The sequence below is a fragment of the Stenella coeruleoalba genome (assembly GCF_951394435.1).
Source record: "Stenella coeruleoalba genome assembly, chromosome: 13".
Taxonomy (NCBI): Eukaryota; Metazoa; Chordata; class Mammalia; order Artiodactyla; family Delphinidae; genus Stenella; species Stenella coeruleoalba.
In genome coordinates, this window is record NC_137159.1 from 45,468,634 (window position 1) to 45,590,529 (window position 121,896).

Below are 121,896 nucleotides of genomic sequence, written 5' to 3' on the forward strand. Positions count from 1 at the left end.
AGCATGAGTTCATGCATTATAACGAATGTATCACTCTGGTGTAGGATGTTGACAGTGGGGCAAGCTGTGCGTGTGTGGGGTTAGGGGGTATATGGTAACTCTCTGTACTTTCCACTCAATTTTTCTGTGAACTTAAAACTACTCCAAAAATAAAATCTATTAAAAGCACCTATGCTAGGAAGAAGGTTTCCTTGCCTAACAGAGGGTATTTTTTAAAATTCTTAGGCTTCATTCCAAATCTACTGAACCATTTCTGCAGGAATAGGACATAGGAATCAGTATTTTTAATAACTATACCCAGTTATTAAATAATTATAAGCACCCAGGTGATTATTTTGGTCAGACAAGTTTGGGAAACATTGGTTTAAACTATTCTATAGTTGGAAGCAGTCACAGCAACTGATGGCCAAGGACTTAACTTTTCGGCTCACAAGGAGTATTAGTAAACAGAGTTCACTCTCAATGTGGCAATGAAGGGGCAAGAACTTGGAGTTCAAAGGCAAGATTATCCTTCCATGTTCCAATATGCTTTGGCCAATGATATGTGAATGGAAGACTGAGTCAGAAAGATGTGTGCTACTTCTGGGCAGGAATTTTAAGAGCCAGGGAACAACGATTTGTCACATTTCCTTGTCCCTGTTGTGGAGATCATGGAAAAACTTGTGGCGATTGTGTCATCCTAGTCCCTTAAGTGAATACAATGTGAACAGAACTCCCTGCCAATTCATGATGGACACATAGTATGAGTGAAAAATAAACTGTTGTCTCAAGCCACTAAAATTTTGAGCTTCTTTGTCATTGCAGCATAATCCAGCCTATCATGACTAATACAGTCTTCAAGCTATACAAATTCCTAAGCTTCACAAGAAGACAACAATATCAATCTCAAATATTACTCTCTGAAAGAAGAGTTAATATGGATAGCAAATTATCCCCCTAGAAATGGAAAATTCCAAGTGCCAAATTTAACATCTCCAAACTCAGTTTATGTTCACAGGACATGGATTCCAGAAACTTATATCAGATCAACCATCTTGGTAAAGCTAAAAGTCAGAATTTCTCTTCCTCTCATCCTTGACCCCTCTGACCTGGTATTTGACAACACTGAGGCTTTGGGAATACAAATTTGCCTGGAATAACTACACCAGAGACTGAGGAATAGCTCTTTTTAAATTTGATGGGTGTTGGGCCTGTGCTGTAATAATTTTGTGTCTCACTGACTTTTTTGACTCTCTGGAAACTCAGTGTAAGACAATGTTAAACTAATACAATTTCTGTACAAGCTACAACTGCTTACAAAAAATTCCAAACCTGTTTAAGCCTTAAGTACTCTTCTAATTAAGACTGAGTAAAATATGAAGTGAAAAGAATGAATTCTGGACATTAATTTCTTTGAAGTTTAAATCTCAAAGGCAAGAGAATTTGACTTCCGGCATTAATTTCTTCGGGCTTTAATGTGTAAGGAATTTTCATCTTCAGACTTTAATTTTTCCTGCACATTTGATAATGGGAGAGAATTTATGATCAAATTTGGAGGGTCGCTGTGATGACTGCATTTTATTATTGAAGTATCTTAATGGTACCATGTATCTCATTGCAAGCCCTCTTATATGTAAGACTGGATAATATTACTGAATATAATTGGTATGGAAATAGATGAAGGGATGAATTTTCAGATTTGGAGTTTCTATAATTAATACTATTTGTGGTAGTTATAAAATGTGGCCTGTTTTAAGTCCTGTCCTAGCAGCTTCTCTCTCATGCAGGTCTTGGTCCTGGAAGGAAGCTCAGTTTGGTTTTAAGTGTGTATAGCCTAGACCATTCTCGTACCATCCCATAGGGCCTAGACCATTCTAGCACCATCTGATCTTCTCATGGTTCCCTTTGTCACCTGAGAAATGGAGTCCACAAAGCTTCTCATCAATTTTGACTTCTACCCTCAAATGAACTCTCTAAGCTTTATACACCAAGTGGGACTCCTTCTTTCAGGGCATCTTTTGGTAATTTGATGTTTTGTTTCGTTTTGGCTCCTTCTGCTTCCTCCCTCATGTGAATCTTGTTGCTATCATGACGTGTATATGTGGGAGCTTATAGCTTTTTGCTACATAAACTTGTTATTGATGTTTGTGGGGTTTAAGTTTTGCTACCCAACTTGGCCTGCTTTTGTAGGAAGATATGGGGATATTAAAAAGCTATGCCATTTCCAACTTCCCAGAATTCCATTTGCTTTTTTCTTGATCCCTTCACGTAGCAAAGATAATTATATGCCCACCAAATCTCTTTTCATATTTCTTCTACATTCCCGCCCGCCCCCCCGCCCCGCCGGCCCCCAGCATTACGTGTGACCATGCGACTAGTTCCGGCTAGTGAAACATGAGTAGAAGTAACAGGTGTCACTTCGCAGTAGTGGTAGCGAGATCCCTCTGTATCACTCTCTTGCCTTTCTCTTCTCCTCTGGTCATGGGCATGCAGCCCAAAGATTGAAGCAACCTGGATCAGTGGGTCTCGGCATAGAGGACAGCAACCTACAGTAGAGTTTGCATTAGCAAGAAATAAACTTTTATGTTTTGAGTAACTATTCTTTTGGGACTACTGCCACAGCATAAACCCAGACTACCAAGACACTTCCCCACCTACTTGCTCTAATATTTATTCCCTTTTCACCTCTTCCTCTGTAGATATGCTCAAGTATCTCCTATCCCTTTCAAAAACACCTTCCCCTGATCCTCCTGTCCCTCAAATTATCATAGATCTCCCTTCTCATTCGCTGATGTATTTCTGTAAGGAAAAGCTATGTATGCTACCTCCACTTGCTCACCACTCACTCACTCCTTAATTCCAGGGAATCTGGCTTTTGCCTTCTTCACCCTTTAGAAACTTTTTTTTTAAGATTACCAATGATCTACTTGCCAAATCACACTCAATCCTGTTTGACCTCTCTCCTACCATGGCCCCAAACCCTAGTCAAGTGGTTTTAAATCTTTTCATGACCCCTTTGAAAATCAAATCAGATAAAAGCTGTGGATCCTACTCCCAGAAAAGTTACATACACATGTATACAAATTTTTATAAATTTCAGAGTTTTTGATCAGCAAGCTCCCCCAAAGCCCTTCCACAATAGCCTAAAGATCTCTGTATCTTGGGTAAAGAATTCTGCCCCGGTTTATACCTAAGAAAGAGGGTCCTCCATTCCCACAAAACAGTCACACAGAGTATTCTTTCACTTGCCAGTGTATTTTTCTATATCACTCTAAAGTTCTGTCTCACCTCTATTGTTCGCATTTCTGTAGTGGCTTCTTACCATTTATCTATATTCCCTCATTTGTCTCTCTCTTCATTCAATCACGAACTACTTGCAGAGTAAAAAACAACATTATGCTCCTCTTATCCCAAAGGAAATGACAATATAGGTGGAAAGAGACATACTAACATTAAAACATAAGTAATAAAATAAGGAAGAATATGAATAAGTGGGAGACATATTGAACTGTTTCCAAGGAAGGGTCAGACACTGCTTTCTGTTGGACAGGAGGTGTAACCTGGGCCTTGAAAGATGAGCTGGGTTTTGATAGGCAGATAGAAGGGAGAATGGTGTGTCAAATGGAATAGAAAGTATTATGTGAGCAACAAGAAATATGTAAATATAAGTGAAATTCTGGGGAGATCACAAGTAGGCTCCACATGGAATGACTAGAGAGGACACAAAGTTAGATAAAAACAGAATGGTAGGTTGGGGCCAATCCCTTGAGTACCAGGCTAAAGAGTCTGGGCTTAGTTTTGTTAAAAATAGAGAGACACTGAATATTTTTGAGCAAAAGACTGATAGGATAAAAATGGTCTCTTATGAAGATTAATCTGCTAAGAGTGCTTAATTGAGAGATGAGGGACTGGCCAAAAGGAGGAGAGTTGGAGACTGTGCAACAACCCATGATCTGAGCTTTTGAACTACAGAACTGAACTGTCTGAGGAGAGCAACATTAGCAAAAGGGGTGCAGCTGGTGTAGCAGGCATGAAGATGCATTGCTTGGATCTCTCTTCAGCTGGAAGAAAGCAGTTAGCTAATAGCTTTCAGCTGCAGCACCTTTGGGACCTACCACAGCAACATTCAAGCTGAGGTCATCATCTTCTCAGTGCAGCAACCCACCAATGACTGAGCATAGCAGTGTTACTAGACCTCGCCATTTCTACCAAGTGCAGAACTTCTCTATCAGGCGATCTTTGCTCTGGAGCTCCCCATTGGGTTGACTGAGACTTTGCTAGATCTGCATCAAAGTCTGTTGCTCTCCCTGTCCAACGCTGTTTCCTCCCCACTTTTCTTTCAAAAGTGTCAGATCAGCATCCAGCTCTGATGGCTTTCCCTACTCAATTCTCCTTCCCCCTTTATCTCTCAAAGTGTTACACCCCACTCCCCAATTAATATAAAAATACTTTGGAAATAAATGCAGAGTTACACATTATAAAATTCATACAAGTAAAAATTATAGCCCTGAATTAATTGTGTCTAGGAAAGGCAGATTCTGAGTTTAATTATTTTATGAGCTATAAAAATGAGAAACGTGATAATAATGATTTATGTATTGAGAAAAATACCAAGGTCACTGCAGGCTTAAATGAGTTTTTTACATACTGAAATCTTTTTTCTGATTTAACCTGAGATTAAATGAGTGACTAAAGTAGCTATTTGGACATTTCTTTATTTAGAGAAGCCAATTTATTTTAAAGAGAAAATTTTCATCTCACAACTGTAAGTAACAATAGGATAAATGGGAGGAGCAGAGTAGTTCTCTGAGACAAGTGCAGCAGCTGGGGTTCAGCAAATATGAGAGTCAGTATATGCACTATAACATGTCCTTAAAAGGACATATTATAGCAAAGATTCTTGAAACTTCTTTTTTTTAATTTTTATCGGAGTATAGTTGATTTACAACGTTGTGTTAGTTTCTGCTCTACAGCAAAGTAAATCAGTTATACATATACATATATCCACTCTCTTTTAGATTCTATTCCCATATAGGTCATTACAGAGTACAGAGTAGAGTTCCCTGTGCTATGCAGTAGATTCTTATTAGTTATCTATTTTATATATAGTAGTGTGTATATGTCAATCCTCTTGAAGCTTCTTATGAATATACTTTATGTCTTGTGTTCATGACACACTTCTGTGAAAGTGAAAAGACACTCCTGTAACGGCAGTGTTGAAAAATACATATATATATAAAAATAACTTCCACATAATTCACCAACTTGATATTCAGAATGTAATGGAAACTCTACATGACAGACCATCTAACACTATCAGCTAAACATAACTATTCTTCCTGTTTTGTTTGATAGGGGAAGTCATAGAGCATTATGTTAGAGGTATACTTTGTGTGAGCCTGGGGGAGATTAGTTAGTTATTGAGTTTTAGTTGTTCACTGGTAATTTAGGAATGAAACTTACACTAAAGTAGTTTTAGCCTAATAAATAAGAACTATTTGGTTGAAGGCCTGATCATTTCATTCTTATTTTTAACTGCCATCTAATACAATAGTTTCCTTTTGAAGTAGATCTTGGTAGAGATTGAAACATTTCAGTGATATAAATTCAATTTATTGCTTTTCATTAATAAAACATTTAAAATATAATTCTAGAGTCCTCCTTAACCCCTAGCATGACCTCTCTCCTGCCAGATTTCCAACTTCTACATTCTTTCCCAAATTGTTTCCTCCTTCCTCTACAAATCCCCAACTTTCTACTTTAACCTCACACCTTTCATATCTTTTCCACAAGCCTGTACTTTCAAATGAGGACATTGCCTCATACTTCTCTGAGAAAATAGAAGCCATCAGAAGCTGCTCATCTTCTGATTCTCAATCTATTATTCTACCTGCACCTGTATAAAATTTTCTCCTGCTTCCCTCCCGTTTCACTGAAGGATCTCCTCCCATCATTTCACTCCTGCTCTGGACCTAATCTCTCTCTCTCCGTATCATCATCTCTCCCTTTCTAATGAATTATTTTGATCCCAAACAAACATGTACGAGTACCTTTTTTTTTGCGGACTTGGTCCTCTCATTGTTGTGGCCTCTCCCATTGCTGAGCACAGGCTCCAGACGCGCAGGTTCAGCGGCCATGGCTCATGGGCCTAACCGCTCCGTGGCATGTGGGATTTTCACGGATCGGGGCACGAACCCGCATTCCCTGCATCGGCAGGCGGACTCTCAACCACTGCGCCACCAGGGAAGCCCAACTTGTGTCTTCTTTAAGCTAGCTTTCTTTCTTTTGCTTCCCCTCACGGAAAACTTTTTGAAATATCTTGTCTCTACATGCTGTTTCCACTCCTTCACCAAAGTCACTCTTGAATCCTCCCCCCTCCAGCTTCCCTGTCCTAGCATGCCTCCGAAATTGTGTGTGTAAAGGTCAAAAATGACCTCTATATTGCCAGCGCCACTGGCCACTTTGGTCCTTATCTTACTGGAGTCTTTAGCAGCATCTCTCCCTAGAAACATTCTCCTCTCTTAGCTTCTGTGATGCCGTTCTGTACAGAAAAAAGTTAACATAGCAGCTCTGAGACTGCTAGCTTTTGAACAGGCTTGCAAGGTTGGCCCTTTGCTAGCAATTGGGAGCTTCATTTTGAGGAGTGTTCCCATTGTTCTCTAAGTGAAAAATGATGGCTCACTGTGCCTACACTGTATAAACAACGTGGTTTATGCTGAACACCTGCTTTCTTTCTGGGAATCTGGAGTAGAGGGTGCCTATATGACCAGACCCCAATAAAAATCTTGGATACTGACTCTCTAATGGGCTTTCCTGGGCAGAAATATCACACATGGGTTTTTCCTTTTCTCAGGCTCAACTGGTTTCTCTTGCTTTTTCCCACTTGGAGCCACAAGGTTTTACTCTCTTTTCTATCTATACTGTTTTCTAGGTGATCTTATTTGGTCTCTTAACATTAAATATAATATCATGTATATGCTAACTACTTCCAAATTTATATCTCCAGCCTAGTTCCTGCCACTAACTCTAGAAACTGATATCCAAAAGCCTGCTTGAATCTTCATATAGGATCTTGGAGGCAAACTTAAATGGCCAGCATGGAACTCATGATTGATTTTTCTCAAACCTGGTCCTATCCTCTGTTTTTCCCATCTTAATGAATGACCCTACCACACATGCTATTACCAAAGGCAGAAATTTTGGAGTCATCTGTGACTCTTTCCTTTCTCTCACACCACATTCTATCACCAAATCTCATTAGTTCTACCTCCAAAATATTGATATTTCTCAAATCTGACCATTTCTCATTTTCTCTCCCTGATACAAGCCATCATCATCTCTCACTGGACTGCTGAAATAGGCTCCTAATTCATCTCTTCATTCCCATTCTTATCTGTGAATAATCTGACTCTATTCAGAGTCAGAGACATCCTTGGAAAGTTTAAATCAAATGATGTTATTTTCCTGATTAAAAACTTGTCTATTGATTTCTACTGCACTTAGAGTAAATCTAAATTCTTGGCCCACTTATTAGATTAGAAGAAAGAGTAGGTGCTCTTGCATTGTGAAAAAGCTTGGCTTGATCAAGGAACTGAGAGAAGGACAGAGAACCTGGAGCAGAATGAGGGGGGAAGAGGGGATCAAGATATGAGATAAAATATTAAGAGAGGAAGGGGTCTTTTCTTTCAGGGCCTTGTTTTTGAGTATTTGTTACACAAATCTGTGCTGGTATATGGAAGCAAAAGTCATATAACACTAAAATGTTCTCTAATGAACTTGATCATTTATAAAATGAGCCCCTACTTAAATATTTTCCCATACAAAACACTAGTGCTTATTTTCCCCACTCTGTCTCATTCAGTGGCCCTTCAGTTGACATCCTCATTGGTTTGAACTTTGAGATTATGGTAAACATCCAAAAATATCTACCAAACAAATCCAAATCATATGAATCAAAAAGAATTTAACCACAGATTTTGCAACAGGTACAAGATTTCATGAAGTTTATGAAAGTGATATTAGAGAATTCTTCAAACCACATACAATGCTGTTGGCAACTGAGGCTCTGTAATCATACCAGTTAACAGTAGAAGCAGAGAAAATAGAAAAGGAATGTGTTTCCAGAAGGAATCATTTGAATATCAAACAGTTAAGGGAGGTCATTAGGAAAATTGATGAAGTTGTTGATAATTTTTGCAAAAATGACTCTCTGCCTATGAAGAGAATGAAGGATAAAAAGGGCCACAGACTGGAAGAAAAGATTTGCAAATCACATATATGGTACAGGATTTATCCGCAGAATATATAGAGAACTCTCAAAACTCAATAATGAGAAAACAAGGCCCCCAAAAGGGGACAAAATATTTTAATAGATGCTTCACCAAAAAAGATATATGGATGCTAAATTAGCACTCAGAAAGATGCTCATCATTATTAGTCATTAGGAAAATGCAAACTGGAAGCACAATGAGACATTATTACATACCTACTAGAAAGGCTAAAGTTAAAAAGACTGATCATACACTGTTGGCAAAAATGTAAAATGGCATAACTACATTGGAAAAAAGCTTGCAGTTTCTTAAAAAGTTATACATATACCTTCCATATGATCTAGCCATTCAACTCCCAGGTATTTACCCCAAAGGAAAGGAAATATATGTCCATACAAAGACTTGTATATTAACATTCACAGCAGCTTTATTTGTAATAGCCAGAAACTGGAAATAACTTAAATGTCCATCATCAGATGAATGGATAAGAACATTGCAGTATATTCAAACAATGAAACACTAATCAGCAGGTGTTTGAGAGAAAAATAAAATCACACCAAACTTGATGAAGATTGTGTGGTCATTTGACCATCAGCATCATCTGGGAATTTGTTAGAGTGCAAATTCTCAGGCCCCACTTTACACCTACTGAATCAGAAATTCTGGGGGTGGGAGACCACTGCCTTAGTCTCATTTGCTAAAAGTATCAGTGAGGGTTCTTTATTGTCAGTGACCATCTCTGGCTAACTTAAATTGAAGGTAAATTTATTGGAAAGTATCAAGTAACTCCCAGACTTGATGAGAAATGATAAGAAACATTATCAGACAAGAGGTTAGAATCAAGGGAGTCAGGGTAGCGAAACAGTCTGATTAAGATGCTGCTGCCACCACCAATGTATGCCGTATCTTCTATTTGACACAGTAGTCACTGTAGGAAACCACTGCTCCTGATAACACAGCCACGAATGCCAGACTGCCTATGCCATAGCTACCACAGATCCAATATCATCCATCATCCCCTCATCTTGGCACTACTTGCTCAAGATTCAAAGTACCTAGTGACCAAACCTGGATCACAAGATTGTCAGGGAAGTGATTAGAGGGTGACTCCTTAGGCTTCTGAAGTTAGAGGTAGGAGCTTACTTCTTACCCAGACCTACACAATGGGGGATTTCCCAAATCTAGCAACTGGGTTCAGATGCTGAGCAGTCAAAGACAATTACAAATGCCCACTACTTGAAGTGCTCTGAATAAAGTAAATTCGGTGTATTTTTAGCAGGACCATATGCTAGCAGAATTAGTCAAACGTATTCTTTGTATTACTAATTATGGACTTAAGAACTGTCCATATTTCCCTGGTGGCACAGTGGTTAAGAATCCACCTGCCAATACAGGTGACACGGGTTCGAGCCCTGGTCTGGGAAGATCCCACGTGCTGCGGAGCAACTAAGCCCGCGAGGCACAACTACTGAGTCTGCGTGCCACAACTACTGAGCCTGTGCTCTAGAGCCCATGAGTGACAACTACTGAGCCCAAGTGCCACAACTACTGAAGCCCGCATGCTTAGAGCCCGTGCTCCACAAGAAGAGAAGCCACTGCAATGAGAAGTCTGTGCACCGCAACGAAGAGTAGCCCCTGCTCGCCGCAACTAGAGAAAGCCCGTGCGCAGCAACAAAGACCCAACGCAGACAAAAATAAATTTAAAAAAAAAAAAGAACTGTCCATAAAATTTTCTCTTTTTTCTTGAGAGATATGTCTTTTCATACAAGTATTGGCTCACAGTGGATCACAAGAGTGGATGGTGCCAGTATGTGCCTTTCCACAGCATGTTTGAGTAAAGACTATGAAATGAAATGACTGGGTTCTTGGTGGCCTTCAAGTGGTGTTATTTAAAACTGAATTAATTGGACATTCATAGGCAAAAATATTAACTTTGACCTAAATGTCACACCTCACACAAAAGTTAATTCAAAATGGATCATGGACTTAAATGCAAAACATAAAACTATAAAACTTTTAGAAAAAATATCTTTGACTCTACGACTAGGCAGAGTTCTTAGATTTGACACCAGAAGTTTGACCCATGACAGGAAAAATTGACAAATTGGACCTCATCAAAATTAAAAACTTTTACTCTGCAAAAGACCCTATTAAGAGGATGAAAAGACAAGCTACAAACAAGGAGAAAATATTTGCCAGCCACATATCTTACGAAGGAGTAGCAACTGGAATTCATAAAGAATGCTCAAAACTCAACAGTAAAAAACCAAGCAATCCAATTAGAAAGCAGGCAAAAAACATGAGCAGAGATTTCACTAAAGAAGGCATGCAGGTAGCTCATAAGCACATGAGCACATGAAAACATGATTAACAACATTAGCCATAAGGAAAATGCAAACTAAATCCACAATGAGATATCATTCACACTAATCAGAATGGTTAAAATAAACAGTAACAACACCAAATGTTGGAAAGGATGCAGAGAAACTGGTTTACTCATATATTGCTGGTGAGAATGTAATATGGTACAGCCATTCTGGAAAACAGTTGGGTAGTTTTTTAGTTTTAAAACTAAACATGCAACACAGCATGACCTAGCAATTGCACTCCTGGGCATTTATCCCAGAGAAATTTAAACTTATGTTCACACAAAAACATGTAGATGAAAGTTCATAGCAACTTTATTTGGAATAAGCAAAAACAACCCAGATGTCCTTCAACAGTGAATGGCTAAACAAACTATTGTACATCTATACCATGGAATGCTATTCAGCAATAAAAGGGAACAAACTATTGGTACACGCAACAACTTGGATGAATCTTTATGGAATTATGGTGAGAGAAAAAAGCCAATCCCACAAAGTTACATCCTGTATGACTCCATTTATATAACCGTCTTGAAATGATAAAATTATATAAAGAACAGATTAGTAATTTTCCAGGTATTAGGGACATGGGAGGGGTCAGGAAAGTGAATGTGACCATAAAGGGCAACAGGAGGGACCCTTGTGGTGATGGAAATGTTCTTATCTTGCTTGACTGTATCAATGTAAATGTCCTGATTGTGATATTGGACTACAAATAATACCAATTTTGGGTAACTGGGTAAAGAGTATAAGGGATCTCTCTGTATTATTTCTACAACTACATGTGAATCTACAATTATCTCAAAATAAAAAGATTAATTTACAGGAATTCCAGGGCAGACCAGTGGTTAGGACTCAGCGTTCTCACTGCCAGGGGCCAGGGTTCCATCCTTGGTCGGGGAACTAAGATCCTGCAAGCCGCACTGTGCACCAAAAAAAAAAAAAAAAAAAAAGATTAATTTACAAAACAAAGCAACAACTGAAAAAATGAACTAGGTTCTGAGTCCAGAAAGGCAGCCCACTCTCTATGGGTAGGTACGAGCTAACACTACTACCATCAATACCACCATACATAGATACATGACTATTTGTTACCTATTCTCTGTCTTGCCTCTTCTCTTGCCATTATCCACACTTTCTGTGCTCCTACCTCATTGTACTGAATGCTCCCTGGCCTAACTGGGCCCACTGAAAACTCCACAGCTTTCCACATACTGATGTTTCTGCCTGGGGTATACCTATCCAGTTGACTTCAAGACCCTAATAGCACCCCTTCAGCTCCCCCAAGTATTTGGTTACTGCCTGCAGCACTGTATTTGTATATCTGAAATAGCTTTTAGGATAAACTCCAGAATTCTTAACCCAGCTTACAAGGCACTACATGATCTAACTCTGTTTGCCTTCTCAGCCACATCTGCCACTCTTACTTTCTCTCCCTGAGCACACTGGTCTTTTCTGAGCTTCACAAGCCAAGTTCTTCCCCCACCTCAAGCCTCCATTCATACTGTTTTCCTAGCCAGATCATTTCTATTATCCTTCTCCCCAACTCTTCGTTCATCTAATACTACTTCCTCAAAGTAATCTTTCTAGGCCTCCCAGTCTAGGCTAGGTCCCTCTGTTTTATACAATCAGAGCATCCTTTATTCTACTAAAGCATCTAAGAAAAGTATAATTAAATACCTACAGAATGAGTTGTTTAATGTCTGACTGCCCCATTAGATAGTGAGCTCGATAATGTCATGGACCACACAGAAATAGATCTTCTAGGGAAATATTTTATGTTAAATTTTAAGTTGTTTGTATTTGTAGCATATAAATCCCTTGGTCTCCTGGAACCTATTTCCATTTTATTGACACAAACAACACACACACACACACACACACAAAGCCTTGTGTGAATGGTTTATTTTATGGAAATGGTGGAAAGTAAGGAAAAAAGCCAGGTTCCATGTTTGGGTTAAAGTGGTACTGGAACAGGGACAACAGAAGCCTTGTAAACAGAACTAGTTTAGCAGAAGGAAAGTTTAGAGCTGGAAGTGACCATAAAAACATAAGCCCCCATCCTCCAAAATTGACAGAACTACTGGATGAGGCATTGGACTTCTCACAGTCTATGGAAAGAAGTTTAAATTACTTTTTCCTAGAGATCTTAAGATGTAGAAAGACCACAGACGACATTTGGTTACAATTTTATCTGTTTACTTGTCTGTCACCCTACTAGACAGTGAACCCCTTAAGGACAAGTACTGTGTCATCCATCTTATGATCTCACACTTGGCACTCAGGAGGCACTCAATAAATATTTGTTGAATTAATGAATATATAATTCACTGTGGAGAATTAGGGATCTGATATATTATCCGTCTTATGAGTGTGTAAATTTCAAAAGTGATTCTCCTTAGTACAAAGTAAAAGACTGAAAAGGGTAGCATTTCAAGTACCTGATAACATGTGAGTGTCTTGCTGGTATTCATATTATTCATGCAGACAATTCCATTCTCTGCCTATGAACAAGGCCTGTTCTATTTATACATATAAAAACTGAGGGTAGGTGGAAACAGTGTACATCCCCTTTGTTCATCAGTTATTATCTCTCCAATGACTCTATTGTTAATTTCTTCAACTACTGCTAAAAAATACATCTCTTTACTATATTTGATTATGAGGGAAGCTGTGACCTCCTACATTATTCACAGCTTGTCAAAAAGAGTGAGCTTCAGTTGTGTTGAAAAATCCCTTCTGCTTTTAAATATCAAATAGGTGTTTTACAAATAATAAAAAGTAAATTATTTTTTAATCATCATCAATCATTTTTACAGCTTGATGAATAGACATCATCAATGGCCACTTATGTGATATGAGGATTCTAAAAAAGCTCTTAATTACCCATAATCACTCCCTTTTGCTCCCATGATGTCTAATATTTTAGAGTTAGAAGTTTATTCCTTAAAGGTCTCCAGTTCCAGTAGCATGGCAGACTGAGTTAATGCAGAAACCCTTTTACATAGGAATGCTACATTAAACATGAAAGCAAGAGATAACCATAGATGAGCTCACACACAGAAAAGGAATATCTCCTAGAAACAAAGAGGAAAGGAAAGCCAGAGTGATAAGCGTGTTAGTTAATTCTGCATCAGCTTTGTGGTAGTGTTATTTGATCTGGAAACAGCAAGTAAATTGGGCTTTAATATCTACTCCAGGATAGAAGTTGAAACCCTGGACCTAAGGGAGTTGGAAGTATTGATAAAATATTGCATAAAAACACAACTCTCCATAGGTTGAATTCCCAGGCCTGTAACTTGCATAGGATAGAAATCCAAGTTTACACTAGCGAAAAATGAACATAAATATTGGTTAGTACTATACCTATGATCTTTCTGTGGATCTGGTGCAAGCAAACAAAGACATTGCTCTGGGTCACATGGGATGCCCACAGGGAAAAAAAAGCCATGTGAACATGATCTCACAATATAAAAAGTTATAAAACACAATGATCCATCATGAACAAAAGTCAACAAACACACAGCACATTATTTGAAATAATAGAACATGATCGTCTAAAATAATTAAATAAGTATGTCTAAAATGATTAAAGAAGTCATTGGGACCGTAAAGAAAAAAACTCAATGAAAAATAGAATAGGGATATTTGAAAAAAACTTAGTAGAACTTCCAAACTTAAAAACATAATCATTGGAATTAGAAGCTCAATGGACAAGTTAAACAGCAGATCAATACAAATGAACTAAGAATTCTAAGAATTAGAAATAGATATGGTGAAGTTATCTGGAATGAGGTAGAGAGACAAACACTTGCAAAATATCAAGAAATATCTAGACTAGAATGAGAAAGTACAACATATGTCTAATGGGAATTCTACAAGGAGAGAAGAGGAATAAAAAAAATTGTGAAAATAGTTGAAAATTTTGCATGACTGATGAATGATATGAATCTTCGATTTAAGAAACACAAATCCACTGCAAGATAAATAAAAACAAGCCTACACCTGGCTGCATTGTACTGAAATGGCAAAATGCCCAAGAAAGGGAAAAAGTGTAAAATAATCACAGAAAAATTCATTCCATTAGCTGTGATTTCCTTCTTATTAAAAATTGAGCTCTAAATATACTCCAGTTTAATTGGTGAAGTGGATACTACGGCTGGATGAGAAGGGTTTTTGGCTGAAAATTCAAAACTTAAAAATCATACAGGGGGCTTCCCTGGTGGCGCAGTGGTTAAGAATCTGCCTGCCAGTGCAGGGGACATGGGTTCGAGCGCTGGTCCGGGAAGGTCCCACATGCCGCGGAGCAACTAAGCCCGTGCACCACAACTACTGAGCCTGCGCTCTAGAGCCTGCGAGCCACAACTACTGAAACCTGTATGCCTAAAGCCCATGCTCCGCAACAAGAGAAGCCACCGCAATGAGAAGCCCACATACCGCAACGAAGAATAGGCCCCTGCCCCGCTCACGGCAACTAGAGAAAGCCCGCGCACAGCAACGAAGACCGAACGCGAACAAAAATAAATAAAATTTATTTTTTAAAAAATCATATAGGAACTAGGGGAAAAAATCCTCATTTCTCAGATCCAATATTCTTGTGATTTCAATAACTGCAGCACAACAGGAATTTAGATATTTGATTATATTAGAGTCATTCTAATATAATTCAAATACTTCCAAATATTATGCTCTGACAACAGAGATTCATCTACTTGTCAATATACCTCCCTGCTCCCCCACCCCATCCTGCCCCCATCCCAAATACATCATATACAGAAAAAACTAAGGCAGAGGAAGGCACGAAACTAACAACCTGTCATTTTTGTTCACTGCTAGTAAGTGGTTTATCAAGTAGTGGGCCAATAAGTATATCAATGACATAAATATTTGATTGATAATTATCTCTGCCAATGCCTCCAGCTTGAGGAGAAACCTCTCTCTTCAGAACATTTTCCACGAAGGGCTACTGCACTTTCTGGGGCTTCCAAGAAAAGTGATTATAGGCTGTTTCCTAGAGGAGTCTGATAAGAAGTCAATGTCTCCCTCAGGGTCTGACCGAAAGCATACTGGGTTGTTATTCTTTGGCAGAGTATCCTGAGCACTAAGAGATTAAAAAAATGCTTGGGAGTTGGTCTGAGAAAATTAACCCCAGACTTTGGGTACTGTCTCTAATGATAAGTAGCCTAGGTCTTCCAGAGAAATTTAAGGTCTCCCACCTTTCTCCCCTGAAGAGGTATGAATAGTGTTTGCTATTAAACTTCATATAGAATAACAGAAAGAGACTTCATCCCTTTTGCTCCAACAATTCTTTCGATTTTTCCAGTTCGGACATCCATTCACAGGGAAACTGAGATCACCTGGAACTGCTTTGAAATCTTAAATCTAAACATTCCTGTTGTTCCATATCCTTTGCTTAGGCTAATCCTTTCATGTTGTTCTTGTACCTCATCAGGATCTGAGTCCCCTGACCTCTCTACTCTCTATCAGCCCTCTTCTCTCTTCTTAGACTTCAACCAATTTAGATGTTAACCATTCTCTTTCAAATACTCTCAACTCCACGATCTCTACTTGTTCAATGAGATAATGTAGATAAAGCACAGGCCGAGAGAAGTGCTCAAGAAATGGCAGCTAAAACCACTACCATCACTACCACTAACATACATAACATTCTCTTGCTTATTTGTCAGTCTATCATATCAGCCTGTACATCATACAGTCCTGGGCTGGTAAACATTACTGGAGAAAGTCACTAAGTTGTACAGACAGATGGTGGTAAATTCATGCTTCTGGCCTTAACTGCCAACCAATTCTGTTTCTCTAATCAGTTTTCTGAATTTTGAGACTATTCTAAACCTTCTCCAATCTCCTCAAATCTCCTATCCACCATGTCCTCGCACCATTCTCATTTTCTTGCTTCACAGGAAAAGAAGAAACCAGGAGAAAGAACTTCAACTTCCAGGCACTTAATCTGCAAACCTTTGTGCTTTTTTTTTTTTTTTTTGCGGTATGCGGGCCTCTCACTGTTGCGGCCTCTCCCGCTGCGGAGCACAGGCTCCGGACGCGCAGGCTGAGTGGCCATGGCTCATGGGCCCAGCCACTCCGCGTAATGTGGAACCTTCCCGGACAGGGTCACGAACCCATGTCCCCTGCATCGGCAGGCGGACTCTCAACCACTGCGCCACCAGGGAAGCCCAAACCTTTGTGCTTTTGCATCTCTTCTCCCCTGCTTTCCTCCTCTGACAACGGAAGGAGAGTACGGTTTACTGCTAAGGGCCAATGACTCCATATTCTCTCCTACTCTGTCATCTTCATCCACGTATCTTCAACCTGTCTCTCCACTGGTGCCTTCTCATCAATATTTAAACATATCCCAGCTTCACACAACTACTGAAGCCCGTGCGCCTAGAGCCCGTGCTCCACAACAAGAGAAGCCACCACAATGAGAAGCCCGTGCACCACATGAAGAGGAGCCCCCACTCACCGCAACTACAGAAAGCCCGTGCGCAGCAAAGACCCAAAACAGCCATAAATAAATAAATAAATAAATAAATAACATATCCCACCTTCAAAAATTCCTCTTTTCATTTCAGCTAACATTTTTCTCTTGTTCTTCCCACTCAAACTATCAAAAAATGTTGTCCACCTTCGCTGTCTCTATTTATTTCCCACTCATCCTTTGTCACTGTAATCTGGTTTCCATCCCTACACTCCACTGAAACTGTTCTTATCTGCTTTATCAATAACTCCAATAAACCATTCTTAGGTCTTATCTCATTTGACCGCTCAGTCACCTTTGGTATAGTTAATCAATTCCTCCATCTGAAAACTCTTTTTTAAAAGGCCCACTTTTCTAGAACGCCTACCTCTCAGACTGCTTCTTGTGAGTATTCTTTGTGGTCTCTCTCTTTCTTTATCCATCCCTAAATATGGAGTTCTTTTAGAGTTTGGTTCAGGGCCCTATTCTTTTCATACAGTTAAACTAATTAAACAAGGAGGCCATTAGACTAAGGTGGCTCTAATGCTTTGGTGGCCTACTTAAGCAAACCAAAGTCTAAGTGTGTAAATGCCTCAAGATTATGAAATCTAAACACTAAGGACAACCAATCACAAACAACTAACTAGGCTTTAAGCTGTAGCCAATTAAATAATTTCCTTTCTTTGCTTCTGCACCTTCTTTAAGTCTTTCCCTGCCTCCTATTGGTGCTCCTAACCACTTCTGGTTTGGTGCTGCCCAATTCCAATCAATTTTTGCTCAGATAAACTCTTAAAATTTTTAATATGCCTCCATTTATCTTTTAATGATACTCTATATCTCATTCCCTCCAATCCATCTATATGCTAATCCGTATCCATTTTTAGATGGCCCTCCTGATCCATACAAGAAAATATTTTCCCATCCCTTAGGCATTCTGCCTCCATAGCTGTTTCTGCTGTGTTCTCTCTCTGTTTCCCAAGCCAGAAATCTGACATCCTGACTTCTCTGTTTCACACTTCACATCCAATCAACTACCAAGCTCAGGCCATTCTTGCTGAAACAGCTCTCGAATCATTTCAACTGACATGCAGCCCACCATTATGTCACATCTCCTTAAGGGGTCTGCCAGTTTCCAATTCTGTCTGTTCTAATCCATTCTAATCCATTCTCCACACAAAGCCAGAGTGATTCTTCAGAAATGTAAATTATATCATGCCACTGCTATGCTTAATTTTTCCGCTTCCTGTTGCCTTTAAGATAAAGCTCTAAAAACTTCCTAGCATGTCCTTCTCAGTCTCAATTCTTCACTCCCCTCTCTGCAAGCAATCTTCAGTCATTATAAACTTTGAATTCCTAGAGTGCATGCTTGCAGCCTGAGCTCTCCCCCAGCTGAAATATACCTTCCCCTCTCTTGTTTTCCTAACAAAATTTGCACTCAATCCTTAAGCTCAACTTTATGCATCATTTCTAGGAAACTACCTGACACCCCTCCAGTTTGAAGTCCTCTTTAGGTGTTCCCAAAGCATCCTGTACTTATCTAGCAATTAAGAGCAGTATTGTCTTGTAATTGCTTATTCCCTAGTCAATAGCTCCATGTGGCTGTTAAGTCCAAGGAGGTCAGAAACCAGGTGCTCTTAAATTTTCCATCTCAAGGGCCTAAAAGGAGTGTCTGACAGACAGTAGTTCAATTAATATTTGTTGAATGAATTTGTTGATTCCCTTTCTTTGGAATGAGGGCGGCCAGGAGAATGCCAGAAAGACGGGGGCTTAAAGGGCACACAGTAAAAAATCTATCAGCAACAAGTGGGATGGACAGAGTACCTAGGTTTTTCCATGAACGTGGCATGGGGGACTACGTGGAGCGCCTGGTCCGAGGCCACGGCGACCACACGCTCCCGAGGGCAGACGCAGGTAGCGCGCGACCCCACGCGAGGAAGGACAATAGCTTGGAATTCGGCCTCGAGTTTCCGGTGGGACAGCCTCGAGCTCGACCCGTGGGACCTGGGGATGGGGGCTCCGACCCGGCCCACAGCAGGAAGGCGCTGCACCTACGGTCGCTGTCGCCGTCGCCGTCTCCTCCGACGTCGTCGCCCCGCCCCGCCCCGGAAGTGACTTGAAGCTTGTCCGGAACCTCCGGGCCCGGCGGCTGCAGCGTCACCAGCCGAGCTGGTGCGGGGCGGGCGGAGCGGCCGCTGCAGCCGCCAACGAACCGGGAACCGCGCGGGGCAAGCAGCGCGCCGGCCAGGGGAGGGGGCCCAGCGATAGGGCCGAGGGCGACGACGACGCGGAGGAGGCGGAGCCCGGAGAGGGGTGGGGGCCGGGGAGGGTTAGGGTGGGAGGGGGTTGGGGGGGTGTCCTGGTCTCATGGAGCCGGCCGAAAGGGCGGGCGGCGGGGACCCCTTGGAGCCGGGCGGGCGCCCCGGTCCAGACCCGCGAGGCTTCGTCCCGCAGAAGGAGATCGTCTACAACAAGCTGCTGCCCTACGCCGAGCGGCTGGACGCCGAGTCCGACTTGCAGCTGGCCCAGATCAAAAGCAACCTGGGCCGGGCAGTGCAGCTCCAAGAGCTGTGGCCCGGGGGCCTCTTCTGGACCAGGAAACTCTCCACGTAAGTGTGCCGGGGCCTGCAGGATGGGCCGGAGGCAAAGGCTTGGGTGTGAAGGCGTCCGCGGGGGTGGGGGGGAGGCTCTTTGTCCGCACCGGACCGCTGGACCCTCAACTCTGCCCCGGTTCGGGCGGATCGTTTCTGTGCAGTCATCCCAGGGTCGCGACCGAAGCCTGGGAAGCACTCAAGCTTCCTCCCTGCCACTTTCTTACGGGATCTCCCTGGTTCTCACCAGCCCTCTATGTCCTTCGCAGCTGCTTGTCCCCAAGGTTTCGGGTTGTTGTCTTCCGACATTCGGGGCCCGGGGGAGCGTGAGGGCACTGGACCCGCAGGGAAAGAGAGGAGCTGTCCCCCAGGGGTCCTCCTTGGACCTTTGCCGGTGGCGGGAGGGAGCAGAGAGGATTCGTCTTTGGGCGAACAACTCGACTTTTCCTGGTGTTGACTCCAGTTTTTTCTTACCTTACGGTCCCTGCCTCTTCCTATCCCTCAGTTCGCGTCTAGTAACTTTCTGAATGGGAAGGAGGCCGTAGGGAACTTCTAGGTTCTGCTTTTTTTTGGGCCTTCTCAGTCTTTGTGGGTTTGATTGAAAAGACTGTTTTAAAATCAGCCCTCAGCGCATTCTTGGGCTGTGTACTAGACGTTAATGTTGAGAATGTTGAGTCTTACAACCTCGGGAAAGTGTATGTTGCTCCTTTTATGACATTTCCTTTGGAAATGTGCCATACTAAGGAAAATAGAGAAGGAAGCTGTCAAGTTGTCCTGGGCGTTATTAGTATCGGGCTGGTGTTAATTTTTGAGCTGCTCAGATGAATATAGATTACCTAAATCAATCTCAGTTGTTCTATTCTTCTTTTGTTACCTTTTTTTTTTTTTTGGTATGAACTGGCTGCAAACTACAGTGCCACTGAAATTAGGGGAAACTGAGTACAGTTGGGGGAAAGGTTAGAGACATATTTGCTAGATGGGCATCTTCACTGTGTCAGAAGAACTTTTTTAAAAGAGAATTTTGCTGTATCTTGTTTGGTTGGCTATACATAAAATCTGGTAACATTGTATGTTCATGCATGTCGGTATGGGTGGCTGAACACACAAGACATAAATCACTTATCTAATGTTTACCCAAATCTGCTGAGTGAACTGGGTGATGACTCAGGGTTTTGTAATGCAGTCGTCTTTTCTACATTTCCTCACAGGATGATTCTTATCTGCCAATTATTAGGGAGCCTCTAACAAATTTCTCATCTCCAGTTGTCGCTGGTGGTAGCACTAATTACCTTTTTAATTAAAGAGCAAAACTCAAATGCTTAATTTGCCCTTTTCAAAGAGTGACCAAATTTATGTCAAGGTTAACAGCTCCCCTCTCGATTAGAGCTTGAAGAAGTTTGTGGTGTTAGGATCCATAGGAGACTTGGGAAAAAAGAAGTGCAACAGGGAGAAGAACCACATTTGGTTAAAACAGAAGAATGTTTTATAAATTATTAAAATTCACAGTTTTTTCAGGTGAGCCTCCTCGGTTTTTATGTTACTTGGGCACAGTAAAAATAAAGTTACTTTGTCAGTTCCAGTAATTCCTCATTTTAATCACCGAGATCAGATTTTTCAGAAAATAACCTTTTTGGGGGACACAAACAGCTCCTTTTAGATGCACAGTGTATAAATAAACCAGTGTGTGAATGCATATGTGGTTTGGATTTATTAATGGAGAATCTACACAGGCATAGTTAAGCACTGTTTTCTGACATTTTTATTGTAACTAAGCTTGGCAAATTAACACCTGGAGGTTTATTTATTATTTTTGGCTTTTAGGTATAAGTATCTGTACGTAGAAAGGGCTAAAAATACAGTGGAGACAGTCCTTGGTGTTTAGGGCAATATTGCAGTTACACAGCTTTATAACCTACGAACGTCAAACCATTTATATCTAAGTAACCAGCAAGAAATGCTATCAGATAGAATTTTATTTTGGAACGGTGGTTAAATGCTGCAAGCTGATTCTTGGGATTACGCTATGAGACATTTTGAACTTGGTGGGACATGTTGTGATCTTGGGTGTATTTTTTCTCCTAAGTCATGCTAAGGTGACCTGTTTATAGTTGTGCTTGTTGTTTTTAAGCCTTGTGTGTGTTGCACAAGTTTACATCTAAATGATGCCAAAACATGTGATGATAGCTCTCAGTTACCTTAGTAGTGATAATACTTAGTGCTTTGTAGAAGAATGGAAAGTAGTAATGAAAATAAAATCTAATTTCTCCCACTAGCTCTGTGACTGTGGGCAAGTTACTTTAATCATGTGTTTCAGTATACTTGTGAGAGAAATGAGGGAGTTGGAGTAAGTAATTCCTGAGAAACACTCCTGCTCTGGTATTTTATGATTTTATTTTTTATCCTGTAGAGCCTCAAATAAGCCAGTGTGTATCTTTCTCCAACGACTGTTTGATAAGTTTGTAAACTACTGGAAATAGTTGCACAGATCCAGTGCATTCCTAAAGAAGACCAGAGTGTAAATGCTGTTCAGAGACACTGGGACTGGATCCCCGACCAGAAGTATATACATCCCTAATCTGGGTGTCACAGGACTGGGTAGAGTTCTGGTTTAGGAGATACTCAAGAAACCACCCCCCCTTTTTTTTTTAACTTTTTATCTCATTTTGATGGTTATACTTATCTTTTAATCTATCTCAAGACTTGCAGGTCTGTTTAGCAGATCTCTGTGAAGAAGGGTTATTTCTGTGTACTTTAAAAATTGGCCCTGTGATATAATACAAGCTCTCTTGTACAGAGAGCTTAAAGTATTAGTACTGTCTGTTGAAGTGAGATTTTGTGACATCATACGTCACGAAACTAGTTTTTAAGAAGCAAGGAAACAAATTAGAGAAGAGAGGCACAAACTAAATGGTCTTTGAAAAACAGCAGTTAAGACAGCTCTTGGACCCTGAGTGAAAGGCATCTGTAAGTAACTGGTATGGCCTCTGTAGAGAATGAAAGGAGTTGAAGAAAGGTAATCTTGAAGCTCGCTTTTTCTCCCTTGTCCTTCTGGGCCTTTCATGAGAGGCAGTGAGGTCTAGTCAGAAGAAGTTTATCTGTACCTGGTGTTGCCACTCTTATCATCTTGGTCTTGCTTAACCTCTCTTAGCTTTAGAGTCCTCTTTTGGAGAGTGGGAGTGTAGACTACGCATGGTTTTTCAAACCTAAAACTTAGCAACGAATTGTTTCATAAAAGCAAAATCTTAAACACAAAATTAGATCATTTCTTTCTTTTGTGTTTTTTTTTTTAAAGCAGAATTTTGATTTTAGTGAAGTGTGTGAGTTTGGATTATTATGAAGCAAATTTAGATGCTTTGTTTCAGTGAAAATGTTATATTTTCTGCTGTGAATGAAATGATTGTATTATAATGTATAATGAAATGATTGTGTTATACTGAGGAATCATTTGCTAATGATTAATTTGCTAATTAAACTGTAGCTCCCTTGTTTAATTATTATTAAGAATATTACGTGGCCTTACTTGATAGGAATTGGATTAAACCACATAATGTATTTAATTAGATTATACAACCACTGGAAACTTGTTTAGTCAAAATATACATTATCAAATACACTAACCTCCTTTGTGGAGAGCAATATGTGACCACAGGAGCACCCAAATCCATATCATTTCTATGTTAGAGAAGAAAGAAGAAAATGCTAACCACTAAATCTCAGTGTTAATATTGTCTATTAACATGATGTACTTAATAGAGTAATATTTGAGTATTAAAATTGTGAAGTACACAATAAAGATAAGCTTTTTATTTGTAAAAGAATCTCAAAATCTTGACAAATTGCCACATTCATCAGTGAGAGCCAGTTGGAGAAAGTAGTAGAAAAGGTTTGTCTCTGTTATTTAAGTGGCCACACTCAAAACAGGACCCAAAATTTTGTAGGGAGAAAGTTGATTTTCCATAGGAAAAAACAAAATGCATGAATTGATTGATTTTGGAGAGACAAATTTTCTGATAAAGTTGTATAACAGCACAGTAAGTTATCTTTCACTCTTTTTTCTGTTTTTTTTTTTTTTTAACTAACATACTAATTTTTAGAGTAGGTTTAGGTTCAGAGCAAAATTGAGCAAAAAGTACAAAGAGTTCTCATATACCCCCTGCCCCTACACATACACACGTTTGATTTTTCATAGCAATGTCAAACATATATTTTTTTAAATATTTGAGGCTCTTCCCATTTTCCAGGGATGTCTCTTTCTCTTTCTTTTAAAACACCTTGTCAAAAAAAAAAAAAAAAAAAAAAAAAAAAAAAAAAAAACACCTTGTCAGTTTTCTCTTTACTAGTTAACTGGCTATTTCTGCCTGAGTCTCATTTGTCATTGACTATATGTGTGATTCTGATGTGAATAGTTTTCTAACTTTTTTTCTTTGCTTTAAATATTTTTTTATTATGGAAAATGTCAAACATATACAGGAGAGGAAAGAATAATATAATGAACCTGGGTGTACCCATCACCCATGTTCAACAGTTACCAACTCATGGCCAATTAGGTGTCTCCTACCACCACCCCCTTCAACCATTTTTTTTTGAAGCATATTCTTCATTCATAAATATTTCCAGTATATATCTTTAAGGGAAAAGGAATTAAACAAAAAGTCAATACCAATATCATTATCAAACCTAAAAGAGTAACACTTACTTTGATCAACCTCATGAAGTTGGCTTCTTTGCAGAATTTGTAATTTTACTCCTGAGTTTCCATTTCATTTGCATTGTTTTGTCTGAGGTTCACTATAAACAGACCTCATGGACAGAGATAAAAGAAATAGCTCATTAATGAATATTTTCATATTATGACATCTTTTTCTTCCCCTCTTAACTTTGGAAACATAGAATCAATCCTGGGATAACGAGGACTCCCTTGAATTATCTCTATTTTAAAAATGAAGACACTGAGGTTCATAGGTTAATACATAGCTTGATGCAAAGTAGTAGAGACAGGAGTCTTCTTTGAACAAATTATTTTGTGAGTGCCTTGTATGGGATGGGCACTGTTTGTGTCACTTGGGATATGTCAGTGAAAGAATTCCGCCCTCCAGGGAAGTTCCAGCGTGTTCTTTTTCTCTTAGTGCACATTTTTGTTCATTTAGGACAGAGCAAGCAAGACGTAACTCCATCAAGAAATTTGGGGGAAGGAAATATGAATGCTAAGCGCATTACTTAAAAAAAATTCTCAATCTGACTGGTGTGTTTTAATGCCATAGATTGAGGCACCGAGAAAGGCAGTTAGAAAACAGTAAAACAGTACCATGTGTTTTTCTTTTGAGATCTGAATGTATTACTTAAAAACAATTTCTTGATGAAGTGTTTATAAAATCAAATTGTCTTTGAAGTGTGTGTTCTTAATTGAAGTGAAACAGAGGCAAATCACTAATGTTTTTTAAGGGACCTTTATTAGTAAATAAGTACACAACTTCTAAACCAGTTGCTCTCATTGTAGAACCTGGGAGTTATCTTTATTTATCTATTAAGTGAGACTCATTTCTAGTGAATCTCCCTCCCCACCTCCCACATTTTTTAATATAAAATTCAAATATGTGTTTCCTCTAACGTTTGTAGAGAATTTAGACCAACATCTCATTTGTACTGTGTGAAAAGCAAGCTGAGACATTGTAATAAAAGCAACAGCAAGCAAAAAAACAACAAAAATCCTCTGTATTCATTGATACTGGCCACTGGAATGTTAAAAGCAGCACATACTATAAATATTCCCCTTTGGAATCCTGAAGTTGCCTACTTCCATATTCGGCCCTTGCTTAGCATTTCTTCCCTTTTAGTGCACTTTCTTGATCCCTTATTCATGCTTTTGTATTCTTTGTGTACCTATCTTCTCTCTACTGTGAGCTTTCTTGGGGTCAGAGTCTTCCATATTTACTTCTCCTTCCCTGCACCCACAGCATTTAGTGCAGCAGTATATACATTCATAGGTACTCAGTAATATTAGAATTAACTTTTTTGTTCCTTGTAAACTAAAGCATTATGCAGTTTCTGATGAATTGTTACTTTTACAGTCAAAATGGAGAAAACGAATTTGGGGTGAGATCTGTTTTAATACTGGGTTCAAAAGAAAGTGTATATTTAACCAAAGAAGAGGAAAGGAGCAACTTGGTTGAGGAAGAGAATGGTGTGTTTCATAACCCAAAGAGAGAGGGTATGGAGAGTGGGGTTTAACAAAGTTAATTAGAGAAAAGAGCAGATTATTTGGGTTGCATCAGGGAGTTTGAAATTTTCATTTAAAAATAAATCTGTCATTGTTATTGTTAAATATTTAGTGTTTAAAAATGTAGAGTATCATTACTACAATTTTCTGATAGACGAACCATAAAATTTTGGTAGTGGTCATTACCTTTTTATGCTAATTTGGCTTTATTCATAGCACCCAGACCCTAAATTTTAGAGTTAAAAAATATAATAAAGGCTTTTTCCCTTTCTAAGAAAAAACTTAACACCATTGCAGCTGTGAAATGAGTTTGAGAGTAGTATTTTAGTTCAAGTAAGTTGGAGGTTGCTTAAAATATTATTAAAAATGCTTTATAATCTTTTTTTCCAACACATAGACTTTTTTAATTTATTTTTTTATACAGCAGGTTGTTATTAGTTATCCATTTTATACACAACAGTGTATACATGTCAATCCCAATCGCCCAATTCATCACACCCCCACCCCCACCCCCCCGGCCACTTCCCCCCCCTTGGTGTCCATATGTTTATTCTCTACGTCTGTGTCTCTACTTCTGCCCTGCAAACCAGTACATCTGTACCATTTTTCTAGGTTCCACATATATGCGTTAATATACGCTATTTGTTTTTCCCTTTCTGACTTACTTCACTCCGTATGACAGTCTCTAGATCCATCCACATCTCTACAAATGACCCAATTTCGTTCCTTTTTATGGCTGAGTAATATTCCATTGTATATATGTACCACATCTTCTTTATCCATTCGTCTATCAATGGGCATTTAGGTTGCTTCCATGACTTGGCTATTGTAAATAGTGCTGCAAAGAACATTGGGGTGCATGTGTCTTTTTGAATTATGGTTTTCTCTGGGTATATGCCCAGTAGTGGGATTGCTGGGTCATATGGTAATTCTATTTTTACTTTTTTAAGGAACCTCCATACTGTACTCCATAGTGGCTGTATCAATTTACATTCCCACCAACAGTGCAAGAGGGTTCCCTTTTCTCCACACCCTCTCCAGCATTTGTTGTTTGTAGATTTTCTGACAATGCCCATCCTAACTGGTGTGAGGTGATACCTCATTGTAGTTTTGATTTGTATTTCTCTAATAATTAGTGACGTTGACCAGCTTTTCATGTGCTTCTTGGCCATCTGTATGTCTTCTTTGGAGAAATGTCTATTTAGGTCTTGTGCCCATTTTTTGATTGGATTGTTTGTTTTTTTAATATTGAGCTGCATGTGCTGTTTATATATTTTAGAGATTAATCCTTTTTCCATTGCTTCGTTTGCAAATATTTTCTCCCATTCTAAGGGTTGTCTTTTCATCTTGTTTGTAGTTTCCTTTGCTTTGCAAAAGCTTTTAAGTTTCATTATGTCCCATTTGTTTATTATTGTTTTTATTTCCATTACTCTAGGAGGTGGGTCAAAAAAGATCTTGCTGTGATTTATGTCAAAAAGTGTTCTTCCTGTGTTTTCCTCTAAGAGTTTTATAGTGTCCAGTGTTACATTTAGGTCTCTAATCCATTTTGAGTTTATTTTTGTGTATGGGGCTAGGGAGTGTTCTAATTTCATTCTTTTACATGTAGCTGTCCAGTTTTCCCAGCACTGCTTATTGAAGAGACTTTCTTTCCTCCATTGTATATCCTTGCCTCCTTTGTCATAGATTAGTTGACCTTAGGTGCGTGGGTTTATCTCTGGGCTTTCTGTCCTGTTCCATTGATTTATATTTCTGTTTTTGTGCCACTACCATAGTGTCTTGATTACTGTAGCTTTGTAGTATAGTGTGAAGTCAGGGAGCCTGATTCCTCCAGCTCTGTTTTTCTTTCTCAAGATTGCTTTGGCTATTCGGAGTCTTTTGTGTTTCCATACGAATTGTCAAATTTTTTGTTCTAGTTCTGTGAAAAATGCCATTGGTAGTTTGATAGGGATTGCACTGAATCTGTAGATTGCTTTGGGTAGTATAGTCATTTTCACAATATTGATTCTTCCAATCCAAGAAAGTGGTATATCTTTCCATCTGTTTGTGTCCCCTTTGATTTCGTTCATCAGTGTCTTATAGTTTTCTGCATACAGGTCTTTTGTCTCCCTTGGTAGGTTTCTTTCAGATTTTTCATCATTAGTGTATAGGAATGCAAGAGACTTCTGTGCATTAATTTTGTATCCTGCAACTTTACCAGATGCATTGATTAGCTCTAGTAGTTTTCTGGTGGCATCTTTAGGATTCTCTATGTATAGTATTATGTCATCTGCAAACAGTGACAGTTTTACTTCTTCTTTTCCAATTTGTATCCCTTTTATTTCTTTTTCTTCTCTGATTGCCGTGGCTAGGACTTCCAAAACTATGTTGAATGATAGTGGCGAGAGTGGACATCCTTGTCTTGCTCCTGATCTTAGAGGAAATGCTTCCAGTTTTTCACCATTGAGAATGATGTTTGCTGTGGGTTTGTCGTTACTACCTTTATTACGTTGAGGTAGTTTCCCTCTATGCCCACTTTCTGGAGAGTTTTTATCATAAATGGGTGTTGAATTTTGTCAAAAGCTTTTTCTCCATCTGTTGAGATGATCACATGGCTTTTATTCTTCGATTTGTTATATGGTGTATCACATTGCTTGATTTGCATATATTGAAGAATCCTTGCATCCCTGGGATAAATCCCACTTGATCATGGTGTATGATCCTTTTCATGTGTTGTTGGATTCTGTTTGCTAGTATTTCATTGAGGATTTTTGCATCTATATTCATCAGTGATATTGGTCTGTAATTTTCTTTTTTTGTAGTATCTTTGTCTGGTTTTTGGTATCAGTGTGATGGTGGCCTCATAGAATGAATTTGGGAGTGTTCCTTCCTCTGCAATTTTTGGAAGAGTTTGAGAAGGATGGGTGTTAGCTCTTCTCTAAGTGTTTGATAGAATTCACCTGTGAAGCAATCTGGTCCTGGATTTTTGTGTGTTGGAAGATTTTTAATCACAGTTTCAATTTCATTACTTGTTTTTGGTCTGTTCATATTTTCTATTTCTTCCTGGTTCAGTCTTGGAAGGTTTTACCTTTCTAAGAATTTGTCCATTTCTTCCAGGTTGTCCATTTTATTGGCATAGAGTTGCTTGTAGTAGTCTCTTAGGATGCTTTGTATTTCTGTGGTGTTTGTTGTAACTTCTCCTTTTTCATTTCTAATTTTATTTATTTATGTCCCCTCCCTCTTGATGAGTCTGGCTGATGGTTTATGAATTTTTTTTATCTTCTCAAAGAACCAGCTTTTAGTTTTATTGATCTTTGCTGTTGTTTTCTTTGTTTCTATTTCAAAATATGCTTTATAATCTTCTAATGGTAGGCAGGCTAAATAGAATGTGTTAGTAATCTTTGGACTGTTAAGTGTGGGTGTTTCATTTCATTTTCTGACGATTTTTTTAAATTTAATTTATTTTTTATACAGCAGGTCTTTATTAGTTATCCATTTTATACATATTAATGTATATATGTCAATCCCAATCTCCCAATTCAACCCAACCCCCCCCCCACCCCCCCGCCACTTTCCGCCCTTGGTGTCCATACGTTTGTTCTCTACATCTGTGTCTCTTATTTCTGCCCTCCAAAGCGGTTCATCTGTACCATTTTTCTAGGTTCCACGTATATGCATTAATATACGATATTTGTTTTTCTTTCTGACTTCACACTGTATGAAAGTCTGTGGATCCATCCACGTCTCTACAAATGACCCAATTTCGTTCCTTTTTATGGCTGAGTAATATTCCATTGTATATATGTACCACATCTTCTTTATCCATTCATCTGTCAATGCTGACAATTTTCTTTTTTCCTTTTTCATTTATTTTTTTAAATTGAAGAATAGTTGATGTATGATATATGTTCAGGTGTACAAGATAATGATTCACAATTTTTAAAGGTTGTGCTCCATTTATAGTTATTATAAAATGTTGGCTATATTCCCTGTGTTGTTCAATATGTCCTTGTAGCCTACTTTATAAATAATAGTTTGTGCCTGTTAATCTCCTCCTACCTGTATGTTGCCCTTCCCCCTTCCCTTTCCCCACTGGTAACCACTACTTTGTTCTCTATATGACAGTTTTCTTTTTTAAGCCAAGGATGAAGTAGAAGCTTTTAGAGCAAGAAATTTTATGAATGCATGTGAGTGCTTATATTTTGGACAGATTCCTGAAGAGCTTAGTTGGCATAGCTTGTGTTCTAAGGGAAGGTAGGTTACTTCCAGAGATCCTAGCTAATAAAATGTTGTCAAATTTCTGTCAACATATAACAAACAGAGGTCCCTAATTTGTGAATGGCAGGAGAAAAGTTGGTATTTAACAGTTTGGTAATGCTTTAGAAGTGTGATTTAGGGACTTTGCTGGCAATCCAGTGGTTAAGACTTCACCTCCAATGCACGGGGTACAGTTTTGCTCCTTGGAGGGGGAGCTAAGATCCTATATGCCTTGCAGCCAAAAAACCAAAATATAATAAAACAAGCAATATTGTAACAAATTCAATAAAGACTTAAAAAAAAAGTGTGATTTAAAAAAAAAAAGCACTCAAAATTTAACCGACAAATATCCAAGACCTTTTCACTTTGTGTTTTGTTTGTTTTTGTTTGTCTGGAGTGTCTCATAATATTTTATCTGTATGTTCATTTATAAGTGTTTATAGAGAATTTTCCAAGTTTTCAGTTATGACCAAAGTGTTGTGAAATCAGTTTAGTAGGTCTTGACCAGTTTGGGTGTGGTTTTGTTTGGTTTGATTTGTTGAATGAGACTAACATTATTAGAGTGAATTTGGAAGTAATAAGGGTGAACGATCATGACCTTTGTTTCAGTTATACATATGTGTTTGTGTATAGTGTATTATGTATTTATTACTGTGGGTTGTGGCCAAAAAAATTTGAAAGCTACTGATTTTACAGGTTTCTTTCAGTACTACAGATATATAATCCACATCTACTTATTGAGCTATAAAGATACAAGAGATGGAAACAAAAAGTTGCAACAGTTTAAAAATATCAGTAACCAGAGGGATTTTACAAGAGAGCATTCATAGATTGTTAAATGAGTGGTATAGATACTACCTACCATTTGTTGAGGGCTCAGAATGTGCCAGCACTATGCGAAGGGCTTTATATTCATTATTTCATTTGATTTTCACAAACATTTAACTGTAGGTACGTTTATTATCCCAATTTTACCATTGAAGAAATGAGTCTTAGTGAGGTTATGTAACAGCCTATTTCCCTGCTGAACACAGGGGCTGTTGCTCTTAACCATGTGTCCAAAATGAGGAAAGCTCCTTGGGCTGTGTTGCCTGGGAAGACTACCAGTGAAGGAGAAACGGCAGCTGAGCTTTGAGATAGGATTTGGTTAGGTACGGAGGAATTTGGAGAAAGCCATTTAATGTGTGGGAACAGAGATGGAGCAAATTGAGCACAAGTGTTAAAAGTCTCTACTCAGACTTTAACTTATTGAAATAATCAGTTGTCTGTCTCCGTTTCTAGGCTGTATGCTCTAGGGCCATTTGTTACTTATTTTATGTTTCCATTGCCTGTTGCCATGTCTGGCCCTTAATTGATACTCAGTAAAGCATTTCAAGAAATGAATGCCCCTTATCCATGCCTCAGCAGAGAAGCAAGTGGGAAAAGAACAGAGGCATCATTAGGTGTTAATATTGAATGACTTTATTACTCTAGAAATTGTCCTGTCAATTTTAGTAAGTCATAAAGGATATAACTGACATAGAATATGCTGGAACTCTTGTGTTGTTCAGCCTGTGGTGGATGGGGGTAAAGAGAAGCATAGACCTCAGATCTCTGTGTTTAGTGCCTTCCATCAGAAGTAACTACACTTGGTAAAGATGATACATCTGGTTTTCAGTGTTTTGGAAACCTCTCAATGTTTTAAAGTCAATTTGTTTAATTTGGTCAAATATTTATTGTTAGTTTGGAGAGTTTTGTTTTGTTTTGTTTTGTTTTTTAAATAGAACTAGCCCTGATGAGCTGTTTGTAATTACTTACATCACTGTATTTCTCAAGGTACACTTATACATTCAATCAGTTGAGAAAATGTTTCTCAGTGTTCACCTTGTTTCATCTCTGGTTAGAGCCAAAGGTTAAATAGGTACAGAGGCATGGTCCCTGCCACCATGTAGATTTCAGTCACCTAAAGAAATAGAATAATGTATTACATACATAACTATAGTATGAGATAGAATGTGAAAAATACTCAAGTTTGGTATGAGCTATAAGGGGCAGAGAGGACAAAGATAGCACTTTTGATTGGGACATCAAGAGTATTTTCCTCTCAGGCAGGCAAAAATACCATTCCAATTCCATTTTATACTCAGTGCTTCAGGATGAGATTAATTTCTGTAATGAATTTTAACATAAGTCTTATTTTCTGTTTTTTATATTCCCCACCAATATGTCAAACAATTTGAGCTAGGAATTCATTGTTCAGTATGCTTGTACACTTGTGTAAACATGTAAATACAAAGATACCTACTAAATATTATTTGTAATTTTAAAAAATAACAGGAATAACATAAATGCCTAAAAAGAGAAGATTGAGGAAATCATTATTTTTATAATGGAATATTAGATAGCTATTAAAAAGAATATGGCCAATCCATATTTATAGGCATTGAACAGCGTCTTGACTTTTCTATTAAGTGAAAAAACTAAGTGGTAAATAATATCTATAGTATCGTTGAATTTATGGTTTTTTTTTCTTTTTTTTTTTAAAGAAGATGTTGGGGGTAGGAGTTAATTAATTAATTTATTTTTGCTGTGTTGAGTTTTCATTTCTGTGCGAGGGCTTTCTCTAGTTGTGCCAAGTGGGGGCCACTCTTCATCGCGGTGCATGGGCCTCTCACTATCGCGGCCTCTCTTGTTGCGGAGCACAGGCTCCAGATGCGCAGGCTCAGTAGTTGTGGCTCACGGGCCTAGTTGCTCCGCGGCATGTGGGATCCTCCCAGACCAGGGCTCGAACCTGTGTCCCCTGCATTAGCAGGCAGATTCTCAACCACTGCGCCACCAGGGAAGCCCCGCATTTACGTTTTTATAAAGTATATACATATGTACATTTGTATATAAATAAAGTCTAGAAGGATACTATGCAGGCTGTTAACAGTTGTAGACAACAGTTTCAAATTTGTATGCTTGGTGTACTGTTTGAACCATTTAAATAAGTATATATTGCTTTCCTGATAAAATAATAATAATCTCCCCCCCCAATAATATTTTCCTCTCAAGTCTCCAGGATGCAACTTATAGTTGGTTTAAAAAAAATAAAAAAGAAAATGTATAGGTTTATGGGACCATCCACAGATTTCCAGCATGGCTAGATACAGATACTGAAGGAACATTGTCTTATTATCCATCACTTAACTCATTGTTTATCCTCTGGGTTGACCATTTTTTTAAATATTTTTTTAAAGGCAAATATCTTAAGGTGTATTTAGCCTCATATGTAATTAAAGAACATAAATTGAAACAGACTGTATTAGTATTATATTTTTAATGATTTTAACAGAGTTTAAAAAGCATATATTGTGCTCTAGTCAGTCTGCTAAGGTGCAGTGGTTCTCAAACATAGTGAGACATCTGGGAAAGTTATAAAAAACAACAGGTACCTGGAAGCCCATTCTAGAACAATTAAATCAGAATGTCTTTCATGCACATTCATCAATTATCCATCACCATAGCCTTGTGAGAAAACCCAGGTTTTACAAATGCTTGGGAGGTTAAATGACTTGCTCAAGGGACTGACATAGAGCAGTTTGAATTCTCAGCAAACTTGTAGAACCATGCTGTTCCTGCTTGCTTGGCTACTGTGTTGAAATCCATAAATATTCTGTCTATCCAGAGTTGATTATAATGTTGGGAATTGCAAAACAAGTTAGCATGGAAACATAAGACATCCTCCACTTTATATAACACCTTTGTTCCCATCGTTCCAACCAGCAGCCATGTTTGTTTGTTTGTTGTTGTTTTGGCCCCACTGTGCGGCAAGTGGGATCTTAGTTCCCCGACCAGGGATCCAACCCCCGCATATTGGAAGGGCGGAGTCTTAACCACTGGACCGCCAGGGAAATCCCATTGTGTTGGTCTATCCCCTTTTTTCATCCTCAGTTTGACTTTTTAGAGGGGAAATAGAACAAGCAGTGTTCTTTTGGCTGTGTCTTCTTGTCACAGAAGTTTGCTGTTCTCTCTGTGTTCCTCTACCTAGAGCTGTTTTTTGTGCCTCTTGCCGCCTCTTTCCCCAAATGCTCAGATTATCTTAACCTTGAGTTTCCTATTTAGAGTCATGATACCTCTCTATTCTTTCAAGATTCGGTTCAATAATCACTTAGGTATGATGAAACTTTGGTTAAAAAAAAAATCACAAAACTCTGATAACACTGCATTTATTCCCCTCCTTCAGTATATTACCTAGTTTTCTGAGTACATGTCTCCTCACATCTGATTGTGAGTTCTCAGCCTAAAGGAACTATTTGGATCATACTCTTGTGCTGTACATGTCATTTGCTCTAGAAATGCTTTTTGAATCAATAGGTAATTGAGTGAAAAGAGGAGAGGTGGGCTTATGAGAAAACCCTGCATTTAATCTGTTCACTTACTGTTTCTAGCAGTGAGAAGCTGTATTGGCATTTTTTTTTTTTTAATTAAAAAAACTTTTTTTGGCTGCGTTGGGTCTTTGTTGCTGCGTGCGGGCTTTCTCTAGTTGCGGCGAGCGGGGGCTACTCTTCGTTGTGGTGCTCGGGCTTCTCATTGCGGTGGCTTCTCTTGTGGAGCACTAGGCGTGTGGGCTTCAGTAGTTGTGGCACTCAGGCTCAGTAGTTGTGGCTTGCAGGCTCTAGAGCTTAGGCTCTGTAGTTGTGATGCACAGGCTTTGTTACTCTGCGGCATGTGGGATCCTCGTGGACCAGGGCTGGAACCCGTGTCCCCTGAATTGGCAGGCGGATTCTTAACCACTGCGCCACCAGGGAAATCCCCATATGCATGCTTTTAAATGATTTGGTTTCTTTTTATTATACTTGTTTAATATTTTCTAATTTACATTTTATTATAATCAGACTACTTGGCTAGTATAATATTCACATGTTAGAATTAAGTAAGGTTTTCTTTGTGGCCTATTTTACAACCAGTTTTTATAGGTGTCCCACAAAAAATTCAAAAGAGGGCATAGTTTCTGTAAGCTCACAATTTTTATTTGTATCTTCTAAAGTCAGCTTTATTAATTACATAATTCTAATTACCTTTAGTGGAAGTCAGATTGAAGTGGTAAAGACACAGTAATTGATTTTGTTGCTGCTATACAGGACATAAAGTTTCATTTTCTTTTTCAAGACTATATAATAGTATTGTATAATTTTATCAGGAGATGCGTAATCCCTGATTTTCTCTTTTTGTGATGTTAGTAACTGTCCTACATCTGTTAGATATTGCAAAATGGTGATACCTTTTATTCTTCATGAACTTAGTGAATTTAAACATACATTGTAGTTAATTATCGTGATTCATGGTTTCATTTTTGGCTGGTGAGACCTATACAACTTGACTCCTATGCTCTTTATTTTTTATTTTTTTTGGCCACTGCACAGCTTGTAGAATCTTAGTTCCCCCACCAGGAATTGAACCCGGGTCACAGCAGTGAAAGCACCAGAGTCCTAGCCACTGCACTGCCAGGGGATCCCTTCTGTGCTCTTTTAAGTAGGAGTTTAGTAGATTTTTAAATTAAGATAATAGTAGAAATGCAGAAATATTGATTACTTGATTTTAAACATACAACACAGGTTGATATGAAATGTTTTTACATGTTAATTTTAATTATAATAAATTATGCCTGTTTACTTTAGAAGAGTTTGAATGAACAGAGGTATATAGAAGAACATGAAGTAGTTTGACCATCAAGAGGTAACACTTTAGCGCCGTGCATCCTGGGTCGGCGTAGCCATTGCGGCTCGTGTCCTTTGCGCCTGTGTCCTTCGACTGCCTGCGGCCTTCGCGCCGCTGCCCAGGCTCCCCACGCTGGCCGTGGCCCTGCCGCTCAGCACCACCCTGTTCCCCTCGGGGACCCGGACGAGGCCTGGGGCTCCGCAGCCGGCCTTTGTACTTGCACAGGTTCCAGGTGAAGTTACACAGCTGTGCCACCAGTATAGGGACGCACCCCCTTTGACATTAGAGGGAATCAAGGACCATGTTCTTTAGGTCTTGAAACTATGACAAGACTGACCCAGAAAAGCTCTTAGTAAATTCCCATTTTATGAAGGACCTCGGCTTAGACAGTTTGGACCAAGTGGAGATTATCATGACCATGGAAGACGAATTTGGGTTTGAAATTCCTGATCTAGATGTGGGGAAGTTAATGTGCTCACAAGAAATTGTAGATTACATTGCAGATAAGGAGGAGGTATATGAATAAAATATCAGACCCTTTTTCTTCACTGAGAGAAGACTCAGAAGATGCTGGCGAGTGTCTGAAAGTGAGAATGCATTTCTGCATCATTGCTGACTGACAGAGTAACTCTGTTTAGACTTGTACTTAAATTATCTTGTGTTTTTTTGCTCTTTGAAAATAAATCTGTAAAACCAAAAACAAAGAAAAAAGGTAACACTTTATAGTGTTTATTTTTATTTATTTTTTGCGGTACGCGGGCCTCTCACTGTTGTGGCCTCTCCTGTTGCGGAGCACAGGCTCCGGACGCACAGGCTCAGCGGCCATGACTTACAGGCCCAGCCGCTCCACGGCATGTGGATCTTCCCGGACCGGGGCACGAACCCGTGTCCCCTGCATCGGCAGGCGGACTCTCAACCACTGCGCCACCAGGGAAGCCCCTATTTTTTAATTTTAATGCATGATTGTTTCTTTTTTATTTAGTTACATATTGTGAATGTTTTGTATCCTGATTTTTTATATATTACATTTCACATCCATAAAAATTCTTTGAAAACAATTTTAAATGACTACATTGTAGTCTAAAGGCATAAACCACAATTTAACAAACCATTCTCTTATATCAGACTTCTAGGGTTTTTTCAGGAAATTTTTATTAATTGCAAATGTGCACTTGAAAAGCTTTTTGGTATTTTGATTTTGATATTCTGAATTTTTATTTAAGACATATTGCTAGATATGACATTGAAGGAAAAAATCATCCATAAATACTTTTAAGTACTTTCAATGACAATATTTAAATTCTGGTTTTTAAAATTTCAAGCTAAAGTTTCATTTTTTTGCCTTGTAAGTAGGACTACTCAAAATAAAACACTTAAGGTTAAATTTCATTGCAAATGTTGTATATGTTTTATAATAACAAATAGTCTTAATGTTGCTCTGAAATGATGTTAATTTTACTTTACTGATGGATATAGAACCTTAGAAACCCAGTGACTGCCTTGAAGAAAACTAACTGATGAATGACAGAACTTGTATTGAAAACCAATATTTTTAGCCTCTAGCCAAGATCCAATTCTTAGTTCATTTCAATAGTGCTGTATAATTTTATACTTTACTTAAATTTCCTTCGATATATAATAAACTTGTCTTCAGGATATATAGTAGAAAGAACCTTGACAGCATTGTACATTTCGTTAACTAATTGCTGTTCCTGGCATGCCACTGTCTTTCTTTACTTGCAATTAAAAGTTAAAGTATTTGGGACTTCCCTGGTGGCGTAGTGGTTAACAATCCGCCTGCCAATGCAGGGGACACGGGTTCGAGCCCCGGGAAGATCCCACATGCTGCGGAGCAACTAAGTCTGTGCGCCACAACTACTGAGCCCACGTGCCACAACTACTGAAGCCCTCACACCTAGAGCCCGTGCTTCACAACAAGAGAAGCCCGTGCACCGCAACGAAGAGTAGCCCCCGCTCACCACAACTAGAGAAAAGCCCGCGCACAGCAATGAAGACCTGATGCAGCCAAAAATAAATAAATAAATAAAATTTTTTAAAAAAATTAAAGCATTTGATTAATACACTTGATTAATTCACTGTAGGGTTGTGAGGAGGAAGCAGTTGAAAAATGCTTTTGTATTATCTTTTACTGTTTTTTTTACCCCTACGGGAGGATGGAACATAATGACTTGTCATCTATATATTCTGGATAGTTTAAGAAAATATCCTATTCAGAAGTTCAATCCTGACTGTTACCGAGGTTTTCAAGTATTTTAATAGAAATTTTTAGTCGTAAAATGTAATGTGCAAATTAATTGGAAAAAGAGAATGGACTGTCTCTAAATATGGTGTAAAGTAGAATTCTTGAGCATAAATATATAGAAAAAACTGGAGTCGTTTTTGTAAAATGGAGACTCTCAGCCTCCATTCTCAATATTTTTTAAAATTTCCTTTTTTTTTAAAGAAACAACTTTGCTGCATTTAACACTCCCAGTATTTTCGATGGACTAGATTTAAGATGGAGCCTAGGAATGTGCATTTTAAACAGTCTAATGTCTAATAGACATTTACTAGGTAATGTCAAGCAGTTTTTCCACAGTGGTTATACCACTTTATACACACATCAGTAGCCTATGAAAGGTCTGGTTCCTCCATGTTCTCACCAAAACTGGGTATTGTTAGGCTTTTTAATTTTAGCCAGTCTGGTGGTATGAAGTGGTACCCTATTGTGGTTAGTTTTTTCTTTTTTTTTTCTTTTAAATTTTTAAATTTAATTCAATTTTTTTTTATATACAGCAGGTCCTTATTACTCATCAATTTTATACACATCAGTATATACAAGTCAATCCTAATCGCCCAATTCATCACACCACCATCCCCACCCCCGCATGGCTTTCCCCCCTTGGTGTCCGTACATTTGTTCTCTGCATCTGTGTCTCAACTTCTGCCCTGCATACTGGTTCATCTGTACCATTTTTCTAGTTTCCACATACATGCCTTAATATACGATATTTGTTTTTTTCTTTCTGACTTACTTAACTCTGTATGACAGTCTCTAGATCCATCCACGTCTCAACAAATGACCCCATTTCGTTCCTTTTTATGGCTGAGTAATATTCCATTGTATATATGTACCACATCTTCTTTATCCATTTGTCTGTCAGTGGGCATTTAGGTTGCTTCCATGACCTGGCTATTGAAAATAGTGCTGTAATGAACATTGGGGTACATGTGTCTTTTTGAATTATGGTTTTCTCTGGGTATATGCCCAGTAGTGGGATTCCTGGATCATATGGTAATTCTATTTTTAGTTTTTTTTTTTAATCTTTAAAACACATACGTTTATTTTTCATTCACCTGATGTTGGCGCTGGGTCTGGGAGACTCTTCCAAGGGTTGGCTCAATGGTAAAGGCTGCTTCAACCTATTTTTAGTTTTTTAAGGAACCCCCATACTGTTCTCCATACTGGCTGTATCAATTTACATTCCCACCAACAGTGCAAGAGGGTTCCCTTTTCTCCACACCCTCTCCAGCATTTGTTGTTTGTACATTTTCTGACGATGCCCAGTCTAACTGGTGTGAGGTGATACCTCATTGTAGTTTCGATTTGCATTTCTCTAATAATTAGTGATGTTGAGCAGCTTTTGATGTGCTTCTTGGCCATCTGTATGTCTGCTTTGGAGAAATGTCTATTTAGGTCTTGTGCCCATTTTTGGATTGGGTTGTTTTTTTAAAATCGAGCTGCATGAGCTGTTTATATATTTTGGAGATTAATCCTTTGTCCGTTGATTCGCTTGCAAATATATTCTCTCATTCTGAGGGTTGTCTTTTCATCTTGCTCATGGTTACCTTTGCTGTGCAAAAGCTTTTAAGTTTCATTAGGTCCCATTTGTTTATTTTTGTTTTTATTTCCATTACTCTAAGAGGTGGATCAAAAAAGATCTTGCTGTGATTTATGTCAAAGAGTGTTCTTCCTATGTTTTCCTCTAAGACTTTTATAGTGTCTGGTCTTACATTTAGGTCTCTAATCCATTTTGAATTTATTTTTGTGTATGGTGTTAGGGAGTGTTCTAATTTCATTCCATTAAATGTAGCTGTCCAGTTTAACCAGCACCACTTATTGAAGAGACTGTCTTTTCTCCATTGTATATCCTTGCCTCCTTTGTCCTGGATTAGTTAAGGATAGGTACATGGGTTTATCTCTGGGCTTTCTATCTTGTTCCATTGATCTATGTTACTGTTTTTGTGCCAGTACCATATTGTCTTGATTACTGTAGCTTTGTAGTATACTCTGAAGTCAGGGAGTCTGATTCCTTCAGCTCCTTTTTTTCCCTCAAGACTGCTTTGGCTATTCGGGTTCTTTGTGTCTCCATACAAATTTTAAGATTTTTTGTTCTAGTTCTGTAAAAAATACCATTGGTAATTTGATAGGGATTGCATTGAATCTGTAGATTGCTTTGGGTAGTATAGTCATTTTCACAATATTGATTCTTCCAATCCAAGAACATGGAATATCTCTCCATCTGTTGGTATCATCTTTAATTTTTTCATCACTTATAGTTTTCTGCATACAGGTCTTTTGTCTCCCTTGGTAGGTTTATTCCTAGGTATTTTATTCTTTTTGTTGCAATGGCAAATGGGAGTGTTTCCTTAATTTCTCTTTCACATTTTTCATCATTAGTTTATAGGAATGCAAGAGATTTCTGTGCATTAATTTTGTATCCTGCAAGTTTACCACATTCAAAGATTAGCTCTAGTAGTTTCCTGGTGGCATCTTTAGGATTCTCTATGTATAGTATCATGTCATCTGTAAACAGTGACAGTTTTACTTCTTCTTTTCCAATTTGTATTCCTTTTATTTCTTTTTCTTCCCTGATTGCCGTGGCTAGGACTTCCAAAACTATGTTGAATAATAGTGGTGAGTGTGGACATCCTTGTCCGTTCCTGATCTTAGAGGAAATGCTTTCAGTTTTTCACCATTGAGAATGATGTTTGCTGTGGGTTTGTCGTATACTACCTTTATTACGTTGAGGTAGTTTCCCTCTATGCCCACTTTCTGGAGAGTTTTTTATCATAATTGGGTGTTGAATTTTGTCAAAAGCTTTTTCTCCATCTGTTGAGATGATCATATGGTTTTTATTCTTCAGTTTGTTACATGGTGTATCCCATTGATTGATTTGCGTATATTGAAGAATCCTTGCATCCCTGGGAAAAATCCCACTTGATCATGGTGTATGATCCTTTTCATGTGTTGTTGGATTCTGTTTGCTAGTATTTTGTTGAGGATTTTTACATCTATATTCATCAGTGATATTGGTCTGTAATTTTCTTTTTTTGTAGGATCTTTGTCTGGTTTTGGTATCAGGGTGATGGTGGCCTCAGAGAATGAGTTTGGGAGTGTTCCTTCCTCTGCAGTTTTTTGGAAGAGTTTGAGAAGGATGGTGTTAGCTCTTCTCTAAAAGTTTGATAGAATTCACCTGTGAAGCAATCTGGTCCTGGACTTTTGTTCATTGGAAGATTTTTAATCACAGTTTCAATTTCATTACTTGTGATTGGTCTGTTCATATTTTCTATTACTTTCTGGTTCAGTCTTGGAAGGTTATACCTTTCTAAGAGTTTGTCCATTTCTTCTAGGTTGTCCATTTTATTGGCATAGAGTTGCTTGTAGTAGTCTCTTAGGATGCTTTGTATTTCTGCAGTGTCTGTTGTAACTTCTCCTTTTTCATTTCTAATTTTATGGATTTGAGTCCTCTCCCTATTTTCTTGATGAGTATGGCTAATGGTTTATCAATTTTGTTTATCTTCTCAAAGAACCAGCTTTTAGTTTTATTGATATTTGCTATTGTTTTCTTTGTTTCTATTTCATTTATTTCTGCTCTGATCTTTATGATTTCTTTCCTTCTGCTTACTTTGGGTTTTGTTTGTTCTTCTTTCTCTGGTTCCTTTAGGTGTAAGGTTAGATTGTTTATTTGAGATGTTTCTTGTTTCTTGAGGTAGGCTTGTATAGCTATAAACTTCCCTCTTAGAACTGCTTTTGCTGCATCCGATAGGTTTTGGATCATCATGTATTCATTGTCATTTTTCTCTAGGTATTTTTTGATTTCTTCAGTGATCTCTTGGTTATTTAGTAACGTATTGTTTAGCCTCCATGTGTTTGTTGCTTTTTACGTTTTTTCCCCTGTAATTGATTTCTAATCTCATAGCATTGTGGACAGAAAAGATGCTTGACATGGTTTCAGTTTTCTTAACTTTACTGAGGCTTGGTTTGTGACCCATGATGTGATCTATCCTGGAGAATGTTCCATGCGCACTTGAGAAGAAAGTGTAATCTGCTGTTTTTGGGTGGAATGTCCTATAAATATCAATTAAATCTATCTGGTCTATTGTGTCATTTAAAGCTTCTGTTTCTTTCTTTATTTTCATTTTGGATGATCTGTCCATTAGTGTAAGTGAGGTGTTAAAATCCCCCACTATTATTGTGTTACTGTCGATTTCCTCTTTTATAGCTGTTAGCAGTTGTCTTATGTATTGAGGTGCTCCTGTGTTGGGTGCATATATATTTATAATTGTTATATCTTCTTTTTGGATTGATCCCTTGATCATTATGTAGTGTCCTTCCTTGTCTGTTGTAACATTCTTTATTTTAAAGTCTACTTTATCTGATATGAGTATTGCTACTCTTTTGATTTCCATTTGCATGGAATATCTTTTTCCATCCCCTCACTTTCAGTCTGTATGTGTCCCTAGGTCTGAAGTGGGTCTCTTGTAGACAGCATATATATCGGTCTTGCTTTTGTATCCATTCAGCGAGCCTGTGTCTTTTGGTTGGAGCATTTAATCCATTCACGTTTAAGGTAATTATCGGTATGTATGTTCCTATTACCATTTTCTTAATCGTTTTGGGTTTGTTTTTGTAAGTCCTTTTCTTCTCTTGTGTTTCTCACTTAGAGAAGTTCCTTTAGCATTTGTTGTAGAGCTGGTTTGGTGGCGCTGAATTCTCTTACCTTTTGCTTCTCTGTAGCGCTCTTGATTTCTCCATCGAATCTGAATGAGGTCCTTGCCAGGTAGAGTAATCTTGGTTGTAGGTTCTTCCCTTTCATCACTTTAAGTATATCAATCCACTCCCTCCTGGCTTGTAGTGTGTCTGCTGAGAAATCATCTGTTAACCTTATGGGAGTTCCCTTGTATGTTATTTGTCATTTTTCCATTGCTGCTTTCAGTAATTTTTCTTTGTCTTTAATTTTTGCCAATTTGATCACTATGTGTCTTGGCGTGTTTCTCCTTGGGTTTATCCTGTTGGGAATGTCTGCGCTTCCTGGACTTTGGTGGCTGTTTCCTCTCCCGTGCTAGTAAAGTTTTCGACTATAATCTCTTCAAATATTTTCTCTGGTCCTTCGCTCTCTCTTTTCCTTCTGGGACCCCTATAATACCAATGTTCTTGCATTTAATGTTGTCCCAGAGGTCTCTTAGGCTGTCTTCATTTCTTTTCATTCTTTATTTTTTATTCTGTTCCACAGCAGTGAATTCCACCATTCTGTCTTCCAGGTCACTTATCTGTTCTTCTGCCTCAGTTATTCTGCTATTGATTCCTTCTAGTGTAGTTTTCATTTCAGTTATTGTATTGTTCATCTCTGTTTGTTTCTTCTTTAATTCTTCTAGGTCTTTGTTAAATGTTTCTTGCATCTTCTCCATCTTTGCCTCCACTCTTTTTCCGAGGGTCCTGGATCGTCTTCACTATCATTATTCTAAATTGTTTTTCTGGAAGGTTGCCTATCTCCACTTCATTTAGTTGTTTTTCTGGGGTTTTATCTTGTTCCTTCATCTGGTACATAGCCCTCTGCCTTTTCATCTTGTCTATCTTTCTGTGAATGTGGTTTCTGTTCCACAGGCTGCAGGACTCTAGTTCTTCTTGCTACTGCTGTCTGCCCTCTGGTGGATCCGTGTGGATCTGTGTGGAGATCCACAGATCTGTGGATCTGTGTGGAGGCTATCTATGTGGCTTGTGTAATTTTCCTGATGGGAGGGACTGGTGGTGGGTAGAGCTGACTGTTGCTCTGGTGGGCAGAGCTCAGTAAAACTTTAATCCGCTTGACTGCTGATGGGTGGGGCTGGGTTCCCTCCCTGTTGGTTGTTTGGCCTGAGGGAACCCAACACTGGAGCCTTCCTGGGCTCTTTGGTGGGGCTAATGACAGACTCTGGGAGGGCTCGTGCCAAGGAGTACTTCCCAGAACTTCTGCCACCAGTGTCCTTGTCCCCATGGTGAGCCACAGCCACCCCCTGCTTCTGCAGGTGACCCTCTAACACTATCAGGTAGGTCTGCTTCAGTCTCCCCTGGGGTCACTTTTCCTTCTCCTGGGTCCTTTTGCGCACACTACTTTGTGTGTGTCCTCCAAGAGTGGAGTCTCTGTTTCCCCCAGTCCTGTCGAAGTCCTGCAATCAAATCCCACTAGCCTTCAAAGTCTGATTCTCTAGGAATTCCTCCTCCCATTGCTGGACCCCCAGGTTGTGAAGCCTGACGTGGGGCTCAGAACCTTCACTCCAGTGGCTGGACTTCTGTGGTATAAGTGTTCTCCAGTCTGTGAGTCACCCACCCAGCAGTTATGGGACTTGATTTTACTGTGATTGTGCCCCTCCTACCATCTCATTGTGGCTGCTCCCTTGTCTTTGGATATGGGGTATCTTTTTTGGTGAGTTTTGGTGTTGATGATTGTCCAGCAGCTAGTTGTGATTCTGGTGTTCTCACAAGAGGGAGTGAGGGCACGTCCTTCTACTCCGCCATCTTGGTTCCCGTCCCCTATTGTGGTTTTAATTTGATTTTAGTGATGAACAATGATGTTGAGTATCTTTTCATATGCTTATCAGTCATGTGGATGTTGTCTTTTGAGAAGTGCCTTCCTGAGTCTTTTGCCCATTGTTTATTTGGTTGTGTTTATTATTGATTTGAAGGAGTTCTTAAGTAGTTTGGGGGAGTACTTTGTCAGATGGTGATATGTATTCCAAATATCTGACTGGGCTTTTTTATTTTCAGTGGTGTTTTATTGTGAATAGAAGTTCCTGATTTTAATGAAGACCAGTTATTAATTTTCTTCTTTTAGTACTTTTTGTGTTCTTCAGAAGAAGTCTTGGCCTTTTTTTTTTTTTTTTTTTTTTTTTGCGGTACACGGGCCTCTCACTGTTGTGGCCTCTCCTGTTGCGGACGCGCAGGCTCAGCGGCCATGGCTCACAGGCCTAGCTGCTCTGCAGCATGTGGGATCTTCCCGGACCGGGGCACGAACCCATGTCCCCTGCATCAGCAGGCGAACTCTCAACCACTGCGCCACCAGGGAAGCCCTTGGTCTGTGTTTTGAGAAATGCTGAGGCAGGAATCACTTTCTGCTTGGCAAGAACTATTTGCTGTTGACAGGGCAAATAGGTTTCTGAGTAATCCCCCTAAAATCTCTAGTTTTGTCAGCAGTTCTAGCTCCTCTAAGAATCCCTGGGTTTGTCTCTTCTTTTCATAGTATTAAATTTTGGACTCTATGAATTTTATGTCCCTAATGTTTACACAATTTATACTATAGTAAAAAGGCTTGTAGGTAAATTATTTCAGTTGCTTAGAGCAGTGTTTCTTCAATTTTTCCACAGAAGTCTTTTAGCCACAAGGGAGAGTAAGTGCATAACCGCAGGGGCACTTGTACCCTGTCAAGGCCTGAGGTAGCCACTGGGAACAAGAAATGTTTCATTGGACTCTTCTGTTTTATCTTTAAAATATGTGCTGTTTCTTAGGGGATATGGTTTGTTTTCACTTGAAAGTAGCGTTTAAATGATTTTAGCTTTTACTCCTAAATTTAGAGTGCAATTGAGGGAGGCTTCAGGAGTCTATACCATGTTCATTCAGCAGCCTGAAGTATCTCTGGCAGCCCTGGGCTTAGGGTCTCTATGTATTGTCTTCATTAGCCCATTTCCTTTATCAGGCCTAGGTGGTTAAGAAACTTTCACCGTAATTACTGACAGAGGCAAAACAATATCTCAGGTCTCATTGCTGTCTCCCCTCACCGCCCCCACCCCCGCCCCAATACTGTTTGATCGCCTAGTACTAAGGTGAAATCATGGGATTATACCTTGAAAGTTCAGACAGACAAGAGCTGAATAAATATGCAGCAGCCTGAGAAAATTAAAAAAAGAGTGCTCTTATTGGACCAAGAATATTGAGGATTTTCTGGAAAAAGAAAAACAGGTATTCTAATTTTAGAAGTTAAACGCAAGTTTAATTTGATCTTAGTTGTTGGGGAAGTGCTAAAGATCATATAAGGAATGTTAATGCTGTGTCTTCTGTTGAATTATGTATTTGTCTATAAAATGGTCTTCCTCAAACTCCTCAAAGGAGTTTATGATTTTAAGTATCCAGTAATTTGTTCTAAGTAAGTTTTTGTTCCTTAAGTTTTAGTTACTTCTGAATCCTTAACTATGCCATGCTTAGTCATTCTTGCTTTTTGGGACACCTTTTCCTTAAATTGCTTATAGTTGACGCTTTTGTTTACATTGAGTCCCTAAAGTTAAAAAATTGAAAACATATAATTCTGAGATAAAATACTGTGCTTTTTTGGTAGCAACATAATTTTATTATAGTTATGAGTTAATGCCTAGAAACAAATAGTACAAGTTAGGTAACGCTGTATTGTTTCAGGATTCTCAGTAAGCGTTCATCAAAGATTCTTGTGGTTAAAACAGTAAACTTCTATGTCTGTACTCTTTTGTCCTGTTTTATAATGTTGTGATATGATGTTTTTAAGTAGTTTCAGCAAGTCATTAGGTAGATTGTTATTCTGAATGAGCACTTGCTTAATAAAGGAAAGGGTGCAGAGGGATTCTTTTCAGGTTACCGTGTCCAAAGGCCAGTTAAAACCATGCAAAAAGAAAAGAGCAGTGTTATAATTGGTCATTAAACGTTGATGTGAATTCAGTTATTATAACTGAATTATAAGTTTTTTGTCAATAAAGTACTTATTTGGTAATCTCTTAATTAAAATACAGAGTAAGTCTTTCCTGCACAGTGATGAGTGTGCAGTGTGATAAAATGTTTGACATCAAAGACTTTTGAAATTAAAGTGTAACAATACATATTTTTTTTTATTGTGGCAAACTCTTAAATTTACCCTCTTAACAATTTTTAAGTGTACAGTATGGTATTGTTAACTGTGTGTACATTGTTATACAACAGATCTCTAGAATTTTTCATCTTGTATGACTGAAACCCTATACCCATTGTACAGTAGCTCCCTGTCTGCCTTCCCAACCCCTGGCAACCACCATTCTGTTTCTATGAGTTTGAGTTTGATTACTTTAGATACTGCATATAAGTGGAATCATGCAGGATTTGACTTTTTTTGATTGTCTTATTTCACTTAGCATAATGTCCTCAAGGTCCATCTGTGTTTTAGCATATGACAGCTTTCTTCTTAAAGGCTGAATAATATTCCATTGTGTATATATGTGTGTGTGTGTGTGTGTGTGTGTGTGTGTGTGTGTGTGTGTGTGTGTGTATATATATATATAAAACATTTTCTTTATCCATTTGTCTGTTGGTGGACATTTATGTTACTTCCACACTTTGGCTATGTGAATAATGCTGCAATGAACATGAATGTATCACGATATCTATCTTTAAAGGCTGTATCGATTTTTCTCTTGCAGATATATTCGACTTTATGGGAGAAAATTTAGCAAAGAAGATCATGTTCTTTTTATCAAATTATTATATGAGCTGGTATCAATTCCAAAACTGGAAATCAGCATGATGCAGGGATTTGCACGTCTCTTAATCAACTTGTTAAAGTAAGTCAATGTCCTGTGATTTCTGCTAAGATTTTTTTTTTTTTCTTCAAGGTTTTAGGGAATGAGGAGAGCTAAGTGTTCTTTGGTAAGAAGACCAAGTCCCAAATTACCATTTTGGAAAAAGATTGCAGAAAACTTTATCATAAGTTTAAACCCCATGTGTTAATTAACCTTTTAATTAAGATTCCTTTTTCTCCATGAAGTCTTCTCTTCTCTAGCATATACTGAACTATATGTTGTCTATTTGTTTCATTTATACTAATTACCTTCCCTTATGTAGACTGTAAGATCCTTGTGAAGACAGGGATCATTTATTCTTTTGCTTATCCCAGGCACCCAGCACAATTCGGGAAACACTTAAGTACTCCATAGATAGTGTGGGAAAGTATGAAACTCATCTACAATAATGGTGGCACAAATTTTACTGCCTCTTTTTACCTGGTGCCCCTTGAGGTTTGGACAGCAGCAAAAGTCCTGGTGCACTGTTCTTCCTCCTACCATGTTTTGCCAGTGAGTGGCTGAGGATGGGGAAAAGCAAAACCCACTGTGATGACAGCAGCATTTAACAACTGTTCTCCCAGTGTAGTATGTGTAGTATACACACCCTGAGCAAGCATATACACATGTATTTACTCTTTCTTTAATTAGGAAAAAGGAACTTCTTTCAAGAGATGACTTGGAGTTACCTTGGAGACCACTTTATGACATGGTGGAAAGAATATTATATTCCAAGACAGAGCACCTGGGATTAAATTGGTTTCCTAAGTAAGTATTTCCATTTAAAGTACTTTTGGGGAGCACTTTTGGGGACTCTTAGGGGTTTGATCATAATAGAGAAATGTTGGGTTACTTGAGATAAGCAAGCAAATACACATTTTAATGTGCTCATTTTTATGTATTTTTACTCCTAAAACAATTTATTGCCCTCTTTAAGCTATATCTGAAGCTGCACTTAAGAATTTCCCACCACCATATCTCTAACAGCTAACATCACCATACTGGCCAAAGAAAACAAGAGATTTTTGTTTGAAATCTAATATTTTGTCATGCACATTTGGCATTCTTCATAGTATATCCACATATGTTTTAATTCTTCAACTAAAATGAATGCTTCAAAAGGAGGAGCTTTGCGTATTCCAGGGGGCACCCACATCCCAGAGCACACACACTCCCAGTTAAAGGAGCATCAGTTTCAGTGATTGACTGTGTTATAGTACAAATTATTCAAATGCACGGTCTTTGGTTTATGTTATTTTCTAGTAATGTTTAGACATAATAAGACTATAAATCTCTGGCTGTTTATGGCTTCTTGTACACACATCCTGACTCTTCCAGATCTCTAATTTTGGTACATTTTGTATTTAATTCTGAACCTTTACAGAGTGCAGTATAATCATCTGTCCTTTTTGATTAATAGTGATTTCAGGCTTGACTGCAAAGTGTCATTTTTCCCTGTTAACAAGGGTTTGTCCAGTTGTGATCTAGCTCTTAATTTTCTCAGTCTTAGCGTGTTTGGCTTAAAATACTCTTAAATTTGTGATTGAGGTTTATTTTTAGGAAATCTTTTTTTAAACTTTTAATAGCTGTTTCCTCTTATTATCTAGAGTTGTTTCTCATATACATATGCACTCATTTTCTGAAGAACACCATTTTATATGCCTGTATTATTTTCCTTTTTCTCTTTTATAAATGAAGTCTTTGAACATTTATTTCTGTGGTTTTTCTCTCAATCCTAGACATGTTTACATATCTACCCAGTTTAGTTCATTTAATCCATGATTAATCCTCAGGCCTCACTTAAGTCAGCAGTCGTAAGTGAATTTTTTTGAAAATGACTGCTGATGACAGACTTTAAAGACTTTTAGGTCATAGGTAAAGAGTGAAATGATGTAAATGGAAAGAGTAAAAAAAAAAACAAACTATAGGTAATTGTGAACTTAGGCCCTAATTGTTTTTTGGACAGTAGTCACAAATACTCTCAGAAGGTATTTCAGTCAGTCACATGGTCAGAAGGTATTTATTTCTTGAAGATTTCATGTGTTAAAACAAGGAAACCCATTTCAACCATAAAAGTGGCAGAATTCATCATGAAACTAAAGGGTGCAATGTTCAAGTGTGTTTTTCCTAATATTTATTATGAAAACCCCAAATTTAACATGAAAGATTACTTTTGAGTTTTATTTCTGTCGGAGGGAGCATGGAACAGACTGGATTGACTAGACCTCAAGATCTGAGCCTATTGAACTTTTTTTTTTTACAGCTGTTTATTTTATTTTATTATTATTTTTTTTGGCTGTGTTGGGTCTTTGTTGCTGTGCGCGGGCTTTCTCGAGTTGCGGTGAGCGGGGGCTACTCTTTGTTGAGGTGCGCGGGCTTCTCATTGCGGTGGCTTCTCTTGTTTTGGAGCACAGGCTCTAGGTGCACAGGCTTCAGTAGTTGCAGCATGCAGGCTCAGTAGTTGTGGCTCGCGGGCTCTAGAGCGCAAGCTCAGTAGTTGTGGTGCACAGACTTAGTTGCTCCGCGGCATGTGGGATCTTCCTGGACCAGGAATTGAACCCGTGTACCCTGCATGGGCAGACGGATTCTCAACCACTGGGCCACCAGGGAAGTCCTGAGCCCATTGAACTTTTGACTAGAATCACCATTTCATATATTTCAGGGACCTTTAAATGGAGTTCAAAATCAGTTATCTTTCTAAAATTTTCCTGGCTCATTTTTTGACTGCCTTTGAAAGTCTTTGGTAAATCATGGGGGAGGGAAAGCTATTCCTTCAGTAATTTCTCCTTCTTCAGCATTTCTTTTACTTCTCTATAACCAAGTGTCACACTTCCTGCCCTGACAGGTGTAACTTTGCAAAAGCAGCCACTTTTTTTTTTAAGTACTATGTCGTTATTAATAAATATCTATGGCTTTCCTCTTCAGTGATGCCATTGTTTTCCAGGAAATTTTGTTAATCCTTATTACTGTTAGTGTCAATCATTGTTTATAGTTCCCTCCCTGCATCTTGATACTAATTACCATGTCGTTTCCTGAAGCTTCACATCATCCTTGCTGTTATGGAAACCTTCCTTAAAAGTTTCACCTTGGCTGTTCTTGGTCTTTTGAAGAGACATCAAGTCTTTGATGAAATCTTTACTTGGTTTACAGTGTGACTCTTAACTCTAATAGACTTTTGTATTCTGTAGATAACTATTCCAAAATGAAATTCATAAATAGCATGACCTTTCTACACTCAAAAATAAATATAAATAATGTTTTAACCGTAAAAGAAATAATGGGAAAGTAGTTTATTATAAAGCAATATATATTTCAAACATGGATGCACTATTATACTAAAAAACGCAGTATAGGAGACTTCTCTGGTGGTCCAGTGGTTAAGAATCCACCTTTCAGTGCAGGGGACGTGGGTTTGATTCCTGGTCGGGGAGCTAAGATCCCACATGCCATGGGGCAACTAAGCCCGCACGCCATAACTACTGAACCCACGTGCCACAACTAGAGAGAAGCCTGTGCACCACAAGGAAAGATTCCGCTTGCCACAAGACCTGACGCAGCCAAAAATAAATAAATAAATATTTAAAAAACAAAACAGTATGGTATTCAGATTTTGCATCTACTTTTAATGAGTAAGTTTGGATTTAAGAGTAAAAAGATCAAAACACATTCTGTATCAGAAGTACAAGAAAATGTAAAATAAACAGCATAGCAGCATTGTTAGTGGACATTGAAATAAAAACTAGTGCTAGGATACAGAATAACAGGCCACACTTACTTAAATATGATGAGAGAGAGAGAGAAATAACTTTAATTTCAGACTACTGACTGGGAAAAAAAAGAAGTAAGATACTGTTGCAGGTGAGCTGGCCTTATTTATAACATAGTCTCACAATGATTCTTTATGTAATTATGTGGGATGGTGTAGTTACTTAGTATTACAAAACATTATTTTTAAACATTATCACATGTGAAACAAATAGGCAAAGGATGAATTAGGAAAAGAAACATTAATATATGAAGCCATAGAGAATTTGTGCAGCAGACTTTTGCCAAAATAAACAATGTCAGTGTGTAATTTTCACAACATAAATTGTCTTTTGTGTCCTACCAAAATAAGGATGACATTCCAGAAAAACATGAAACATTTTAACAACAAAATTATTAATGAAATTCTCTGACATCCTCATTCTTTGTGTATCTGATAATTGCAAGTGTAGTGACACTTGGTTCTAAGACTGTTAAAGCAATCTTCAATCTTAGTTACATATTTGTATGAAAACTACACATGCACAGGGATTTAGTTTTGGCAAATCAAGTGGGGCAACTGGAATTGCCATTATGCTGTAATTTTTTTTTCTTTCAGGAATCATTAATAACCGTAGGTAAAATTTTCAGCCAAAGTACAGCCTTCCTTCAATTTACATGTTAGTTGTATTCCTAGAGATTCGATGTCTATTAAAACTGTGTGAAAAATAGTTAATGTTTAAAGCAGTTAACTTTTAGTTCAAGAATTTTTAACCTGTATAACCGTGCATTGGGACATTTGAAAGTCTTGAAGTAATAATTTTTTGTTGAGTCTGGATAGTCCATGAATTGCAGGATATCTAATATACCTGGCTTTTAATCACTAAAGGTCCAGTGAGTCCTCCCCACAATTGTGGTAGTTAAAAATGTCCCTTACATTTCCAGAATGCGCCCTGCATGTGGTTAGAGGCTTATGGATTTGCTGTCCTCTTAGCCTGCATCCATGCAAGTTAAAGTTTGCTGCCTCATTAATCAGTCTCTCCTGTTTTCTTACCATTGGTCCAGCACTTTTTGCTTTCTTTTTTTCTGTTTTTAATTCTGTAAGATCCAGGTCTTTTAGTTTCCAAACCAGTATTCTTTTTCCTGTTCCAGTGCTTCTCAGATTGTCCATTTAATACCTCCTTCCCCTTCCCCAAAGATGTTTCTTAAGAGGTGTGGTGTGAGAAATTTCTTGGAATTTTTACATTTTATCTTAAACATTCATATCTTTATTAGGCATATTAAGTAATGCTTTCATAAGTAAAAATTTCTTCCATATGTATCTCTTGACTAAAGTTGATGCTCCAAGAAGATGAACTCTATTGGCCTAGTGGCTTGGAGCACTTACACACAGGGCTGTGTGTGTCCACTAAAAGGAGCACACATTGTGAAGTGCAGCTCTGTTGATGCATCCTGTTTTTAAAAATGATGATGTGTTGTTCCAGTTTGAAGTGATCAGAGAGAATACTGGGCATCTGGAACTACTTTTGAGGGGGCACTTTCTTAGTGAGAGGCAGCACTGTAGGACAAAATTTGAAACTTAATGTCTCTTCTGTTAAAAAAAAAAAAGCAGTTTTTCAGAATTGTAATTAATTATTTATTCATTTTTTCTAATTTGCTTTAATCTTTTTACTGTTATTATCATATTTTACCTCTCCTTTTTTTTTTTTTTTTGTGGTATGCGGGCCTCTCACTGTAGTGGCCTCCCCCGCTGTGGAGCACAGGCTTCGGACGTGCAGGCCCAGCGGCCACGGCTCACGGGCCCAGCTGCTCCACGGCATGTGGGATCTTCCCGGACCGGGGCACGAACCCGTGTCCCCTGCATCGGCAGGTGGACTCTCAACCACTGCGCCACCACGGAAGCCCTACCTCTCCTTTTGAAAGGAGTACCTGTACCATATTTCCATTCAGGTCACACTGTATATAGTTACAACAATTAACTTTGAAAGATTTTCAGATTCTTTGGTTCTTGGACTGTTTCATCACACTTGCCTTGATTTTAATATTGGAGGAATCTGATGTGTTAGAGACACTAGTTGGAGAGCCATACAACAGTACTTTCACTTTTTGTTCCTCACAGCTAGTCTCTGTCCAGTGAATTTCTAAGATGGGATCATTTAAAACATTTTAAAATTTACTTTTCTACTTAAGATACTATTGGGGCTTCCCTGGTGGCGCGGTGGTTGGGAGTCCGCCTGCCGATGCAGGGGACACGGGTTCGTGCCCCGGTCCGGGAAGATCCCACATGCTGCAGAGCGCTAGGCCCGTGAACCATGGCCGCTGAGCCTGCGCGTCTGGAGCCTGTGCTCTGCAACGGGAGAGGCCACAACAGTGAGAGGCCTGCGTACCGCAAAAAAAAAAAAAAAAAGATACTATTTAGTACACTAGTATAGCAAGTGTTTATAGCCCAGGGATAGAAGTGTGACTTTTTACAAACATTTTATTTCAGAAAATTCCTTAAGGAGCCCTTTAATATGGCATGCTTTGGGAGTTAGTATTTTGTTTTGAGTATTTTCATCTTAAATGTATTCTGAGACATTTTGAAACAGTTTTGTCAGCTGACTGCATGTATTCATAACTATTTTTAGAATACCATTTTTATAATCAAAAGTGAAAGCTTTTTTCATTTGTTAACTGTTTGTCTTTCAAGTCTTAAACTCATGTGCCTTATGTGTTTGTCTTTATTGAAACCACTGCTTAGAATGCCATGCATTTCAACATGACTTTAAAAGCTGATTCCATTGTTTGAAGCAAGGATTATTAAACTTCCTTCTCCTTTCCCCTATTTTCTTCTCTGTCCCCTCCTCCTCCTTCTTTTTTACTTCCTCTCCTCCTTCCCTCCTCCTTTCTGTCTTTTTGCCTCAGTGGCAAAAGACCCTTTTTACTTTCATCTGTTTTTACTTTCTACTGGAGAAACAATTTGTAGGGTTTTTTTATTCAAAAGAAAAATTAAAATTGGAAAAAACCTAGGTAGTTGTGAACTCGATACTAGCAACTTAAGAGCTGCTTATTGTTTACTTTGTAAAAGAAGCATCTGAATCTTTTGGGCATGATTTTATGTCATAAAACAGTGTCCCACACACTTAATTGGAATAACATATTACAGGTTACAAATGTAGGCAGCACGGTAAAGAAAGGTATTGCTACTAACAAAATGTGGGGGAATTATGCATAGATCAGTTTTTACAAATGAACATAGATAATTCATGTTTGAATTGCTATGTGTATATATAGAGATTTATTTAGTCTTATTACTATCAGTTCAGTTTTTGTGGGTTGTTTGGTGTTTTAAAGGTTTACATATTTGCATCATGAGTAGCTTGGGCCTAGATAACTCATTTACATTTTAAAAAATATTTAAATATCTATTTTTCTTTTATATATATTCTAAGGTGGATCATACAGTATTAAACTATTTCATTTTTCATATTAATCTGCCTCTGGAGAAATTTGATATTTCCCTTTTCTGGTACTTGTTCTTGATTTCTTCTTTCTCTGTTAAATCTAAAAGGACCATTTGAATTGGTACTCTTATCCTTAAGATACAGTTAAATCCTTTGTTCCCCCATCAACACATGAAAATGACATTTCTTAACCTCTGTTGGGGTTTCTTGATATGTGTAGCCACATTTCTAAGCTTAAGTTACTACCAGCAACTCAAGAATGATCTTTAGCTACAGAATTTAACATGATAATGAAATATGAAAGTAATTTGTCTGAGAACCTGTTGAAATTTAAAATAGTTTACAGTTATTTTGTTAATAAACAATGATTATTAATATGGCATTTGCAGTGATTTTTTTAACATGGTATTTGAGGAACATTCTATTTGCTTTTTAAAAAATTCTATTTTTATTTGGAAATTAGAGAATAATTGGTTGATTTTATTAATTTTTATTAATGACTTTGATAGTGCTTCTTTCCAAAGTTGTGCTACAATGATCTTTCTCTAGAAACTGCTCTTTTTAAAGCAATTTAAAAAATACTCAGTTCACATTGATCAGGCTTGTCATCACTTGTAGCAATTATACACACTCTTTTTACCTGAGTGGTCAGAATTATTACAATTTCTTAACATTTACTTGCCGTACAGGCATACTTTTTTCTTGAAGTAATTGTATTGAAAAACCCATGTTAATGCTACATCAGTGATGAAGATGTTATATATTTAGACTGTCCTCAGGTAAAATTATCTTGAACCTAATTTTGTGTGAAGTGGCTGTGAAAAATGACTGCTGATTTAACTAAGCAGTATTAGATTTTGTAAGATTAGATATGCGGTGGATAGTGTTTGACTAACTGATGGTGGATTTGTTTGGATTTAGGAAAAGCAGGAAAAAACTGATATATTAAGTTACAAGGAGGTTGAGGCAGAGGTATGTAGAATATACCAGGGTTATAGTTTCCCAGTTCATTTATAAAAAAGCAAATATGATTACTCTGAAGTTAAATTTTAGTTCAAGAATTGTGAAGTGAAGCTGAACGTAGTTCTGGCCGTGGGCAGTCCACACTACTCTCATCTTGAATTTGTTATTTGCTGTACATTTCTCTGGTTTAGAAGTGAATATTGTCCTGACAGTTAGGTAAGGCTAAGGAGGTAGGAATCATAAACCTCGAGGTTTATATAAGTCCACTGTCTCAGTAACTGGAGGCTAAGCTTTTGGCTTTACTCAGGCTTCTCTGCTACATATTTGGCATTTATTAACTTAAGGCATACTTAAGTACTTAAGTATTTATTTGGCATACTTTATTAACATAAGCAATCATAAAGTACGTCATCATAAGGAAATTGCATCCCAGAGAGGAAAATTCACACAGAGTCATTTGTTGAAACTGGGACAAGAGCTCAAGAACTGGGACAAGAACTTACTTTCTGCCCTGATAAATAGGGTGGCAGTTGGGGAAGGACTTTCCTATTTTGATGCAATTTCCTAAATGTAAATTAATAGCTTCTCAGAGGCAGTAGAATAAATGTAAAAGCAAAATGAGTACAATTTTTCATTCTTAAGGAGGTTGAAAATATAATTTATTTTGGCCAGATATGAAATAATAATGGTAGGTAACATTTATTGTGCTTAATTCTGGGCTAGATAACTGCATTCTTTACATTATCTTATTTAATTTTTGTAACAGCTCTTATATAGATATGAGGCTATAATACTGCGCTACTAGTAAGTAGCAGGACAGGTATTCAAATTCAGATCTGTCTGACTCTAAGCCCAGGCTGTGAACCATTTATTACATGATATACTGTGGCTTTCTTTTCAAGCTAACATGCGTTTACTAAGAGGAAATAGGGTACGAGAAAACCCACCCAAAACTTTGTCCCTCTGTAGATCCCTTTTGATTAAAAAAAAAAAAAAAAAAAAAAGTGTTTTGAATTGTTGTCACTTTAGTTATTAGAATTCCAACAATTGGAAAAGTTTTTAGTGATTATTCACTCCCTCTAAAAATTAGTGAAATATAATCTAGTAGCATCTAGCCATAACCTTTTATTTTATTTTTAAACAGAAACATTGTTCCCTTCATCTTGAGAGATTACAAGAATCACAAAAGGTCACTATACAGATATCACAGGTTAGAGAGATTGTACCCTTTTCTGGCTAAAGAGTATAAATCCAATGGCACAGGCCTTATTAAGGAGGGGTTAAAACAGACTTTATTTAGATGAACTAAATCACATTCCCACACACCCTATTCCTCTAATGAGTGAAGTGACAGCTATCAAGTCTTACAATTAACCTTCTATTCTGAAGAGTGAAGGGAACTGGAGAAAACATGTAGCTATGCAGCCTTTTATGACTTGCTTTCTAGAATCATTTTTGACATTATAGGAAGTTTGTTGGTAGAATAGAAAAATTACCAGTGAAAATAGCAGGTTTTCTGTGTTGTACTCTCAAACCAGCTGCCACAGAAACAGTTAAAAGTAAATGTAAAGTTAACATGAACACAAACATTAGGAACTGGTAGAATTATAGATCTTCTGCTTATTTCCTTGGACCATAAGTTTACCATTTTAGAATTATCTTTTTTAAAATCTGCATTTAAGTTAATCTCTTATTTCATTTAGAACTAGATGAACCTTCAGATCTTACCTATGAATTCTAAAATTTGTTTCTAAGTTGGTTCTTTGGTCCAAACTAAAAGAAGATCCAGAGATCGATGTTCTTTGTTGTCCTGATAGAAAATGTTTATAGAGCGTTGTAAATAAATAAATATATTTATAATATATGTATATATGTAAATGAACACAACCTTGTTATAAGCACTTTGGAAATGCCCAGAAGTAAAAAATCATAGTCGTGGTCTTCAGGGAGTTGTAAATGTAGTTGGAGAGAAGTTTGCTCCCCTCCCCCTCCTTTTTTTTTTTTTAACTAGGCAAACTTAGATGTTCCCTCAATTAAACTCTGTTTCTGAATTGATGAATTTTTTTTGTGAGAGAAGGTAACATCTCTCTTTGATAATCAGAGAAAATGCTCCATGATGGCTCTCTGGCCATATGGTCATCTTTTTTATTTTAGAATTATCTCATGAGTTGTAGCCCGGTTTCCTCTTCAGTTAATTTTTTTCTGAGTACTTTTGAAATTAAAGAGGATTCTTACTGGGGCTTCCCTGGTGGCGCAGTGGTTGAGAGTCGGCCTGCCGATGCAGGGGACACGGGTTCGTGCCCCAGCTCGGGAAGATCCCACATGCCGCGGAGCAGCTGGGCCCGTGAGCCATGGCCGCTGAGCCTGCGCGTCCGGAGCCTGTGCTCCCCAATGGGAGAGGCCACAACAGTGAGAGGCCCGCGTACCGCAAAAAAAAAAAAAAAAAAAAAGAGGATTCTTACTGCTTCAAGTAATGAAATTATAGTTTTCTCTCTTGGTTATATACATTGATTACTTGTGTTGAGTTTGGTTTGTGTTATTCCTTGGAATTTCTTTGCAAATTAGTTCTTAAGCTTTCAGAGAAGTTGGATAGACTTCTGGACTTAAGAATTTCAAGCAGCTTAATGAGAAAGTGTCAGGTAGAAGCACTGCCTGAACGTTACCCCTTTCCCCCATAATTTTTTCTCTTGAGATTTGGGGACTTGTTTTATTTTTTACTTTTATACATTGTATTGTAAGTAGTCACACATTTATTTTAAAATTCCAGTTCAAAATTACCCTTTGTTTTGTTAATTTGCATTTGACCTCTTTTGACTGTGGTCTACTTAGAATTTTAAACATCCATTCTGGTGATGTGTGTTTAAACCAGTACACACTAGCCTATCCATTAAAGTAGAAGTGTTTATTATAAGTTCATATACAAATATTTATGTTGTTTTCCTAAATTCACTTGAACCACCTACAAGTTGGAAAATAAGTTACAGCTTTTAATGTTCCTCAGCTAACTTTTTAAGTAGCTGGTCAGAAAGGTGGCAGTTGCTTATTATTTTGATGATCGTTGCTGGCAATAAAGTGCCTTGGAGGGTTATAAAACTCTCATCAGTAGGTTACAGAAAACTGGTTTCTGGTAGTTGCTGACAGAGGCACACCGGACTTTACTGTTTGTTTTTTGATGTAAAAGCACTTTAATAAAAATTTAAAATTAGTATTTGAAGCCACTGAACATACTTCTCGATATATTGATAGGTATATGGTCATTGCTGCCCGCTTTGTAAAGATCGAAGATGATTTGCCCTTTTTCTAGTTTTCTTCCCTTTTTTTCACTGCATAGAATGAGCAAAATGAAGGCAAAGGGAAGAGTAGATTACAGAGTTTAGGTAGTTAATTGTTAGAGTTTTGTCTGTATGAAAGAGAAGGATTAGTCATTCCATATACACAGATAATATCTAAATGTATGAGTGTATCTTAGAGATATTTATTAAAAATGTGTTCTTAAAATACACCAACCTAATTTATCAAATGGCTTTTTCCCCCCAGTTCTGTAGAAAATGTTCTCAAAACACTCGTGAAAAGCTGCCGACCGTAAGTAGCTTCTCAATTTATAAAGCCTCTTATTGTTTCTGTGGGCTTTTCCCCATATTTAGTATGCTTTGAAGAGGAATTTAGAGGTATAACTAGTCTCTGATATTGTGATGTTAGTCACTGAGCACAACATATCATCTCCAGCTCTTCCACTGAACTTTTCAGATTTCATTTATAAATTTAGAAATTTTTAACTGGTGTGGGTGTCAGTCACCCATTATAAAGTAAGAATGCAATAATGTACGTATAACTGGCTTCATCTGAAAGATTTTCCTAGAGTATTGTTACTCAGATCAAAAATATTTTCCAAAATGAGCCTTGTAGGTCTTATATTAAAATGAATAATAATAAGATGGCGCATAAGTTTTTATCTACTGTGGTCTGTTTCAATAGAATATTTGACTTTGAACATCCCATATTCTTATGTTTAAAGATGAATATGGATAGAATTTAGTTTAATTAAAGTCCAGTTGTGTGGACTTGAACTATTTTTTCATTCTTGTTTATCAGGCTGTTCTAAGACATACTTCTGCTATGAATGCAGTGAATTCTTTTGAATGGAAATTCGTATATTTATCATATGCTTGTAATATGAGTTAAAGTTATTTTATAGATCAGATATTTGTTGCTGACCTCCTATACTACTCAGTCTCGGGCAAATGTATTTTCAATATATAAAATGTCTTCTTTTAAGAGGCTTAAGATCTAAGCTGAGTCATTCAATAAGCCACCAAGGAGCAGTGTCATTTTGTGAAACTTGATCATCACTGAGGTACTTACTGGTTTTTAGGTTCTTAGATAATTCATAGAATGCCCAAGCTTCTGTTTTGGATTACTAGGCTAACAGTTGATTCTGAAAAATTAGGAAGGGGAATCAATGTATGAGATCTTTGAAGGTAGAATATATGAATATATTCGGCCTTTAAAAATTTTTTAAATTCTAACCTGTTGCACAACGATCTGGTACATAAATGCTTGATGAACTCAACAGAAGAATAACTAGAAATGTAATTGTATTTTTCACATAAAGCAATGAAGTGTGATTCTAATAACACAGATGTATAAAGATATAATAAGATTAATAATATGATGTATAGGCCAAACCTCCAAGTGTATTTGAAAGGGTTTACTAACTTTTTGGGCCATACCCAAATCATAAATTTTCATATGCTTTTCATTATTTTAAACCTCAGTTGCCTACCCATTTGGGTATCCATTCCATACCCAAATGGATAGTGGGTCCTCCTTATCCATTTACCTTCATTTTGTGTGTGTCTGCACACTTCAGATTTTATTTTTCTAAATCTTTTCTACCCCAGGGATGCTCCTGCCCATTTCATAGAATTTTACAATGTTAGAGCCTATAGGACTCGATCATCTAGCCCAGTCCTCTCTTGTATATAGGAAGAAATGTATAATCAGCAAAGTGAGAAAGAGAACATCAACCTAGGAACCTCTGGTCCAGTGAGGGTAAATGGTTTGTTCCTAAGGTGCCTAGAGGTTCCTGGGCTGATGTTCTCTTTCTCACTTTGCTGACTATACATTTCTTATATAGACTGGATTCCCTATGACAAGATTTTTTTTTTCTATTGCTATTGCACAGCACATAGGATGAAAAAATACAACAATCATGTTTAAGTTTGTAGGTGATTTGAATGACTTTTTATTTTATCTGAGGTTTATCAACTTTATGTTGGGTTGGCCAGAAAGTTTGTTCAGCCATCTTACAGAAAAACCCAAACAAACTCTTTGACCAACTCAATAACATTTTCCCAAGTCCACAGACAAGAAAATTTATCTTATCTAAGTGTGATAGGCTGTTTATTTTAGAGTTGTAAAAATGTGTGTTTCTTGTAGGTAATATCACACACATTGATAGTGTGTGATATTATCTCATGAGTATCTTCACCTTCTCCTCCTTTTTTGTCAGTCATATAATGATGTAGAGCATTTAGCCAATGATCAGATACATGAAAACCTTCTTTATTAGTTATTTTCCAGCAGATGCCACAGCTGAGATGCTAGAAGAATGGCGGCCATTAATGTGCCCTTTTGATGTAACAATGCAAAAGGCCATCACTTATTTTGAAATATTTCTTCCTACCTCCCTTTCTCCAGAACTTCATCATAAAGGTTTTAAGTAAGTATATATGTATATCTTGACAAATTCTAGAATATAGTAGGGAATACATACATATATATATACACATATATATGGATGTATGTATATACATTACAAACTATTAAAGCAATAATAGGTAAAAAATTTACCAACTCAGCCATTACATTTCTTATACTTGAAGTGTGTATGTGAAGGCTAAAACAGTTAAATATAGGATTGCAAATAAAGAGAAAATAACACTTGTATGTCAAGCCAAGTAAGATGTGGGCTTTAATTTAAGATATTGGGAGAGAAAGAATAATAAGTACAAAAAGGGGTTGAAAATTTCAATAAATAGGCAGTGGTGGAAATGTTAAATTGCATAGAGTTTAGGGAAGGGAAAAGTGTTTTTCTAAACCTTGGTTTTAACCCTCATCATGTGTAGCATAGTTTTTCTTTGGTCTTTTTTTTTTTTTTTAACTTGTTCTAGTCTTTTCACTGTTTTTAAGAACTGTTTTTTTCTTGGATGACTACAGGTATATCATAAACCCAAGAATGAAAATATTTAGGTTGTACTTTTATGAAAAAAGTAAAAGGTATGAGGAAAAGACTGGAAGGATCATAGTAATTATCAGTATATTATGGGTTCATGCTTAGCCCTCCCACTCCCCTAGCATGTTTTCTGTAGCTAGATGTCAAATCTTTTATTTCAGTCAAATCAGAAATTTTGTATCTAGCTGTATGTTTGTGAAATTTTAATTAAAAACTTGTAATTTCTTTGACATTTGTAAAGATTGGTTAATAATATTCAGATGTTTTCTTGCCCCTATAGTCGCTTCTGTTGGATTGGCCAAAAAGTTCATTCGGGTTTTTCTGTAAGATGTTACTTTTTGGCCAATCCAATGTTTCTTTAATTTGAGAGTTTCCACCACTATAATTTAATTACTCCTAACACTTTGTGGCTCATTTCTTTTATGGAGCATTTACCATAGTGCTAGTTAATGGTGTAATTACTAGTTGGCATGTTAAAAGAGAGTAAGGGAGAGTTGCAGGAACAGGTAGTAACGGGAAAGCATTAAAGCAAAAAGGTAGGGAGAGGAAGGAGAAACGTGTAAACAGTGTTAGATAGGGGTAGACAATTATTTAACAATGAAGTAGAAATTTGATGAGATTATTCTTTTTAGCATAAATAAATTGAAAGGGGAATATTCAGACAAAAGTAGTTCTTTTTCCATTAAGTTTGTAACTTTCAGTGTTTTTTTCCTAGGTTGTGTAGTTATCAGTAAGAATAATAGATTTAAAAAATACAAAGGATACCTGGCTTTGAACCACTTGCTATAAATCACTTGCTATTCCTAACAACATTTTTCTTCTTCAGACTTTGGTTTGATGAATTAATTGGCCTTTGGGTTTCAGTGCAAAATCTCCCACAGTGGGAGGGGGTGAGTATCCCATTTTTTCTTAATATACTTTTTAGTTTGGAAGTAACTATATCGGATCATTTGATAAGTAACTTCAGTTCCTTAGAATTGGCTATTAGCAGTGTTGTAGTCAGTTTTTTAGAATTTTATTTGCTGTATTCTAAGAGAACTAGGATATTCATTTTGGTTATATTCTTTATTTTCAAAATATTCTTTATTTTGGTTTTATCAATATCTGAAAGTATATACATGTACTGTGAAATGCATGAAGAGTAAAACCCTGTTGTTTATTTCCTTTTGTACCCTTACTTGCATGGCGCTGGACACCTGGTGGATGTTTTCTACATGTGTGTTTGATTAAAACTTATTTTTCTCTTTGCATTGTGGATGATGCTTTGTCATTTCCCTTTTTTAATAAGCATTTCAAGTGCAATTGATTTTTAAATGGGTGACGAGAATCAGAACTTAAATTTGGAGATTTGAAAAAACTGAGTCATAAATCAAATTCAGTTGTGCCCATAGTGATTGTTCTGAAAAGAATAAATGGATAAGGGGTGTGACTGTGACCCTTAGAAACAACAAATGTATTAACTGTCTTTTTTTTTGTTTACTTTCAGCAACTAGTAAATCTCTTTGCTCGATTGGCTACAGATAATATAGGGTACATAGATTGGGATCCTTATGTACCAAAGGTAATTAAGAACATTTGAACATATACAATAGTACTGACATCATCTTTATGTCTTTAAGAAGTGTGTTTTGTATTCTTATTTCTAGCACCACATAAAATATTTTTTGACTGTTAGTAAAAACGTAAGTAATTTAAAGGATAGATCGTTTATTTTCAAAAAGTAATTGGATCATATCAAGTTATCATAAATGTTTGATTATTTTGTCTTACCTATGCAGGACATGAACTATAAGTTTCAGAGTAAGTAATTTAGAAAGTACTAAAACTATTATTCAGGGTGTCATACATTCATCCCTTCCAACGAATTTTGTGTATTGTATTTGATTGTTCTTCTAGAGTGTTCCCCACTTTTAAAATCACATTGTATACTTTCCTAGAGTAAGTAAAGCTAGAAAATGTCTCTAGGTGCATTATTGCATATTTGGTATTGTTTCACCTGCTGTAGAATCATCGAGCTTCAAGAAGGCTGTTACGGGGCATCCGGGTGGTTCTGATGTGCACACTGACAGTAGAGCAGAGCTGGGGAGCAGCAGAAGGCGTATGCTCTGATTGCCTTTGCTTGTGCTGTCTTTCTCTGTTGCTGGCCAATAGAAACTAAGAAGGAAAAGTAAATTTCCCCAGTCTTTAGCCCTGCCATATCTGACATATTTAATGACAGATTTAAAAAATAAATCTAATTGTATTAAAATACAGTTATTAAATGACAGATTAAAATGCAGATTCTTAGGGGATAAAGTCAATGGTAAAATTTTGAGAGGGAGAGTAATCGGCCAGAAGATATTTGTGTTTTGTGCATCCTTGGCTTGGAATGAGAGCATGGGAAAAATAATTTTATGTGCATTTAGGGAGGCAGAAAGTAGTCAAAATATTTCACATTGAACTATAGTTATCTACATTTTGCCTTTTTATGTTTAACTAAGTCTCATTTGCCAATTTTGGAGTACATGGATATGGGTGCTTCATTGTCACATGCCTGTGACCTCAGAGTGTCATTAAAGAAAGTGTACAGATACTTATATGAAATTCCTAAGGAATAAAGCAAATTACTAAACAGTATGTCATTTTGCTTAAAAACCAATCAAATGAGAATATATATTCAATATAGTAACACTAATGTGTAACACTTAGGTTAATGAGTTATTTGATATCTGTAAATATTTATTAATTCTTCTTTTTTTCTTTTAAAAGATATTTACAAGAATTCTGAGAAGCCTGAACCTCCCAGTGGGAAGCAGTCAAGTGTTAGTCCCAAGATTTTTAACAAATGCTTATGATATAGGACATGCTGTAATATGGATCACCGCCATGATGGTTTGTAATACATTATCTTTGGTTTATATAGTTTATGTAAATTTTGTGTTAACCACATAAAAATTCTACATAATCACATAATTCTAGATTAGTGGCTTATTTGGTCACTTGATTCTTGGATATTTCTGATGGAGTAAGCTTATGTTTCTCAGACTCAGAATGTAGTCATAATGTACCATTTATAAATCTCCTTAAGTAATGGACCTTGAAAGTAAGGGTCAAAAGTTCAGAGTTTTGATTATTGTGATCATTTTGTAATATATAGAAATATGGAACCACTATGTAATACACTGGAACTAACAGTGCTATAGGTCAATTATAGTTTAATTTGGGGGGGGTGGGGAAGCAGTTAGAGTTTTAAGAGATTCAGAATGTCTGTAATAGTTTTACAGACCAAGAGCCAGAGTCATGGGTAAAAGAACTTTCCCAAGTCAAATTGATAATGATAAAGGTAGATTTGAACTCAGGGTTCTGCATATGCTCAATATTAATGCATTTATTGTCAGTGTTCACATAAAACATCATATTGAACACAAAGCTTATTGACCAAGTAATCTTAGTGAAGGGAGAAGTATGAAGGATTATTTTACTGACTGTCATCTTCCAAATATATACTGTAATTTTCTGAATTGTCATTCATATTGCTTCTACAGTTATCTCCTTTTTGAATTATTCTGCATTTGATATTTGATATTGTTCTGTGTTTGCTATTTTCTCCCAGGTTATACTGCTCGGTTGGCTGTTTCTGTCAAAAAGACAGAATGGTTGTGAGAAGTTTAGCTCTTAAATTTCATTGTAAGATTAAAAGAAAAGAAAATCTCAACCTCCTCTTTTTTTTTTTTTTGTTATTTTATTAAACAGAGGGAAAATCCCATTTTCTTTCTGATATTCAACAACAGCAAAAACATACAGATATTTAGTATTTTACGTAAGCAATGAGTTAGAACTTGTTTTTTAGGAGCCACAGAATTAGATCGTGATTGGTATCAGCCTTATTTTAATGTTGCTGTTTCTCACACAGTTGTTCTCATTGGCAGTTTCATTTTGTGTTAAATATGAATATTTAATATAATTTAAAAATCAACAGTGCTAATTATTATGTTAGAATTTTGAAAATTTTATTGGTATTTTGCTATGGAATTACGGTCTCAGTAGTTGCCCTGTACTAAATTGGGAAACGTGAATGTGGATTTTATTTCAGCAGAAAGACATGTTCCTTATGTAACTCGATATTCTGCCTTAGGTTTGTGCTGATTCTTTTTTTACTTGAAATATAATTGACATATAATACTATGTTAGTTTTGGGTATACGACACAGTGATTTGACATTTGCATGCATTATAAATCTGTGCTGTTTCTTGAAAGAAGATCATCTTGAGACAGATAGGAGGTTTCAAGGCCAAGTTGTAGTCCTTTATTCCCAGGGTGGTTCAACTTGATAAGATGATTGCCAGCCTTTTCCTCATTGCCGCCGCCCCCCTCCCCTGGCCCCCCCTCCCCCGCCACCCCCTCCCCCACCCCCATCCTGCAGCCCAGGTTCTGTGGTTGTTTGGTTGGCTGTTTTGGTAACAGATTAAGGGAAAAATTTTTTTTTCTTTTTTGAATCACAATATAGTCACATATAACAGGTCTAATCACTTGAAACATTTAGAAGTAATAATAAAATATTTGAATGCACTTATGTAACTCTCACCTCCTTATTTCCTGCTGTGAGAACTTCTTCACTTCTTGAATCTTTTAAGGAATGCTTTTTATGCTTACTGTTGCCACAGTTGGTTATTTTAAGATGGTAATCTTAGTGAGAAAAATTATTTAACTGCAAAGAGTAAAAGATATTGTTATTCTAAATTGAAAGGTACCTTTTCCATTTTCTGATTTGGTTTCAGTAAGTTGCCCTTATTTTTTATTTTAATTTAATTAATTAATTAATTTATTTGCCCTTATTTTTAGTAGACTGTCTTGGATTGATTTGTATGAAGTTCATCCGGGAATTGTTTTTGACTTTTATTTAGAGGTAGAATTGATTTTTGCCAGCAGGATGAATATAAGCCACGTTAAGAGATCTGTATATAGGCCTGGGCCTGTTAACCCCTTCAGTTTTACAGATAACGTGGGTACTGATATTTTTGCTCTTTTATCTGAACAGGGTGGACCAAGTAAGCTAGTGCAAAAACATTTGGCTGGTTTGTTTAACAGCATCACATCTTTTTACCATCCTTCAAATAATGGCCGCTGGCTGGTGAGTAATATTCATTTTTTTACTCTTAGGGTTTGGAATTTTTTAAGATATGGTCACATGTAACTATTGCCTATTGTTTAACCTATGATACATTTTCTGTCCTTTGTCTAAGATTTGGCTATATGTCAATGATCAAGTTTACATTAAGTTACCGTGTTCACAGAACATATAGAAATAAAGATAATACTAGTGTGGTAACTGGTATGTTACCACAAACCCATGGAATCATCTCTTCAGTTTTATCATGTTAGTGTTTTTTGTTTGTTTATTTGTTTGTTTTTAAGTTGCCTGGTTAAAATGGCTTTTCACGTAATGGAAGATTCATGTGGTGCTAGAAATTAAAACTGAAATTTGAACACATCTTTATTAATTATTATCAATGATTAATTGATAAGAGTATTTTATTCTATCTAGTTAGGCCATACAGGTCTTTGTAATAAGATTATACAAGCTGTTAAACAGCAAGGTCCTACTGTATAGCACAGGGAACTATATTCAATGTCCTGTGAAAACCACAATGTATGTGAAAAGAATGTGAAAAAGAATATATATATGTATAACTGAGTCACTTTGCTATACAGCAGAAATTAACACACCACACTGTGTTGTAAATCAACACAGTATAGTTGTAAATCAACTATACTTCAATAAAATTTTAAAAATAAAAAGGTTGTAGTCAAAAAAAGAATGATTATACAAGCTGTTATTTTAAAAAATCTTTACTTGGGAGGGTAGAGAGGAACTATGAATATCTATAGGGGAACTAGAACCTACCTAGGACCTTCTGCTTCTGTGTCCCCAGAACAAGTTAATGAAACTACTTCAGCGGTTGCCAAACAGTGTTGTTAGAAGATTACATCGTGAAAGATACAAGAAGCCTTCTTGGTTAACTCCTGTGCCTGATAGCCATAAGCTTACTGATCAAGATGTTACAGACTTTGTACAATGCATTATTCAACCTGTCCTCTTGGCTATGTTTAGCAAAACTGGTAGTTTAGAAGCAGCCCAGGCTCTGCAGAATCTTGCACTCATGAGACCGGAGTTAGTAATACCCCCTGTACTTGAAAGGTAAGTATAGCTTTACTTGTTTCGTTGAAGCTTCAGCTGTGGCTACTGTTATTCTCTATACTCTTGTGCTTGGCTTTCTTTTCTTTTCTGTGGCTTCTGTTTTGCTATCTTTGTGCTTATTCCTGTTCCTAGAGGAGACAAGACATTTTAACCTAATGATTGGTAACTTGATAAAGGTTTATTGGAGAGAAAAGAAAATTGATATGAAACGGATAAAATAAAATATTTTGAATTATTTGCACATTTTAGCTACTCAAGTTTTTGCTCATAAAGCAAGCTCTGGCTGTTCACAAAATGTGAGTGTCACTAAATATTGAGAACATGGCGGTGAATGTGATTTTGCATTTCTATTTCTCAGGCTCAACGATAGACAAGAAAATTTGGTTGCCTGTATTATTTTCATATATTGTATAACCTTGTGTGTATTTCCATAGTGTTGATTTTACTGCATTCGTTGTTTTGTATGTTGAAATAGTAACAAAAGTAGTTCTCCATTTGCCTCATCACTGTCACAGCGTAGACCTGGTGTGCTTCGTAGGAGAGAGCCACTCTCAGTTGTCTTGAGTGTTCAGGAGCCGATTGCTTAAGCTGTCTGTTATTCATTCCTTTGCTCCCTGAACTTCAGCTTTATGATTCCTCTCTAAATGGCTTTGTCAAAAGTAGAAGAAGAATGTTAGATTTTGGAGCCCAGAAGGATCTAACAGTTTGAGTTTCTTAAAACTCAGATTTGCCCAAGGTCCTTACTGGCAGAATACAGATGACAGCTTATTTTCTAACTGTTGAGACAAGAAAATTGGTGACATTTACTTGGCAAAGGGTATCCTGTTAAAGATCTTCACCAAAATGGGGCTCCATTATTTATAATTTGAGTTGCTTGTACTATCTTGCCCTGTCTCTTTGCCATAACTATTTAAGTTGTACTTCACTTTCCCAGCCTTCCCTGTTTTTTTATGTATACATCTTGGGGCCTTGAAACTTCCAGCATGTACAACTTAATTAGGAAATGGAATGGGGAAGTTAGGCAGTTTCTACTCTGTCTTCAGCCTTCAGTGTTCTTTGCTACTTGACCTCCACATGGTAGCAGAAGCTATCAGTCAGTGGCAAGTCCCTTGATGCTCTTTGGAGAGGAGAGACTTGCCTCTAAGGGGGGACTTCAGTTGTTTGCATAGTCAAAATTTTGAACTCTGAGGTGTTGGTGTTTCTTTACTTTCCCTTTGTTTTGCCTTATTTTAATGTTTTCCAGCTGATGAATTATGACTGGTGAGATAAGTATTTAGTAGAACGAACAAAGCTTATAAATACAAATACAATTATCCATCACATTTTTCTTTAGTTCTCAAATTTTGGACAAATTTAATACCAGCATATTCTGTTTGTATGCTTGGCCAAGATAAATATTTAATTAACAAAAATGTCAATACAATGACATTTTTTGAGACTCATTTGTAATTTTGTCCTGTTTAGAAGTGGCATTGCTACCTTTTTTTTGACGGGTTTTTGTTTTTTGTTTTCTTTTTCTTCTTCTCTTTTTTTTTTTTTTTTTTGGCCGCAGTGCACGGCTTGCAGGATCTTAGTTCCCCGATCGGGGATTGAACCTGGGTCATGGCAGTGAAAGTGCCGAGTCCTAACCATTGAACTGCCAGGGAATTTCCAAGCAAAAGTCTTTTTTAAAAAATATATATTTATTTGGCCACGTGGGGTCTTTTTAGTTGCAGCACACGGTGTCTTCGTTGCGGCATGCGGGCTCTTAGTTGAGACATGCAGGATCTAGTTCCCTGACCAGGGATCAAAGCCGGGCCCTCTGCATTGGGAGCGCAGAGTCTTAATTGCTGGACCACCAGGGAAGTCCCCAAGCAAAAGTCTCTTAAAAGTAAAAACGTAGAAAAAAAATTTTAGGCACTTAGTTTTGCATCTCCTGAAGACAGCCTCTGCTGGAGTTTTTGGTTTGTTTCATTCATCTTTTAAAATAAGCATAGGTTTGATTTTTTTTTTTTAATCCTAGTTAGAAATCTTTCTTTTTTCCTACTTATTTATAATTAAATTTCCTTATTACTTATCTTTTCTGTATAAGAGGAATTTAAACTGACTGTATTTTGGATTTTTTTTCCCCCTATAGGATAGATTCTCAAAAGTGAAATCACTGAGCCATAGAGTGAGTGTTCTTGGCTCGTGATCAAAGATTGCGTTTGTCTTATTCCCCCTGTTTTATTCACTCTAGTCTCAGGCATATTCTCTTATGTTTCTGATAGCTGATTTCCAACTTTAAAATACAGTCTTTTTAAAAGTGTAAAATAGACCCTTCAGCATTTTAGTAAGATTATTTTTTCCCGTAAAAGGGAAGAGTGGAGTAGTTGTAACTTGTTATTCCTGAATTCTAATAATCACTGACTGTTAGATTAGATGCAGTCCTATTGGAATGTGGAAATGGATTAAGATGCTGAAAGAATGCAAAAATCTACCAGCTAATATTACTTTTCAGTGTGGAATTGGCATGGAGGAAGGTGGTAAGGTGGCAGGGAGTTGGGGAAACATGTACCTTTCCTTTATTTGTGTGATTCTGTTCACTTTGAGAGCAAATATTCACTCAAAATACTGTGCCAGCTACAAACCTTTAATCCAAAATGCAGTTTATGAATTTAGTATGTTTAATGTGTATGTATGTTTATCTGTGATGGAAAATTTTTTAAATTCTGTTTTCAAACTATAGAACATATCCTGCACTAGAGACTTTAACAGAACCTCACCAGCTCACAGCTACATTAAGTTGTGTAATTGGAGTAGCCCGCAGTTTGGTATCAGGGGGCAAGTGGTTTCCTGAAGGTCCAACACACATGCTACCTCTGTTGATGAGAGCATTGCCTGGGGTGGATCCAAATGACTTTAGTAAATGCATGGTGAGCATGTTTATGATTCTGTTTTGTATCTAAGTTACAATTATGTAAATGGATATCTTATTACTTTTTCTTCAAATATTCTTTAGAACATAGTAAAGTGTAAAATTTGTTAATGGTAGCAGAGTTATATCTGTAGATGCTCAAGTTTAGGTCTGTGGACAGTTAGTTGATCTATGTAAGGTCTTCCTTAGTAATTTCCCATAACGTGTGCATTTATGATCATATGGTGTTTTAAAGCTCATTACGTATCTCCTGTCTTCCTTAAGCAGATACATTAAAAATGATAGCATATGATCACTTGTGCTTCCGTTTGTCTGCACTTGTCACAAGGAACATAATAAAAATTACTGGGTGTGAAATGCCAGATTCCCCTTATACACACACCTTCTGACTTACAATATCGTTCACTTTCCCTCTTCCCTGGTCTCTAGCTTCTGCATTAGCATTTTCTATTTACTCTTAGCTAATGTTATATTTTTGGTGGGAGGCACAGTAACTTCTCAATGACAAAAGATTGCAGAACTTTGTGCTTAAACCAAATAAACTTTCAGAAAAATTGTTGTGGAATTTCCCTCAGAATAATTTATTTGGTACTTTATTGTAGCTTATGGTATACATGTATTTTGGAACTAGAGTTATGTAATTAATATTAGATCTTTTGTATCTTCCCATAGATCACATTCCAATTTATAGCAACATTTTCCACCCTGGTGCCTTTAGTAGATTGTTCATCTGTACTACAAGAAAGAAATGACCTCACAGAAGTAAGGATCCTTTCTGGTTGTAAAAGGATTGGTTAGCTGAGTTCTGATTCTTACTGTATAGGCATAGTAATATTTGATAGTTTAAAAGCAACTTTGCAGAGGTGCTCATAAGTTAAAATTACTGTTTTGTGACCACTGTTTTGTGACCAGAACGATATAAATGGAGGTCATCATTGATAAAATAATCTGCAGAGCACCCACCAAAGGGGGTGGTCAAAAATAGGCTATTTTAGTAAACAAGTGACATGTAAAGGTGTATTTCAGTGTTTTGTCACTTTTTAATGTTTTGTTAAGCAAAGGTGGTGGCATTTTGTTTTTCCATCTTATGTTAGGAATAAATCTGTTAAGGGGATTGGCATTTAATGAAGAGAAATTTTCTTCATTACTGTCTGGATTTTTTTCAGAACAATTTTCTTTATTACAAGTATTTTACTACCTGACTTTTGGCATTTAGATGTTTAAGTAGTGAGAGATAATCCTTTACACATACACCAGCAGTTTGAAAACTGTTATTGATTTTTTAAAAAATGGCTGCCTGACTTCTGTTTTGGGCCCTTACAAAATATGTTAATTACTTCTTATTTTGGTTCCTGGAAAGTAGATGAGTTATTCTAAATTGATACGGGATTATGGTGCTGTTTCTCAGTGCTCAAAGTAATAATGAAGTGTTAGAAACATTTTGTAGACTACAATTGAGTTTTGTTCAGAGAAAAAAATCAAAGACTATTTTAAAATTTTCTCCACATTGACATGTTACAGGTGGAGCGAGAACTTTGTTCTGCCACAGCTGAATTTGAGGATTTCGTCTTACAGTTTATGGACAGGTGAGCAAGTACCCCAGATATCTTCTTTATCTGACATTCAAAAATAGTGATGTCCTGTCCCAGCAACTTTAGCCTCGTTTTGCATTGCAACCTGTATTTAATTATTGGGTTGGCCAAAAGGTTCGTTTGTTTATTTCCATAAGATGGCTCTAGTAATACTTAGTTGTCTTTAACTTCATTCGAAACAATTTTGTTAGATTGTATGTGACAGCTGTCATATTGGGGTGCATTTAGAAAAAGACTTATCAAAAATTGGTGAATTTTTGTGTAGCCATTTTCATATTGAAGGTGGAAGAAAAAAGCAACATTTTTGGCATATTATGCTTTATTATTTCAAGAAAGGTAAAAACGCAACTGAAATGCAAAAAAAAGATTTGTGCAGTGTATGGAGAAGGTGCTGTGACTGATCGAACATGTCAAAAGTAGTTTGCAAAGACAAAAAGACAGCCCTCAGAATGGGAGAAAATCTTTGCAAACGAAGGAACAGACAAAGGATTAATCTCCAAAATATATAAACAGCTCATAGAGCTCAATATCAAAAAAACAATTACAACTCAATCAGAAAATGGGTGGAAGACCTAAATAGACACCTTTCCAAGGAGGACATACAGATGGCCAAGGGGCACATGAAAGGAAGCTCAACATCTCCAATTATTAGAGAAATGCAAATCAAAACTATAATGAGGTATCACCTCACACCAGTCAGAATGGCCATCATCAAACAATAAATGCTGGAGAGGGTGTGGAGAAAGTGGAACCCTCTTGCACTGTTGGTGGGAATGTAAATAGTTACAGCCACTGTGGAGAACTGTATGGCGGTTCCTTAAAAAACTAAAAATAGAACTACCTTATGACCCAGCAATCCCACTACTGGGCATGTACCCTGAGAAAACTATAATTCAGAGGGACACATGTTCCCCAATGTTCATTGCAGCACTATTTGCAATAGCTAGGACATGGAAACAACCTAAATGTCCAATGACAGATGAATGGATAAAGAAGATGTGGCACATATATACAGTGGAATATTACTCAGCCATAAAAAGGAACGAAATTGGGTCATTTGTAGAGATGTGGATGGACCTAGAGTCTAGAGTGAAGTAAGCCAGAAAGAGAAAAACAAATATTGTATACTAACGCATATATGTGAAATCTAGAAAAATGGTACAGATGAACTTATTTGCAGGGCAGGAATAGAGACGCAGATGTAGAGAACGAACAGGTGGACACAGGGCAGGAAGGGGACGGTGGGACGAATTGGGAGATTAGGATTGACATATATACATTACCACAGGAAAATAGATAGCTAGTGGGAACATGCTGAGCTCAGCTTGGTGCTCTGTGACGACCTAGATGGGTGGGATGTGGGCTGGGGGGAGGCCCAAAAGGGAGGGGATATGAGGATATAATAGCTGATTCACTTCATTGTACAGCAGAAACTAACACAACATTGTAAAGCAATTATACTCCAATTTAAAAAAATTTTTGAAAAAAAGTGGTTTGCGAAGTTGCTGGAGATTTCTCTCTGGACAGTGCTCCATGGTTGGGTAGACCAGTTGAAGTTGATAGCAGTCAAATCAAAACATTAATTGAGAACAGTCAACGTTATACCACGCGGGGGACAGCCGACATACTCAATATATCCAAATCAAGTGTTGAAAATCATTTGCATTAGCTCGGTTGTGTTCATCACTTTGATGTTTGGGTTCCACATAAGTTAAGCGAAAAAAACCTTCTTGACCATATTTCCACATGCAATTCTCTACTTAAATGTAATGAAAACGTTCCACTTTTATTTATTTTATTTATTTTTTTTTCGCGGGCCTCTCACTGTTGTGGCCTCTCCCGTTGTGGAGCACAGGCTCCTGACGCGCAGGCTCAGCGGCCATGGCTCACGGGCCCAGCCGCTCCGCGGCATGTGGGATCTTCCCGGACTGGGGCACGAACCCGCGTCCCCTGCCTTGGCAGGCGGACTCTCAACCACTGTGCCACCAGGGAAGCCCAAAACGTTCCACTTTTAAAACAAATTGTGAAAGGATGAAAGGATACTGTACAATAATGTGGAACAAAAGAGATTGTGGGGCAAGTGAAATGAACCACCACCAACCACACCAAAGGCTGGTCTTCATCCAGAGAAGGTGATGTTGTGTATATGGTGGGATTGGAAGAGAGTCCTCTATTATGAGCTCCTTCCAGAAAACGAAATGATTAATTCCAACAAGTACTGCTCCCAATTAGACCAACTGAAAGCAGCACTCGACAAAAAGTATCCAGAAATAGTCAAAAGAAAATGCATAATCTTCCAACAGGATAACACAAGACTTCATGTTTCTTTGATGGCCAGGCAAAAACTGTTACAGGGACTTCCCTGGTGGCGCAGTGATTAAGAATCCGCCTGCCAATGCAGGGGACACGGGTTTGAGCCCTGGTCCAGGAGGATCCCACATGCCACAGAGCAGCTAAGCCCGTGCACCACAACTGCTGAGCCTGAGCTCTAGAGCCCGCGGGTCACAACTACTGAAGCCCGTGCACCTGGAGCCCGTGCTCTGCAACAAGAGAAGCCACCACGATGAGAAGCCTGCGCACCGCAACGAAGGGTAGCCCCCGCTTGCCACAACTAGAGAAAACCCGCACGCAGCAATGAAGACCCAATGCAGCCAAAAATTAAAAAAATAAACCAACAAACAAAAAAACTGTTACAGCTTGGCTGGGAAGTTCTTTTTTAAAAAAATATTTATTTATTTATTTGTCTGCACTGGGTCTTAGTTGTGGCGTGCGGGATCTTTAGTTGTGGCATGTGAACTCTTAGTTGCTGCATGCAAACTCTTAGTTGTGGCATGTGGGATCTAGTTCCCTGACCAGGGATTGAACCTGAGCTCCCTGCATTGGGAGCGCAGAGTCTTAGCCACTGGACCACCAGGGAAGTCCCTGGCTGGGAAGTCCTGATTCATCCGCTGTATTCACCAGACATAGTACCTTTGGATTTCCATTTATTTCGGTCTTTACAAAATTCTCTTCGTGGAAAAAAATTTCAATTCCCTGCAAGACTGTAAAAGGCATCTGGAACAGTTCTTTGCTCAAAAAGATAAAAAGTTTTGGGAGGATGGAATTATGAATTTGCCTGAAAAATGGCAGCAGGTAGTGGAACAAAAGGGTGAATACGTTGTTCAGTAAAGTTCTTGGTGAAAATGAAAAATGTGTCTTTTATTTTTACTTAAAAACCGAAGGCACTTTTTGGCCAACCCAGTACTGTGCAAGGCTGGTGCTTCTTCTCAAGTTACAAAAGGACAGTTGGTTTGTGATCCATGTACAAATTAAGTAGCTATCACTTGCATAGTCATGACAATGGATTTATCTAATCAGCAACAAAAAATGTTAAGCCAGTTTTTAGTTGCTAAAATTTTACTTTCTTTGGGTTATTTAGATGCTTTGGACTTATAGAAAGTAGCACATTGGAGCAAACAAGAGAAGAGACAGAAACTGAGAAAATGACTCACTTGGAGAGTTTGGTCGAATTAGGTCTGTCTTCTACGTTTAGTACAATCCTCACACAATGTTCCAAAGAAATATTTATGGTAAGAGTGCATTGCTGCAAAGAATTAAATTCCAACTTGTAGTTTTATTTGATGTTTTAAAAATTGAACTTCAAGTTACTTTGTATGCGTATCATGCCAGCTTATCCTTTCTTTCCATACTAAAATTTGAAAGAGATGGGGAATTCTTTTGCAGTCCAGTAATTAGTACTCCGCGCTTCCACTGCAGGAGGAACGAGTTCAATCCCTGGTGGGGAGCTAAGATCCTGCGTGCCTCATGGCGTGGCGAGGCCAAAAAAAATGATAATAAAATAAAATTTGGAAAAGATACACAGTTGATCCTCATTATTTGCAGATTCTGTATTTGCAAATTCAACATAGTGTACTTGCTAAAACTTATTTGTAACCGCAAAATTGGTACTCGCAGTGCTTTTGTGCAGACTTTTGAAAGTGGCAAAAATTTTTGAGTTGTGCGTGTTTACAGCTGAAATCGAATAAGGTGACACTCTGCCATCTTGTTTTAGCTCTTATACTGTAATGTAAACAGGTGTCCTTTTTTCATCTATTTAAGGACAGATCGTTCACATTTTTGTGCTTTTTGGTGATTTTGCATTTTAAAATGGCCCCCAAGAGTAATGCTGATGCACTCACTGTCTAGTGTTCTAAGCAAAAGATAGTTGTGATGGACCTAACATAGAAAATATTAACATGTTTTAGGTAAGCTTCGTTCAGAAATGAGTTATAGTGCTTTTGGCTATGAGTTCAAGGTTAATGAATCAACAATGTATTAAAGTGTCAACAGTGCAATTGTTGCAAAAATGCAAAAATCAACAGTGTATTAAAGACATTAAAGTGTCTTCAAAGAGAACCACACATAAACAAAATTATATATCCATATATCCATCAGTTGATGAAAATGTAACCAGAGGTTTATGGGAACTTAATCCTGTATTTCCCCTAAGAACTGTGATTCAGTATTTGCTAATTCAGTGCCCACAGTGATTTTACAGAGCATAACTACTGCAAATAACAAGAATTGACTGTATGTTTAAAATTTACAGTAAAATACTGCTTGGGAGAAAAGTTTTGAAAATTGTTTATGCCATCACATAATAGAAATTAAATCCCAAATATAAAGATCTGGCAAACTATGATGAATGAGAAATAGTTTGTCCTCATAAGGCATTCTGTGAACATTCACTTATTCAGTATTAGTCGATACCTATTATATACAATATGGTATTTATTTCATATTTTCTATTCCACTACTCTCTTTCCATTTCTGTTTCTTCTTTCGCTATCTGAGATTATCATTGTTCAGTGTTTATCCTGGTTAAAAGCTAAACTGCCTTACACCTGCATGAAATATTTACTAAGATTATGTTAGTATAAAGAAATTAACATAAATAATCTCTTATTTAACCAAAATCTTTTGAAAGGAGTTGTTTATAATTTGCAGCATTGTCAATCCATGTCTAGAGCTAATTCTTTAATTCAGAAATGAAATTAAAATTCTGTGACTTGATTGTAAAATTAAATAGAATGCTTCAAGTCTTTTAGAGGAGAGAAAAATATAGTTTGTAGTTGTCAGAATGACAAACTGTAAATATTAGATATTACCCCAAATTCCCTCTGTTATATTGGATTGGCCAGCAAGATAATTAAATTGCATTTGCTTCCAGCAGCTCTGGTTTTGTGCTTAGCATTTCTGCAGCAAATAAAATCTTGTGCCGCAAATGTTTTGTTCACATTAGGGTTTTGTGCAAAGGTTATTCATAAACCTGAATGTAGCATTATTAAGCAAATCTTTATGTATTCAGATGGTTAAATTTTTCCTACTTGGTTATTTTTAGTATAGTCTGAGTATCATTTTCTTTGGTGTTTCAAAAGATGTTTAATTTTCTTAAACGTGCTGGTTAGACATTTTCATTTGTTACATTATCTTTTAATAGGTGGCCCTTCAGAAGGTTTTTAATTTTTCAATTTCACATATATTTGAAACAAGAGTTGCAGGCCGCATGGTGGCAGACATGTGCCGTGCTGCAGTGAAGGTGAGTTGGGGTTTTCTGGACTGATGAATTAATGAATCAATAGCCATGAGTTTTATGTGGTTAATTATTTTAGACATGCTTGTCATTCTTAAAATACACATTTCTTTCAGTAGCTGCTTATAGCCCTTATTTGCCACTGAAAATAGAGCTAGTGTATACTTTGTGACTGTTCAATACTTGTGCCTTTCAAAAAAACTTATTTATACAAATATGTTTTCAGTGCTGCCCGGAGGAATCTTTGAAGCTATTTGTTCCCCACTGCTGCAGTGTTATAACTCAGCTTACAATGAGTAAGTCTTAAGGTTATTATTCTGTATTTGTAACTTTAGCAAATTTTTTTCTTGGTTTCTACAACTCTGTTGATGGAAACAGATTCTCTAAGCCATGCAGTATTTTAATTTTACAGTTTGGGGTAAAATTGCTCAAAACAAGGTATCATCCAGGGTTGACAGGTAGCTTAGAAATTTTAACTCTATTACATTAATGTTTTCATACATACAAGAAGCATTCAGCTGTTGCTATAATATCTGTTATTTTGTGAGATGTGTAGGGGCAGGCATCCTGGTTGGTGTGTTTATTTTCTTGAAAATTGAGCTTCTACCTCCTCTGGAGCAAGTCCAGCTTAACGAAGAAAGAAAGAAAAAGTCCTAAAAGAGACTTTTCTCAGCTATTAGAAATATTAAATATAAATACTTTTAAATGATGCATTTAGTTGGATATTTGTTTTTTTCTTCTGATACTATTTTGCTATTTTTAGATGATGATGTATTAAATGAAGAAGAGCTAGATAAGGAGTTACTATGGAATCTTCAACTTTTGTCTGAGGTATTGTAAATCTTTGGAATAAGAAAATATTTCTGTGAAAATGTTGACTTGCTCTGAAGATTTATCCTGTTTTGAAAAGTTAACTTTAAAACATGTAAAGTTGGGCTTCCCTGGTGGCGCAGTGGTTGAGAGTCCGCCTGCCGATGCAGGGGACACGGGTTCGTGCCCCGGTCCGGGAAGATCCCACATGCCGCGGAGTGGCTGGGCCTGTGAGGCATGGCCACTGAGCCTACATGTCCGGAGCCTGTGCTCCGCAACGGGAGAGGCCACAACAGTGAGAGACCCGTGTACCACAAAAAAAAAAAAAAAAAAAAAAACATGTAAAGTCATAAGTTTGAAAAATGTCTTTATGGGACAACAAAAAGTCAGATAATCTCATTTTCTTATTATAAAAGGAGTATGGTAACTGTTGACTACTTCGCGGTCAATGCTCTACCTGACTTTTTACTGATTAATTCTACTGTGGGTAACTCTGACTGAAAAGTGTATCAGATTTGGCATCTTCCCCCCCCACCCCCACCTCATGCCAAATTTGGCCATCAGTCAAACTTCATTTCCTATAGGGGTTAGTTCAGAAACCAAAGAACAGAGAAATCCATTTAAATAAGTTTTGTCTCTTTAAGGAGACAGCCTCTTGAAGGATGTTACTATGACACTTCAGAGCCTAAACTCAGAAAATGTGTTTTGATCTTAAGGAAGAATTCATTGTTAGAATATAATTAAAATGATAATCCTAAAATGAATTAAAGTCATTTTAAGAAACACTATTACGGGCTTCTCTGGTGGCGCAGTAGTTGAGAGTCCACCTGCCGATGCAGGGGACACGGGTTCGTGCCCCGGTCCGGGAAGATCCCACATGCTGCGGAGTGGCTGGGCCCGTGAGCCACAGCCGCTGGGCTGCGCATCCGGAGCCTGTGCTCCGCAACAGGAGAGGCCACAACAGTGAGAGGCCCGCCTACCGCAAAAAAAAAAAAAAAAAAAAAGAAACACACTGTTACTATTTTAGACTACTTTAATGGCCAAACATAGTTAACTTTAATTGTAATGGCCAAACATAGTTAACTTTAATTGTTGATTCTTGATCTTTTAACCAAAATATCTTTAACTGTTTTCTTTTTAGATTACTCGAGTGGATGGGAAGAAGTTGCTTCTTTATAGGGAGCACCTTGTAAAGATTCTCCAAAGAACCCTACATTTAACCTGTAAGCAGGGTTACACTCTGTCTTGTAACCTTTTGCATCACCTTCTTCGTTCTACTACACTTATCTACCCTACAGAATACTGCAGTGTGCCAGGCGGCTTTGACAAGCCTCCTTCTGAATACTTTCCTATCAAGGCAAGCATTTTCAATAATTTAGGATTCCAGGATATATTGGGTTATTTTTCTAAGGGATTCAAAGTGCGGGTTTTTTCTTTGTTGTGTATTAAGGTGTCACTTCTTTATTTTTAACATAGATTACTAAAACTATTATTGGAATGTTTTAAAGTTGGGAAGTATGATGTAGCTCTCATCTAGCTCTAGTTTTCTTCTTTTCTGTTTGTATGTGAAATGACTTTTTAATGCCATATTTAACCTCCATAGTTCCATATAGCTTGGGGGTGGAATGCAATAGCCTTACATAAACTTACTGTTACTCTTATAGTAAACTGATATTTGAGTGGCTCTTCAGGGAGACCCTTTTCAGGGGTGATAATGAAAGACTCCTATGATGTCTTCATACCTTTATTTTGTGCACTTGCTGCCTTAGGTTTGGATTACCTATACAGTTTCTTTTAAGCCTTTTAAAATATGTTTGTATGTTGTTTTTTTCCCTAACTTCTCAACTTGCTAATTAAATGCTATTTTCTAGGACTGGGGTAAACCAGGGGACTTGTGGAATTTGGGGATCCAGTGGCATGTTCCTTCTTCTGAAGAAGTGGCTTTTGCCTTCTATCTGTTGGACTCTTTTCTTCAGCCTGAGCTCATCAAACTCCAGCATTGTGGGGATGGAGAACTTGAAATGTCTAGGTTAGTTTTCTTTTATAATCAGTTAGTGTTATATGGTTGTAGACTAAAAAATTCTTTTTGTGCCTCTCCCTCTCTCGATGGCATATCTGATGTACTCATTTTCTTTTTTTTAAAAATTAATTTATTTTTGGCTGTGTTGGGTCTTCGTTGCTGAACGTGGGCTTTCTCCAGTTGCAGTGCACGGACTTCTCACCGTGGTGGCTTCTCTTGTTGTGGAGCACGGGCTGTAGGCACACGGGCTTCTGTAGTGGCTCGCGGGCTCTGGAGTGCAGGCTCAGTAGTTGTGGTGCATGAGCTTAGTTGCTCCCCGACATGTGGGATTTTCCTGGACCAGGGCTCGAACCCATCTCCCCTGCACTGGCAGGTGGATTCTTAACCACTGCGCCACCAGGGAGGTCCCTGATGTATTCATTTTCAATGTGTGTTTTGAATATCTGCCATAAATGTGATCAGAAAACCATTTAATACATTTAAGTGTTTTTTTAATCACATTACTATAATATAAAACTATATAATATAAAAACATTTTATAGTTTAATAACAGAAATTTTGTCATAATATTTAAACATCTTAAATAGAAAAACTCAGTTTTTTTCTAGTTTTTCTAGTTTGCTTTTAGTGACGGTGTCACTTGTGCATCTTTTGGGAAGTGTGTGTAAATATGCCCCCTTTGTAAGGAAGTGCCTGTTTTTCTAGATTCGCCTTAGATTTTATTGGCTTGTTTCTTTTCAGTAATTCATACTATTGATATTAATATTACTTAGAGAAATATCTCTAAGATATTGTTTCTCCCCCAAAGAGCTTTAGCACGAAACAATTATTTGAGACCACTAGACTTTTATAGTTTGAATCTTTGAAAGTTCCTAAAATCATAGTAAGAAAATTACTATGTGTCAAATAACAGGAAATTCTGATAAACAAACCCAGTAGGAATGGGCTTGGAGGAGGAAGAAGTATGATTGACTTACGTTGGCTGTGTGGTACTCTGAACTGCTTTTTGGAGTAAATGTTTAGCTAGTCTTTTTTTTTTTTTTGGCCACGCTGCATGGCTGGTGGGATCTTAGTTCCCCAACCAGGGATTGAACCTGGGCCCTTGGCGGTGAAAGCGCTGCATCCTAACCACTGGACCGCCAGGGAAGTCCCTAGCTAGCGCATTATAAAAGACAGACTGTAGTGGAGAATCTTCTGTAATACTGTTTTCCCTTTTTGTTAGTGGTTGTGATCTTTGGGTAAATAGGGAATTAAATTCAGAATTGCTTCACAAAGGGCAATCAGTTGTTGTTACTTGTGATTATTTAGAGCCTGTTTAAATGTAAGCAGGTCTAATATTATCAGTAAATATCTGTTTAATTACCTTGTACTATTAAGAGGGTAAACTGAAAACATTCATCATTTCTATGCCTTAATTTTGTATATTCTCACTTGATAAAGTTTTTTACTTCACCTTAAACTCTACAAGGCTTTTTCTTAAATAGGGATTTGGAGTCTTCTCAAATATGAAAATGCTTTTTATTTTTTCTAGAGATGATGTTCTACAGAGTCTGACTATAGTACACAACTGTTTAATTGGCTCAGGAAACCTCCTACCTCCCTTGAAAGGAGAGCCAGTTACTAACTTGTAAGTAAAAATAACTACTTTACATATTTTGCTGTTTTGCCATTTGGCATATATTTTAAGACTTAGTCACATAATGAGTCACTGGTTTTGTTATTGGTGTTGTTTCTGTATCACTTTAACCTTTTTGTCATTGTTAGGCCAAAAACACCTGAGGCACAGTTTAGATCTATAAATTTTAGGGCTTTATTCAGATTTTTCATATGGTACCAGGATAGAATAACTTTCAATGCTAATCAGTTTTAAAATATCAACTTAGAGATATTAAGTTCATCTGTTAGTTTACTGAGTTAATTAAGATAAATTCTTTAAAAAAAGAAAGGAAAACACCTTTTTTTTTGGTCTGCAATCAATGGTAAGGATTTTCTAGCAAAAAACCTGGGGTGTTTTTTAATAAAAATTTGTTCTATGTTATTCATTATGATTTTGAACTTTTGAGATCCACCAAGTTGCTTTTACAAATTTAAGTGCTTTTCAGAGTATTATTATTTCGAATGAATGTCTTGATTTAGTCCATTGTCAGTGTTACCATTTAAGTTGAAAACAATTGAATTTAAATGAAATCAGCTGTATATAACTTTAGCTCACTTATCAAGTACATAGATGCTAGTTTCAGTATACCATGTTAGATTATTTTCTCTGAACACCAACATCTCATTGCTGAATAAGTTAATGAAAATCACACAAAAATGAGTAAGGAAACCTTGCCCCTCAGAAAAGCAGAAGGGGAGAATTATTTGTTGATTTTGCAACAAAAATCTTAAAATGTTTCAAGGAATGGTTTTAAAATGTGGCTTGCTTGTCTTTCCATATTCTGCATAATCAGTTGTTTGGGGTCATACATTTTCATAATTCCCACTTATTTCACTTATCTAAAAACTGTTTCTAGGCATTGAACTTTTTAGATTACTCATTAGATTTAAGAGGGAGAAGTAGGGTCGTTTCAGGTAAGGAAATCTGTTTTAAGTTTGCCTAGGAATTTACTGAATTCTTTTAAAGAACTTTTGTTTTTCATCAGTTTTATAGTTTGATATAAGAGCAATTTTACCAAAATTCATTTTTGTCAAGAGAGATGTTAAACAATATTTTTAAATGAGAGACCTACAGAAATGGTTTTGATTTCCCTAATGATCTTTAACAGTATGTAATTAGTAAGAACTTAACTCTTACGGCATGCCAAAAAGCTATTTCATACGTAACAAATTGATTATATCAGTAAACTTAGTTCTGCTTGAATGTGTTGAAGTGTGGTCCTTTAATCCAATAATTTATCTAAGAGCAAAAGCATTTATCTTCTGTGTATATAATTAGATTATTTTAGTATTGAGCGATGATTACAATACACTCAGGAGGCTTAGAGGTTTCCGTTGCAGTTCATTTCAGCATGGAGCCATTGAAGCAAAGTCTTTATCCTTTGAAATAAATGTGCATTAGGACAAATGTTCCATTTGGTTATTATAAAGCCAGTTAGATATGTATATAATGAAATGCATTTTCAGTAAGGAAAACAATACCATATTATTAAAACCTTATTAATGCCACAAAAGATAATTAAGCAGATTGTTAGCCCATTTTACTATACATTATAAGCTATAAAATTGAAATGAATATCCCTTTATAGGTTTTTTTTCAGAAAAGTTGAAAAGGAAAGATGATTTAGATTTAAAAGTGTTGTGTTTAGAATTTTCACTTAATGAAAATTTGACATAATAAAACCTAACAAAGTAATACAAAATTATGTTTAATATAAATGTGTTTATATATTTTAATTATAAAATATATTTTCTTGTATATATAATAGTACATAATGAAATAAAATATACAACGAGGAAAACTTCAATCATTTTAATCACTGAACAGTACACATTTTTAGGATTTTTCATAGTTATGTACATCTACTCAGTGTAATGATTATACAAAGTACAGTTAGAGATGAATGGGCATCACTTTGCCTTTGAATTGTCAAAAGAGAGAGTTTGTAAAGTCTTCCCTGGGCTTTTAATTAGTTCTTAACAGAATCCTTCTTTAAAAAACCAATTTCTAACTGGTATCACCTTCGCCTGAAATTTTAATTTATTTTGGCAATATGTGACTTTTTACATTGACTTTATATAACATGACTTTTTTTTGCAGATAGCAAGTTAGTTTTCACTAAAGTAAAATAAAATAAAGTTAGCCTTTTAAATTTCTAAAATGCTTATTCTAATATAGGTCAATAATTATTAAAATCTTCTAAGTGTAAATTGATTTGAAAGAACTAATCAAATAATTTCAATTGATGGTGCCATTGTTCTGTAATAGTGAATCATACTGCCTAGTTTGAAGAAAGAAGATCTGTAGCATAATTCTTGGAGATTATCAGTAGCAGGTCAATTTGAAACTAGAAGATGAAAAGAACTCTTTTATTTTGGACATGAGTTATTCCAAAGGAGATAGAGTAAAATGTGCCAAGTTGGGGAGAAAAGGAAACGCATAATGGTGACCAATGCTTTAGTGTAATGCCTAAGATATCCGGTGGAGTTTGGCTGTGGTATTGTGGGACATTTTGCATTTTCTGAAATACCAGACCAGTTTTTGGAAGCACCTAGCAGCTCAATTCTTTTTTTAAATTTAAACTTACATTTTTCTTATATAAATCTCAATTAGGGAAAATATTCTAGCTGCTTTAATTATTTTTTGTCGAATCACTTATTATTAAGTTTGCCTTGTGCATGTATTAGTAGTATTAGTCTTCTGGCAAATTGCAGCAGTAAAAAACCAGAAGCTTATTTCAGTTCTGAATTTTCCTGTAAGAAAATCTTAATTGCTAATAGAGTATATGGGATCCCATTGTTCAGGGAAATGGCTACCACATGTGAAAAACAATTTTCTATGCTATGTGATTAGAGACTGACAAAAAATAAAAAGCTTAGATGAGATGAGTTGATTGTCCTAAGTATAAAGTAAATTATATATCTAATGATATCTACATTGTACTTTTTGGCCTTTAGCAACGTAGGGTTACTAAGTATCTTGTACATATTTTAAATTTTACTGTTTCAAAGGATGGATGAAATAAGGTCCCTTGAGGGTTTAATTTACCCTTAATTGGGTAAACTTTTTTAGTTTAGTTCAGTTTGAAATTTAACAGTTTTGTCAGATACCAAGGTTACTGAATTAATCTTAAACCTCTCTATTTTGCTCTTGGAACCTTTAGTTAATGATTTCATAGAAACATTTGTGCTATAATTTATACTCATAGTTCTACCTTTATAGATGTGGAAGTTGGATTATGTCTTTCCAGGGTCATGTAGGAATTTTGGACACTTGCCTTTAATCCTCAAATTGTCATTAATTTCTCCTTTTGCAGTCCATTTCTTTAGAATCTTTTAGGTCTAACCAGCTATCACAGGATGCAAAAAACTAACATCTATAAAAACAGGGTTACTCAAGGTAGAGGAGTCATCATTTTTCATCTCAAATATTTCTTCTTTACTTTGTGCCCCCTTTCCTCCAATAGATCTGTTAAGTCATTCTTAGTTAAATCATTCTTAGGAGCTCAGCTTTTACTAACTTTTCACTCAAAAAAAAAAAAAAATTCATACTTAAGGTCTAAGAGTTGAGACCATTTCATGAATATGTGAAAGGATGTGTTGTTATGCGATGAGGGGCAGGGCTAGCTAACCTCTCTTGGCACCTCCAGGAAACTACCCAGCTCTGCTGGGGGAGCTGCACACAGAAAAGGAAACAGTTACTACTCCACGGTGAGTAACCCTGTTTTCTCCTTATTTCACCTTCTGACTGTTTTCATTGATTTTTAAAAAAACTTGTGTGTCAGACATGGAAATAGTTCTTATGCTCCGAGTTAATTTTAAACCTAGCGGTATGTAAGATTCTCTTTACTTGGCAACCTTTTGTTCACATGGTAGAGTCAGAGCCAGCCTTTAATTTGTGTTTATAGCTATTGTTTATGCCCAGGATTCAACTGGATAACAGAACACAGAAATAGGCCAGTTGTCTGTTGTGAAACACTTGTTACCTTGAGGGAAAACAAAATCTGTTAGTGGCTTGGTTTTTATACCTTTTATGTTTGTTTTCATTTGGGAGGGGAGGGATTTGGAGCAGGGTAGGTTATTCTTCCACTTACAGAAAGGGAGAATTATTGTTTGCAGTTGTTCCATGACAGTTCACCTAGCCTTCATTTGCATATTTGATTTGTATTGTATATTTTGTTTTTATGTTACTGGTCATTTCTTCCTTTTTCACCATCCTTTCTTTCCCACCAGTGATTATTTTCATCGTTCTACTCTAATCAAATCTAAAGAAGATTGCCATCTAGTGGTACAAATAGCATAGATGTAGAAAACGTACAAGTTTTTTGTTTTGTTTTGTTTTTAAAGTGGTACAGATATTAAACACATTTTGTTATAAATTAGGTGGCTTGGTGGTCCTATGTAGTTGCTATGAACCTGATTTAACTTGATTATTATTGTATACATGGTATTATTTGTAATATGTTGTGTTGAAATTATTTGTCATACTTTTATTTTTATATTACTGTTTGTAAAATGAACCAGTGATGAGTAGAATGAATTTCACTCGGGGTGGGGGAGTGATGATATTTTGTTTAAATTGTATATATTGCTACTATAGTGTTTAATCAGAATGCAGATCTATAATTGTTGATAGCACTTTAAGTCTACTCAGCTAAGATTATGTACATAACTAAAAGTTACAAGAGCAGATTTAAGTATCAGAGAGTACAGCCCAGCACACGTAGACTTAAAATGTGACCACAAAGATACAATCATAAAGTCTTACTTGGGTAATGGATAGACATTTCTTTTAGAAAATTATTCTTCTAAAGATCAGAAGAAATATTTAGTTATAAATATGTATTTATACTCAATGAGAAGCATTTGGTGTAAAAGGTGTCAATACAATCAGAGTTTAATTAATTTGTTAGATAAGAAGAGATCAATTAAAGCTGAATCTTAGATAAATAAGCATAAAAGAAACTTGAGATGGATAAGAACAAATAAAGTAAAGCTGAACTATATGTCTAAACAGATGCCTTCTATACTCTTGAGATGTGTAAGATGTGTTTTAGTTCAGGTTTTAAAAGTAAAAGCCTAAGCCATTTTAATTTAAATCTATTACTTAATATTTTAAAAGCCCACACAGGTTGATATGTTTCTAAATAATTGTAATAAGTGATAGTACTTCATCAACTTTTCTGATAGGGAAACAATTCAGAGTGACACATGGATTTTTAGAATTAGCATCATGGTTCTTAGATGAGATTTGTTATTAAATGTAGTTATAGTGTGATTGGTGTTATTAGAGTCAGAAAGGCATATAAGAAAAACATTTCAAATTCCCAGCTGATAGCCTTTTGTTTGCTTGTTGGTTTGTTTGATATAGTAAAAAAATTTTCGGGATAGCTTACTATAGTGATTGCTTTTTAAAATGTCATTTGTTAAGAGTAATTTTGTGACAATAATTAAAATGCATGCTTGGTTCAGTACTGTGTGGTACTAGGTATGGACGGGGTGAGGTACAGTTGTATTCCTACTTTAGGAAACAACTTATGTTTATAGCAGCAGTGAGGGGACATGTACTCTCATGTGATAGCTTGTGGCCAAGTACTTCCCCATGCTTTACCAGGGAAGGTGGAGGGGGGTGGGTAACAGTCTTTCGCCTAACGCTTGTTACTATGTGAGCACAGCCTTTTCTCTTTCTTGGTCAAATCTAATTTCAGTAAAGTTATTGGACTTCCCTTGAAATTCAGTGTGAAAGAATCTGATTTTATTTTTTAATGACTGGACTCTGGATACATACATATTTTTCAATCATACATAATTTTACAGAATGTTCAAGTTTGCAAGCTGTTGCCGAAAGTTGAAACTTTATGGAATGAAAACCAGATTTTAAGAAGAATTTGAATTTGAAATTCTTGAAATTCTCTGAAAAGCAAATTAGCATTTTATATTATGAAATATTACCATTCTTTGTTTATATTCTGTAGGCTTGGTTTTGAAACTTGGGACAGTACTGTTGCCATCCACATTATGGCAAGGAACATAGTTAAATAATTGGCATTTTAGTCATCTTAATGTTATTACCCATTTAGATAAATTCCAGAATTCATAACAACCAAATATTAGGGTAGAGATAACTTAATTAATTCAACTTAAAAAAATACAGTACGGGGGAGGGGTATGTTGATTTCAAAATAGTGTTTTCTTCATTACAAGTGTTGTGTAGGTCATGAATTATGAGCAATAATTATAAATTTTCTATTTATTACTAATTAGCCTTGTATAGGATACGCTTACCCCATGTTTCCTTGGCATTTGTGCCTGTCTTCCTTTTCTTAGAAAGTATTATCGCTTTGTTTGTAAAAAGTTATTGAATTGAATCTCATATTTTGAAATAAAGTCTATTTATTTTTCATTAAAGAAAATTTAGATTTCAGATATAAAGGTTCATATTCCCCAGCAGAATCTGTCCATACATACCTAAAAAATGACTTTTAATGTAGTATTTTTACATCTGAACATCTTCAAAAGTAGTGGCATTTTACTGCAGATGTCAGGAGAGATCAGTTTAGCTGGTTTTAAGAGGAGGGGTAATGATTATCTAAAGAAGCGTGTCTGCTGTATATTCTACAGTAAAATTTGATGGTGATTTTTTTTGGTGTCTAGTTTTAACCTTTATTATAACATTGTAAAGCTGACTTTTCCTTGTATAAATGTTTAACATCAGATTTAAGCTTTTACATTTGAGTATTGAATATCAGTGTTATGTTCATTTGGGCAGTAAATTTCCCCCCCCAAAGTCATTACATTTAATTAACATTTTTTTTAAAGATGAATAACACTGTCCTTACTGAAACAGATAGAGCATTAATCTTCAGAAAGCTAGAGTAAAGAATTGAAGTACTGAAGATGAGAGATCTGTGTTTGTTAAAGATCATCATTTAAACATTCTAGCAATGACACTTTTCCCTTTAAGCCTCCTTATTGGTATTATTAATAAATACAAGCATTCTTGTTTTTATACAGGGTACCGAGTATGGTGTCCTTGGAAGAGACAAAGTTGTATACTGGACTTGAATATGGTATGTGAATCCTAATCTGAGTAAATCTGTATGGACTGTTTTCATCAGTTACTGTACAAGGGTTAAAATGGGATAATTTTGTAGTTACAGTTTTTCTAGTCTCTTTTTTATATGTAGAATGAATATTAATTACTTAATATTATCTTTGATTTTTCTGGAGAAAGTGTGTAATTATTATATAAAGAATAGCCAGTAAAAGATAGATGCTTTCTATGTGCAAAGGCAGACTTTTCATATATTGTAATGCTCATTTATGGTTAGAATTGTTATAGAACTGTTGTATTATACTTGATGTAAACCCTTACATATTCTAACTATCTTTATAGTATCTTTCTATCATAGTGAGTTAAATTTTATATAAATACTTATGTAAAACATTTTGTGTTAATTTAATGTTCTGAATCTAACATTAATAGAAATTTAGCACACTTCTTTATTGCTGGATTAACATCGGAGTTCATTGCATACATTAATTAGGTGTAGTTTGTTTGTTTGTTTGATTTGGGTCACCACAACTAATTAGAGAATCCTATGCATTTATGGCCTCTAATTAGAGGATAGAGCCTTTGAAATATTGGCAGAGATAGTTTTATCTCCCTCCTCCTTGCCTGCCTAATAAAGTTTTGTAAGCAGGTTCTTATAAATGTGAAGGTTTTAAAAGTTATTCTGTATCATGCCAAGCTACTAACCAACTATGATAAAGACAGACCCATTTGGTTTTTCTTTGTTTTTTTTTTGTTTGTTTATTTATTTTGTTTTAATTTTTATTGGGGGTATAGTTGATTTACAATGTTGTGTTAGTTTCAGGTGTACAGCAAAGTGAATCTGTTATACATATAAATATATCTCCACTCTTTTTTAGATTCTTTTCCCATATACAGACCCATTTGTTTTTTTCCTGGATACGTTATCTCTTCTTGATATAACTGTTTTGATATAAACTTCAAAGCTCTGGTCAGCATTCAGTGTGTAAAATGCTTTCTCTCATTTTTTTAAAAATAGATCTATCCAGAGAGAACCACCGAGAAACAATTGCTAGGGTCATAAGGAAACTTCTTAGTAAGTACAAATATGTATTTAATTTATGTTTATTAATAAATATTTAGAAATTTTATTTTATAGCATGTGTGCTTTTACTTAACCATTTTAAAATTCTAAATGGTGAGAATATCAGGCAGTGGTTTTTTTTGGTTCGTTTGTTTTTTGCTCTTCTTCCTTAACTAGTATATCAGGAGTCCTATAGTAATTTAAAATATTTTAACCAAAATTCTTTTCCTCCTATTATAGACCACATACTTAATAATTCAGAAGATGATACCAAGTCCTTGTTTCTTATCATAAAGGTACAGTTGTCATTTAACAGTTGCATAATTGTTAATATGACCGGGTTTGACTTGACGACTCATAAATATAAAATTTGCAATTCTTTGATGCAGATTACTGGAGACCTTTTGCAATTCCAAGGATCTCACAAGCATGAATTTGACTCTCGTTGGAAAAGCTTTAACCTAGTAAAGAAATCAATGGAAAATCGGGTCAGTATTTTCACCTAAAGCTGAATTTTTTTTTAAAGGTGTATAATATTGATATAACCACCTGATTTAGCAATTATTTGCCATACAGAGGAAGTTCCCTATAAGTAAAAATAGTAGATTTTCAAATATTATATGATGGTATAATCAAAAGGATCCTAGAAAAAATGTACTTCCCTGAGACAAACTCTTCTGTCGATTTCCATGGTAGTCTCTGGACTCTCAATGGCAATTTCAAGTCTGATAACTTGGCAACAGCTTTCTTACCATGTAAGAAACTGAAGGAGTAAAAATAGGTTGTCCACAGGCATGACTTTAAAGCATTGCATTTTATGTAATCTTATGTTATATTTGGTCTCCAAGAGAAGTCAATACAAGCTTCCCTGGGAGCCTGGAAGAAAGTATACTTAAGTCAGCCATTTGATGTTCATAGCAGTGTTCTTCTATAGGAGGCTTTTGTTGAAATTGAGTCTGAAAAGGTTATATGAGTTCATTGTTTAGGCACAGGGTGCTACATATTTTAGACAAAGGGAATGGCATGTGACAGGGCAGGGAGATGTACAAACATGGCATGCTTTAGCAAACAGTGTTTGTAGGGAAGAGTGGCAGGAGGTAAACTAGGTCATTTCTAGTTTTGCCCAAGAAAATGCTTCAGTTTTACATTCAGCAACGGGGGAGTCATTAGAAGTTCTTAAGTAGATCTGATGTAAATGTTGGAAAGATCAGTATTCAATTCAGTGAATTTTGAAAAGCTCTGCCATCGCTGTGAACAATAAGCAGTAGGCGATTGAGACTGGAAGCCGGGAGGCTTTAGTTAAACTATTATAATAGTTCAGATGGGAAAGCACAGCCTGAATCCAGTCACTGGCATTGGGGTGGAGATAAGGTGTTTTTAAAAGAAGATGGAATTGTGGGGACTTGATGACTAATGAGATACAGGTGTGAAAGAGGAACAGTCTGAGTTCCAGACATCTGCCTTTAGTGACTGGGTAGAACATTGGGGGTGGGGGAGAGCTTAAAAGATAAGTTTTACAAAAATAAAAAATGTTATGTTCTGTAGTAAACATACACAACTACCCAGAAAGGCTGTTTATAAATTTAATAGAGTAAAGCAGTTTTCTTAGTGGGCTGTTTTTGTATTTTTAGTATTTGACTGAATAAAAGTCTGATGATTTTAGAATAAATGAAATACCTTCAGTACCCATCAGCCCATCCTGTACCTTCTTTGAACTAATTTTTTGTTAAGGGGTTCAGGGGAACCATTGTTGAAGTCATTTAGGGAAAATGTTGAAGTGTTTGCTACTGTTTTTCAGCTCCATGGGAAAAAGCAACACATCAGAGCGCTATTGATTGACAGAGTAATGTTGCAGCATGAGGTAAATAGCTTTTTAAAATCATGATGCCTTTTTTTTTGTCTTGCTGTGCTGCACAGCTTGCGGGATCTCAGGTCCCCAACCAGGGATTAAACCCAGGCCACAGCAGTGAAAGCCCGGAATCCTAACCACTAGCCACCAGGGAACTCCCCACAGTGACTTTTTTAAATGACAGTTTTTCAAATAAATATTTAATTATTGGTGTTACTTCATAATTAAATGAACTTTTAGTAAAAAACTTTGAGATTTGATTTACACTTTTTTTTTTTTTTTTTTGTAGCTACGAACACTAACTGTTGAGGGTTGTGAATACAAAAAGGTACATCAGGATATGATTAGAGATCTTCTTCGTTTATCTACAAGTTCATACAGTCAGGTAAGGCTAGTCCAAACAGTCTGGGCATGCCCCCTCTCACCCATTTTCTAACACGCAATCTAAAGTATCCCCATTTTAACAAGGGAATTTAAATAATTTATTGGCAAAGAAAATTTACATTTTAAATGACATATATTCAAACTAATCTTGCTTCTCTTTTTAAAATAATGTTTATTTTTGCTGTTTGTAATTGCTTCTCAAATTTTTTTTAAAAATATATAACTAACGTTGGTAGATAGTGCTAGTGTAATGTTGATGCCACTTAAATTAAATCACATTATGAAGGCCTGTCTGTGACGGCCATATAATTCTTCCTAGGCATTCTGCTTGAGTTCAGGAAGCTGATACCATGTGAATTGTGGGGTCCCTCCTTTCAGGTAGCATAAGACCAAAAATTTATCTCTAAACACAGAGAACTGGGAAAAGTAAAGAGATTCATGTACAGCCAATGATTCTGTCTTTATAAAATAGTGTAAATTAGGAAACCAATCTAACCCAGAGATTTTGCCTAAAGTATTATTTTAAAAAGTTTGAAATATGTACAGTGTATTGCTTTTATTCATTACTATTTAACTAGTTCATGGATTATAAATTTATACTGAATCTTTTGCTTGGGTTAAAAATATGTGGCCTAGGGCTTCCCTGGTGGCGCAGTGGTTGAGAGTCCACCTGCCGATGCAGGGGACACGGGTTCGTGCCCTGGTCCGGGAAGATCCCACATGCCGCGGAGCAGCTGGGCCCGTGAGCCATGGCCGCTGAACCTGCACGTCCGGAGCCTGTACTCCGCAACAGGAGAGGCCACAACAGTGAGAGGCCCTCGTGCTGCAAAAAAAAAAATATGTGGCCTATACTTGAGGCTTGCATTGAAAAGGTTAAGTTGTTCTGTGTTTTGGAAAGTCTTTGATTTTCCTTGTGTAGACACAAGAGAAAATCTGACCCTTCTCATTAAGAGTAACTCAGAATAAAAAGTTTAAGTCTGCTGATTATGTTACTAAACAAATGCATATCAGTTCCATTCAGTCTCTCCTTTATCAAAAGGATATTTGAACCAGTGTAACTTTTTTTTTTTTTTTTTTGGCTTTGTTGTTGCTCGCGGGCTTTCTCTAGTTGCAGCGAGTGGGGGCTACTCTTTGTTGGGGTGTGTGGGCTTCTCGTTGCAGTGGCTCTTGTTGCAGAGCATGGGCTCTAGATGTGCAGGCCTCAGTAGTTGTGGCACACGGGTTCAGTAGTTGTGGCACATGGGTTTAGTTGCTCCACGGCATGTGGCATTTTCCCAGACCAGGGATCGAACTCGTGTCCCCTGCATTGGCAGGAGGATTCTTAACCACTGCGCCACTAGGGAAGTCCCTGAACCAGTGTAACTTAAACCATGGATATGGTTGGTGGTAATTTGCTTTCCTTCTGATAAAAAGATTATCATTTACTCATTTTTGTTAAGTTATGTGCTTTGTTATATTTTTCTGTTATTACGAAAACATTTAAATTACCACTGCTTTGTTTTAATGATTCATTTAGAAATTTTTTTGTAGTTTGTCTACCATTTAATAAAAGTCATCTGTTAATAACTGTTTCTTTAGGTCAGAAATAAGGCCCAGCAAACATTTTTTGCTGCCTTGGGAGCATATAACTTCTGTTGCAGAGATATCATTCCCCTGGTTTTGGAGTTCTTACGGCCTGATAGGCAAGATGTCACGCAACAGCAGTTCAAGGTATAGGGTTTTTTGTTTTGTTTTACTACGAAATTTTTCAAACGTAGAGAAAAGTTGAAAGAATTTCGCAGTAATGGAATTGCTGACCCCCAAGGCAGATATGTAATTCAAGAATGTTGTAGAGGATCTAACTCATTGGGTGATATGTTGTCGACCTTGTGGAGAGCAGTTTAAATGGACAAAATCAGACAAGTCAAGTAAGCTTAAAATTGGAAACTGTCTATTAGGTCAGTAAAATTGAAGTTACAGTGATCTTATAAGAACTGTAAAGAGGATTAGAGCCCAGGGTGGTTAGGAAGTCAGATTGGAATTGTTCAGGTGAATGTTCAGGAAATAAAATGTTTTGGTACTAATAGCTCTTTTCATTAAAATGGGGTACCTTAGAAAGAGGTACCTACTGTCATCAGAATCATTCTGATTGATTGAGCTCCTGTGAGTAAAAAGTACACAGTATAATTAAGTAACCTAGTTTTTATATACTTAGAGAAATACTTGGCAACCAGATTTAACCACAATTTTTTTAAATTATTTTGTATGTTATACCCTAAAATGCTAAGAGTGACACATTTCACAGCCTTTATAAATGTAGTAGAGGAGAATCAGAATGGAAGCTATGTCCGTAAAAGCAATATCTTCACATTTCTATATTACCTCATTAATAGCCATTCTTTGAGCTAACCCTCTGTTAAATGACTTAGAGAAAATATTACTGGATTGCACTTAAGTGTCAAATTCAGGTTTCTGAAAGTAACGTGTTGAATGTGGGGACCTATTTTATAACCAGTACCAGGCATTTAAATAATCAGTGTTTAGTAAATTTGAAAACAACATGTAAGTGAGTTGGCTACAACTAAACAGTGCCTCTTGTTTCCCATATTGATCATTTTTTCCTGCAGGGTGCCTTGTATTGTCTCCTTGGAAATCACAGCGGTGTATGCTTGGCAAACCTTCATGATTGGGACTGTATTGTACAGACTTGGCCAGCAATTGTTTCTTCTGGGCTTAGCAAAGCAATGTCCCTGGAAAAGCCATCAATAGTGAGGCTGTTTGATGATCTTGCAGAAAAGATTCATCGACAATATGAAACAATTGGTTTGGACTTCACAGTAAGCAAAATCATTTTTTTAATTCAAATTTTAGTGCAAACACTGCCTTGTCAAAATGCTATTATTTTCTTGTGTTTTTTTAGTAATCATATTCTTGGCATTTGATTCTAATTTTTTTTTAAAGCATTTGTATTCTGTTTCCTTTTACTGCTTTAGTGATCATTACTATAGATGGCAGGGTAGAGTAGGAAGCTGGAGCATGGCCAGGAGAGAACTAGGTGGTTTTCTACCAAGAGGCCACAAAGTGTTATTACATTGTTGCATTTACCATTATCCCCTGTATGTCTGCAGCCTCATTTTTCAAAGAGTTGGTTATATTTTAGGAGGTCAGTTCTACTAGTCAAAGTCACAGAAGATTGACCACAGGGTTCCATAATTTATAGTGAAGATTAAAATTGGATGATTTGACAAATGAAAAGGTAAATATCAGGTTCAGTGGAGCTCAAATGGGGAGAGATAGCAGATCATCATCCAAGAATTTTCAAACTCCTATTTACACACCCATCAGAATTGGAGATGGGTAGAAGACGTGTGAGTGTGGTTGAATCCCCCTCTTTTCTGCAGTATTATTTTTGACGTTCATACTCAGTTGTTTTTTTTTGTTGTTGTTTTTTGTTTTTTTGCGGTACGCGGGCCTCTCACCACCGTGGCCCCTCCCGTTGTGGAGCACAGGCTCCGAACTCGCAGGCCCAGCAGCCATGGCCCACGGGCCCAGCCGCTCCGAGGCATGTGGGATCCTCCTGGACCAGGGCATGAACCCGTGTCCCCTGCATCGGCAGGCGGACTCTCAACCACTGCGCCACCAGGGAATCCCCATACTCAGTTTTAAAAACCACTGCGCCACCAGGGAAGCCCCATACTCAGTTTTAAAAACCACTGCTCTAAATGTATTCCTTTTCTGCAAAACATACTCTTGCTATTTGTAACTGTTGTTAGATTATGCTTTCTTCTTTAAAATTTTTTAAAAATTGACATGTAATTCACATACCAAAAAATTCACCTTTTTAACACAACAGTTGTGTGCTGTTATATACTATTGTGAATATATATATATATATATATTCACAATAGTATATTCTCAGGGTTGTACAACCATCACTACTCTAATTCTAAAACACTGTAATTACTCAGAAAAAGAAACCCTGTACCCAATAATTTTTTTAAATTAGTTTCTATTGGAGTATAATTGCTTTACCTATCCAATAATATCCAATAATAATTGCTTCCCATCCAATAATAATTGCTTCCCATTCATTCCCCCATACCCCTAGCCCCTGGAAACCACTAATCTACCTTTTTTCTCTGTGAATTTGCCTATTATGGACATTTCATCTAAATGGAATTATACAGTTTGTGGCCTTTGGTATCTGGCTTCTGTCACTCAGTATATTGTTGTGAAGATTCATCCGTGGTATTTCAGTACTTCATTTTCCTCCCTGGCTTTTCTTTTTAATAAGATTCCAAAGTCATGTGTCGGAATAGCAGAATTACTTCAACAATCAAAAAACCCGTCTATCAAACAGATAATGCTTAGCTCAGAAGAAATTAAAGAAGGACTTAAACGCCAACAAGAAAGGAATGCTGATGCCCTAAGGTAATTATGAATGCCTACTTATCGTGACATATAACTTTATAGATAGTAGGTTTTAAATATCTCTAAAATATAGATGCACTGTAACTACCTAATGAAATTTACACATTGATTCTGAAGAGATACCAAAATGTTAAGAGGTAATTATTGTGAAGATCTCTGATTGTCACTTTCAGCTATGGAGGTAGAAAACACCATCTCACAATAAAGTTATCTTTTTTATTTATTTATTTATTTTATTTGGTTGCACTGGGTCTTAGTTGTGGCAGGTGGGCTCCTTAGTTGCAGCTCAAGGGCCCCTTAGTTGCAGCACACGGGCTCCTTAGTTGTGGCATGCGAACTCTTAGTCGCAGTATGCATGTGGGATCTAGTTCCCTGACCAGGGATCAAACCTGGGCCCCCTGCATTGGGAGCGTGGAGTCTTATCCACTGCACCACCAGAGAAGTCCCTAAAGTTATCTTAATATCATATGTTTTTTTCAACATGAATTGATTTTTCTTGTAGTACACATATCCCACTCATTAAATCTTAAATTCAAGTTCAACACGTTTGTCTCTTCATATCTCTTATAATAACTTATTGATCGATAACATTTATACAAATTTGTTACTAGGATATTAGTAAACTGCCTTTAGATTTTTGGGACCAAAACACTTCAATGGTAACACTGAAGCAGGAGCCTTCCTAACTTTATTTTTTTCTTTGCCTTATGAATATGCTTATTAATTTTTTTCTAACAGTTCTATATAAATAATAAACTTTATAGCCTACCTCATGTATACCTGGGTTGTTATATAGGTAGACCACTCCTAACCAGTTGATTACTACTCACAAATTTACTTTTGAATGTCCACTCAGGAATGGTTGAGTTGCTCAGTGTACTTAGCACTTTTTTTTTTTTCCTGTGCCTTTCATTTTCTTTTCCCAGGGTTACGCATCTGCTTTCACTCTGGCTTTCTTCTCATCAGACTCTTTATAGTCTGGTGATGAGAAGAGGAGGGTGAATTTGGCCGGAATTTGAATTTATATTACATTATTTGATGTTCATCTTAGTTTTGTTTTGTTTTGTTTTGTTTTTGTGGTGCGCGGGCCTCTCACTCTTGGGGCTTCTCCCGTTGTGGAGCACAGGCTCCGGACGCGCAGGCTCAGCGGCTATGGTTCATGGGCCTAGCCGCTCCACGGCATGTGGGATCTTCCCAGACCGGGGCACGAATCCGTGTCCCCTGCATCGACAGGTGGACTCTCAACCACTGTGCCACAAGGGGAGCCCCATCTTAGTATTGTATTAAAACAATACCTTACCTGAATTTTTTTTTTTTTTAAGGAACTATGAAAATTTGATAAACACTTTGCTAGATGGTGTGGAGCAGAGAAATTTGTAAGTGCAAAAATATATTTTTTTAATTCTCAAACTTTTATCTTCAGTACTATAGGAGGTTTCTACCCTGAAGGCCATGAATGACTGTCAGAAAAAGTTGTAGTCTGATTCATGAGTTTAGAAAGTATGGGGCTGATGATAGGAGCAGTATTTTTCAATATACCTATTTTGATTCTTGGGAAACTTAAAATTATAATGTTTCAAATACAGGGTTGTTTTTTTAAAGTGATTTTATGAATGATGTGTTTTGTGATTTCCCCCCTCCGCCCCTTTTCAGGCCCTGGAAATTTGAACATATAGGCATTGGGCTTTTGTCTCTACTTTTGAGAGATGACCGAGTGTTACCGCTTCGTGCCATACGTTTTTTTGTTGAGAATCTCAACCACGATGCAATTGTAGTTCGAAAGGTAGATACTTTATTTTAGCTATAATCTTGGGTTTGAAAATTCTTGCCTCACCTGATATCTTGAAGTGTATTGATTTGAAATCTACCTCTATTGGTTCCGAGATGATAGTAATTCATCCAACAAATATATGAGGAGGTGTTCAGGTACTGTGCATTTCAACACTGGAGATGTAGCGGGCAACATGTTTATAGGTTAATTGGAAAGATTGACTTTAAAAAATTAATTACAGTTATAACATGTTACAGGAAGGGAAAGGTATCTGAGTGATACAACTAGTTGGTTTTAACTTGAAAACTGTTAGAGGTAGGGTACAAGATGGGGCTGACCTGACCTGGCACATTGAGAAAAGACCCTTAGGAAGAAATGTTTAGGCTGAGATAGGAAGAATGAGCAGGAATTGGTTTAACAAAGAAATGATAAAAGTGTTTTAGGTAGAGACTAGCATGGATGAAGGTTTAAGAGTAAGACCTGCAACTGACTCAGTCCAAGTCAGAGTTAGCCCTCATGTGGCTGTGCTGGCAGATGTCAGTGGGTGAGGTATTTCTCTGCTTTGGAAAGAAACAGAACCCAGCTTCTGCTTTTGATCAAGGGAGCAACCATTTGAGACGTTTAAAATTTTGATATATGTACCTTACCTGCTTCTTTTTTAGATGGCAATATCAGCTGTTGCTGGTATTCTTAAGCAGCTAAAAAGAACCCACAAAAAGCTGATCATCAATCCGTATGAAATCAGTAAGTGCTATCAAACGTAATGAGCGGTGCTTCTCAGTCAAACTTGGAAAGTTTCTTTGAAGTGTATAAATTACAGTTCTTGATGTCAAGTATTTTTCTATACAAAGTATAGAAGTATAGGAAGATTTTAATACGAAGTGTGAAATAATATTATAAAGGGAAAACAGTTGACTTAGTAAAAACTAGTGATAGCAAGTATTTATAAAAATAGATGGCTGTTTATGTCTTTATAATACATAAAATGTGTAGCTTTATGTCTTTATAATACATAAAATGTGTAGTTTTTACACACTCTGGGTACACATGTCATCTACTTACTTATCTCATCAGCTAAGCAATTATACTAGTTATTTATCAAACTGTATTTCAAAGGCTTAAAATACCATTACCATTTAATTCATCAATATATTAAGTGTTTCTTCCTCAGTAGTAGGATTAGGGGCAAGATTAATTTGATTTTGGAGGGAGAAAAACATCATTTTTATTACTTTGGCTATCATTTTTTTTAATCTCTGATAACTCCTGAGATATTCAAACAGCTGTCTTCAGTTTACCCGCAGCCCCATTTTGGGAGGGAGTGTAGCTGTGCACCAACTACCACCTTTATTTTGGAACACTATAAAATGGTGTTAACTAAATGTGGGAAAGACTTTCATTTCATTATACTCTCTACTACTAATCTTGTTTTACCCTCACTTGAAACACGTTTGTAGGTCTCATATTAAATGAATATTTAATGGTCCCAAAAAACAAGTGTGTGTAGGTGCATGTGTACGTGTGTGTGAGTGTGTGTGTGTGTGTGTGTGTGTGTGTGTGTGTATAAAGAGAGAGAATGTCAAAGTGTACACATGGTGAAATGTTAAAATTGGGGGCATCTGGTTGAAGAGAGTATATGGGAATTTGTTGAGTTCTGTAATTAATTAATTCAAACCTCAAAAGTTTGAACAAAATTAATCCTTTTAATTTTGGTAAAAGGGATGAAGTATGGATCAAACTTGACTCTCTCCCCTCAAATAACTATCCCAACACCATTTAGTGGATAATCCCATCTTTCCTTCTCTGATGTGAAATGCCTCATATGTATGTGCTTTTGCCTTGAGCGAATTTTAACAGAGTCTTGTTATGAAGATAAACTCACACTAGCACTATTTGAGAATAATTATTGCACAGTTATTTTGAAATTCATGAAATGTAATTGTCTTTTCCTTAGGTGGATATCCTAAACCCACCCAAATTGTTGCTGGTGATAGACCTGATAATCATTGGTTGCATTATGATAGCAAAAGTATACCAAGAACTAAAAAAGAATGGGAGTCAAGTTGCTTTGTGGAAAAAACTCACTGGGGATACTACACCTGGCCACAGTAAGTTGCAACTTGCCATGCACCTTATTATTAAACAACTTATCTTTGATATAATTTGTTTTATCATCTGGATTTCTAGGGAGGTTCTGAGGCAGTTGAAGCAGTTAGAGGTACTTTGTCACCAGAGATACACAATCTCTAGCTTTTTCCGTCTTCCCTCTTCCTCTTTTTCTTTGTTCTTGCCAGTGCTATGCCTCATCCTGCCTCTTTCCTTGTCTTTCCACTGAAACCCTTAGACTTCCTTAGTCCACCATTATACATCTAAGGAGTTTGTTAATAGTTGCTCTAAGTTATATTCCTACCTATTAATACTACACATGTCTAAACCAGCCCCAAGAAATACTTATTTGTCTCTTATTGACACCAATAATGTATGTCATTAGGATGCAATGACCTAAGATTTTTAAGGTGGAAGACTGAATGATATGCTCGTAACCCACAACTTAGCATCTCATTAGAGTTCATTAGAAGTGCCTTCTAATGCTTTCTATCCAAGAAGCTCTAATGTTGTCTCCTATGTGTATTACAAATATAAACTCTTACTGTGTAGGAATATGGTTGTTTATGCTGGTGTGGAAGAGCAGCCTAAGCTGGGCAGAAGCAGGGAGGATTTGACAGAGGTAAGCATTTAATTTCACCACGTGTAAACACTTACCTGGTTCAGATGCATCTTACTTTTGGCCCCTGATTTATATTTCAAACTAAGTTCATGGTTTTTTTCCCCCCAATTTGTGTATTGCAGCATAATAAGTATTGGTAAATGTGCGCTCCCTTATTCCCCCCAACCGTCCCGCCTTCTGTTAGGACCAGTTAGCACAAGTCTTCTATATCTAAGGTCACTCCCAAGTTACTACCTACTTAGCACTCGGGTACTGGCTTTAATTTTTTTATTGCGTATAAATGATGGATACTCAGTAAATAGATGTTTGTAAATTTAAATTGGAACTTCTTAGTCTTTGTAGAACTTCTTTATCATTTTGAAAGTTGATGAAGGGCTTTTAGGTTTATGTCTTCCTTAATTAAGTTAATGTTGTAGCTTTTATTTTCTAATTCTGAGCAAAGTTTACCTTTTAACTGCTGATATTTTATAAATATGGAAATAATTTGCTGGGGTTTGGTTTGCAGTTTGGAGGATTTTCCTAATTTGCACAAAAATTGGCACAATAGCATTAAGTCTTCATTTCTCAAGCAGAACATTTTTGGTTTTATTTCTCAGTTTGAGAAGTGGAATCCAAACTTGAAGAGCTGAAGGAAAACTTTTAGCTATTCTTAGGATTTAGCATTTTTAGGAGGCAATATTATTTTGGTTCCAGAAAGGCTCTATGAGAACTAAAAATTCTTTAGAATAGAACAAAAATAAAAACTTACTGTTGAGTTTCAAATCTTTATGGTTGAATTTTAATGTTTTCAGAATCATGTTTTTAAATAGATTTTAATCCCTGAATGTTGTTCTTTTTTTTAACTTTACAGGCAGAACAGATTATATTTGATCATTTTTCTGATCCTAAATTTGTGGAACAGTTAATTACTTTTCTATCTTTAGAAGACAGAAAAGGAAAAGATAAATTTAATCCTCGACGTTTTTGCCTCTTTAAGGTAACTATGTTATTTACATACCCTTTTCATAAAGCTTAGTGACTGTCAATTTGTAGGTTCATAAGTTTTAAAGTATTTGTTCAAAGTTTGAGTTTAGTCATCTGTTATCTTTATCTAAAATGACTCTGGAAGTAATGCCTATCATATTCATCTTGGCTTAAGGTCTAGGACTCAAAAAACAAGCTTTTTAGTATTTATCTCTAATATTTGTAATTACCAGTAGAAGCAAAAGACCAAAACCCACAAGACTATGTGCATTTCATGTTTATTTGATTTTTTTTGAGATGTGTGTGATATTTTTAAGGTTAGAAATTAATTTTTCTTTCACTGATCATATTTTAATATAATGTGGCAAATGACAGTGTTTTTACCATTTTAACTTACAGATATTGTTAAAACAGTTAAGTTCTATAGGGGAGAATATGGAGTTTTTTAAGCACAGTAGTAATAACAGCAAACAAATATAAGCATGTGATACTGGAGATGCTATTCGTTTGAGTACTAAAGAACTTTCTTATTTTTATTTGCGTAGGGTATATTCAGAAATTTTGATGATGCCTTCCTGCCAGTTCTGAAGCCCCATTTAGAACGTTTGGTTTCAGATTCACATGAGAGCACGCAGCGATGTGTTGCAGAAATTATAGCTGGTTTAATCAGAGGCTCTAAACATTGGACATTTGAAAAGGTGATGTAATTTGTATAGTGCATTCCCTCTTAAAGCTGCATTATCCATTTATGCAACAATTCCCAACGCGTTAGGTATTAACACCTAGCTCAGTCCCTCAGCCTCCGCCACCACTGTCCCTCTGCCAGCATTCCGGTGCCACCTCGGGCTGGCGGTCCTCAGGAGGGAGCAAGGCGACAGGTGGCCGGGCGGGCGGCTGATGGGGGCAGCGGCGGGGCGGACAGTGGTCCTATCTGCTTGTCTCGTCTCCATGGGGTTAGCCCATGGTGCTGTGAGCTCTAAGGTGGACAGCAGGTTGTGTGTTTATCAGAACATATTCACGGCTGCGTCGAGGGCACACACATCTTTTAAAAAAAGAAAAAGATGTTAACACCTAAAATATGAAATGTTTAACTTTATATTGCTTTTGAGTATAGGTCACAAAGTCGTGGTCTGTAGGTGGCATTGAATGTCTTTTAAAATCTGAATTATTTTCTATCCTGTAAAAAGGATTTTAGTTTCTCTTGAGAAATGGGAAGATTGTGGAATACTGGCCCCGCATTGCTGCACTGTATCAGTTGGCTGGGGCTGTGCGTGGGTTTCTCCCTTCCTGAGGCACTCTCTAGCCTCTCATTAAATCTTTTCTCTTAGCCTCTGTGCTAATTTACATTACTCATTTGGTCTCGTAGATGGTTTGAGTTTGATAGCCTTGTTTTGAGTATCCGTGTTTTTAACTGTAAGATTAAATTTTACATATCCACCCTAAGGTTAGTTTCTTAGCAAGATGCACTAGACTGAAAATAACCTGGTAAAATGTCCAGAATGCCTGAGTAAAAGGTAGGCTGCCATTTTTCAAAGAAAAGATGCAAATATTGTTTCTGGTAAACTTAATTACACATACTTTTTAGGAGGATTATCAACACTTTTTAATATATTAATTTAGTTATACATATTCGAATCATGTATTAAAGTATTCGTTAGTTTGTAATATTGCCATTTTCCTGCTCACATATGAAACAATTTTATTTAAACGTGTCCATACATATCCTTGTCATCCTGTCTCTGTCATTTTTGAGTTACCTCATTTCTAGAACACGTCTCCTTTCCGTATAAGTTATTTAAGATATAGCTTGTCTTTTTCTTTGTATTCAGTGCCTAGTGCTACCACTGGAAATTTTATCCCAAGCCCTCTCTCCCCATTTGTCCTACATAGGTCCTTTTGACTAAAGTATAGTCCATGGACTTGCAGCTTGGGCATCACTTGGGAGCTTATTAGAAAAGTAGGATCCCAGGTCCCACCCTGATCTAATGAATCAGAATCTGCGTTTTATCAGGATCTCAAGGTGATTTGTGTTCTCACTAAACTGTGAGAAGCAGTTTAGTGTTTAGACACATATATATATATTCACAGTCTCTGTATAACTGAACACTTTTAAAATGCTATTTATAGTCATCCAAACTTGGAATTTAAAGGTTATACTTCAGGCTAATACTAAATTGTATTGAAAAGTCATTGCTTCCTATATTAGGATTCAATCAAGTGACCTCCATAAGCATGCAAAATACAGAGATGATTGAGGTTTTGTTTCAGCCCAGTGTACTATGTCAGTCCAACATTTAAAGAGAGAACTTTTTAACAGTATGAGAGATTTTGTAAGAAACCATATAAAGTGTCTCCTCTTTTCTGATTTTTGTTTTATTTTTTTGGAAAAAGATGGCCTTATTACCTGGATATGTATCATGGTAACATGGTGAAGTTACTTTCTTGGATTATTTGGGTCTTCTAAGAAATAAAGGAAGTATCAGGTTGTGTATTTGTATGTGTGTGTTTGCAGAAAAGGATAGTTGAAGAAAAATGTTCTGAGTATCATTAACTTTTTCCTGTGTATTTTGTTTTGAGTAGGTGGAGAAGCTTTCAGAGCTTTTGTGTCCTCTGCTTCGAACAGCATTGTCCAACATTACAGTAGAAACTTACAATGACTGGGGAACTTGTATAGCAACGTCCTGTGTAAGTTCATTTTTGTGTCTCACTGATCTATTCAAACTGTTTCATACCATGTCTCAAAATGTGTAAAATCTCATTATACCTCTTGAATCCTGAAATTTTATCATCTTACATGACTGGAGATGGTTCTGTTTAGCTTTTTACATAAGCCTTGAGTGATAACTCTTAAGTGATTGTTATACCTTCTCTGCCATGGTAATTGCATTTTTAGATTAAATGACAAGTCAAATCCTATATCTAGAAGTGTAACTTACATACAGTAAAAGCCAGATGAAACAAGGTTATAGGTATTATTTTTGACACCTTTTATGTCCAGGGCAGTTATACTTTGATTTAAGAGAGTCCATTTAGCTAACAATTTTCTCACTGTTAGTCTTTCTAACATGAGCTATAAGAATACATTTGGATTTGACTTGCCTATGAGTTTTAGTTTGATTTTCTTCCTCTATACTTATATTTATTTATATTTCTAAAATAATGATGTCTGATTTATTTGAAAAATTGTATGACCTCTGTTTTAATTGCTGCTGCTTTATCTTTTCAACACAGGAAAGCAGAGATCCCCGGAAACTTCACTGGCTTTTTGAGCTACTGTTGGAATCACCACTGAGTGGTGAAGGAGGATCCTTTGTAGATGCATGGTAAATAAGAAGGAAGCTTATGAGGTTAACAAAAGATTTTACAACAAAAGATAACATCTTTGTTCTTTATGTATAAATAGAAGTGAAATGTCTGTACTCCTAAAGGCTACATAATGTAACACTGTCTTCTGGGAGATGACCATAGTTCAATTCAATACAACATATGAGTCTAAATACAGTTATTTCTCAATTGAGAACAAGTAGGTGAATTGGAGGCAGCCTGAGCAATTCAAACATAAAGTAGGTCCAGCCTACTCTGCTGTCACATCTTTTATATCAGGACTGCTTTTTTGTACCATGACAGTATTACTAACTTCTTTATCACATGTTCTAATTTTTCACTGTTTCCTATTAGGAAAGAAGATAGTAATCCTTTTAAGGAAAAATATACTTGGGCATAAGGAGCTACAAAAATTACTGAACAAGAGAACAAAATCTAGATAATCCTGTAACAAGAAGAATCATTTTTTTATTATTATTATTAATTAGTGAGGAAACTTCTGATGCTTAGAAATTAACTCAATGAGTATTCTAAAGTCAGTGTTTCCTTTGATTTTATAGCAGTGGATATGAAATGAGATACAGAGAAAATGATGTAGAAAAATTAATAAAATCTTCCTAAAGGTGCTATTCTAGATTGTTAGTTTGGAAATGAAACAATTTTAAGTGGAATACAAACATCATTAATCTATACTGTCAACATGTAAAAGCAGGACTTCCCTGGCGGTCCAGTGGTTAAGACTGCACTTCCACTGCAGGGGACACAGGTTTGATCCCTTGTCAGGGAACTAAGATCCCACATGCCACAGAAAAAAAAAAACAAAACATGTAAAGGCAGAGAGGGGCACTAACACAACTCTACTGTGCTTTACTTTTAGTCGACTCTATGTCTTACAAGGTGGCCTTGCCCAGCAGGAGTGGAGAGTACCTGAGCTATTGCATAGACTACTGAAGTACTTGGAACCCAAACTCACCCAGGTTTACAAAAATGTCAGGGAAAGAATAGGGAGGTAGGTATTATTTTCTCTGTGGTGTGGTATACCTCTTGAGTTCTTTTTATCAAATTTTAATGTCTAGTAATACATACTGGTTATGTTACTGTTGAGTTTCATGATAACCTCTTCTTCAGATTTTGTTTTATATTGTATTGTGGGACATTAGACAAGAGTCTCTGAATGTAAAATAGAATGGTAGTGTGCTCACAAGCCAGTGGGGAGTAGTCGCCACACTGTAGTTTTTAATACCTCAGAATTGTGTGCACAGGCACAGGACCCTCTCTAGGGATTGTCTTGGGAAAATTTACTTTGGTTGGGTTATACTTTTGAACCTTAGTTTTATTGATAATGTGGGATCTCTTCTTATTATATGTATTTTATTTTACAGTGTGCTGACCTATATATTCATGATAGATGTTTCTTTGCCAAACACTGCACCAACAGCATCCCCTCGTGTCCCTGAGTTTACTGCTCGAATTCTAGATAAATTGAAACCCCTCATGGATGTAGATGAAGAAATTCAGAACCATGTTATGGAAGAAAATGGAATTGGTGAAGAAGATGAACGAACCCAGGGCATTAAACTCTTAAAAACTAGTGAGTGGCTAAACTTAGTAGAAACTCCCTCTAAAAACAGATATTTTAGATTATCCTATTGACTTCTCCCCCCTCCCCTTTTTATTATGGTAAAATGTACATAATATAAAATTTATAGCTGAGTGGCATCAAATATATTTACATTGTTATACAGCCATCACTTTCATCCATCTTTATACTCTTTTCATCTTGCAAAATGGAAATTCTGTACCTTAAACAATAACTCCTCATTCTCCCCTCCCTCAGCCCCTGGCAACCACCATTCTACTTTGTCTCTGTAATTTGTCTATTCTAGGTATCTCATATAAGGAGAATCATACAATATTTGTCCTTTTATGTCTGGCTTTTTTCACTTTGTGTAATGCTTTCAGTGTTTATCCATTCATCTGTTCATGGACATTCAGGTTGTTTACACCTTTTGACTATTGTGAATAATATTTCTATGAGTATTAATGTAGAAGTATGTTTGAGTCTCTGCTTTCAATTCTTTTGGGTATTGAAAGCAGAATTGCTAGACCATGCGGTAATTCTATGTTAAATTTTTTGAGGAGCCACCAAGCTATTTTCCACAGTGGCCGCACCATTTTACATTCCAACCAGCAGTGCAGAGGGGTTCCAACTTTTCCACATTTTTGCCAACACCTTTTATGACTATAGCTCTCCTTATAGGTGTGAAGAAGGTATCTTGCGGTTTTAATTTGCATTTCCCTTATGACTAGTGGTTGAATATCTTTTCATTGGCTTATTTTCCATTTTTGTTTCTTCTCTGGAGAAATGTCAAGTTCTTTGCCCATTTTGAATTAGGTTGTTTTGTTGTCGTTGAGTTGTAGTTCTTTCTATATTCTGGATATCAGTCCCTTATCTGAAAATGATTTGCAAATATTTTCTCCCATTTTGACTCTCTTGATAGTGTCCTTTGATGCACAAAAGTTTTAATTTTAATGAAGTCTGATTTACCTCTTCTTTCTTTTGTTGCCTTTGCTTTTGGTGTCGTGTCTAAGAAATTGTTGACAAATCCAGTGTCATGAAGTTTGTCTCTTAAGTTTTCTTCTAAGAGTTTTATAGTTTTAGCACTTACATTTCAGTCTTCAGTCTACTTTGAGGTAATTTTTGTCTATGATATAAGATAAGGATCCAGCTTCTTTCTTTTGCTTGTGATACCCAGTTTCCCAGCATCGTTGGTTAAAAAGACTGTCGTTTTTTTCATTGAATAGTCTTGGCACTCTTGTTGAAAATTGACTGGCCATATGTGTGAGCATTTATTTCTGTGCTCTCTGGCCTATTCAGTTGGTCTCTATGTCTGTTCTTATGTCAGTACCACACTGTTTTGATTAATATAGCTTTGTATTAAGTTTTGAAATCTGCAATTGTGAGTCCTCCAACTTTTCTTTTTCAAAATTGTCTTGATTATTGGGGGTTCCCTGTTGTTTGTATATCTAAAACTTTTTCAAGGATTCTAAGTATAAACAACTAACTTAGTCATCAGTTTTGCTTTGTTAGGATTTTTGAAGGCTAGTTTTAATTTTTACTTTGTGTGAGTGTTTGTAGACCATTAATAATTTGCTGATTCATTCTTTGAGGGTGGCTTCAGTCCCCTAGATTAGTTGATACCATTTGTTATGGATCCTGTCACACTGCTGATCTAATTTGTGAAGTAACACAGACCTCTTTCTTTACATTGAAGAGCTATCAGAGTGGCTGACACTAGCATAGAATCACTCTACTTTGTAGTCTCTAACTGGATAGCAAAGACTGACTCTTTGTGTTTGTTTCCATAAAGTATTGAAATGGCTGATGGCAAGTGCGGGAAGATCCTTCTCTACAGCAGTCACTGAACAACTTCAGCTTCTACCTTTGTTTTTTAAGGTAAGTTTATGTCTGAAATTAAAAATGCATCCCCTTTTGACCTTCAAAAGGAATTTATAATTATCATCAGATGGTTGATAGGTTTTCAGACTGTGTATGATTTGTTTTCATCTCTGAAAGGTAGAATAGTCACAGGAAAATCATTAGGTGTTAGTGGTTAAATATTTGTTGAAATAATCTTTCTAATATTAGGTAAGAGTAGGTTCTTGACAGTTACATGAAAAGTCTAAAGACAGAACATTGTTTCAGTGAGAGCCAGTTTTCAAGTAATAGTTTAGGAAAATATTGATAGCTTTAAAAATAAAAAGCCACAATGACATTTTTGAATATAGCTATTTCTGACTTTCTAATTCAATGTATAATAAATTTGAAAATCAAAATGTTCAGTATATTGTATTTATTTTACATTGCTAAATGGCGCTATATATAGTTGGTTCTAACAAATATTTGCAGGAAATAACTTGTGTCTGGTAATCATATTGAAGTATTATTTGATGCAAGATATAACCTGAGGTGGTTTTAATTATTCATCTCTCCAGCCAGTGGATAAAGCTAGTAAACTAAGATTATATAGTAGTTTCCAAAATTATAGTTGGTAGTGATGGCTGTGGTTGGTTGTGGTTAGGAAAACAGTCTGGTCTTATTGCAAATTGGGAAGGCTTGGCACAAACATCACCACTACTTGACAATTATTGGTCAATACAGTTATTATTTAAGATAGAGGGCCCTTGTTACTGTTTATTTGCAAATGGCATGCTAAACTTTTCATCTGCCATGGTGTATTTTGTCTTTAGGAAATTTCAAAAAGATAACACTTATGGAAATTTTCAAAGGATTCACTACTAAAATACTTTTTAAAGTGCTCTGTAGGGCCTGATACCCATGGATACCTTTGGGATCTTTTGGGATATAAAAGGGGACAGTAGCCATTAGTGTATAGATAGGTCTTTGTTACTTGTAGGTCCTTGGTGTAGATATGGTTTGTCTTTAGGGCAGTGGTGCTTAAACTTTTTTCCACTACCACATACACAGTGGTATGGAACATGGTCTCATATGTTCGTAAATGGGTAATGTGCAATGAATGTTGGGATAGCTGGAGTTCCACCCTTTTTCTTCACTCAGAAAAAAGTCAGAAAGCAAATAGTATATGAGAATGAGGTTGATAGGATGATTTATTTGAATCCACTTGAAATTTGCAGAAAAATGTGTATCATTAGATTGCTGTACTGCATAATTTGCTAGTGACGGGCCTAACAGTTAACCTGAATATACAAATATTGAGGTTGAGAATCTCCTTTAGGCCTTCATGGTAAGTGGGATCTGGTATATGCAGGCATCAAATAGTTGGGGAAATGTGAGCACTACTGAATATATTTTAACTGTAATGAATTTTTATGTATGATGTCATTACAGGTTTTTAAAATAAGAGACTTTACCTTTCAGAGATAAAAATAACTTTTTTGGGGGTGGGGCATGCTGTGTGGCTTGTGGGATCTTAGTTCCCTGACCAGGGGCTGAACCTGTGCCCCCTACACTGGAAGCACAGAGCCCTAACAACTGGACTGCCAGGGAATTCCCGAAAATAAAATATTTATGGATGAAATATGTCTGGGATTTGCTTCAAATAATTTAATTGGGGGATGGGGAACTACAGGGGAGCAAAAAAATGAAAGGATTAGCCATGAATTTGTCATTGTTGAAGAAGTGATTGATTCATGGGGATTCATTATACTATTCTCTAGTTTTATGTATGTTTGGATTTTTCTGTAGAAGTTGTTAAAATTAAAAATGTAATTTCTTTTATGTAAGGATGCCTTTGTACTTATTGGCTGTTTTTCACTTTATGTCTGGTTTTTTTTTGTTGTTCTCTAGATTGCCCCAGTGGAAAATGACAATAGCTATGATGAACTGAAAAGAGATGCAAAGTTATGTTTATCACTAATGTCTCAGGGGTTGCTTTACCCTCATCAAGTGCCTTTGGTACTTCGGGTGCTAAAACAAGTAAGAGTGTATATCAAACACTTATATCTTTGGTTTACAATTCTAAGAATTTCACAAAGTCAGCTGAGGTACACACAACACCTGCATTCATTTTGAATCTTCTTTTAGTTTGAGAGGAGACATATGTTGACCAAAGAAACAGATTTAGAATCTGTACCTGGCTCTGCCACCGACTTCTTTGACACTGGGCAGGTCACTCAACCCTAAATTTTCTATATACGTAAAGAGCTAATTATTGAAGCACCTTGGATACAAAGTGCTTATGAGGGAGGGGGTGGGCATTCTCTTTTACCATTTCCCCTTTATTTTATTCACTTGTATTTTCTGATCTGTGGTAGAAAGACCTAAGTGAGTATATACTTTCTGGCTGCATTTTTATTTATTTATTTAATTTATTTTTGGCCGTGCCACAAAGCATGTGGGATCTGTGGGATCTTAGTTCCTCGACCAAGGATTGAATCTGTGCCCCCTGCAGTGGAAGCATGGAGTCTTAACCACTGGACCACCAGGGAAGTCCTGTGGCTGCATTTTTAGTGTACTATGTGCTCAGCTTTATGTAGGTTACACATGTGTTATATAATATAAAAAATGGACATGTTCCCATGGTTTCCCCTGAAAGATATTTTTTAACAGCCTCAAATGGTATTTTTTTGCAGTAGAATTTAGTAGTTCTCAATTTTGTTTGCTTTCATTACCCTACCAGCTACTATCAAAAGTAAAATAAAATAATGTGCAAGCATTGGAGGATTTAAGAGTAATTAATTATAAATAATTCTTCTAAAATTGACTTTTATCTGTGTTCCTTTCCCTTTACTCTCAACCATTCATTCATACATTCAGAATAACTAACTTTTACCTGAAATAGCTTGTGCAACCTTTTGTTTAGAAGGAAGTATAAGATGAGCTTGCTCTAGCTATACCTGTAAAAGTAGAGTTATATTGGAAGTCTATATTATTTGTCATTTCACTGTCATCTCATGTTCTTGTCAGCACTGTTTTCATTATTTCTACTAATTTCTCATCCACAGACAGCAAGAAGCAGTTCTTGGCATGCTAGATATACAGTACTGACCTACCTCCAGACCATGGTATTTTATAACCTCTTTATTTTCCTAAACAATGAAGATGCAGTTAAAGACATCAGGTGGCTGGTTATAAGTCTTTTGGAGGATGAACAGCTAGAGGTAAAATTTAGGCTATAGCAAACCGAAATTTAATAAATTTAAAGAAAGCATTATGGCACCTCTTTTAAGAAGTATTTACACACTGATATGTAAAGTAAAAGTAACTTTAATTTTAACATAGCCCTATGTGATTAGTTTTGATACCCCAATCATTTCCTGTAGTACAGATGGAAACAAACATTGGACACGTTCTTGTTCTGGCTTCTCTTTGCAATTGGGCAGATAACATTTATGAACCAAAATTTTCTTAATCTATGAAATTGCAGGTGATAATACTCTACTTACCTTACTGATTTTTAAAGGGCTAATAGGAATGTGTATGAGAGCAGTTTCAAGAGAATGAAAATCTACACATAGGTGCTATTATTCAGTAGATTTAAGATAAGATTGTTGTCCCTTTTTATTTTCCTTGGTAGAGAAATTAAAGTCAGCTTTTTTGCTGAAGTAGCATTAAATAAGATATAACTGTCTAAATTGGCCTTAGGTAAAGAAAATGTAATTGAAAATTTTGTGAAATGTTTGCTTATTTTATTTTATGGACTTTATGGGTTTTCCATATAGTGGAGCACTCCCAGTAATTATCTGTATTTTATTTGAGAGCACTGAAAATAGATTTGTATCCCTAGGAAACTGAGAATGGAAATTTCTCCACCTCCCTTATGAATCTATGCATTCTGCATTCCAGCTTTCTTGTGTTCTGGGAGCAGATATGTCCAGTTCCTAGGGTACTCACCCAGTGGTTATAACTCTGACAGCCTTTGATTAAAATATTTGCAGCTATCTGTAAATTTTTTTAGACTATTCTTATTTTTTCTTCATTAAACTTAAAGGAATGGAAATGGAAAGGTGGAAATCTCAAAAGTCAGTGTTTCCTACCTTTAAATATTATAGCTAAACGGACTGTTTTCTGGACCTTGTTTTAGAACATTTTTATAGATTATTCTTGTATTTTATTCCATGTAGTAGGCTTAAACTTAGCTGTTACTATAAACATAAGCATGACATTTATTAAAACTATCCGTTTTAAAACATGTGGTACTGAATATCAGTAATAATTAGCCAGAAGTATTCATGATAATATTGGGGAAAAAAAACTTTGTGGTAATCTAAATGAGAAATGTTTAAAGAAAACTTTATTAGATTTAAAGGAAAATTTTTAGAAATGTTGGGAAATTTTTTATAGATAAAAAGCTAAATACCTTTTCTGCTTACCTTGTAAAGTTAATTATTATAGACATGTACAGACTGACCCTTGGAACAAAATATCACAAAAGTAGATGCCACTACTGGGAAAGAGAACAATTCAGTTAGAGGTGTTTGGGTAATTTGATAGCAGTTTGGAGAAAAAAAAATAGATTAGAACATCTCACACTGAAGTGTATTCCAGATATAGTATAGATACACCCCCACCCCCACCCCAGCACATACTTTTTACTTAGAGAAAGTAGGAGAAATGAATTTGGATATTTATGTGAACTGTGAGCTGAAAATGACATCCTAAGTATTTAAGTCAATAGATTTCACAGATCCAGAGATGGACAGATCTGACCACAAGAATATTAGAAACTCATCAGTTTAATTGGTCAAGCATCAAACTAGAGAAAAACATAAGACCATTAAGACCTTGAGGAGTAGATGGTGGTGGTGGTATCATACATGTATGGGTGAAAACAATATAAGCAGTAAACAAAAGTCAAACCTCTCTTAATGACCAGAGAAATACAAACTTAAAACAATGAGACTCTTAGTTTCATGTCCTCCACCCACCAAAGACAAAAATGTGTAATAATAATAACCAGTGTTGGTAAGTTAAAACCTAGTATTCCCATTAGTTTTGTATCATAGTATATGTTAGCACTGGCTTTTTGAAAAGCAACCAGTAGCCACAAAATTAATAGTACTAAATTGGAGATACATTGAAATTTAGTAATCCCAATTCTTAGAATTAGCCATGTCCTAAGAAAATACATTGCAATATGGAAAAATTATATAAATTAAGTGTTTTGTAGCATAGTAGTGAGAAGTTGAAAGCATTCTAGTCAATAGTTGAGTATAAAAATAAATCATGGTATGAAAGGAAATAATGCAACCAAGTATGAAGTAATAAAACATTTTATAATGTATTTCATATAATAATGTAATAAAAGTAGCAAAGAATATGTTAAGAACCCCCAAACTGTCACATTGAAAAATTTAAGAAAAAGTCTTTTGAATGAATAAGTAGCAAAGCATTTGAGTGTTTTTTTTCGAATTATTATTGCCTTTCCTTACGACTATTTAGCAGAAATTTTTGTGATATATTTGAGATAACTTTTTACAGCTTTTTTGTCTTCCCAAAACTTGAGTTCCCATTTCAATTTGAAATGGACTGTTAATCACTCTTCATTTAGTACTTCTATAAACTGTATTTATAGTCTGACAACAGCCTGTGAAATTAATGAGTTAAAATGGATATAAATCTCTACTATGTATGCCAATTATAGAAATTATCCTGTATCTTTATTACCAGTGAAAACAACAACAGCAGTTGTTTTAAGAGATGTAGAGTCTAGGAAAATTGTATTTTAATGTTAGGCTCTGGCACTGCTTTTACAGTTACACCCCAGATAAGAACTATCAGTCAGTGAGAAAATAATTAATGTATGGAGAAATTTAATTTTGTATAGCATGGTTAACCATTAAACTTTCTGTGAACCTGGTGTAGTGACTCATCCATCTTGAGGCCACAGACCCTTTGAGAATCTGATGAAATCTCTATTAAGAAACTGCAAAAGAGCATTTACACAATTTGTATACAAATATCAGGGAAAATCCCCACCCCAGTTCCCTTACCACTCTCTTCACCTCCCCAGGCCTAGGATCTTGGCTCTAATGGAAGTGATTGTCTTATATAGGTTCGAGAAATGGCTGCTACCACCTTAAGTGGTCTGTTACAGTGTAACTTCCTTACCATGGACAGTCCTATGCAGATTCATTTTGAGCAACTTTGCAAAACAAAACTACCGAAGAAAAGGAAACGAGACCCTGGTTTTGTAGGAGATCCGAATACGATTCCTTCTGCAGGTAACAAGACTGATGGAAAACACCTTTTGGGAATTAACCAGGCTTAACTCAACAAATATTTATCGAATGCTTGTATGTGCCTAGGTCTATGCTAGGTACCGGGAATAGCTGACCCTGCTTTTGAGAAGCTTTGCATATAGAAGGCAAGACCTGGGGTGTAAAAGCTGAAATTGAGAGAGGTACAAAGGAATGTGTACATGGCTGCATACAACTATTGTAGTAAATCAAGCCTGTACCCACCCACCTGAAATCTCTTTATAAAGAGAGGTATCCAGAATTATTTTGGAGGATCTAAAATATTTGTTTTTAGAATTTATAACTTATGTGTAAATGTACTAAGAGAAAAAAAATAAGTAAAACAAGCCTTGCTTTCATTTGGAGAGAGGAAAATCATTACTTCCCTAGGCGTTTGATAGAGGGTGAGAGCACTCATTATTCTACAGGAGCTTCCACTCTAATTGAGCATGAAGGTAAACAAGAGAATGAGATCTGATGACTGTGTCATGTTTAAAGAGAAATTTAAATGTGATTGCAAAGAAGCATCCGATCTTGCCACTGTTATCTACAAATAGTCACAAGAATGGAAAACATAGACTATTAGTAAGTGGGAAGCTGACTGAATTTGCAGAAAATGCTTGGAATATGAAGCTCTTAAGTACTGATTATAGCAAGGTTTTAATTTTGTTTTTAATTTCATTGAAGTATAGTTGATTTACAGTGTTGTGTTAATTTCTGTACGGCATAGTGACTGTTATACATGTATACATTCTTTTTCATGTTCTTTCCCATTCTGGTTTGTCACAGGGTACAGAGTATAGTTCCCTGTGCTCTACGGTAGGACCTTGCTGTTTATCCATCTTGTATTTAATAGTTTGCCTCTGCTGACCCCACACTCCCAGTCCTTCCCGCCTACCCCTCCGCCCCGCAACCACAAGTCTGTTCTCTGTGTCTACCAGGGTTTTGATTTTTGCTATTACCTAATAGCAATTTCCAATAAAATACCAGTATATATTCTAGTTTTTTTGCTTGAAAACTGTGTTTTCAATAATGAAGTACCAAAGTAGTTTTAGGTTTTTGTTATAACCAAATGGCATTGTTTATAACTACTCCAAATTCCCTTTTTTCTTAATTTCAACTCCCTATCCACGGCGTTTCATGTATACACATATAATAGACTTACAAACACATACATGCACACATCTTTATTAAAAAACAATGAGAATTTGAAAGCACTTTAATGTAACTTCTGTCACTAAAAAGGAAGAATAGAGGCCCTGTAGAATACAGACACATAGCAGTTCTGTTTTGCGGAATACAGACATTCCACATTCACGGTGTGTTTACCTAATGAATTGATGCAGTCTGTAGGAGGTGGTCACATCCAGAAAAGTGGGATCTAATTTTGACTGGCGATTTTTTTAGGATCAGGGATTGCACTTTCACGTATGATATGAATTGCTCAGAAAAAGCCATTACTATGTTAGTTTTACCAAATACATGACACATTTCTGGACCTAAATATAATTATGCTGTCATTGAGGGATGGCTATAGGATGTTTTTAGTTTAGCCTTAAAATCATGTTTTTGATATGTGTGCATACAGAGTCATTTTTAAATGCAGAAATTCAAACATTGGAAACAACTAGTATGATCGAAAACTAATTTATTTCACTGTAGCAAGTGCAATAGAGTCCTGTAAATATTTGCACATATATTGCTGTTTTCTTTGCAGAGTTGGTCAAACGCCATGCCGGGGTGCTGGGACTTGGTGCATGTGTTCTTTCTAGTCCTTACGATGTTCCCACCTGGATGCCCCAGCTCCTTATGAATCTCAGTGCACACCTGAATGATCCTCAGCCTATTGAGGTAAAATTCTCCCTTGTTAGTTTCTTTGCACATATATTATCAGTGATATTTTGTAAGAAACCATTTATACTAATCTCTATACTCTGGATCTTCTGCTTTGATAAAGCTACTACTCCTACCTCTGCCAGATCCAAGTTACTCATCAATAATTATTAAAATCTTGCAGAGACCCTGCTGCCTGTATCTTTGAGATATTTTGGTAACAAGGAAATTACCATAGCTTCTGTCCCTCCAAGTCCAGTGGAAGTAAGATGTTGTCAGTGTTGTCAGAATAAATTTTATGCTTCTATTTCACTAGCATTTTATATCTAGGAAGTATATAACTGGGAGCTCATATTAAACAGGAAAATGTGATGGTATTATTTAGTGAACACCTGTGTTCCTACATTAAACAACTTGGAAGACCAATGACCTTGTTCTTTTCACTTTGATAAATAGATGTAAGTATATATTGAAACTGGTTTAATAATGTGGTACGAGTTCTGGTCGCTTGTCCTGAATTGCAGCTAGTACTAATTCTAAAGAAGTAAGCTTGGTGGCTCTTTGACGTAAGATTGGTTTATTGGTTTTGTAGCTCTTGGTGAAGTGTAAGATCTGAAGTCTAGAAGGATTGTTATTTAGCTAAAGGTATCCTAAATATAACCCTGGCGAGGTTAAAATAAAATGTATGTGGGTTGCCTACTCTACAGATGACTGTAAAAAAGACCTTATCCAATTTCCGAAGGACGCACCATGACAACTGGCAAGAACACAAACAGCAATTCACTGATGACCAGCTGCTTGTTCTCACCGATCTCCTCGTGTCACCCTGCTATTATGCATAGAAAGGTGAGGCAGCAAAGTTTAAAGAAGTCTGACATCCTCAAATGTCATTGGTTTGATAACTGAGAAGCGGGTATTCCTAAGTTTTTTCTTTCATGACTTTTACTATGGCCAGTGGAAGTTAAGTTCCCAGAGCATTTTATCCTTTCTTCTCTGCTTTAGGTATTAAGCAGAGAATTGATGTGACTGCTTTTGGGCCTATATACATGAGTGGGCTTATGGTTAGATAAAAGAAAAGAGATTTTACTCTTAATTGCCTCCTGAGTGGGGCCTGGCCATTTTGGGTTGTTGTAGGGATCCTAGGTTCTACAGTTGTGAAAACATTTCATCTGGATTCTTAAGTATTTATCATCCATTCTGTATTAAAGAGGGAGGACCCAGAAACCTTTCTACTGAGATAGGATGAATGAAGATTTCATTTACTGGGCTCTTAGAGTTGGATGTCCTGTTGTCTAACTGAAATTTTTTTCCTCCTTGATACAGATGAGTAGTCCTCACTTCGAGCTCTTTTCATCAAAAATTCCAGATCCTCAGGTACCATCTGTGGTGGCTTTCTGCAGGTTTTAAAACCCTGCCTCTGTTGAGCTCTCATCATTTTGGTGGTTTCTGTGTTTGGTCTCATTAGTCTGCGTTCCACAGGTTCTCAGCTGCCATTTGATTTCCTAACTTGTCCAGAAGTATTTCCGGAATATTAATCACTTTTTCTTTGAGGCATCAGACAAAGCCATAATGTCTCAGACTAGAGATAATTACCCAGTATGATCATGGCATCCAAGACCAGACAGAGTCTAGGAACTCATTACGTAACAGTTTACTTGGAATGGAGAAGGCCCATCTGTAATAACAGATCCTGTCATTTCATTCATCTCAAATTATTTTGAATTCTTTCCAAATGGCCGTGGGTTTAGATGGTAGTAGGCCTGTGGGCCATAAATCTGAAGCCTTGAGAGGCTTGGGTCTGGAGAGCCATGAAGAGGGAAGGAAAAGAGGGCAAGTCTTGAACCCAGCCAAGGACTTGATGGATTGCTCGACCAAGACACAGAAGTGAAGTCTGTGTCCACGTGTTTCCCACAGACTGGAGTTTTTGGTGCTGAATAGAAGAGCAGTTGCTGAAAAACTAGGGGTTTGGTGAATAAATTTTTGATTGATATATATGTATACAATGTGTGATTTTGCAAATAAACAGCAACAACAATAAAAACCCTGACTGGTTGATTTTTACCTGTATGCTTTGCAAATATTGTTTGACCCTCTTTGAAAACTGTTACACTTGACTAATGGAAGTCTGCTGTGTTTGTGGAAATTCTGTAATTTTTTTCTCTTTTTAATTTTTTTCCTTTTCCTTTTTTTTCTTTTTTTTTGCCTGCAGAATCGTTGAGACTAATAAGTCTTAATATTTATTTGACTTGTTTAATAAGTGTTACATAGATGTAAAAGACTGTATAAACTGTAGAGATAGCATTGGCAAGACTTTGTACAGATGCAACCTCTTACACAACACCATTGTGTAATTAATTTGTAAAGATACACATATAGCTCTTTATTATAGTGATTTTTTTGGCTTTTGTACCAATTGAATGCCATTTTTTTTGTGTTTTAAAATTATTTTCTTTATCTTTTCATGTTACAAAAGCTGAGGTGTGGGTTTTTTGAGTTTATTTATCGTTAGAATGTCTGAACTTTTATGTAACTTTTTGTGCGCATCTCTAAATGCGAACACCACATGTTTGCCTATGACCAGTTTATAGAACTCAAGGTATCTTCTAGGTTCAAGTAATTCACAAGTTGGTGAATGTCATCTTGCAGCCCGCCCTGTACAGTCTTCCTTAAAGGAACACTACGGTATATTTTTTAGTATCTACTTGCTGAATGACTCGATACAGACCTAAGCACAGCAGAGGTCCTGGTACAGTATTTAAGTGTCAGCATACACAGGCGTAATCCCTGTATAGTGTAGTGCCAAACTGATTATTCCAATTGTGTAACTAGTTTAAAACCCAATAAATGGATTGTTTTTAACACCTGGCTTTTGTCTTCATTACAAGGAGAAGACAGTTCTGTAGCCAGTGACCCTCATGGATTCCTTTTGCATTCATAGATCTGGATCCGTAAATTCATGCCCTCCGACCAGAGTGAATTATCTAGATCAGACCTGTCCAGCACAATAGGTCATAGCCATGTGTGACTATTTACATTTAAATTAAATAAAAAATTCCTCAGTCTCAATAGCCACATTTCAAGTTCTCATTAGCTACTTTTGGCTAGTGGTTACCCTGTTAAATAGGCAGGTGAATGTTTTCATCATCACAGAAAGTTCTGTTGGACAACACTGGTCTAAATGATTGATTCTCAAATTGATGGGCCTAGAATGTGAATTTTAATTCATGCCCCCGGCTCATGATATTGATGCCTGGTCCTGAAACCACAGTTTGAGCAGTGAGGTTTTATGTTGTATTGACCACTTCAATTTTTCATAGCCAAGCTGTATGAACATACACTGCCATAGGCAAGGTTCCTAAAGTGGGGAATTTAAAAAATATAAGATACTGGGCACCCACTGTGTTCCTCAGTCAGAATTTCTGTGGTTGGGACTCAGGCATCAACGTCTTTTAAAAGCTTTAAAAGTCTTTTAAAAGCTCCGTAAATGCTTCAGTTGTGCAGCCAGGATTGAGAACCACTGGTGACGACTCCTAAGGCCCACTCTAGGCCTAAAAGCGGGGCACCTTAATCACATGCCCAATGTGATTCTGATACCAGGCTTAGAAGTTGCTTATTACTTTGATACCCTAACTGGTTATATTGTGAATTATTTAATTCCTAAATTTTCTATCGGGGGCCTCAAGAATGAAAAGGAGGAGGGAGAGAAAAGGGATGAATGGCCACTATTGTCTAAATTCTTAAATGGATTTTGCATTCAAAAGAATGGAGAACGCTAGCAGGAACAGTGTTAAGGGAACACAAGTGTTACGGGTTTGGGGGGTGGTGTGTGTAGGCAGACCAGTGTTTAGAAGTCACTGCTGATTGGGCCTGGAAGACTGAGCTAAGGCAGGTTTCAGGTGGGGATGGGTGGTGGTGGGGGAGTGATAGGAAGTAAGGGGAGGAGAAAGCCTGTATCTTTAGTGTTGTATGAGCCAATAAATAATCTTTAGTTTCTGAATGAATCCTTTAAAAAAGAATTTGCAAATTGTGTTTCAAAATTTGGGAGGAAATTTTACCTACCTATTTTCTTA

General features: G+C 36.7%; 2 protein-coding genes across 3 annotated transcripts; both read left to right on the top strand.

Annotated features, from left to right (window-relative positions):
- Positions 1 to 19,454: 19,454 nt before the first annotated feature.
- Positions 19,455 to 120,662, top strand: PSME4 (proteasome activator subunit 4; the record flags this gene model as incomplete). 2 transcript variants are annotated; one of them, XM_079941580.1, is made up of 47 exons in its annotated part: positions 19,455 to 19,696; positions 47,481 to 47,621; positions 48,270 to 48,386; positions 59,306 to 59,350; positions 61,341 to 61,490; positions 62,830 to 62,893; positions 63,490 to 63,564; positions 64,752 to 64,874; positions 67,021 to 67,113; positions 67,916 to 68,181; positions 70,889 to 71,075; positions 71,750 to 71,839; positions 72,599 to 72,663; positions 76,088 to 76,238; positions 78,149 to 78,247; positions 78,468 to 78,537; positions 79,005 to 79,072; positions 80,193 to 80,408; positions 80,923 to 81,080; positions 82,603 to 82,698; positions 89,742 to 89,797; positions 90,800 to 90,856; positions 91,085 to 91,140; positions 91,234 to 91,332; positions 92,643 to 92,705; positions 92,983 to 93,078; positions 94,656 to 94,787; positions 95,684 to 95,893; positions 97,351 to 97,487; positions 98,810 to 98,863; positions 99,141 to 99,270; positions 99,921 to 100,002; positions 101,213 to 101,366; positions 101,917 to 101,986; positions 102,837 to 102,962; positions 103,495 to 103,647; positions 105,530 to 105,634; positions 106,181 to 106,272; positions 107,151 to 107,282; positions 107,656 to 107,864; positions 109,645 to 109,730; positions 111,603 to 111,731; positions 112,760 to 112,915; positions 115,810 to 115,978; positions 117,711 to 117,844; positions 118,534 to 118,672; positions 119,150 to 120,662. In XM_079941580.1, the coding sequence occupies 46 exons, from the start codon at positions 19,455 to 19,457 to the stop codon at positions 118,666 to 118,668; spliced, it is 5,538 nt and encodes a 1,845-aa protein (XP_079797706.1). In that variant the 3' UTR covers positions 118,669 to 118,672; positions 119,150 to 120,662. The 2 variants fall into 2 exon arrangements, with proteins under 2 accessions (XP_079797706.1, XP_079797707.1); XM_079941581.1 differs by lacking the exons at positions 19,455 to 19,696; positions 47,481 to 47,621; positions 48,270 to 48,386; positions 59,306 to 59,350 and adding an exon at positions 59,357 to 60,122.
- On the top strand, positions 35,293 to 36,395 carry LOC307196549 (acyl carrier protein, mitochondrial-like; the record flags this gene model as incomplete). Its single annotated transcript, XM_079941595.1, is given in 4 exon segments — positions 35,293 to 35,296; positions 35,863 to 36,116; positions 36,120 to 36,127; positions 36,129 to 36,395. Coding segments are annotated over 4 exon segments (471 nt in total). The 3' UTR covers positions 36,334 to 36,395.
- Positions 120,663 to 121,896: the final 1,234 nt, after the last annotated feature.